Raw genomic sequence first — 144,179 nt, 5'->3', positions numbered from 1 at the left:
AACTTGAGACCAAAAATTCACATGCAATACTTCTTCAGGGTCATAAACCAACGTATGCCTCTTTACTTATAAATTTCAATATATGATAGAGGCCCAAGTTCAAATGGCTTTTAGATTTAACTGCTCATGCGTAGGTTTCTTTTGGACTATGAGTTATCTTTAAATTTGAAACCTAGTGCAATTAATTTAGCCATTCAACTTTACTAAAGATATGAAGCTCTAAAGATTTGACTTGAAGTAGTGAGAGCTTGTGAAGCGAATTTGGATAAATACTCTTATCAATTTAAGTTTATGTTAGGTTCAGAAGAGTATTTAGGAGAAATAGGATAGCATATATGATAAGTAAGCTAAAGTGCATGTCCTTATAGTTTTGGCAAAGAGCATTTGTGAGTATATGAATTTTCTTGAACAACTCTCTTTGGTGATGAGAAAGTATCCGTAAGATATGATAACAATTTTGAGTAAGGATACTGAACAATGAATAGGCCAGTAAAATCTTTATCAAGTGTGATCATGGTTTGGTAAAGATTTCTTGTGGAGGAGATGAGCCAAAAAATAGAGAAATTAATGAATTAAGCACATAGGGATTTTATTATAATTCGATGAATAGTTTGAATCCCTTCAAGGCTACCTCTAATTTGGCTAAGAAGGATATCTTGTGATAAGCACTTAATAGAATAGGAATTTATGATCATTAGTGCTTATAGGATAGAGTGATGATTGCAACTTGTTCAAGGCTTTTAAGTTCAAGGATGGGTTTAGGATTAAATGATATATAGTGTGAGACGGATTCCTTAAACCACAAGCTAGTGCAATGGGCAAAAGGTATGCTTAGCTTTAGATATTCATATTTAGGTGTGAGTTAAGCAATTTGAAATTTAATGGCAAACATGTCATGTCCATTTGGAACTGAATTTTTATTCAAGTAGCCAATAATTTCATATTTCAACACATATATGCATTAAGTTTAGATTGGTTATATACTTGGATTTACGAATTGGCTTGATTGTCAAATGATCCTAGTGCACCAAGGTAGAATGATTATGCTAAGATTTGACATTTTAGGGATGGACCACTCTGTAGGCCAATAGACATCACTCCCCCAAAACCTAGAACCTAAGAAAAGCATTTATGTAACCCCAAATGGAATTCATTCCTCCTTAAGTTCTAATGAGTTTCCTTTCTTCACACCCCATACCATTTTTTTATCTTTGAGTCTTTATGGGTTAGGACTAGGTGGTACTTTGACTCTCTAGACCTATTTACATTTTAGACGTTTCCTTTTAAACGGTCAATCAAATTTCATGTGCCCCTTCTTTTTACACAAGACGCAGGTGGTGTGAGTATACAGACTGGAGGAGGTACTAGCATAATGTTTAGATTCTTTTACAAAGTACCCCATGTATAGGTTCTTCCTCTTCCTATTTTCAATTCCATTAAACCTTATACCTTCTTTGTCTAAGGTCATATTTTGTGAGCCTAAAAGCTTGTCTTAGTTTTCTTTACCCCTAGTAAATGTATGAATGATTTTGGCTTGGTCCTCAATTTTTCTTTCTAGGCCTTAAGTTTTTGAATCTTTCAAGCCTTTGCAAACACTTTGTAATTTTATGAATTCATTGGTCATTGTGTTTGCTTTACACTCAAGTTCTGAAATGAGAAGATCTTTATCATTATCACTTGAAATTTGAGATCTTACTACATTCAACTGTTTTCCCAACTTTTCATTCTTGTTTACTAACTGTTTGATTTTGAAATCATTTTCCCTTTCAACAGGAACTTTTGACTCACATTCTTTCAAAGATGCCTCATATTTATTTTTCAATGTAGTATATCTTTTGTTAGCTTTAACAAGTGACTTATGAATTCTAATATATTAAACTTGCAATTCTTCATAAGTAGGCATACTTTCACTATCAGAACTATCACATGATTCAGTATCAGATTCATCATTAGAATTATCACATGAATCATTACCTAGATTATTTGATAAACTAAAAGGAGAGGAATTTACCTCATCATCAGTTAAAGCTATAACGCACCGTTTTTCTCCTTCAAGATCCTTTGAGTTTGAGTCACAAGGAGTGATGGCCTTTTCTTGCTTAGTTGCTCCATATTGCACTATTGCATGTCATAACTTCACAAAGAATGTTAGAATCTAAAGCAAGCAGCAAGGTGTTCATGGCATCAAAATTTATTTGCATTAAGTCCCTATCATTATCATTCAGCTTAATTTCAGACTTAGGAACATCAACACAATTAATGACTTTCACTGGCATATTATCTCCCTGGGCGATGACTTTCCAAAATCCTCAATTCAAGGCTTTAACAAATATAGTCATTCTAAATTTCCATACAGCAAAATTTTCATCGCAAAACACTAGAGGGTTCGTAAATAACCTTCCCTCACAAGATGAGGATGCACCAACACAAGCCATCATGATATTTTTACAAAATAACGATTAAGTCTAAGTAACAAGGCTTTGATACCAATTGTTGACTTTGTTGCAATCCCAAGAGGGGGTGAATTGGAGATTAAAAAATTTCCTCCTAGGTTCAACTAATCTAGCAGCGGTATTACACAACCTAGGTGTAGTCTAAGTATGTATGAAATTGCAGATATGATGTATTAAACAAATTTCAGTACATGCACCACAATTTCAGTATTTCTCAACCAGATACAATACCGTGTCAATTAGATATGTAGTATATTCACCAAGGAAATTAAATCAAGTACAAAGCATAATATAATGCAAGAAATGTAAGAGTGACACTGAATATGATATCGGGGTTCAGCCAATACTACTTACGTCCCCGCCTTGCCTCACAAGTACAAGATGTCCACTAAGGCTCACTTCACGGGTGGAACAGCACCGTGAACAACACCTTACCAACATGGTGTACCTAACTTTCCTAACCGGGTCAAAGCCAATCTAGAACTTTTCACAGAATAAGTCTCCCTCTTTCGAACACATGTCAGGTATACAATTAATCAACTCATATTTTGACGTGCAAATAAAGTGCTTCTATACAAGCAGATATGTACCACAATATAGTCGAGATAAATGTACACACACAGATGATAGAATTTATGCTCGGTGCCAATAAAGTGTGCTAACACTCAATCTGGTGTAAATATACATTCAAGTCCTAGAGTGTATTTTCAAACAATCTTTGAAGTAAAGTATCAATATTAATCAATCACCACAACTTTCAAAGAATTCCAACTAGAGTATTCAAAATATTTCAAAGATAATTTTCTCAAAATAATAGCTCAAGAGATATTTGAAAAGTATGCTTGTGAAAAAGATTTTGCACACTCAAAAACCACAAGTTTAATGAGTCTTGCAACAAGGATGCAAAGACTCACTAGCTACAAAGGTTTTCCCACACAAAGATTTATCATTTAAAATCGGGGGAAAAACCTTATGATCAACTCTCAATCCGAAAATCAAATATACAACACAATGAGAGTTTCCTAGCAAAGATAATAATGTATAGCCACTCAAAGAACTCTCACAAGGAATGATTTAGCAAAGGAATATTAGTATATGAGGATATAGACTTTGTATTTGGAAAAAGCTCTCTAAAAAATACAGAGAGTATTTTTGCAAATCAAAGTGCTAAATACCTCCTAATATGAGCAAATGAACTCATATATATAGGCAGGGCCCAAATTATAATCGTTAGGGACACATAGGAAATTATTAAATTTGTTTTAAAATAATTTAAGAAAAATAACCCTGTTTAACCCCAATTAACCACGATAAAATTTTGGCCAACCTGAGAGTTTCGGTCGACCGAGCCATAGGTTCAGTCATCCGAACAGACATGAGAAAAAGAGATTTTCGAAGTTTGGGTTCCTGATCAAGGGTTTGGTCTGCTGACCAATGTGATTTTCCAATCTGTCCGAGGTTTTATAGCCTAGTCTTAAGTTCGGTCTACCGAACTTGCACATTCAGTCGCTCGGGGATATTTTGAATGGGAAGTTCAGGCGCCTGAATTGTTGGAAAAAGTTAGGGTTTGAGTTCGGTCGACCATAGACAATCAGTTCATTCTGAGTTCGGTCGCCCAAAGGCATGTCAACTTTTTGACGAGTCAACAATTCGGTCGACCGAGGCAATTTGACTTGCCTAGTTCAGTCGCCCGAAGCCCTTATGATTTTAAGCTTAAGTTCCATTCTTTAATTCAAATTTACCTTTGATGACATGTGAGTGGAGTAGGGTCCTATGCACTAAGTGTGTAGGAACCTAAGGTCAATCTAGGGCAACGTGAGCATACATCCCATCACGCATAATGCATGTAATAACCCCAAAAATGGCTATACAAGATTAGTAGGGTGATTTCAAAAAAATAATAAATTAAATTAAAAAATTTAAAAATGAAAAATTAAATTAAATTAAATTAAATATATATAATTAAAATTTATTTTTATTTTTATTTTTATTATTTAAATAAATAATTATTATTAATTAAATATATTATTATTATTACTATTATTATTATTATTCTATATTATATATATATATATATATATATATGAAAAGCAGAAGCTTCAAGAGGATTTGAATTGGAAAAGCTACGTAAAAAGAGAGCCCCTCTTACCCAACTCTCATCTCTCTTCTCGTTCTCTCTCCCTTTCTCCTCATTTTCTCAACGGATACTCGCCTAATCGGAAATCGGAAGATACAGCTAGACTTCGTTTTCCGTCGCCGTCATTTAGACCGGAGCGGATTGGTGGTAGGAGCGACGTAGGCGTATCTCTTGAGGTAAGTTAAATTTCTCCTTTTACCTCAATTTTTTGTAAATTTTAAGCCCAATTGACGATCGGACACTACCACGAGAATCTAGGGATAATTCTCTACAAGTCTAGTAAAGTGGATTTCTCGTGGAACCGTCGTAGACATAACCTCAAAATTGGGATAAGGGGGTTATTAAGGGGCTAATTATTATTTAATTAGTGTTGATTTATAAATGCTATAATATTGGGCATTCTGAGGTTGAAATAAGGTTTTTGAAATTTAGGACCCGGGTGAATGCCGTGGGTATAACTTTGGGACCCCGCAGGCATAGTTTAGAAAACCAAGTGAGGGTTAAATATTAGTGTAAATGTTAATTTTGGGTATGTGGAGCCTGGGAAAGGTTATATTAGTATTATTTTGAAAAATGAGTTAATTAACATGGGAAAAACGCGAATTACAGGATTTGAATTTCGGACGCCAAGGACGTAGGATCTCAGACTCATAGAGTCAACACATATGGCCAATTACAATGTTTTGTGTGCAAAATTCCAAATGTTTTAAAAAGTTATATGACTATTTTCTATGCAAAATTCTTATACCAAAACGGGGGGAAGTCTCTAAGCAAAATAAAAATTATTTCAAAATGGGGGAGAGTTATTTTTCAAGCTAAGTGTGTTTTTTTTTAATGATCAAATTTTTTACTTAGCTTCACCCTTTTACTGATACCAAAAAGGAGAGAATTTTATTAGAAAAATGACAACAAACTTCATGCCAAAACGGGAGATTTTTTCATAGGGCAATTTTTTTTAGAAAATGGGGTAGATATCTAAGCTACGAGCATTTGTGCTTTAAATGTCGAATCAAAATACATATTAAATTTAAATGTCTTCTTTCTTGATTATGCATGAGCTATATTGCTTATTTTTAAGATTATGCATATTATTAGGGGGAGCCTTTTTAGGCTGAACCTATTTTGCTATTATGTGTTTATCATCATATTGTTGATTTTTTGAGTCTAATCCTTGTTTTGATACTGACAAAGCATAAGGTTCTCATGTGTGTTTTTATGTGCTTGAGCATGCTACATTTCAGCACACACATAAGGGATGGAAAATGGAAGCCATGAAAGACTTAAGGGTCTTCTCATCTTGGCATATTCCATAAATACGAAAGTGCAAAAGAAAAGAAGGCATGTTATTGATTATTGTAAATTGCATTTAGGTTTTTGGTCTGTAATAAGGTATGCTCTGCATGATGTGATTGAAAGTTTAAATGACCATAGATAGACCTTAGGGGGACCCAAACTTTAATAAAAAATCCTTTTCATAAAAGCTAAAATTATACAAGGGTTTTGAAATAACTTTAAGGTCAAAATCAGGGCAAATCTTAGGTTTTAAATGACCTCGGTCGACCGACCCTTACTTGTTCAAATTGGCTTAGTTAATCTACCATGCCTTAGGCCAGAAGTCAAAGTTTGACAATTCTCAGTTGACCAACCATTTTTGAATTAAGTTTCCACAATCGATCGACCATAGAGCTTGTCCTTTTGCATTCCTTAGCCGACCGACACTTTGAGAACAAAATCGCCCTAGATGATCGACACTATTCACTTGACCGACCGGCTCTTGTGGACAGCCGACCGAACTAACGAAGGGTTTAGAATCACCTTTGGTCAGCCGACCGGCGATTTGCTTAGTCGATCAAACCCCTAAGAAATTTGAAGTTTTGGCTTAGGTCAGCCGACCGATGAAGTCGTCGGTCGATCGACCTTCTCGGGTTGCCCAATTTTTCAGCGCTAAAGCATTTTCAAATTTTAATAAGACAAATTTAAAATACCCTCCGCATCCCCAAACGGTCATATTTTCAAGAAATCTACATATACCCATTTCTTTTGCACAATTAGCAAGATGATTAGCCAAAGATCCTCTAAAATATTTTGTGCTTTATTGATTCATACTCTCTTATACTTATTTCTTTGAAAATCTTTTTGCAAGAGAGCATTTGATTTCTCCTTGTTTGGGCATTTAGTTTAACATGAAAGGCATTTTACTCTTACTTAAGCATTCATTTTGAAAGCCAATTTGAGAGTAAGCTTAAAGTTTCTCCCAACTATTTCCTTGATAAATATCTTTGGGGAGAACCTGTCTTTATAGCTTGTGAATCTTTGTACATCTATTGTAAGATTCAAAAGCTCATATTATATTTATTGCAAAAATATTTTTGAGCATAAATCTTATTTCTCCAAACACTTTTCATTGCTAAATCTTTGTGGGAGAAGATATTTGTGAAATTTAGATCTTTGAAGTTCTTATTGCATATTTCACCTCACATCAAAGATGAGTTTTGAAAAATCTTCTTGAAAGCAAAACCCTAGGTTCTCCTACACTTTTCATTGAAAAAAATTTTGGAGAAATGTTTATTAGGGTGCTAATGTAACATCCTCAAAATTATCACCATTTTTTTTTTAAATAATAACAAATTACTCCAATATTTGAAAATAATGGGCACCTCTATGTAGCGGAAAACATAAAACACATAACCACATATGCATATATATATACAATACCAAAATTCAATATTCTCAACCATATCTACATAATACATCACTCTCTCCAGTATGAACTACCCCAAAAGTACAATACCCTATACAAAAACTTACCCTATAACCAGAGTGACCAAGTGATCTCTATCCGCGAGCCTGATCTGCTCGCCTAGCTAACTCACTTGAAAAATGTTAAAGTAATGGGATGAGTCGATGCTCAGTAAGTGGAAATATGCTATTACTAGTGTGTGGCGACCAAGTCGTAAAATTATAATAATAGTATTTAAAACTGCATAATCTGGAAAAACTATAGAACACATGAACAGTAGCTTAAAACATTTGTAGCATCTGAACTTTCTATCATTCATACTGCTATATCATACTATATACGATAAAAGTTGTAAAACTGTATACATATACATAACTATGCTCTTTCCCTAGAACTTTGTATGTCATGATTTAACCCCTCATGACAGGGTTGTGTAGCCCGTAGGCGGGACTTAATCTGGTCGGCCCTCCAGGTAAGTCACTATATTCTACACTACTCCAGTCCAGCCAAACCGCATACACTCTTAAGCTCGGGACTGGCTGCTACCTCGTCAAATCGGCCCCCCTCAACCCAGCTAACTGGGGAGCTGCATACTCTTTGAGCACGGTTAATGGTACCCACACACTATCTGAGATATGTGGTTGCACTCTATCTGTATTAGCAATGGTACCGTGCTCTGTAATCTATATCTGTACTGTATCTGTCTGTAATCTCTCCACAGGGATCTAATACTATATATATACATACTATACTTCCATAATAACCATAACACTATATTGTTGTACTATAAATACTGTAATATCTGTAGCATCTTGATGTTATAACTGTATAATCTGTCTGTACTTTCTTTCTATATAATATGAGTGTTATGGCATTTAGGAAAACATAGCTTTCTATATACACTATGTATACTGTTCTGAATAAATATCTGTATACTGTTATATATATCTGTCTATGTAGTCATCTAAATAAAACTGTATATGTATACATATTCTGTCTGTATAAAATCTACAATTTTCTAACTATATCTGTATAACTTGAAATATTGAAAAACTGCATGAAACTCCGTATCAATATCATATACTCAGGCCACACATACTTTAAAATTCACATCCTGTATAATATCTGGTATACATACATACATATATATATAATTTCTGATAACATTATTAAATTTCCTAGCATAGCATATTTCCCTTACCTTATCTCTAAAAAGTCCCAACTGTACTCTAGCCCTATACCCGCAGGGTTCTCCATTCAACACCCTGAAAATCAAATCCCCCAGAACAAAACATCAATATTTCTTCGTGTATTACATTTCTTATAACTGAGGGAAAGACAAATACTGAATAAAATGTCATACCCTGAGATTGGGACAAAATCTACACAAACTCCACCAACGATCAACTTCAGCAGACTTGTAGAGAACTTCGCTAGGAGCGTCGTGGTGGCTTCATATTGTCGATCCGATGAAAAACAAACCCGAAATCAAAGAGAGAAGGAGAGAGGGAAGTAGAGAGAGAGAGGAGAGGGTTTCTGTGCGATTTTTGCGTGAAAAATCTAGGTTTTCACTATTTATAGGGTCGAATTCATCAACGAGACATGTCACCTCGTCGACGGGTCCTTTAATAATTTCGTCGATGAACTTCCTCCCTAGTTGACGAATTTTAGACTATCCCAAAAACCCTTCTCGGTATCTTCTTGTCGACGAGGCATGGCTTCGTCGACGAGGTCTTCTTATGCGCTCGTCGACAAACTCCTTGTGTTCGTCGATGAGGCCTTGTGGAAAAATCTTTTGGGTTATTATCTTCAAAGTGCAATGTCGTCCACGAACCTACTGCCTCCTTCTATTTCTGTTTCCATTCCCCCCCTTCTTCATTATTTAAAAATCATTATTTTTCGAGTCGTTACATTCTCCCCTCCTTATAAAATTTCATCCTCGAAATTTACTATCTATATCTTCATCTATACACTCCATCATCCCGTAAAGGAAAATGGTCAACTTATTTTATTACCTGCCCTCACTTGTGGCGGAGGAATACCGTAGTTACATTTTATATTCTGGGAGATTATACAAATAAAATTAAAACTACTTACTAGCTAAATAGTACATGTACCTGCAAAAGAAACTAATCTAACTATTATACTTTACCTGATTACCTTTATACTTCTTGAAACAACTGCGGGTATCTCTGTCTGATCTGCTCCTCGAGCTCCCAAGAAGCTTCCTCTATGGCGTGATTCCTCCACAAGACTTTAACTAACTGTATTTCTTTAGTGCGTAGAGTCTGAATCTTTCTGTCTAAAATTTGTACTAGTACTTCTTCATATGCCAATGAATCCTTAAGCTTTATCTCTGCATAGCTAATGATGTGGGATGGGTCCGTGACGTATTTCCTTAACATAGCAACATGAAACATGTCATGAATTCAAGTCAAATTTGGCAGCAAAGCTAGCCTTTAGGCAACTGACCCTATTCTCTCTAGTATCTTAAAAAGGCCAATATACCTAGAGCTCAACTTGCCCTTCTTTCCAAACCTCATAACTCCTTTCAGAGGAGCTATCTTAAAAAATACTCGATCTCCCACATCAAATTCTAACTCTCGGCGGCGATTATCTGCGTAGCTTTTCTGCCGACTCTGAACTGTACTAATTCTTTCTCTAATCAATCAAACCTTGTCGTATGCTTGTTGTATTATCTCTGGACCCAACACTCGCCTTTCACCAACTTCATCCCAAAAAAGAGGAGAAAGACATCTCTTACCATACAATGTCTCGTAGGGTGCCATGCCGATGCTGGCCTGGTAGCTGTTATTATAAGCAAATTTAACTAGCGGTAGAAATTGAATCCAGCTACCCCCAAAATCCAACACGCAAGCACGAAGCATATCTTCTAAGATCTAAATCGTCCTCTGAGTCTGACCATCTGTCTAAGGGTGGAAAGCAGTCCTAAAAGCTAACTGTGTACCCATAGCCTCCTGAAAACTTTTCTAGAATCGTGAAGTAAATCGAGGATCTCAATCAGAGAGTATGGATACCGGCACACCATGGATGCGAACTATCTCCTGAACGTATATTTCTGCTAGTCTGTCCATGGAGTAGCCGATTTAATAGGAATGAAATGGGTGGTCTTCGTCAAATGATCAACAACCACTCAAATCGCATTCAACCCCTGTCGCACTGGTGGTAATCCCGTAACAAAATCCATAGAAACGTGGTCCCATTTCCACTCTGGAATAAACAACGGCTGCAACTCCCTGCTGGTCTCTAGTGCTCAGCCTTAATCTGCTGACAAGTCAAGCACTGCTGAACAAACTTGGCTATTTCCCTCTTCATTCCACTCCACCATAAATACTCTCGCAGATCCCTATACATTTTAGTATTGTTGGGATGAACTGTGTATAGAGATCTGTGAGCCTCCTCCAATATAGTTCTTTTGATCTCAGTGTCTATAGGAACATGGAGCCTAGTATGGAATCGCAGGGCTCCATCATCTGATATGCTGAACTCCTCTCCTTGACCATCCCACACTTTAGCCATCACCTCTGCCAACTCCGCATCATCACCCTAAGCTGCTTTAATCTTCTCGTATAGCGTAGGCTAAACCTCTAGACTGGCAAGAACTGGCTGAGGACTCTTCTCTACCAATTCTATGCTGAGCCTCTCTAAATCCATCAAAATTGAGTGCTGAATCTCCATAACTGCTAGTACGGGTCCCCCTGATTTCCTGCTTAGAGCATCTGCCACTACATTCGCTTTTCCTGGGTGGTAACTAATCGTGCAATCATAGTCTTTAATAAGCTCTAGCCACCTTCTTTGCCTCATATTCAACTCTTTCTGGGTGAAGAAATATTTCAGGCTTTTGTTATCCATGAAAATCTCGCACTTCCCACCATATAGGTAATGCCTCCAGATCTTAAGTGCGTACACCACAGCAACTAACTCTAAATCATGCACGGTATAGTTCTTCTCATACTCTTTAAGCTATCTAGACACATTCGCAATAACCCTACCGTGCTGCATCAACACGCATCCAAGACCCTCTAAAGAGGCATCACTATATATCACAAACCTGCCCTCCCCTAATGGGATAGTTAATACCGAAGCTAAAACTAATCGCCGCTTAACTCTTGAAAACTCCGCTCACAGTCATCAGTCCATTCAAATTTTACATTTTTCATTGTGAGTCATGTCAACGGACTTGATAAACCGGAGAATCCATCTACGAAGTGCCGGTAGTAGCCTGCTAATTCATAAAACTCCTGACTTCTTGAATACTTCCTGGCCTTTCCCAACTCACCAAGGCCTCTATCTTACTCGGATCAACTAATATTCCTGCTTCTGAGATCACATGGCCGAGAAAAGTAACATGCCTTAACTAGAACTCACATTTATTGAATTTTGCATATAATTTCAGTTCCCTTAATACCTGCAACACCAGTCTCAAATGATACTCGTGCTCCTCAAAACTTCTCTAATAGACTAGTATATCATCGATAAACACAGCCACAAACTGATCTAAGTATTGATGGAAAACCCGATTCATCAAATCCATGAATACTGCCGGTGCATTAGTCATCCCAAATGGCATCACTAAAAACTCATAATGCCCATATCTGGTACGGAACGCAGTCTTCGAAATGTCCTTTGCTATAACTTTCATCTGATGGTAACCCAATCGCAAGTCAATTTTAGAGTAAACCTGGGTCCCCTGAAGCTGATAAAATAAACCATCGATCCTAGGGAGAGGATATTTATTCTTGACTGTCAGTTTATTTTTCTCCTTATAATCGATGCACAATCTCATGGTCCCGTCCTTCTTTTTCACGAACAAAACTGGAGCTCCCCAGGGTGACACACTAGGCCTGATAAAACCCTTATCTAGCAATTCCTGTAGCTGATCTTTCAATTCTTTCAACTTAACTGGAGCCATACGGTATGGTGCTTTAGATACCGGTGCTAACCTAGACAATAAATCTACATAGTAAACTCAATCTCTCGGTTTGGTGGCAAGCTAGGCAATTCCTCCGGAAAGACATCTGGAAACTCTCTCACCACTGGTATGTCAGCTTGTTTCAATTATTCCTTTGGAAATTATTTTATGTATGCAACATACCCCTAGCAACCACCTTGTAGTAGTCTCCTCACCTGAATAGCCGACACCAACTATGGCGAGGCACGGACGCGTGAACCCACGAATCTAAATTCTGGCTCACCCGAGGTCTAAAAATCACTTCTTTCTAATGGCAATCAATGCTAGCATGATAAATAGCTAACTAATCCATGCCCAGTCTCACAAAAAATCCCTGCATATCCAGGACCACAAGATCGGCTAACAGCACTCTCTCTTGAATATTTATTAGAAAATTCCTCAAGCACTTTCCTGCATTTTACCACGGATTCCATCGGCGTGCCCACAGATAATCCTACATCTAATAGTTGTGTCTCCACCCCAATTATTCTAATATAACCCGCCAATATAAAAGAGTGGGTGACACCTGTATCAAACAAAACAATAATTTTATATGGTAAAGCAGTAAGAGTACTTGTGACCACGCCTCTAGTAGTTTCAGCGTCTCCCAGTGTCAACGCGTAGACCCTCGCCAGTGTAGTGTTCCTTTACTGACCACCGCGGGGCGCCTAATATCCATCTCGAAATGGTCTAGGATTTTGTGCATAATTTGACAGTAACTGACATGATCAAGCTATATGACCGGGCCTCTGGCATCGATAACAAACATTTTCCCCCAATTGGCACTCACCAGGATGTCTCTGTCCGCATCTAGGACAAATGGCAGGAAGCTGTCCACCTTGAAATCCACCTTGCTCTACCATCTATCTCTAGCCTCAGCCAATTCTACCCCCTCTCCAAGGGCCCCTACTGGAACCTGCTTGAAAACTCGAGGGCGCAGTCCTCTTCCTCTGACTCTGCATCTCAGTCTCCCTCAACAAACTCTCCTCTACTATAATAGCCTCAACAACCAACTTTGAGAAATCTTGGATCCTCAGTATGGCCACATGCATGTAAATATCATGCCTCAAGTTTCTTTCATACATTCTAGCCTTCTTCGCTTCATCTGGGACAATATAGGGGCAGAAACGCGATAGCTCGATAAATCTCGCGGCATACTGCTGGACAGTCAATGACCCCTAGGACAAACTCAGAAACTCCTGTACTTGAGCATCTCTGACTGAGGCGGGAGAGTATCTATCGAAGAAAATATCCCTGAAACGGGCCCAGGTCATCGGCACTGGAGTCGTCCTCTACTCCTCCAATAGTCTAGTGGTCGTCCACCATCTTTAAGCCTCCCCTACCAGTCTATACGTGGCGTACATAACTCTTTGCTCGTCAGTGCAGTGAAGTACTGTCAGGATCTTCTCTACCTCCTACACCCAGTTCTTAGCAACTACAGGGTCAATCGCTCCAAAAAAAGCTAGCAGATTCATCTTCATGAATATCTCTATGGTGCATCCCTGAATTGGAGATGGACCTCCCTACTCTCTAGAGCTCCGCGCTATCTCAGCCATAACTTGCTGAGCCACACTACATAGCACAACATTTGAATTCGCACCTCCTACATCAGAAGGCCCAACACCATCATCCCCCCTAGCATGAGCACTACTACCTCCTGGGTCCATTCTGCAATTATAGGGAACACCGTTTCAGAATCCTATCTCTTATACAAACCTAACTTATTCCATTTAATTAAAACTGCAAACTCTCTATTAACTATCCCTTCTGATCCTAACCCCAAAATCCAATCCTGTAACCCAAACACATGACTCGTTGATAGTTTACTATGATTATCCTGAAATCGTCATCCCAGGAAAAACACGGAAACTACCACCAAATCTTGTATCCAAATCACAGAACAAAACCTCAAATCTTTTCCAATATTCTGGTATTGTTTTCCGCTGCACTCTAGAGTCTACAGAATCTAACAACCTAGGCTCTAATACCAAATTGTAACATCCTCAAATTTAACACCATTTTTTTTATAATAATAACAAATTACTCCAATATTTGAAAATAATGGGTACATCTATGCAGCGAAAAACATAAAACACATAACCACATATGCATATATATATATACAATGCTAGAATTCAGTATTCTCAACCATATCTACATAATACATCACTCTCTCCAGTATCAAATACCCCAAAAGTACAAAACCCTATACAAAAACTTACCCTATAACCAGAGTGACCAAGTGATCTCTATCCGCGAGCCTGATCTACTCGCCTAGCTAACTAACCTGAAAAATGTCAAAGTAATGGGATGAGTCAACGCTCAGTAAGTGGAAATATGCTATTACTAGTGTGTGGCAACCGAGTCGTAAAATTATAATAATAGTATTTAAAACTGCATAATCTGGAAAAACTATAAAACAGATGAACAGTAGCTTAAAACATTTGTAGCATCTGAACTCTCTATCATTCATACTGCTATATCATATTGCGTACTATAAAAGTTGTAAAACTGTATACATATACATAACTGTGCTCTTTCCTTGAGACTTTGTATGTCATGATTTGACCCCTCATGACAGGGTTGTGCAGCCCGTAGGCGGGACTTAACCTGGTCGGCCCTCAAGGTAAGTCGCTATACTCTACACTACACCAGCCCGGCCAAACTGCATACACTCCTAAGCTCGGGACTGGCTTCTACCTCGTCAAATCGGCCCCCCTCAACCCAGCGAACTAGGGAGTTGCATACTCTTTGAGCACGATTAACAGTACCCACACACTATCTGAGATATGTGGTTGCACTCTATCTGTATTAGCAATGGTACCGTGCTCTATAATCTATATCTGTACTGTATCTGTTTGTATCTCTCCACAGGGATCTAATACTATATATATACATACTATATACTCTTTATACTATTTTTATTATACTTCCAAAATAACCGTAACACTATATTGCTGTACTGTACATACTGTAATATATGTAGCATCTTGATGCTACAACTATATAATCTGTCTGTACTTTCTTTCTATATAATATGAGTGTTATGGCATTTAGGAAAACATAACTTTCTATATACACTATATATACTGTTCTGAATAAATATCTGTATACTGTTATATATATATCAGTCTATGTAGTCATCTGAATAAAACTGTATATGTATACATATTCTGTCTGTATAAAATCTGCAATTTTCTAACTATATCTGTATAACTTGAAATATTGAAAAACTGCATAAAACTCTATATCAATATCATATACTTAGGCCACACATACTTTAAAGTTCACATCCTATATAATATCTGGTATCCATGCATATATATATAAAATTTCTGATAAATTAGTAAATTTCCTAGCATAACATATTTCCCTTACCTGATCTCTAAAAAGTTCCAACTGTACTCTTGCACTATGCCCGCAGGGTTCTCCACTCAACACCCTGAAAATCAAATCCCCTAGAACAAAACATCAATATTTCTTTGTGTATTACGTTTCTTACAATTAAGGGAAAGACTAATACTGAACAAAATGTCTTACCCTGAGATTGGGATGAAATCTAAACCAACTGCACCAATGATCAGCTCCAACAGACTTGCAAAGAACTTCGCTAGAAGCGTCATGGTGGCTTTAGATCGTCGATCTGGCATAAAACAGGCCCAGAATCGAAGAGAGAAGGAGAGAGGGACGTAGAGAGAGAGAGGTCATGGTTTCTGAGCGAGTTTTGGGTGAAAAATCCGGGTTTTCACTATTTATAGGGCCGGATTCATCGACAAGACATGTCACCTTGTCGACGAGTCCTTTAATAATTTCTTCGACGAACTTCCTCTCTCGTTGATGAATTTCTGACTGTCCCAAAAACCCTTCTCGGTATCTTCTCGTCGATGAGGCATGGCTTCGTCGATGAGGTCCCCTTATGCGCTCGTCGACGAACTCCTTGTGTTCGTCGATGAGGCCCTGTGAAAAAATCTTTCGGGTTATTATCTTCAAAGTGCAATGTCGTTGACGAACCTACTGCCTCCTTCTGTTTATGTTTCCATCCCCCCCCCCTCTTCATTATTTAAAAACCATTATTTTTCGAGTCATTGCAGTTAATCTCTGAGTATTCATCATATGCATTTTTTTTCAAAGATTGCAATATTATGTTGAGAAAAACACTCACTCTATTGAGTTTAAACTCATATCATACGAGAGTACATCTAGAGCTTTATTATTGTACACATCTGCTTATTTTGAGAAGCATTTCTTTCATACAAAAATTTATATCTGTTATTCTAGGCATGGCTTGAAGAGGAAGTCACCATTTTGTAAGGTGTACCGATTTGGCTCTAACCCGGTTAGGTGAGCTAGGAGGTGCACCATCCTGTAAAGTGTGTATGACTTGGTTCCGCCCGAAGAGTGAACTGAGGTGTCTCCGTATCGTAAGTAGAACCTTTTGTGGCTTAGCCTTGTAATTGAGCTAAGGTGACTTTACCTTGTAAGGAGTACCGATTGTGGCTCAGCCCCGTAATTGAGCTGGGGAGTCTCCGCCCTGTGAGTAGAGTTGTAAATAGCCTTGCTCCGTCTGGTTAAGTGAGCAAATAGTTAAATCCTTTTGCTGGTTAGCTTGAGGCGAGGACGTAGGCTGGATTGGCCGTACCTCAATAAAAATAGTTTTATTATTCTCTTCCTTATTCTCTTTACTTTCCAACACTTACATGTTTATATTTAAACTGCTGTGTATGATTTAAATATTCGCTTATCTCAATATCTAGGGAATTGTTAATTTCTTAGATAGACCCTAAGTTGTGTTATACTGATTATGGAGTTTGAAATTAGGGAAAAAGTGACCTAGAATTTTTAAATATCAAATTCACCCCACCTCTTGGGAATACACCATTCACATCAAACAGTTCCTAGCTCAAACACTCCCCATTACATTATTGCTTTACATTTGCTTTATTGGATGTGCTTGAGTTCTTCCGAGTGATTGTTCACTTTGATCTTTCCTATTTGAATGTCCACTCAATCCTTGCCTATGAGAATATTCTTTGCACTAAAACCCGTATCTATGTGATTTTGTCACTTATACCTGTCACAACTTAGTATGTAAAGATTATTTTAACTTAGAACCACTAATGAGTTGTTATCATTAAAATACGACAATTAGGATCATGTAGCCACTAAGGCTAACAATCTCCTCCTTTTTGATGATACCAAACCATTGGTGTTCTCATAGGATATAATTGTAAGCTCCCCCTTAATTTATGCATATTGTTGAATAAGATGGAATTTTTCTCCCGTTACTATATGCATATAAGGCATTATTAAAACATTCAACTAGATATTTCATATCCTTTGGAGTTATAGCATACAATTATACAAACTAGAAAGTTCATTTTATATTAAGACAAATCAACAAATAAACTGAGCTTTCATTAAAACACTCACCTATAGCACCCAACCTACAACACCAACCTACTTCTCCCCCTTTGATCATCATAAAAAATAAACGAACTATTCTTTTGACTTAAAATGTTGCAAAATGAGTTAGGGTTTGGATGGTACGTAGTACTCATGTTGTTATGATTAATTTCCCTAAGACTCAATATTATGCACAAACTGGGATTTTATACCTTGAGCGCTATTGTGACAAGTGTCTCTAATTTTGCACTATATAAACTTACCTAGTCCTCACAATCCCTTTTTACCTTGGTACGGTTTATCTAATATCTACTAATCTTAGGTTCTAAGGAAGCAAAGTCTAAAAAGATTAGGTTCTTCACATCTGCAAATGCAATTGTACTCTTCATCGCTCAAGGCACAATAAAGACAATGTTTTTGTTTTGAAGTTAAGTTGTACTAACCTATTTTCAATGGTTGTCAACTCCATTCTTAACTTTGGAATATCTTCATTTTTCTTGGAGAAGGAGAAGTCTCCATTTGAGATGATCTCCCATATATCCAAATCATATAATTAGATGAAGATAGTCCCTTGATTTTTTCACGAAGGGTAGTTGGTGCCATTGAATTTCAGTGGTCTGTTCACAGATTGCCCTTGAGAAACTGAAGTGTCCACTATATATGCCATTTGATCTTTCTGCTCTAGAAGTTACTCTGAAAAATTAAGCGCTTTGCTCTAATACCAATTGTTGGCCCTAGAGTCAAGTATAGATGGGGGGTGAATATACTTTTTTGCATATTTTCACTTTTCTCTACAAAATATGAAATATTGGCATGATACAAATGATTATATCACAATATATATAAAGTAAATCATGCACAAGATATAAATTAAGGAGTATAGGGAAGAAAAACTTGACAAACGATATTAATGTGGTTCAGCCCCTTGCCCCTTGCCTACATCTACGCTTTGAGACACACTCAAGGATTCTCAATCCATTATCACAATCTCCTTCGCCAGTAAAGAAGCCTTTACACCACAAGGGAACAAATCCCTTTACGTTCACACAAAGCCTTTCCAAAGGAACCAATCCTTTAATGCTCACCCAGAGCCTTCACATGGGAACAAATCCCTTTTTTCTCACACAAAACCTTCATATGGGAACCAGACCCTGTTGCTCACACTGAGACTTTACATGAGAACAAATCCCTTGACACTTGGTTCACAAAGAACCCTTACAAGATGAAAATGATTTACAAAAACAATGTTCTTTGAATGGGTTTATATCTAATACAATACAAAACAATTCCTAATCTCTCAAGTAATGAATCACAACAAGATTAGAGAGCAAGACAGATATTGAGCACAAAAATGATGAACTAAAATGTAGTGTGCTTGGAAATGATAATCACAAATGTTAATCACTAAGATCAATCATTAAACAAGTCTTTGGCCTTGTATTTCATAGGCAAATTGAACTACTAGCCATTTTATGGTCGTTGGCTTTATAAAATAATTAAATACTTTGAAAACTAGCCATTTATAGCCGTTGGGTTTAGAATCTCGATGCAAACCATCAATGAATTCCCCAAACCATTGACGGTTTCCCTTAAAACCATGGATAGTTTGCTCAAACTGTGGACGATTTCATTTAGGCCAAAATTTGTTAAACTCTCTACCTGAAACCATCGATGCACCTGGGCCAAACCATCAACGGTTTGCCTTGTTTCTTTATTAACTTGATTTTAGGTGCTTCAATGAGGTTTTAACCCAACTGAGACCAAGTATATAAAATATCACAACACTAAGATGATTTAAAACTTGTCCCATATTAAAATACATTTGAGTATATGATATTTGTATCAAACTCTTTGTTTTGTATTTGAAAACCATGAGTATTAAATTTTTGACTTAGTGAAATCCTATATACTCTTATGAACTAGTATGCACATGCAATTTGCTCAACTCTTACTCAATAACCATGCGTGAAACAATACTGCAAGAGTTAACACAGTTCCTACCTTAAAAATTCCCCATTACATTATGACTTTACATTTGCTTAATTGGATGTGCTTAAGTTCTTTCGAGTGATTGTTCACTTTGATCTTTCCTACTTGAATATCCACTTGATCTTTGCCTATGAGAATGTTCGCTTGATCTTTGCACTAAAACTCGTATCTGTGTGATTTCGCCACTTATATCTGTCACAACTTAGTATGCAAAGATTAGTTTAACTTAAAACCACTAATGGGTTGTTATCATCAAAATACGACAATTAGGATCATGTAGCCACTCAAGCTAACAGTGTAGACACCCAATTTTAACCGAGCCTCTTTTTAGTAGAATTTATTTCCTCATATTGTGAAAAATAAGTAAATCTACTAGGTCCTTTGTGATAACCTTGTCATTTCCTCTAAACTAGGTCACTTGATAGCATTTTAGGGTCCCTTTGGATAACGTTTTTCCTTTACTTATTTCATTTTCCTGAATTTAATTAGGCTCGTTTTTTTTTATAACCATTATTTCATTCAACTAGGCCCTTTTTAAATTTTTTCTTATGATTACATTCTTTTTCAAATTAGGTCCCCTTTTGACAATCCATTTTTTATTATTCAACTGGGTTCCTTATAACAGTTCATGCAATCAGGAACTTGTATTTGGAAAATTATTTTTTTATTCCTCTCATAGTTTGTACAAATACATTAAGGGTACATACAATGCATCAAGGGTACATAAAATACATTAGGGGTATATATTAGGGGTTTACAAGGGTAACAAAATACATAAAATACATGATGGTCAAACAAAAACCCTACACACAAAGGATATTCCCAAAAACATCTTCACAGGAACCTGCATCCAAAAACAAAAAAGTAGTTCAAATAGCAAAGGAAATAAAATTAGAGAAGATTTCAAAGATTAGGATGTATCCCCTCATATCTTTGGCCAAAAACTCAATCAGAAGAAGAGAATCAACCCAAATCATATAAAAGATGGGATTGGTTGTTGTAGGAAGGAAAACACGTGCAAGGGTTTGAATGAAAGGAAAACACTGAGAAAGGAAAGTACTGAAGATTGCCTATCTTAGCTAAGGCTCCCACCCTATAAATAGAGGGAGTTCACAGAAGGAGAGGACACAAAGAAACACCAATACATTGAGTAGAAAAGAAAGAAATCTGAAAGAGAAAAGAGAGTTATTATTGTGAGTTAAGAGATAGGTTAGTCTTAAGGGAAAAAACCCTAGAGAAACTGAAGGGTAAGCTCTCATCCTACTCATAGAAGGAGGCGACACAGCTCAGTGCCCCCTGCAACCCGAAGGCATAGCCCAGTGGCCCCTAACAACATGAAGGCACCCCTACCTACCCGAGGAAGCACTCAACCCATAAGACTACCCTAGAGAAAAGCAAGAGCCCAGATAGAAAAGAACTCAGGGATAAGAAGATTCAAAGGAGAGAAAGACCTCAGGTATATATTTCTTGGCTTATCCTTCTATAAACTATCATATATCACAGGTACTCAGTCAAGAGAAGGATCCCCCCATGCATGCATGCACGTAGAGAACATAGGTCTCCCCTGAGAACCCATAAAGCCCTACAACCTCTTATTGAAAAACCAGGAAACTCCAACTTGAGAACCGAGTCCAAGCTGTGCAGTGGGTTGAGACCCACACACCCAAACAGTGAACCAAGCCTAGCCATATAGCCCATATTTCTAAAACAACCCAAACAGTGAGCTAAGCCCAACCCCAAATCCTACATTTTAAAGAATAGCCCAAATACTGAGCTAAGCCCAACCCTGCAGCCCACGTTTTTTTTTTTTAAAAAAAAAAATAACCCAAGGCCTAAGTTTTAAAACAAGCAAAGCCCAAGTATTTTTTTAAAATAGTCGAAGCCCATGTTTTTTAAACCCCCTGAAGCCTATATTTTTTTAAACAACCAGAAGCCCATGTTTTTTAAAACAAACCTAAAGCCCACGTTTTTTTCAAACAACCGAAGCCTATGTTTTTAAAACCCCCTGAAGCCCATATTTTTTTTTTTAAAAAAAAAACAACTACAACAACAACCTATAAGCCCATGTTTTTAAATAGCCAAAATTCCATGTTTTAAAAAAAAACCAAGCTCAAAGCCCACTTATCAAAATCAAAGCCTAAAGCCTAGCTTTATAGAACCCTTGCAGCCTAAAAACAAAACTAAGTCCAGAGCCCAAGTCTAGCCTAGGCCCCAAGTCAAATCAAGCCCACACATGCACAATCCAGCCCCTATGCACAAAGCCCAGTCTCTGTGTACAAAGCCCAATCCCTGAGTCAATCAAAACCAACTTAGTAGGTTGACTAGCTTGAGTCAACCCATACCAAACAATCCCTGAGCCAACTCAGAAATAACTGAGTCTGACCCGCTGAGTTTGGGGTGAGTCAACTCACCCCGAACAAGATTCAATCCCCAAATAAAAATGCAAGATTTTTAAAATAATAAAAAAAAACGGGACTCATTTGTAATGTTGAATCAGATTTAGGGTTTCTTCTCTGAGTCCCTGTATCTTTGCCTAACCTGCAAAAAGAACGACAAAAACCAACAAAATGGAAACATTAGAGAAAAAAAGGAGAAAGAAAGGTGAAGAGAAACGAAACAAAACAAACCTGAGGTGGGTTAGATCAAATGGTAGCATCGCAAGTCTGAAAACACTCGCAGATATGAAAACCCTAGGAGAAAAGGGTAACCAAGAGCCATTGTATATCTAAGAGGTCAAAGATCTATGTAAGAGAAATGAGAAGTGAGAGGGAGCCATGGGGGGGGGGGTCTGAGAGCACCGCAGCGGTAAGGGAACAACTATGGAGTCGAGAGGTTGAAGATCTAAGGGAGAGAACCAAAAGAAGAAAGAAGGAGAAGAGGTAGAAGCCTCGTGGGGAAGAAATAACAGAGAAAGGAGAGAGAGAGAGAGAGAGAGAGAGAGAGAGAGAGAGAGAGAGAGAGAGAGAGAGAGAGAGAGCAAAGAAAGGAGAGAACGAGAGAGAGAACACAGAGGAAGAGAGAGAGATGAGAGAGAAAGGGAATCGAAAAAATGAAAGAAAAAAAAAATTATATGAAGGGGGTTAGTGGTGACACGTGGCACAATTTGGTCCAAGCATCCAATGAGCGACACAACTCAATCTAAGCCACCGATATGTGTTTTCTTCAGATGGTTAAGATCACGCTACATCAGCAATCCATGTATATTGTTCTAGGTCATTTGTAGGGTAACATGTGCAAAAATGATGTTAACATGACATCACCTCCATTTTTCAAAATTTCAAAATTTTAAAGGAGGGCAACCCTGGGTGGTGACACGTGTCCAGGGTGATGGCATGCTGGCGTCACCCAATTTTTCAATATATATATATATATATATATAAATGTTCCCACGTGTCCTCACTTTGAGTTGACACGTGGCTTCCCCCACTCCCCGAACCGGTTGACTCAGCTCAGACAGTCAAACCGATCCATTTTGTTATTTATTTTATTTCTATTATTTATTTAAATTTTTTTAATTAAGAAAAATTCATTAAAAAAATAGGTAAATTTTGAAAAAAAAATTTAAAAATAAAAAATCAAAAAAATATTTTGAAGGTTAGAGAAAAATAGAAAAGTATTTTGGGAATAGGCTAAGTATATGAACTCACACACATTTTCACGAGCCTTATACTCGGGTTTCACCCTTTAAGAATAGTAAGGAGCACAATATTGTTAGCCCTCATGAGACAAGGTCTTTGGGAGCGTGTGAACCACTCCACTCAGTTTGAAATTTTTCCAAGCTCATTGAGTGAGGATAGGGGACATCTTGGGAGCCTATTGTTAATAAGGAATAGAGCTTAACAACATTTAATTGTCTATAGTTTTCCCTCCCCTAAGATAGAGCCTCATTGAAAAATCTTAAGTAAGTCATCCACCTGGGGTTGGGACAGGATCCTCATCCTTCTTCATGACTATATTTAAATCTATGCTCAAATTGGTTGTTTACCTTAATGATTTATCTCACATTTATTGCATGCATGATAGGCATATTACTACATTGCCAAAATTCTGAGATAGGCCAAAATTACTTCTTGGTGGGTCTAGTGGTACACAAAGAGGAGGAGGCCATTGTCTAGACATATTTTGAATCTCAGCAGAATCGTTATGGGAACAGTTTGAATCAACCACTCGATATGGTGTTGCCAGCTCGGGTCAAGCTAGACACCAGAACATACATTCTGAGAGAGGTGAAGAATCTCTAGATTAGTTGGACAATTGAAAGATGTCTCAAATTTTCCTGATTGTACGATCATATTGGGTTCTTGTTGCATGTGGTAGTCAACTATGAAGTAATAAATGTCTTGACAGAATTCTAGAATCCCTCATATCACTGTTTCACCCTAGAAGGAGTCGACATGGCTCCCACCATTGAAGAGTATATGTCTTTGCTACACCTACCAAAGACCTATGGGACCTATGGATGCAATCTTGCTGCGTCTTTCAAGAGAGAACTATGCAAATTAATCGGGGTTAAAGCTCAGAGGATAAATAAACAAATTGGAAAAGAAGCTAAGGTCATCACCTAGGAAGATTTGAAAACTCTCATAAAAGGGGAAGAAGTGGAGGAAGTTCACATGAATATTCTACCCCTTGCCATCTATAGGTTGGTAATTTTTCCAAAGGAGATAAGGATCATTGACCATAGAACCATTTCTTTTCTTGCTCAGATTCAAAATGAGTCTAAAGTACCTAGTATCTTGGCAGAGACATTCCGATCTCTGAATCACTGTAGAGTCAAAGGAAAAAGGCCAATTGAAGTGTTGTATTCCACTGCTTTATGTCTGGTTCATGAGTCACATTCCATGCAAGGAAGGGTGTTTTCATCCGGTATTCTCAAATCTTTGTATCCCCCTGAAAGATTTTGAGAAAGCTTTATGGGAAGAACAATCGAACAAGAATGAATGGGCTAAAAGGATGCGCAATTGGGAGACAAAGGATTCTTGTGGCAAGCTCTGTGGATGGGAAACCCTAATATGATATATTGATTTGGAGACTTTCCATGGGTCCCATTGCTAGGCCCATGGGGAGGAATTGCTTACGCTCCTCTCATGTTCAGAAGGCAAGTTGGCTCTTGTCAGTTTATACCCATGACTCATGAATTGGGTAATTCAAAATTCACCTATGAACAAAAAGGGGTCCACAAGAAAATAGGAAGATTTGTGGTCGCATAGAAGACCATCCATATAATAGATTCAGGCATGCGTTTGATCAAGGTCCATGGAGACCAATGACTCACGAATTGGGTAATTCAGAATTCACCTATAAACAAAAGGGGGTTCGCAAGAAAATAGGAAGATTTGTGGCCGCATGGAAGACCATCCATATAATAGATTCAAGCATGCATTTGATCAAGGTCCATGGAGATTATTACAAGTGGGTCGCAAGCCGAATTATTCCTCAAATTGCAAATCCCGCGATGAATGGAACTCATAAAATTGTGAACTTATTAATGGCACCGGTAGATAAAGTTTAGATGGAAGAAAGAATCATGGAAGTATAACTCAATGCCAAGATGATCAAGAAAAAAGAATGCCAAATAATACTCTAATTCTAGAGAAACTTGAAAGAGAAAAAAGACAAATGCATACAAGTTGAAGAGGAAATAATAGCTTTAAGAAGAAAACTTCAACCTAAGGCTCAGATTAACAAAACATTTCTAAAAGTAGTGGATGCCAAAGATGAAAGAAAATCATGAACTCTAGAAGTGCAATGACAAGCAAGATGCAGTTGGAACCTCGAACCTTAGAATTTATTTATCTAGGGGTAATCGAAGCAAAATGTATTGTATTAAAATCAGCTAATGAGAATAATATTGTGTACCCATGCTTGTTTCCTTTGAAGTAACAAGGGACGTTTCAATAATTTTGGCAATGTAGTCATTTATTTTGCATTACATGAAAGTTCATGCATTGTGCACATATTTGTGCATACATACTCATGAAAAAAGGGTTGTTTTCAGAAAAAAAAAAGAAAAAAAAAAAAGAAGAAGGGTCCCAGCTAACATAATTCAACATTGAGTCTGCCACACATCCTTACCATACCCAAAGAAAAGCTAGAATCATGAGTGAACATTTGGAAAATCGTGTCATAGGCCTAGATCAAGACCAAGAGGAGATGGGTAATGATGTCAAGGAATCCAATATCAGATGAACAAGATAGTGGAATTGCTGATGGCCACAAATAAGGGAAAGGCCGTATAAGCTCCACAACTCGAGAAGGAATCAGATCCTTTTCACGCTCCGGGGTTTACTCCAATTCATAGGCAACCCTCTGCCCAATCCATTTGTGCGGAAAATGGTTCAAGACCAAGTCCACAACCATTTATACTGACTATGCCAGCTCAAGGATTTCTAACTATAGGAACACCCTCGGAGATGTTCTCAAATCAAGGAACGGATAAAGAGGGCACTCCCAAGTTAGAATCTTCCATATTTCAAAAAGTCAAAATTCAATTTAAGAATCTTCCATGTCTTACTATTCCACATCCAAAAGCCTTCATGATTGTTGGGATTGATTTTCCAACCTAGGTTATAGTGGTATCCTGAAGCAAAAAATAAAAGGTCAATAGCATTTAGTTAGATTTCATTCTAGTATCTAGTCACAACCTCAAGTTAATTATTCGACCAGTAAAAAAAGAAAAAGATTTCATCTATAGTATTATGTATACAAAAGTTACAAGGTGATATTTTTAATAAAGAATTTTTATTAAGAAATTTAAGATTCTTCCATGTCTTTGTGTTCCATATCCAAAATCCTTCATGATTGTTGAGACTAATTCTTCCAAATTAGGTTATAGTGGAATCCCGAAGCAGAAAATAGTAGGTCAAGAGCATTTAGTTAGATTTCATTATAGTGTCTAGCCAAGACCTTAAGTTAATTATTCTATTAGGCAAAAAGAGATTTTATCTATAGTATCGTGTATATAAAAGTTTCAAGATGATATTTTTAGCAGCAATTCCACTTATCTTTCTTATTTTCCTATTTAAGTTGTCAAAGATTGGGCTATTCAAGACATAGATGATCTTCAGTATTTCCTAGGCATGGAGTCTCTGATCTCCTCAACTTTTTATCTCAAACTTGCTAGCCCATTGACGTGCTTTATAAATTAAATTGAAGTTGGTTGGTTCTAATTTACTTTAGTAGTCATGTACCTGCTAAATGTCACTCTCTCTTCATGATGATGACTTAAAATATGACAAAACTGAATATTTAGTATGGTCGGTGGCCTCAAGTATTTAACATTAATGAGACCTGATATTGCTTAGGCTTTTAGCAATCTTAGCTAGTTTTATGCATTATGTACGAGTCATTTTATTACTCTTAAGCCTCTTTTAATATACTTAGCTGGCACTTTGGGTCATGCTTTTCTTCTTCGACCTAGTCTGTCCCTCCCTAGATTTGAAAAGGAAAAGCCTTTATTTCATCCTTCCTCACCATCCTCAACTACTGCCCGGTCACGCTTTGGACTTCACCATTAGGATTGTTGAAGCCCTATGAATATGGATCTCCTTTATTGGGAAGATGCGGTACTCATTAATGAGATTGAAAAATCTTCATTTTTGTTTAAAACTTTGATTTTTCAATGAATACTTAGTAAAATAGAGATTTAAAATCAAGTTCAAGTTTAAGAAATACACATTTTTGTACCTTTAAGCCACTTCATAAGTGATTACCTTGAAAAATAATGTTTACTTGCTTAAACTCAAAAAAAAATGTGAATTTTTTGTGGGAGAATCACAAACCCATCTTGAAATCTTGTTTTTAGAAACTTTGAAAGTTCTGAAGAGTACCAAAAAGCTACATCATGAGTATTGACTCCAATTCTTGGTGTAAAAAACTTTGTAAACACTTGAAAACCTTTTTGAAGTCCTTTAGAAAATGAAATATTGATTTTTTATGGAAAAATCATGAAAGCCTCAATATACCAATATTCAGACTTGACCAATACATTACAAAGAGTGTTTAAACTTGAGAGCGACATGAAAAAAACTAAAGAAAATTTAGAAAAAAATGGCAAAAAACATGACATTTGGATTTGTTGGTCGATTGCTTGAAAAGGTTAGTTGATCGTCTTCTGTAGCCCAACTACTTCTATTTTGAAAACTCAAGGGGAGGTCGATAGTGCCTACAGAGCGGTTGACTATCTACGTGCCTATCTTTGCAAAAAATGCAATTTGATGCCCTTTTGCTTTTTTTATTTTTTTTTAAATTTTTATATGAATTCCAAACATTACCAAACTCTAACACTCCTTGATGTCATGATTGAACCAAGAAAATGAAAATTACATGCACAAAACAAACATCAACATCATATGTACACTTGTGTCATATACAAAAAACACAAACCAAACTTGAAAACAATGAAATAAAAATGTTAGATGACTAACCTTGCGTTATTGTAATCAATGTAGATCAAGTGGGGATATACTAACAAATTCACATACCCCAAAGAACATTCAAACAAAAACTATAAGAGATGGAATTATCTTCCCCTATTTGGACTTGTCCCAAGCTCTATGGTCTATTTATAGACCGCTCGTAGAATTGAGGAAAATAACATTAGAATTTAAATTTCAAAAATTCAAATTCAAACTACCAACCACCAACGACAACTATCAACTGCCTTGGTCGTTTCTTGACACGTGGCAACTTCTAGAACACTTGGCATGCTCAAATTCATTGGCCAATAAAATGAAAAAAACTTGAATTTTGATCTTTCACTTGACTAGTCGATTGCTTGTAGATGATGGTTGGCCGCTATCGGGTGGTTCCAAACCAAAGAAAGGGAAAAAGAAGTCGGTTGATCATCAAAAAGTGGTCAGTTGACCGTCCTATGTTGCAACATTTTCCTTCGATTTTTTACTTTATTTTTTCATATATTCAGTTAGGTCTTGTTATTTTATTGCATAAAAAATGACTATCGACATATACATTTACAATATATCCTATAAATTATTAGCAAATTATTTGATTTTGGATCCATATTATAATTTTTTATTTATACATTTAAAAAGTTAAAAGTTTTATTTATTGAATCATCAAACAAACAATCTAACTTTATATCTAGACAACAATTGAAGTAAACTGGATCATAAGTTATATTTGACTCTAATAATCCTAAAAAGTGAGGATTTTAAAATCATTATGCCTTACATCTCTAAGATAGACACATATTGGCCTATCTAATCCTTTACTATGTAAAGGTTTGGTTCCTACTCGGACTACTCCTATATGAACAACTTTGATTTTTTTCTTTAATTTCATTGTGTTCAAACAAGTATTTGAATAAGTAATTGAATATTTTCACTTTCATTTCATATGGAATAAGATTTTTCTAATGTTTTGATTATATAATTTGATTTAAATTCAAATGATCCCTCTTGATAAATTGTGTAAAACATTAATTGTTGGAATTAACCAAAATTTCATATATCTTTCTACTTTTTCTATTGATATACTCAATTGATTATTTAATCTTGAATTAATTTTCATTAATTTAAAATTTTTATCTACTTGATCCATCCTACTTGACTCCATGCTAACCTTGGATTAATATTCTTATAAAATTACTCACCATCTAATTACCTAGCAAGTTAACTAATTATTTTTGAACTATTGTTAAAAGAATGATAGGATTAACGGGACCACCACTAGGACCACCCTAACACTGTTCCAACAATGGTCGACCAATAAATTTTCTATGCTGACCGGTGCTAACTAATCTATGGACTTCAATCAAAATAACTAAATTAACTAACAAATTATCAGATAAATAAATAAAATCAAAATAAACATAATACTAGGCTACAAAATATGACATAACATGGCTAAACATGAACATCAAGAAGAACATGACCCTGATACCAATTGATCACATAAATTATGTTTGGTCCACGTACTCGTTGCCCATGCACAAGGCTTAACCAAAGGCATACGATGTGTGTGTAATATGTATTTATTATTTAATTAGTCAAAATTTTAATTTTTTTGTTTTCATGATTTAACTAATTTTTTTAATAAAACTAATTTAAGAGTTAATTATGAATATTTATGTGGTAAATATAATTAGTTATAAATTTTATTATGTTATCTTGTATACCCTCAATGCATAAAGAGAAATAGGGTTATTAAACAAAAAAGAAAAGTAAAGTGTGGGTCCTAAGTGAATTATTGAAAGCAGTGGGGAGCGTCGTGTAATATGGCGACTTTCTAATTGAGGGGCGGGAAGGAGAAACAGTGTTAAATAAAAAACTCATTTCGCCTCCATTTCCACTCTCCGAAGCTTGCTATACGAGACGCCCTCTCCAGCTCCCTGTCTCATGGCTCGAAATAAAGTACTCATTCTGTGCTAATGTTTCCTTTGATTTCGTTTTTCTTTTCTCGTTTGTGTAATCTGCTTGTAACCCACGAGAAATTCTTCAGTTCATTCGTCTTCATTTTGTGAGATGATCTATTGTGCTCTAGTTTGGTAAATGGGTCTATGCTCTACGAGACTCAAAATGGAGGCTTTTGATAATATTCTGAGCTCTTTTTTTTTTTGCATTTAATCTGTCGTTATTTGTATGTTTTGCTCTTCTGAATATTCTACTGTTCTGAAATTTCATGATCTGGTGTAATCTGTGGAGACGTTTTGGTATCTGAGTTTTCAGGGGCTGTATGGCTTTTCACTTTCAGTGGTTTTTCAATCTCAAACTGATGTTAACTTGTAATTATATTAATTCGTTTACTTGAGCTGTATAAATCTAGGGAACGTTTTCGTTTTCGGTTTTTTTGAAAAATATTTCTGGTATATATATATATGTATTGTTCCTTAGGGTTTTTGATATTGCTGTTGTACATGGCCATTCATATAAGTAGGTGAAATTGGGAGCAAATTCCGGTCATACCATTAACATTGCTTCCTTGTATAGCTAAATGAATAACATTCTTTAATGCACTAAATGGTATATATTTGCATTTTTTTTTTCTTGAGAACAGGAATCATTGCTTCTATTGCTGGATGTTGGTTCAACAATGCACAAAGCTCTCCCAGAGATTGAGAAAGTTTGCTCCATGCTAGTACAGAAGAAGGCATGCCTTTCTGTTTTGAATTCCTTTAGCAATATCTCCTTCTCTCTAAGTTATTATTTATTTATCTATTTTTTCTTTTTTTTAGGAGGCCCTGGGTGTGATGGGGGGCTGAGCGGGTATTTAGAAGCCCTTGTGTCATTCATAAGTTTATTTTACTGGATTTCGGTCCTTTTTGTGTTGACTTTCTGTTGTAATTCTCTCTTATTTTCTATTTTTCAATATCCATGCATGATTATGCAGATCTTGGCCAGGCTTTGCATGTTGAGTGAAGTTAGAATTCTATTGGTAAATTATGGAGCCACACTTTTACTCTAGTTGATTTCTTTCTAAATCTGCAGCTGATTTACAGCAAAAGTGATGAAGTGGGAATTGTTTTATTTGGGACTGAAGGTACTTTTTCTCTTTTCTGAAATATCATGTATATTTATATATATAGATTCCACCTTCAGGAGAATATTGTTTATGAATAGAAAAAATTGAGAACATGTCATTTTTTTGTTGGCACCCTTTGGTTCGTAACCACAATTTTCTGCAGTCACTTGTATTTTGCAATTTTTCATGTCCTTGAAATAGTGTATATCTGATTAATTTTTCTTTGACTATGGAAATGATTCTTAATGACCCTACTCCTGGAATTCTTAGAGACAAACAATGACCTGACAAGGGAAGTGGGTGGGTATGAACATGTGGCAGTCTTACGCAACATCAAAGTTGTTGATGGAGATCTTGTTGAAGCTTTGCAACGGCTTCCTCGAGGAACTGTTGCTGGCGATTGTATCCTATACTCATGTGCATTTGTTCTGGAATTTTATGTTGACTTCCATTAGAAAAAGTAGATTCACATTCTCAACATAGTGCCTTAACTTCAATGACAATTTCTTTTTGTTGCTGGCGATTGTATCCTATACTCTCGCTGCATGTGTTCTGGAATTTTAGGTTGACTTCCATGAGAAAAAATTAGATTCACATACCCAACATAGTGCCTTAACTTCAATGACAATTTCTTTGTTCATGTGGATCTTCTGCTTTGTATTGCCACTCAAATGCTCACTGGGCTCTTTATTCTGTATTTTTCCTGTCAGAACTCTTGTTTTGCAGATTCACTCCCCTAGCCAAATTCTATCAAAAATACGTTTACTGTTTACCCTGAAAGCTAACTTCTTGTATATTGATCCCTAACTCTTTAGGATTTGTTCATTAAGTCAAGCAGTTGATAGATCCAGATTTTCCAGTAGATTTGCACTTAATTTTAGCTTTAGCATTTAATTAGATTGTTTACCATTAATTAGGATGAATAGCTTGACTAGATTTTAGTAATTTTTTCTTGGATATAATGTGCTATTACTTGGTGTGTTTTTGTGAGGCAGTTTTTGTGTCTTAGTCAGCAGCTGCCTTTTCAGTAGGCTGCTAATGATATTTTTGGGCATTTTTATTATATAGTTGTTGATACCTTGACTTAGCTCTTAGTTCTTGATGCTATTGTTGTTGGGATGGATATGTTGATAAAGAAATTTGGGCCAACAAATAAGGGAAAGAAACACCTTTGTCTTATTACAAGTGCACAATGTCCTATTAAGGAGCCATATGAAGGAACTAAAAAAGAGCAAGTCAATACCATTGCTGTACAAATGACTGCACATGGCATGAGAATGGATTGTGTAGTTGTGAGGGGAAAGCTAATTAGGGATGGAGACAAGAAAGTTATGGATGAGAATGATGTTTTGTTGAGTTTATTTTCAAAGAAAACATGTGCAAAGACTGTGCATGTTGAGACTCCAACTTCATTACGCGGTGCACTTAGAACTCGGAATATACTTCCAGTTACATTATTCAGGGGTGATCTTGAACTAAGTCCAATGATGAAAATCAAGGTAAGGTTTATAAGTGCTGTACAATCTATTATCAGGAAAATGGTGTTTCTTTTTAAAATGTATTTAGAATTTTGTGGTTAGTTGTTGCAATGCTTTTGTATCTCATCTTCAAAAGGAAATTTTTTTTTTTTGGTAGGAGGAATAACTACCTGTGTATGTGATTTGGAAAATGGAATAAACATAATTTCTATTTTTTTTTTTTTTCATTTTGCTCTTTATAGTGGAGAGAGGTTACATAAGCAGATGAGTGATATACATGTGTGTTTGTGTGTGTGTGTGTGTGTATTGCCAGTTGTGTAGATCATTTTAAAAATATTCTCTTCCTTTAAAAGTAGGATAAAACATTCCTAAATAATAAAATCAATCGAACTTATGCTATATATAAACATGTGGACAGTAAAAATTATTTTTGGCTAAAATATTTGTGCATGCATGCATGTGTCTTCACCTCATTTGTTGGAGGTCCGAGGGGTCCATAGAAAAAAAATTATTATTTTTATTTTTTTATTTAGATTTTTAGCTGTTCTTAGAAGAGAGAGTAGAAACAAAGGGCATGCTCTCTAGAAGATTTGCTCGGGGCTGTTCACTTTCACTTGGTCACCTAGTATCTTGAAACCTCTTTGCTTGTGGGGCAGGAGTTGAACATCTGAGAGATCGTGAAAGAATCATGTCGTGCAGTGAAAGTTTTCTTTTTGGGGGTTCCAGCCCTCTTGGTCTTCATCTAGAACAACGGTGGTGCGTTGTTATCAACTCTCTCTTTTGTGCCTTTCTTTACCTTTTTCCTATTTGTTTATTTGGGAGAGGGCAAGCAGCCCACATACATGAAGAAAAGAAATGAGGCCATGATATTAAGGTGTCAAGGTGGTCGAAGAAGGTGACAAGTGGAAGCAACCTTGTTCACTCATGACTCCTTGCTGCCAGTTTGTGCTTACTGTCATGCTAGCAAAGCCATGGGTTTTGGCTGGTTTTATTTTTGGTTTTGAACCTACTGAATAATTAGGTAAAATGGAAGACCTAACTTCAATGATAGGTCTCTCTCTCTATTTATAATATACGTCAAGTACAATATTAATGACCATAAGACCCTTACTAAATCACACTTACTAACATAACTCTTAACACATAATAATAATGCTAAATGACTAAATAACCATTAATATTCCCCCTCAAGTTGGAGCATATATACCATATGCTTCTAGCTTGTTACAAATAAATTTCATATGAGCACTTCCCAAGGCTTTAGTGAACAAATCAACAAGCTAAAACTTAGACTTCACATGAGTGATTGTAATGAGCTTATGTACAAATTTCCCTCGAATAAAGTGACAATCAAATTCAATGTGTTCTCTCCGCTCATGGAAGACTGGGTTGGAGGCAATATGAATAATAGCTCGATTATCACACATCAAATCCAAACAAGGCTGTTAGAATCGGGATTCTAAGTGGGGTCATTGGAGGGGTCTCTGCAGGATCGAATTGTAGAATCGGATTGAGAATCTTGAGATTCTACTTCCAATGTAAAATAAATATTAAAAAATTATGTGTGAATATGACAAGTCTTAAGACTAAAAACTTGGTTAGTAACTTAGTAAGTACAAGAAGTTAAAATTACAACAAAAAGTTCAAACAATGAAAAGAAGAAAAAGAAGAAAAGCAAGAAAAGGAGGAGAAGAAGGAGAAATAGCGCTTCCTATTGAGTCTTTTCAAGAAGCAATTTTTTTTTTTTTCAAAGCATACCTCTGCAGCTTTGCTGGACCATCAGGCTTGGCTCTTTTCTTGGCTGCTGCTGATCAAACAGGAACTCTGTGTTGAAGAGGACTGATGTGTTCTTATCAAACACCAAAGAAGGAAGAGGACTGAGTTTTTGTCGAACCCTGGGAACTCTGGTTGTTGAACACCAGAGAATTGTTGATCAAACAACAAGACTGCTAGCTGCTGCTGATCAGACGCCAGTCACCAGATGGAGGGCTCTCTGGTTGTTGAACAAGAGAGAAATTCAGGTGCTGGTTGCTGACATTCAATGAGGAGTAGAGGACTGAAGTGTCGAACTCCAGGGAAGTCAGGGGCAGATTCTGCTGAATCTGTTCACTGATGGGAGGCTGGGAGCCATTTTGCACCAGCTTTAGAAGACTTTGGACCAAACATAAACCTTTTGGGGCCTTTGGGCGAATAAAAACATGTATTGGGCCACATTATTCAAGCCCAAAAGGGGAAAAAAAAAACCCAATCTAGGTAACAGAGTAGGATCTGTACGATTCTACTTACAAATCTACGATATCGATTCTACGATTCTGATTCTACGTTTCTATCGATTCTTTTACAATTCTACCACAATTCTATTCAATTTCGATTTGTTGCAACTTGGATCGTTTGGGTGAATTTGGATCATAGAATCGTACAATCCTACGATCCAAATCACGATTTTAATAACCATGACTCCCAAGGCTAAGAATGTGGAAAACCTCGTTCTTTCAACATGTTCTTTAATCAAACAAGTTTACATGTAGTTTGCGCCATAGCCCTATTTTCTGACTTAGCACTTGACCTAGCCACCACAATTTATTTCTTACTTTCCAAAACACCAAATTAGCACCAAAAAGATATGGTACTTGGTTGTGGATTTTCGGTTAGAAGGTAACTTGGCCCAATCTGCATTTTTATATCCCTGAATATGAGTGTGACCTTGATCCTAATATAAAAGACCTCTCCTTGGTGCACCTTTGAGATATCTCAAAATGTGAATTACTGCAACCTAGTGACTTGTTATTGGGGAATTGAGAAGCTGACTCACCACACTTGTTGCAAAGGATAAATCTGGTCAAGTGACTGTGAGATAATTCAATTTTCCAACTAGTCTCCGATATCGTCTTGGGTTAGGCAACAAATCGCCCATATATGGCACTAATTTACTATTGGGATCCATGGGTGCATCATTAGGTTTGGATCCTAGTAGCCCCGTCTCATCTAAAAGATCAAGAACATACTTCCTTGTGACAAGACAATTCCTGTACGAGATCTTGATACTTCTATACCCAAGAAATACTTTAATGGTCCCAAGTCCTTGGTCTAAAACTTACTTTGTAGGAAAAGCTTTAGGTCCTGGATGCCTTGGTCATTGCCACAAGCGATCACAATGTCATTAACATACAAAATAAGCAAAATCCTGCCATATGGAGTATGACAATAAAATATAGAGTGATCTATTGCACATTGTTGAAGGCCAAACTCAAGTACTACAACTCTAAATCAGCCAAACCATGCTTTGGGATATTGTTTTAATCCATATAATGATTTCTTAAGTCGACACATTGAGCCTAACTCCTCTTGAGCAACAAACCTAGGTGGTTGCTATATATATACCTCCTCATTAAGATCACCATATAGGAAAGCATTCTTCACATCTAACTGATGTAGAGGCTAAAGACAAGTAGTGGTTAAAGAGATTAACAAACGTACTAAAGCTAGTTTAGCTACTAGAGATAATGTGTCTGAATAATCCAAATTGTATACCTGAGTATATCCCTTAACAAGAAGGTGGGCCTTCAAACGAGCCACATAACCGTCAGGATTGACTTTCACATTGTACACCCAACAACAACCAACCATAGATTTATCAGAGGAAGGGGTATCAAATCCCAGCTATCATTATTATGTAGAGTACACATCTCTTCAACCATTGCAGTCCTCTTCCTAGATTGGATATGACTTCAAATATAGATTTTGGAAGAGCAATATAATACAGATTACTAACAAAACAGTAATATGCGAGTGACTAGAAATCATAACAAACAATATTAGAGATTGGATGTTGGGTAAAACTGTGGTTACCTTTTCGAACATCTTTAGGAGGATCAACATCATGGGAAATAAGATCATCTGACGGGGGAACTAGAGGCATAGTAGTAGAAGCTGGAGGTGGTTCTCTTCCCTTGTGTCACCATGTGTTCTTGCAAATTGGGATGATCCAAGTGATTAGAAGGACTCAAACTGGATGAAGATATAGGAGGATTGGGCATAGATATTAGGTTGGGATCTAGAAGGCAAGACAAAGGAAGGGACTCATCAAAGTCAACAGAACTCAAGGAATCATAATAGTATGGCTTAGACTAAAAAAAGTTGACTTTAGTAGAGACAAAGAATCAATGTAAAGTAAGGCTATAACATCAACATCCTTTTCGAGTATCTAAAAAAATACATTTGATAGCACGACAATCCGACTTATCCATTCTTGGAGTTAATTGATGGACAAAGGACACAAGTGAATATACGAGGAGGAAGGGAGAACAAAGGAGCATTAGGGAAGATAACTAAGTATAGGATTTTACCACCAAGGGCAGAAGATGACATTTTATTGATGAGGGAGCAAGTTGTGAGCATAACATCACTTCAAAAAACTTTGGGGACAATCATTTGATATAATAGGGCACGAGTGACTTCAAGAATATGTTTGTTTTTTCGCTCTGCAACTCCATTTTGTTTTGGAGTGTGGGCACAAGAGGATTGATGGATCATACCAGAATTAGTGAATTGGGTGCTGAAGTACTCCTTAGCATTATCACTGTGAAGTGTCAAGATTAGCATATCAAATTGAGTCTTTATTTGAGAACAGAAGGCACAACAAATATTAAACAACTCAGAACGATCTTTCATTAAATACAACCAAGTCATCCTGGAGTAGTCATCAACAAATGTAACAAAGTATCAAAACACCAACTTGGACGTGACACGACTACGACCCTGTATATCTGAATGGACTAGCATGAAAGGACCAACCACCCCTTTATCGACTCAAGAAGCGAAGGGAACACGATGATGTTTTCCCAATTGACAAGACTCACACTCAAGATTAGACAACTCAATGTAGGAACTAGCTGTTTCAACTTGTCCAAGGACGGATGACCAAAGTGACAATGGATTTGAAGTGGTATAGCTGCGGCTGTGCAGGCAATGGGAGGAGAAAGCGACTCAAACTAGTAAAACCCACGAGCCTCATGTCCTATGCCAATTGTTTTCCATGTCTTAGATCTTGAATAACCCCAAAATCAGGAAAGAAAGTGACAAAATAATTTAGTGACTGTGTAAGCTTACTAATTGACATGAGATTGAAAGGGGATTTAGGATGTATAAAACTGAAGAAAGAGAGATGGAAGGAGTAGGATTTGCTGTTCCTATTCCCATAACAGCAATATTGGACCCATCAGCAAGGGTAACTTGCGGTAAATTTTTAGGATATTGGAGGGCAGAAAAGGAGTTGGTTGCACCTGTTACATGGTTGGTGACTGCAAAATTGATAACCCAAGGACTAGTGGGAAAGATACTAGATGTCATGTAGATTGTAAAATTTGGGCAAAAGATGCAATTTGTTTAGATGCTTGTTGAGAGGTTTGATATTGCAGAAACCTTGAATACTCCTCATCTGATATAGTCACAATATGCGGTTCACTCAAACAACTGACTAATAAGGGAACCATACTTTTGGGATTTGCAAACTCCATCCCAACAGTCACAAACTTAGACCAATGATAACAAGATTAATTTTTGGAACAATCGGAACAACCACGAACAAGTTGACCCACCATGAATGAGTCACAAACAAATCAATACAAGGCTGCCACAGCACCAAGAAACTCAGATACAGCCCCAAGAAACCAACACACAGCACTGGAACAATTGAAGAGGTGAACCACCGAAACTACCATGGACAAATCACCAATAAACTTATATAACACTGCCACAGCCTCACAAAAACAGCTTATGAACTGCTCCAAGAGAGTCATCAATGGCCTTTACTAACACTGAACAACAACTAACAGATAACCACGAGTGCATGGTCAAAACAAAGATTGGATCTTTGAGCAAAGCGCACGCCCAACAGCTTGATATTTTGGTCTATGGAAGGAATTGGGACATTGAATAAAAATCACAGCAAGTCCCACTGTTTCAGACCCAATAAACTCAATAACCATTGACAAACAACTTCACGGAGCATCAATCAACCATTCCTCAGGTGCTGCACATGAGCATTTAAAAAAGCAAGATCTTTGGGAAAAAAAAAAAAATCACAAAAAACTCTATTAATATGTTTGTAGAGGGATTTGAGCACTGCTAGATGAATTCAGGTCAAAAACACGCTAGAGAGTAGCTTCACGCGCTGGTGCGTGGGGTTGGCCCTGACAGCCTTTGACCGGTGTGTGCAAGCGTGTGGGGCACTGCCTGGAGACAGGATTTCAGTGAGGGGCAGATCAGCAGTGTCTTTGGGTGACTATGGTATTGTTTTTGCAAAATCTGTAGCAGATTTTGTGTTCCTGAACTGTCAGTGTTGCCCAGGAAATTTCCAGCTACTGGTCTGACTTCTGGTAGCTGCTGGCTGTTTTCTAGGGCTATAGTGTTGCTGGACATTCTTCAATGGTGATAGACATGCAGCGGATTTAGGGTTTTAGGCTTTGGTTTTGATGGTGGTTGTAACAATTAGGGTTTAGGTTTCAAAATTGTGCTCTGATACCATGTTGAATAATTGGGTAAAATGGAAGACCTAACTTCAGTGATTGGTCTCTCCCTCTATTAATAATATATGTCAAGTACAACGCTAATTACCATAATACCCTTACTAACTCACACTTACTAACATAACTCTAACACATAATAATAATGCTACATGACTAAATAACCATTAACCCAACCAATAACTCTTGTCGAATGAAAGCGATACTCTAGCTAGCTGAGTCAAGTAGGTCAAGCTGACTAAGAGAAAGCTGTGTAACTAGAGTTCCCCTTACTATACAAAGGGGGTGGACTGCTGAAAAAGAGAAAGTATTATCACTATACAAACTAGACCCTAGATAGCACACTAAGATCAACCATTTAGAGAATGCAGAGCTTCTTGGTTGACTGTCTTAATAAGTGGATTCTGATTCATGCAGTCGTTTTGTGCTGCATTGGCGTTTTCACTCTCCACTGCCCACCATAACAAAATGGTTCCACTATATCTTAGGAGTAGTCAAAGGAGTGAGAGCAAGTAGGAAAACATTCCCTAAGTAGGGTATACAACAATGAATAAATTCATTTAACAAAATCAGTATGAATGGGACTGGTCTAACCTCTTGCCCAGATGTAAGACTCTTGTTGCTGACAGATGTCCCATGCCACGTTTCTTCAACAGCTATGCCTGAGAATGAATGAATTGTGATATATTTCCGAATAAGCCACTGCTGTATCCCTGACTTGAAATCCATAAAAGTCTTAAGGGAGAGGAAATAAGGGGCCTTATACCATGCATCCAGTTTCCTTTGAACGACTGCATTTTACATCATTGCATTTCAACCAAATGGGTGTTTTTATTACTTTATTAGGTTGGGGAAAAGCCCCTTGTATAGGTTGGGTCTTGGGCGCCAACATTTTACTAATATAATATTGAATAAGGGCTTTCCCCTTATTAGTAAAGTTGCTCGAGGCTAGATAAGTAGAATACTATTTAGAAGATCTGGTTGAATGATAGAAGACTCTATGGATCTGTAATGAATTGCTAGTTGTTGTTTCGGCTTATGAGTCACAACTGGATGGGAAGAGGAGAGTTCAACGATGGAGCTACCGGCTACTAGTTGGAAAGGAAAGGACAATATCGTCTTTCATACACTCAAGTAGTAAATAAAAGACCAGGAGTGTGTGCATGAAAGCACTTCCAGCACGGTTGATGATTGTATGGCCCTCATTCAGCTTGCAGTAGGAAATCAATTCTGGCATGACTGATGATTTAGTCTCCTTCTCCACTTCGACTCAGCCACCTAACATCTTGGAAAAGATCCGATAGACAGCAACTACCTAAGGTTTGGTACCTTTACCAATCATGGTTTTTCATCTAGTAAGTCCTATTACTATGTTCTCCAAGCTTGACTGATGGAATAGGCAGGTCTTTTATAGAGCAACAGAATTAAGGGTTGGGGCGAGAGATGGGAACTGCTCAGAAATGTCTTCGTTGGTTGAGGAGTGACCGATAGTAAAAAAATGGGAATAAAAAGGTGTGTCTGGTCTGGTGTAACTAATGTGACTTTGTCTCTCTCTCTTGATCAATGCTTCAACTTTCCTCACTTGAAGATGCCGTTGTAACATAGGTGTATCAATGTAGGCCGTGGATTGAATAGAGAAAGAAGGGCTCGTATTTGACAGATTGTGAGCAGCCCAAACCTTTTATCAGGCCACTCCTATCTCTTTTGGCTCTAAGTGACCTGACCACTTTCATGCTTCGAATGACGCTTTTGATCTTGTTCTCAACTCCGTGTCTAGTCCTTTAAGCAAGAGGCTCTTTACTTTATAGGGTAGTTCCCTGTATGGTTCAGGAATTTGTGGTTGACTTACTTCTGTTTGTTTGGTTACAGCTCAGGCCCACTCGTCATGAACCCCCGTCTGACTGGATGCTGAGTCGCAATTCTTCCTGTAGAAACTTCCTTCAACTAATTTAAGTGATTCAGTCAGTAGGAAAGTCAGACGCATCTCTTGTAGGCCGAAGCATTTCCTTTGAATAGATGTGCTTCTCCCCATAAAGAAAGAGTGAGCACTGACTCTTATTAAACGACTATAATTCAAAATAGCATAGGTTTGTTATGAAAATATCTTGTTTCTCCATTATAATTTATTAATTTTAATTAGCATGTTCTTGTCCTATCAGTTGCTATGTCTTAAGATTTATTGTATATCTATGTTTCATTATAATAGGCATCCATGTCTGTGCTCATATTTTATGGTTAAAAAGAAAGTATAAATTACTATAAGTAACTTTGAATATTCGTACTATAATTTATAAACTCAATTTTGATAATAGAATACCAATTTTATTTAAAATAAATCTAAGCTATATTATGAATTTTTTCATAATAAATATAACACAAGATGACTTGTTTGCAATCACATGCAAGTAATGCAACACGCAACATTTTCACTAGTGTATGTGTGTGTCTATATATAGGCAATGTTATGCTATATTACATTGCTAAAGAAATTGAAAAACAAGGTGTAGTCCCAAGGAGGGGGGGGGGGGGTGAATTGGATTTTAAAAATTTCTTTTAATTCCTTTTAAGAATCCTTAAAACTTCTTTTTAACCAATTCTTAACTTGTTGATTTTTCAGACTTTCAGCAAAAGCTTATTTCTCAATTCAATCCACAACAACACAATCATTCAAACATTCAAGTAAGTAATCATCCAATCCAATCAATCACAAATTTAAAGTAAACAACCAAACCAAAATTGACACATACACCACTTTGGCAATGTAATCACTTAGAATAGTTTTTTTGTTTATATAAGCCCTGTATTTATGAAATTTGTACTTGCTGATATAAAGCCCTGTATTGATGGTTTTGCTTCTTCACTATGATGTGCGATATAACATCCAATCAGCACAATATCTACACTCTTCTCAATATTCAGAACTCAACTAAACTCTCAGTTAATTTATCCTTGGACTGTTAACCAAGTAACGTACTCCCGTATGGTTTTCGTAAGATATGGTATAACCAACGTACTCCCTTTCGGTTTCCGCAACCCAAATCAAAATTAGACTTCAAGTTTACTTGATTTCTATATTACGTAGTATATATGATTATCAATTAAACCTTCCATGCAATTTAAATATTCTGAAAATAAAGAGTAAGGGAAAGAGAGAGTGAGACAGGGATTTTTACGAGGTTCGGCTTATACCCAGCTTACGTCCTCGCCTTTGACTAATCATCAAAGGATTCACTAAACCTGTTCCTTTGATGGGCGGAACAAACCTTTACAACACTCCTTGATTAAGGCTAGAGCCCCGCCTTCTCCAAACGATGTCCCCTCGTTCGGTCACTCCTTTAGGCTAGAGTCCACCTCTCTAAGCAATATCCCCTTGCTTAGCCAACGATTCAAACAATCCTTGGAATCGTCAATCTACAAGAAATACAACCAAAAGATGTGTACAAGAATTTGCTCCTACAAAGAGCTGATTAGTACAACAGTTACAGCATAATAATATACTTCAATAAAATTCAGAATATGGAACTCAGATTGAAGCTCTAGAGTTGTATCACCGTATGATTCTTTCAATAGATGAAAGAAGTAGTAATTGAAGCACAATCTCAATGAGAATCAGCAAAACTTTTAGCAACTGCGTGCAATATGTGAGCAATAGAGTACTTTCAGAATTTCAGTAAGCTTTGAGAGAGTATGAGAGCTGAATTTGATTTCTTGGTCTCTCTTGGTGTGTTGGTGTTTAAATCAATGAAACTTGAGGGTGTTTATAGATGTACAAAGGCTTCTTGCTTGTTCCCCAAGTTTACTTGGAGTAGGGTCCAAGTTGTAAATTTGTTTGGGCTTCAAATACTTTAAATTTCAAAAATATGTCTGTTGGAAATTTTAAAATCTGCCGCGAGCCAGACGACTGTGACGTCACTGCCAGTCGTCTGTCCATGTATATCAACTATAAAATTCACAAACAGAGAGGTGGCAGTTGCCTGTCCTTAGGTTGGCAGTCGTTTGTCACCAGAATAACTCAATTTTAAAACCCATAGAAGGGTGGCAGTCAGCTGGCAGAACACACACAGATGACTCACTGGTCACTGGCAGTCGTCTGTCAACAACTTGATAGTCGTCTGTCCAACTTCTGTCCATTTAAATAAATCCTTTAAAGTTGCCAGTCGTATGTCCATAGATAGACAGTCGTTTGTCCATCAGACTTTCGCTTCTTTTAAAAATTTGCTTATCTCTCTCATTTTTGCTTAATTAATCTTGAAATATAAACTTGTTTATCTTTAAAAAAACATGTTCCAAGACTTAAAATAAGGTCTCTAAGTCTGTCTTTGCCTAATGAGCTTCAAAATGAAGAACATATTTGAACCATTCTTGAAGTACTTACAAAGACTTGTCCTAAAGGCTCATTTGACTTTTCATTGCTTTTGAGTTCTCTTTGTCTTCTATGCTGATCTCTGATCTTTTAGACTTTGAGCTTCATTGAACTTTTTCATACTTTTGAGCTTCATTTGAACTTTGAGCTTTCATCAGGTTCTCTTTAATCCTATTGCTCTCATGCTCTTCAGGTTTTATCTTTAAATCCATACTTCAAGCTTGATATAATCATCCTTATCTGAAGTACAAGCTCTCATGAATTCTTTAACCTTGCATTCATTATTGAGTCTTGAAAATATATCACTTAAACAAAGCATGTTAAGTTCTACTTGTTTATTAGCATCAAAATAAGATATTAAGCCTAGTAAGGCCAACAGAAATTTTTTGGTAAACAAAGAATTGTATTAGAGGAGAGAAAAATGTACAGCAAACAGGAAAAAAGAGAAAATATAAGAAAGGAAAATACAGGGAGAATAGGAAATCATTTTCATAGATTGCTCTTCCTTGTGACAATACAATGCTTTGTGGTTCATGCGCCAACCCAAGACATTTACAATTACTTTGATTGTTACATCCTGTTTTTTGTATTTGAGGCAGTGACTCGATCTAAAATCCAATAGAGGCACTTGGCCTAGGAAGAGAAAGTATTGCAAAAATCATCATTTAAGTTCAAGTAATAATCTAGGAAAGAAAGAGCATTTATTAAAACACAAGATACATGCGTCCATGATACATCCAAGTAGTTTTACTTTCACAATATGCTCTTTACATTGGGCGCTACTTATTGAAAAGTAAGGTGTAGTCCCAAAAGGGGGGGGGGGGGTGAATTGGATTAAAAAACTTTCTTTTAATTCCTTTGGAGAATTCTTAAACTTCTTTTATTTCTTTTAACCAATTCTTAACTTGTTTGTTTAACTCTTTAATCACAAAAGAACGTAAATTCTTTTATCCAATCAACGACACTATTGCTTAGCCAAACAAGTAATCAATCGTTCAACCAAACCAATCAAGCACAATGTTTGAACCAAACAACCAAATAATTTGTCAAGTATAAGTTAACTGCAGCACTTTTTATGAAAGCTTCAGCACTTTTTGGAATATAAACACAAATCACTTAATATCATTCAATCACAATATAGCTTATGTTGTCAGCCTTGGATATAAAATTTAATTAAGCCCTGTATATATGAAATGTTATGCTTGCTGATATAAAGCCCTGTATGAGTGGATTTGCCTCTTTAATATGATGTGTAATATAGAATCCAACACTCTTCCCAATATTCAAAATCCAAATAAACTCTTAGTTAATTTATCTTTGGGATGTTTAACCAAGTAACATACTCCTGTATGGTTTTCGCAAAATATAGTTTAACCAACGTATTCCCTTTCGGTTTTCGCAACCCAAATCAAAATCAGACTTCAAGTTTACTTGATTTCCAAATATACGTAGTATATATGATTTCCAATTTAAACCATCCACACAATTTAAATATGTACTGAAAATAAAGAGTAAGGGAAAGAAAGAGTGAGACGGAGATTTTTACGAGGTTCGGCTTATACCTAGCCTACGTCCTTGCCTTTGGTAAACCACCAAAGGATTCACTAAATGTGTTCCTTTAATGGGCGGAACAAACCTTTACAACACTCTTTGGTTAAGGCTAGAGCCCGCCTTTCTCCAAACGATATCCCCTCGTCCGGTCACTTCTTCACTAGGCTAGAGCCCGCCTCTCTAAGCAATATCCCCTTGCTTAGTCAATGATCCAAACAACCCTTGGAATCGTCAATCTATAAGATATAAATCAAATAGATGTGTACAAAGAACTTGCTCCTCAAAGAGCTGGTTAGAACACAAATTACAGCACAACTAATATACTTCAAAGTAAACTACAATATGGAAATTAACTTGAAGCTCAATGAAGTATATCACTGATTAATTCTTTCAATGATTGAAAAATTTAGAATTTGTAGCACAATTCCGGTGGAAGAAGATCAGCAACAACTTAGTTGAATTCGTGCACAATATGTGAACTTGAGAGCAAGAGAGAGTTTTGAAAATTTGAGAGCAATTTGAGAGAGACTTTGAATTTTTTTTTTAGAATTTGAATTCTTGGTGCCTTGATTCAATGATCTTTGAGGCTTATTTATAAACTTTTAAAAGTGTATAACTTGATCCCCAAGTGTCTTGGAGTATTCCCCAAGTTTTTACAAATTTTGAGCCCCAAGCAACCTCTTTTAAAAATTTGACCGTTATAAAAAAAAATCAAAACAGCCGCGTGGCAGTAAACTGTCCATTTGTGGCAGTTGTTTGTCCAATTAAATTAAAGGGCAGAAAGGTGGCATCGGTTGTCCAAACCCATACAGATGCCTCAAAGTGCACTGGCAGTCGTCTGTCATGCTGTCAGCTTTGAGCACCCTTTAGTCTTTTGATCATGACTTTTTCTATATAATTCCAAATTTTATGATCTTGGTGTCAAATGAAAGCTAAGAGAAAATCCTAAAACTTTCATGTTGAACACATTTTAAAATAAGGATTGTTTGATGGAGAAAAATGTACATCAATGCAGATGTAGAAAAATTGACAGCATTTGAGAAATCCTATTTTTGGTGCTTTTCATTCCAAAACTGATTCTAACTTTTTTGAAACAATTTTTGACCTCATAAAAATATTTTTCAAGTATGTTCAAAGGTATCTAGGTCCAATAAATTTACCTAAGAGTTTCATGCATCCATATTGAAATTCTTTGAAGTACTTACATGAAATTTCCTAGACTCTTCCAAATTTCCAATTCTTGAATTCCTTGAGGTCTTTATGCTTGCTTCATCTTTCTTTGAACTTTCCATGTTGATCACTTGGGCTTTCATTCTTGAAGCTTTTTTTTTAATATCAATGCTCTTATGATCTTCAATTTTGATCCATGCCTCAAACTTTGATATAATCATCCTCCTTTGAAGTACAAGCTTTCATGAATTCTTTAACCTTGCATTCATCATTGAGTTCTGAAAATACAACACTTAAACAAAGCATGTTAAGATCCACTTGTTTGTTAGCATCAAAATAAGATGTTAAGCCTTATAGGGCCAACACTTATTATACAAAATTTTCTGCATATCAAATTACTCCTATTCCATACTTCTTGGACCAAATATTTAACTAACAAAATTCATGTTTTATGCCTTTTGTCAACCTATAGCTTAAGTCAAAAATAGCAGGCAAGATTGCAGATGACTAGGGCAGGATCGCAGATGTCAAGCAGTGGCTTCAAGCAAAACTCCAAATCAAGAACTTGGGTACTTCGGGTTACTTTCTTGGAATTGAGATTGTACAGTGTAAGAAAGGGTTGAATCTGTCTCAGCAAAAATATACCCTGGACTTGCTAAGTGAGATTGGTATATTGGGAGCTAAATGAGTTTATACTCTTGTAGATACCAAGGTAAAGTTGTCTAGGGTTGTTGGACTAGACATGGATGTTGATATAGGCAGTTGGTTGGCAAGTTGATGCTTGACTGTCTAGGCTTGTCATATCCTTTGCTGTGCGGGTGGTGAGTTAGTTTATGGAAAATCCCAAACAGGGATGCTATTTGCAGGATTCTATGGTATCTCAAAGGTTCTCCTCATAGAGCTTTGACATATAAATATAAAGAAGCCGTGCATTCATGGGATGCTTTGATACAGGTTAGGCTGGCTCTGTTGATGACTGAATGTCTATTACTGGATTTATAGTTGTGGGAGGTAATCCCATTACCCGACATAGCATGCTTAAGAGCTATGACTCGTAGAGTGAATTTATGTTGTGGAGGTCTCTTATGTTAGGGATAGTATTCTTGGTTATGAAACCCATAGATATGTTTTTGCGAGGATCAAGTTGCCATGCAGCCTGCCTTGTCTAATGGTTGTAACAAGCTGGTTTAGCTGATATTTATACACCTCTAGCTTGAGGGGGAGTGTTAGAAGAGAATATACTATTTTAATTATTATGTGTTGCAAGTTGGGGAATTTTTTTATTTTGCATCATTTTATTATTAATATATAAGAGGGCAGACCTAGAGCTGTACCATGTACTTATTCTCTAGGAAACTGCCACCTGAATTTTTTCTCTTCTCTATCTCTAACTTCGCAGCACTTCTACGTGGACAAATTTTAATGAGAAATTAATACTTTTCCCTGCGGCCAGTCGAGATTTGATCTTCAGCTGTGCAATTTCAGTTATTCTTGCTAAATTTGTAGTTGTTTGATTGAAAATATAACATCTTGATCTTGCTTGCGATAGTTTGGTGGACAATATTTTCCAGCCTAAGAAGCTGTCGTTTTCATTTTGTTTCTTATTCGTCAACCTGCAGCAATCATGTAATCATGTAAAGATGACAACCTTTAATCTTCAATCAATCAAAGAGGTTTAGTGTCATTTTCAGTGATTGATAAATTTAAGGATTAATGAGCAAGGAGCCAAGAAATTATTGGTAATGTAAAGGCAACATGTTAAAAAAAAGCTACTTGCTTGAATTTAATGGACACTCTATTTGAGTGGAAACTTGAGGAATTTACAGATAGTGACTCTCATTGTTTTCTTTTCAAACTATTGGTGTTGTAAGGGCAACATATTAAGGAGCAACTTGCTTCTAGTTGCTTTGATGAATGTAATGGACACTTTATTCAGTGAAAATTTGAAGAAATTATGGATAAAGGCTCTGATTGTCTTTCTTTGTGGATATGAATTAATCTCTAAAAGTTTCAACTGATTTTAGGGGATGTTTTTTTTGATATTTTTTTATTGGAAGAAGAACGAAGATGATGTATTGAGCAATATGTGACTCTAATTCTAAATGATTTCCATGGTAGTGTAGCTCATGCTGAAACAAAAAGATCATTCAGTACATGAAGTAGAGCTATCCTGTAATCCATGGTCTAATGGAATTAAAATTTGGTACGTAATGGCCATTACAGACATTATGTAATGGTAGTGGTGGCTTCCAAGACCACTACGGGGCAATATATCGGAGGTCTGTCAATTCACAACCATAATGGCAGTTACTGTCCTGTATGGTACCGTAATGGCTGTTACGGAACATTACAGGCTGTTATAGTACTAGACTGGCTGTGAATGACTAAAACAGGTTTTTAGTCCCTTTTTTCCATTTCCCCCCTCTTTTCCCTTTGTTGCAGCTTAGAAACTAATTTTTAGTTGGTTTATTTAGTTGGTGATTTTTATTAAAAAAATCATTTTTTGGGTTTATTTTCTTTAACACTTGGTATGCATTTTTTTTTTTTCAATAACTACCATTAAAATAAACCCAACTTTCTCTCATTAAATTACATATGTCCGTATTCTAAGTTCTTTCAATTTTTATTTTTTTTAATGTTTTTCTTACACCTAGCAAGTTTGGAGACTAAAATTCATTTTATTGTATAATTCTTTGTTCTTTTTTAGCATATGAAAATTCTATTTTTTTATTTTTTACATAACAAAAATTCCATTAAAGACTAAAAGAGTATAAAAGATGACATTCAATATTTTATATTTCCTTATATTTATGATTTCTTAGTTTGAATTTCAATTGTAATAAATCAAGTAGTAAAGAGTAGTAAACACATGCTTCTTCTCACCACCACTAACAACTAAAACAACCAAGACATCCAAATTTTGTGGTATATGTTACATTTAAATTAATTAAAAATTACTGAAATCATTTAAAGCATTATTATATAGGATTTCATGATCAAAACATGTGAATCTATATGTTTTTAATAAGTTTGCTATTGCAAGAAATGGATTCATGGACATGGTGACTGTTACCCATTATGTAACGTCTGCGATGGCTGCGACCGTTGTACCATGACTGTTACAGCTACATGGACCATAACCGCTATTTAAATCCATGCATGGTCTAGCAAATCCAACAGGGGTAACAGGGGTTGTAGTTCTTTCAAAGTTTAAGAAGAAACCCTCACTTTTTGACTAGGCTGGAACCAAAGGTTTTTGCCACTTTGACAAACAAGGGATTTGTTAATGACCTATCCTGCTGCGGAAGCACTGCATAAGCTGTAACTTATTTGTAAATGTTCAACCACCGTTCTAAAAGCTTAAGCTCAAGTTTCTTTAACTTAGTCAAACCATCCTCTTAAATATCCGCCCCACTTCATCTTCAATTGATGTTATGGTCCCACATTTTTAAGAACACCCTAGGCTAGGTCACTGCTTACCTGTTCAAGTAGCAGCCTCTGGTATCTCCAACTTCAGGGTCTTACTGTCCCACCACTTTTTGGCTAGTCCTGAACTGCAGTCTACTATAGGGGATACAACTCTGATGCCAACTGTACTGACCTATCTCATTGTAGCAGCAGTGAATAATTGCTAATTTATGGCTGAAAGTTTTCATCAATCGACTTATTCAACCATCCACTTGTATATCTGCCTTAAATTCCATCCTATTGTAATGATCGTCTTGCTGCAGAAGTGTTGAATAATCTGTTACTTGATTACTTTTGAGTGCCCAACAACCGAGCTTAAAGCTTAAGTTACTTCAACTTATTCAACCATTTACATACTCACCTCCATTTCCATCCTCAACCAATGTGGGATGATTTATGGTGCTTTACTATCTATTCAGTAACTTTTCTATTCACCTTGTCAAGGTGCTTTCTGTTCTGCCATGTTCTTTGTTTTTCTTTTTCTACAGCCCCAGTAGTTTCTTTCTCCTCGTTTTGACCATGTCCTGGCTAGGGTACTCCTACTTACCTAGTTGCCCAAAGGCCTGCTAAAGGTCACTCATTACTGCTTTCTGCACAACGGACCCAATCTCCATGGCTCTGCCTAACATTCAGCCGACAGGATGCTCCTCCAGTGGTAGGCTCTCCCAGTGAATGGAACTTGAGGTGGGCATATAAGTGGATGGTTGAATAAGTTAAAATAGCTTGAGCTTAAGCTTTTAGCCTGGTTGTTGAGTGCCTACAGTCAAGCAAGTTACAGCCTGTCCAGCACTTTCGTGGCAAGACAGGTTGTTACAGTTGTATCAGAGTAAGATCCCCCCTAGATTGCTGTGCTCTATCTAGAAATCTAGTTGGATAGTGGGACTCTCAAATTGTGGTTGTGGTAGGTTCCTAGGATTGAAAATGCCGGATGGAGGTTGGGCCTGCTGTTCAAGCAGTGGCAATAAGAAGCATGTGGTAGCCGTCTAGGTAGGTTGGGACATTGTTGAAACAGGGAGAAGGAACCCCTTGAGTTTGCATTGAGGGAAGCAGAGTTATAGGCAGTCAGTGGTTGCAGAAAGATAGTGGCGGATCACTATTCATAGGGAGGATGAGCTTGTACATGGTGGAAGCGCCTAATTGCTAAGTGAAGTTCCTAAAAAATTCGTCCTGCATCAACTATTAATGAAAAACTCAAATGGTTTATAAGTTTGAAAGATGAGTAAGCAATTAACCTCAACCTTGAGCTTTTAGCTTGGTAGATGAACACTTACAGGTAAGCAATGTTACTGCATATTCAATCCTTCTGCCATGGGAAAGGTTGTTACATCTGTAGTGGGAGCCCAAGTTTGTTGAGTCATTCCTTAGTTTGTGGTGATGTTTGTAATTCATGAACAAATACTAAATACATTTAGTTGCATTTGGCCCTTGGTTTTGACCTTGCAAGTGTTTATTTATGTAGTACTGCTCATTGTTTTGTGCTGCTATTGCCATGAAATTATTGATCTTGATGGTACAAAGTGCCTTAAGCTTTTAGCCTTTGATTGGCAACTGTCAGGATCAATGGCCTTGGGGACTTGTCCATGCCTCCTGATCACAGGCAGTGTAAGGGAAGTTTGTGGCCTTACATGGGGTGGATCAAACTGTCCATCCACTGTTAATATGATATCTTTGTTAGCTATGTGGTACTAGTTTTCAGTCAACATGTGGTTCGTATGAAGATAATTTGGTCATGCTGTTTTATTTGTGTTCCATATTGTTTGAAGTTGACGTACTTTTTTGTTTGGTTACCACCCACTTTTTTGACATCGTGCGTTATCAAAATTTGATGAACTATTGGTTAATCTTGTTCAAATTCTTAACTATTAATAGGTGTGGGTTTACAAGAAAACAGCAGAGGAGAGGTTCCCCACTCTGAAAATATATTCTGATAAAGCGCCTCCAACTGACAAATTTGCCACACATGAAGTCAAGGTAGATTTTGAGTATAAAAGAGTTCAAGGTCCTGGTAAAGTTGTACCTCCAGAGCAAAGGATTAAAGGTTATCGTTATGGACCTCAAGTCATTCCTATTTCATCTGCTGACTGGGAAGCGGTCAAATTCAAACCAGAAAAGAGTGTGAGACTTCTAGGATTTACTGATGCTGCCAACATAATGCGGTAAATATTGCTGCTTTACCTGGGTCAATTCAATCTATCATTGCTAAAAAAATGTTAAGATTAATAAATTTGGACTATTATGTTTCTGCTGTCCTTTCTTACCATTCATCTTGAAGACATTATTATATGAAGGATGTCAACATCTTCATTGCTGAACCGGGCAATACGAAGGCCATTCTTGCAGTTTCTGCCATTGCAAGAGCAATGAAAGAAATGAATAAGGTAGCAATTCTGCGTTGTGTGTGGAGGCAGGGACGGGGGAATGTTGTTATAGGGGTCTTGACACCTAATGTATCTGACGAAGATAATGTTGTAAGTTCTGATATGTGGTTCATGATGCATATAGGTTTACTTCAAAATTTTTTCATGGTTTAGTTTTGTTTATGATTTAGCGTTCAGTTGGTTTTTTATGCAGCCAGATTGTTTTTATTTCAATGTACTTCCTTTTGCTGAAGACATCCGAGAATTTCAGTTTCCGTCTTTTAGTAACTGCCCATCATCATGGCAACCAAATGAAGAGCAGCAGGAGGCTGCAGATAACTTGGTAAAGATGCTTGACCTTGCACCACTTGACAAGAAGGAAGCTCTGCAGCCTGACTTCACTCCAAATCCTGTTTTGGAGGTACATATAATGTTACATCACAGCAAAGTATACACACAGACACACATTTTTACATGGTTGCACTTGAGAAACTTTTTCAGTCATGTTTATTCTTTTATGCTATGTAGTACATTTTGCTTGTGTTATGGGATGTTAACCACGCCCTTCTGGTAACTTATTTTTAATTTATTTTTTCTCTCTTCCCAACTTCACAAAAAAAAAAGAAGAAAAGAAAAAGCTATTTTTTTATTGGTCTTTTTTTGTTCAATGTCATAAAAAGGATTGGTGTGCTCTGTTTGGTTACATCGCTCCTGTTATATGCTCAAGGAGGAAGTAGTTTGACCTGTGAAAACTTGAAATAATAATTTGCATTTTTTTTAAAAGAGATGATCAAACTTTTAAATCTGCCTTCAAAGTAGAATTCGTTTGACCTTTGATCTATGAATTCTGAGAACAAGGAGGAGAGTTCCAGCAATTCCACTATCATTCAGAGAATTTTTGAAATGAAAGTTATAAGAAACCAGAGGGTTAACTGAGTTGACCACAAAGAAAGAAATCATACTATCTTGCCCTGAGCTCAAGTGAAAGAGGTGAGGATAAGATGTGGATAGGATCATTCCCCAGCCACGGATCTTTCCAAAAACAAATTTGAGAACCGCTCCCCACCATAAAATTAATGTGGGGAGTGAATAAGGGATAAATTTGATTAGTAGATCTCCATGGACTCTCCGAAGAACATCATACTAGCAATGGTATCCCATCCATTCACACCCGACCCATGCTTACTTTTAATCACTTTATGCCAAAGGGAATTATATTCTAAGGGAAAGTGCCATAATCATTTAACTAGGAATGCAATGCCTTTAGACACCAAATTTCCAAAACTTAGCCCTCCCACCATGTCAGACTTGCAGACCTCCCACGTAATTAAGTGATCCTGAAAACCCCCAACTTCAGACCATCAGAAATCTCTCATTATTTTCTCAATCATATTTGGAGTTCCCTATGGAATTTTAAAAGTTGACCAATAATATATGGGATAATTGATAAACAGGCTTGAATAAGGGTGATTCTACCCCACAAGATAAAAAGTGCCCCTTTCCAACCATTCAACCTATTGGGCACTCTTTCCACCACCTAGTTCCAAAATTCCATGGATCTAGGATGATCCCCCCAAAGGGACCCCTAAGTAAGTCAAGGCCACTCTAAAAGACCAAACCCAACTTAGAAGCCTGCTCCCTAGCATGCGTATGAGGCACATTAATATTAGCTTGACCACTTTTCCCTAAATTCATTTTAGCCCTGATAGTGTCTGTTAAGATTTGACTAAAATGAATGACCTAACTTGAAGATAGGTCTCTCCCTCTATTTATAATACAAATTAAATACATTCTAATGACAATAATACCCTTACTCTCATTGATTAACATACTAACACACTCAATAATAGTAATATTAAAAGACATAAATAACTTCTAAAACTTCCCGCAAGCTGGAGCATAAATGTCATACACTCCTAGCTTGTTACAAATGAATTTAACATGAGCACCCCCTAACCATTTGGTAAACAAATCAGCAAGATGCATGTCCGACTTCACATAAGTTGTTGTAATGAGCTTCTACACAAGTTTCTCTTGAAAAAAGTGGCAATCAACTTTAATGTGCTTCATTTGCTCATGAAAGATTGGGTTGGAGGTAATATAAAAAGCAACTTGATTGTCACACATCAACTCCATAGGCTGAGAATGAGAAATACCCAATTCTTCCAACATGCTCTTCAACTAGACAAGTTCATAAGCGGTGTGAGCCATAGCTCTATGTTTTGATTCAACACTTGACCTTGCCACCACAGCTTGTTTCTTACTCTTCCAAGAAACCAAATTACCACCAACCAAGATATAGGACCCAGTTGTGGATCTTTGGTCAATAGGCGATCCAGCCCAATCTGTATCTGTATATCCATGGATATAAGTGTGACCCTGGTCACGATATAAAAGACCTCTCTCGAGTGCACCTTTGATATCTCAAGATGCGAATTGCTACGTCCCAATGAATTGCCCTCGAAGAATCTAGAAATTGACTAAGAACACTTGTTGCAGGTGATATATCCGACCGAGAGACTGTGAGATATTTCAACTTTCCAACAAGTCTCCGGTATTGTACAGGATTAGGTAGCAAATTACCTATATTTGGTGCTAACTTGTTGTTAGGACCCATGTTTTTATCAACCGGTTTAGATCCCAACAAGTCAGTTTCATCCAACAGATCAAGAACATACTTCCTCTGTGACAAAACAATTTTGATATGAGATCTAGATACTTCTATACCCAAGAAGTATTTCAATAGTCTCAAATCTTTGGTCTGAAACTTAGTCTGTAGAAAAAGTTTGAGACTTTGAATATCTTTATTGGCATCACTTGTAATAACAATATCACCCACATAAACGAAAAAAGGATCCTACTTGACAAAGTATGATGATAAAACACAAAATGATCCACAACATACCGTCGAAGACTAAACTCAAGTACTGCAACACTGAAACGACCAAACCATGCTCTAGGAGACTGTTTTAAGCCATATAAAGTCTTCTTGAGCCGACACACTAAACTTGACTTCCCCTGAGCAACAAACCTAGGTGGTTGTTCCATATAAACCTCCTTTTCAAGGTCACCATGCAAAAAGGCATTTTTCATATCTAACTGATAAAGAGGCTAGTGACAAGTAGTAGCCAAGGAGATGAACATATGTACTGGTGTAAGTTTGGCAACTGAAGAAAAAGTATCAGAATAGTTCAAACCATACACTTGAGTGTATCCCTTGGCAACAAGAAGAGCCTTTAGACGAGCCATAGAACCATCAAGGTTGGCTTTTATAGTGTAAACCTAGCGACAACCAACCACAAACTTGTCAGGAGGAAGAAGTATCAAGTGCTAAGTACCATTGTCATCTAAAGCATTAATTTCTTCAGCCATAGCATCTCTCCACCCAGAATGGGCTAAGGCTTTCGAAACATATTTAGGAAAGGTAGTAGATGATAGAGCAGTAACAAAACAATAATAGGAAGGGGATAAGGAGTTATAACAAACATAGTTGGAAATGAGATGTGGAGTACATGTGCGTTTACCTTTCCGAATAGAAATAGGAGGATCAACATCATGGGAAGTATGATAATCAAACGAGGAAACTAAAGGTGTGGTAATAGAAGTTAGAGGGGACTCTCTTCCTTGGAGCCGCCGTAGTGAATACACCTACAAATTAGGATGATCAAGACGATGAGGAGGATTTGAACAACATGGAGACTTAGTTGGTTGGTTGGGCAAGGACAATAATGTAGAATCTGGAAGAATTGGTCAAGGAAGAGACTCATTGAGCTTAGAAGTGCTCAATGATTGGGTGTAGTAAGGTGTAGAATCAATGAAGGTAACATCGGCAGAAACAAAGAAGCAGTGCAACATAGGACTATAACAATGATATCCCTTCTGAGTATATGAGTAGCCCAGAAAGACACATTTTATAGCACAAGGATTCAACTTATCCACCCCAGGAGTTAGTTGATGGACAAGGACACACCCAAATATACAAAGAGGAAGAGAAAATAAAGGTGAATTAGGAAAGAGAATGGAGTAGGGAATTTTACCACTAATAACAGAGGATGACATTCTGTTGATCAAATAACAAGTAGTAAGTACAAGAAGATGTCTATTTTTCCTCTTTGCAACCCCATTTTGTTGAGGAGTGTGAGCATAGGATGATTGATGAACAATACCAAACTTAGTCATATAAGTATTGAATTGTGCACTAAAAAACTCTTTAGCATTATCACGTCAAAGTATTCGAATTGGCAAACCAAAATGAGTCTTTATTTTAGAACAAAAGGCACAAAATGCATGAAATAACTTAGAATGATATTTATTAAATATAACCAAGTCATTCTTGAATAATCATCCACAAAGCTTACAAAGTACAGGAAACCCAACTTGGACACAACCCTACTAGGACCCCAAACATCAAAATGAACTAACATAAAAGGGCTTGCAGCCCGTGTTTTGACTCGGGAAGTGAAAGGAACGTGATGGTGCTTTCCCAACTGACAAGACTCACAATCGAGACTAGGCACAGAATTCAAACTAGGAACAAGACATTTTAACTTTTCCAATGAAGGATGGCCAAGGTGACAATGAATTTGGAAAGGTGTGGCAATAGTAGTGCAGGCGGTAGAAGGAGATAGCGGCTCAAAGTGATAGAGCCCACCGGTTTCATGCCCTCTGCCAATCGTCTTCCTCGTCTTCAAATCCTGAATAACTAGAGAATCAGGGAAGAATGTCACTGAACAATTCATGGATTTAGTAGTTTTGCTAATGGACATAAGCTTGAAAGGAAATTTGGGAATATATAAATCTGAAGGAAGAGAAATAGAAGAAGTGAGATTTACAATCCTAATTCCCTTGACTATAGTGGTGGATCCATCAGCAAGAGTAACACAAGGTAAATTTGCAGGATATTGACAAGTGGAGAAGAAGCTAGGTATACTTGTGATATGATCAGTGGTAGTGGAGTCTATGACCCAAGGACTAAGATGGGAAGTATTGGATGATAAGCATACTGTGTGATTACCTATTTGGGCAAGAGATGCAATGGGAAGAGAAGCTTGTTGTGACGCTTGATACTGATGGAACTTGGAATACTCTTCCTCTGACATGGGTACAATACGTTGTCTCCCACTCGGCCTAAAAGGTGAGGAGTCGGTGGTGGCTGCATTGGCGGCCCCCAAAGGTGTGAAGTCTGTTGATTTAGGTGTAATCCCAAGAGAGGGGGGGGTGAATTGGGTATTTTAAAATTTTTTAAAACCTATTTACTTCTTAGTTCCTTTTTCTAAATTTAACAAATTACTTATCAAGTTCGTGTGAGGTTATTCAACATACATACATGCAATATAAGTAATGAAGTGCGTTGCGGAAATTAAAAAGATAAGGGAAGAGAGAAGGCAAACACGATTTTACGAGGTTCAGCCAACTCGGCCTACGTCCTCGCCTTGAGCAACCTACTCAAGGATTCCATTATAATCCCTACTCCTTAAATTGGGACGGAGCTTCCCTTACATCCGCTGCTTACAAGAGGTACAACTTCCTCATAATCCGCTACTTACAAGAGATACAGCTCTCTCCTTAAGCCCGGTTCACAACCTGAACCGTGATTACAATATAATTTCCAATCTACAAAACACTCAATGTTGCTTCTAACAAAGCTAGTGAGTACAATTGAAATTCCTAATACATAATCATATGATGAAACTTGAAACTCAGTATATGTAACGATACAATTGTTATATGCAAGAATATGCTTCACCAAATTTCTCTTTTATCAAATCTTCCAAAATATTTGTATGAATAATAGCTTTGAAGACAAGATGCACAAATATCAAATATGATCTTGTTAAAAAATTTGTCTTGAATATTATAACGATCTAAATCAAGAAGTTTACTTCCAAATATTCAACCACAATGTGATCTTTGTAATATGCAAATATATATACGATATGTATTCCAAGGATCAAAAAACCTAATGTAATATTTTTTTTAGAAAATATGCCTCAATAATATATATTGTTATGAACTTTTAAGGATATTTAATCAAGTGGTTTTGTAGTATCAAAAATATAAAATCTTTAACTAAATACACACTTGAATCAAAAGACTATTTAACCAATGGCATAATCTTTCACAAGTAATGATCTTGTCAAAACACTCTCTATATGTATATGAAAAACTCAAGATCGATCTCTCTCTAATAATATTCAATAATAAATGATGAGATGACAAACTCTTGAAAATAATAAGTCGATTTACCAAACCTCAATACCAAGTTGAAATCAAAATGTGTAAATGAAATCCCTTTTGTTTTTCTAAGTTGATTTGCCCAAACTTGATGAGTATATGTTGGAGTGCAGGCAATTGTAAAGCAATATGTTCAAGTTTCTCTATTCTCTTTCAAAAAGATGTTCTCTTCTCTTCTTCTTTCAAAAATCTTAGGCACTAGGGTTTAGGTGTTGAATATATAGTTACCTTACCCTTAGAATCAATCTTAACCGTTGGATAAAAAAATAGCTCGCGTGTTCTTTCATTAAAAATTAGATTTTTAAACTTTCCCGCAGGTTTAGACGACTGAGGTTAAAGGCCTAGACGACTGAAGTTCCTTATAGCTTCAAAAAATTAACCTGGATACAGGTTCAGACGACTGAAGTTGTGGTTCAGTCTTCTGAAGTGTCAATTTCAGACGAATGAAGTCTTAGTTCAGTCTTCTGAGGTGCTTCTGCCAGGTTCTGTGTTTCACCATTAATTTTTCAGGCGACTGAACTTAATCTTTGGTCTTCTGAAGAAATTCTTCAGACGACTGAGCTTAACTTCGGTCTTCTGAATTTGCATCTTTAGGTGACTGAACGTTGAGTTCGGTCTACTGAAGTTACCAATTCCTGGATTTTCCCTTTAGTTAAAAAAATCTACTTTGCTCTCTTTCTTGCCTCTTTTATAAAAATATTTTCCTGGATTTTAAAATATTTCTCAGTCCATAAATGTCCCCTAATGATGTTCATGAAATGCATGAGTCCTAAGGTCATTCTAGGATATATGTTGAGCTTCAAATTAAATCATATGAAATGTGAGTACATAAGTTCTAAATACGCATTCCCATGACGTTCTTGAACTTGTCGCTTGCATCTTCATTTTTATACTCTTTTAGTTCCATGGATTTTGCCAAGATGTGTAGATTTTGCAAAGATGTGTATGCTTTAATCTTCATGGCTTCCATGTCTTGTTATCTTTCCGTGCATGCTAAATATTGTTCTTGTTCACAATCTCAATGCACAGATCAAATACTAAGTGATTTGTCATTATCAAAACTGGACAATCTCTCCCTTTTTGATGATGATAAATACACGAGCAAAAATATAGAATAAAATGGGTTACGGCTAACAAGACTCCCCCTCAAATAGTGCATCAAGTATTCAGTAAGTGAAATATGCTCACGCCAAATGAAATTTGCTCATGTTCATACACAAGTTGTTTAGCCTGATTCTTCTCCTGTAGCCTGATTTTTCTCCCCCTTTACACAATTAGTTTTGCCAACAATTTTTGTTATAGCCTGATTCTTATAACCTGATTCTTCTCCCCCTTTACACAATTTGTGTTGTCAACCATTTTTGCCTAAAGCCTAATTTTTCTCCCCCTTTTGACATCAACAAAAAGGTGTATAATAATACATGAGTGGACATAACCTTATGTTCTTCTCCTCTTTGAAATCTTAAAGATTTAAACTTGTTCAACCATCAGATTTGGAAAATTTACTTCTCCTTCTTGCTAATGTAGAATGCTGTGTTGTTGAATGTAAATTGCAATGTGAACATACATAGTGTGGCAATTTTCAAAGATTATGTGATGATTAACAAGTGATACCAAATGTTAACAAATGTGATAACAAATGAGCCGATATTGAAATTTTTAACCAATTGTGAAAATTAAGTAACATTGCTCCCCCTGAATTATGTCATCTACTATAATTCTAGGCAATCTCTCGATTATGCATCAAGCCTAATTCACGCCTAATTTGGATAAACCTATCCTCTGCAAGTGATTTTGTGAATATGTCTGGTCATTGTTCATCCGTGCATACAAACTCAAGTGTCACATCTCTTTTTTGCACATGATCACAAAGAAAGTGATGTTTTATTTCTATATGCTTAGTTCGTGAATGTAATATGGGATTCTTTGAGATGTTTATTGTACTCGTATTGTCGCATCTTATAGAAATTGTTTCATAGCTTAATCCAAAATCTGTCAGTTGTTGCTTCATGTATAGCGTTTGAGCACAACAACTTCCTGTCGCTATGTATTCTACCTCAGCTGTGAAAAGTGCGACTGAATTTTGCTTCTTGGAAAACCAAGAGACTAACGAATGTCCTAAGAAATGACATGTACCGCTCGTGCTCTTCCTATCCACTTTGCTACCCGCAAAATCAGCATTTGAATAGCTGATAATCTCAAAAGATGTATACTTAGGATACCATAACCCAATTTCCACGGTTCCTATCAGGTATCTAAGTATTCGTTTGACAGCTAACAAATGTGACTCTTTTGGTGCTGCTTGAAATTTTGCGCACAAACATACGCTAAACATTATATTAGGTCTACTGGCAGTCAGATATAGTAAGCTACCAATCATTCCACAATATAGCTTGACATCTACTGGTATACCTTGTTCATCTTTGTCTAATTTCAATGAAGCGCTCATAGGTGTACCTAGTATTTTTCCATCTTCCATATTAAACTTTTTGAGCAGATTTCTAATATACTTCGATTGATTTATAAATATTCCATGTTTCGCTTGTTTGATCTGAAGTCCTAGGAAGAAATTTAGTTCACCCGTCATGCTCATCTCAAATTCATTTTGTATAGTGCTAGCAAACTCATTGCACAAGTCTTTATTTGTGGCTCCAAATATGATGTCATCTACGTATACTTGAACTAGGAGCATGTCATCTTTCTTAGACTTTATGAACAATGTTGTATCTATCCTTCCTCTGATAAATCCATTTTCTAATAGAAAACCACTTAGCCTTTCATACCAAGCTCTAGGAGCTTGCTTTAAACCGTACAAGGCTTTTGTTAATCTGTAAACGTGATCAGGATTCTATGGTTTTCAAAGCCTAGGTTGTTCTACATATACCTCTTCACTTATGTAGCCATTTAAAAATGCGCTCTTGACATCCATTTGATATAGCTTGAAATCCTTATAAGCAGCATAGGCTAAAAGCATTTGAATGGCTTCCATTCTAGCTACAGGTGCAAAGGTTTCTTCAAAATTTATTCCTTTTTCCTGGTTATATCTCTTTGCTACTAGTCTAGCCTTATTTCTAACAACTATCCCATGTTCATCTTTCTTGTTCTTATATATCCATTTTGTTCCAATGATTGACTTATCCTCAGGTCTAGGAACTGATATCCATACTTTTTTTCTCTCAAATTGGTTTAACTCTTCTTGCATGGACAACACCCCTGATTCATCCTTAATTGCTTCACTCACATTCCTAGGTTCTTCTTGAGATAGAAAGGAAAAATAACTAATTATATTCCTAAGTGAGGATCGAGTGGCTACTCCACGTAATGGTTCACCTATTATTTGATCAATGAGATGATTCTTTATGTACTTCCATTCTCTAGGTGGTTCATTAACCTCATTTTCAATTTGATTAGTTTCAGTGGATGGTTCCTTAATTTCATTTTTCTTTTTTGAATCATTCTCAATGGATAGTTCTTCAAATTCCTTGTTTATTTCAATTTCATCTTCATCAGTCATTTTAGAGAAGGGATTTGTCTCATCGAACACTACATGTATGGATTCTATAACGTTTAATGTTCGTTTGTTATATGCTCTATAGGCTTTACTATCTAAGGCATATCTTAGGAAGATACCTTCATCTTATTTCATATCAAACTTTCCTAGATGTTCGTTGTCTCTAAGCACAAAACATTTACAGCCAAAGACATGAAAATATGATATGTTTGGTCTATGGCCATTCCATAATTCGTACGGAGTTTTATTAAGAGATGGTCTAATCAAAACTCTAGTTAGAACATAGCAGGCGGTATTCACTGCCTCAGCCCAGAAGTACTTAGGTAGTTTATGTTCGTTAAGCATATTTCTGGCCATTTCTTGTATAAACCTATTTTTCCTTTCAACTAAACAATTCTGTTGTGGTGTTCTAGGAGCCGAAAAATTATGAGCTATTTCTAATGAATTGCAGTAGTCTTCCATGCCTTGATTTTTACATTCTCTACCCCTATCACTTCGAATTTTATTGATAGTATATCCCTTTTCATTTTGGATTTTCTTGCACAGGTTTATGAATTGTTCACACGCTTCATCTTTGTGACCTAAGAATAGTGCCCATGTGTATCTTGAAAAATCGTCAACTATGACGAATGTGTATGATTTTCCTCCTAAACCCTGAATTAGGCTTGGACCAAATAAATCTTAGTGTAGCATTTGAAGTGGTCTAGTAGTGGAGATTTCTTTCTTCTTCTTAAAGCTTGTTCTTGCTTGTTTTCCTAGTTGACAAGCCTAACAAATTTTATCTTTGACGAATTTTGTCTTAGGCAATCCCTTAACTAAGTCTCCCTTAACTAGTTTAGATATTAGGTTCATGTTTGCGTGTCCTAGTCTCCTATGTCAAATCCAACTAATTTCATTCATAGTAGAGAAGCATGTCACACTCTGTGAGGTTAAGTTATCAAAATTGGTGTTATATATGTTTTCATGACGCCCAGCAGTGAACAATATCTTATTATTAGTTTTGTGTTCAACAATGCACTTGTCATGTTCAAAAGACACTTTGTGCTTTAAACCATCAACTAGTAAAACATCATCTATAATTAGTGCTGAATCATTACCAACTTTACCTACACCTGTGATCCTTCCCTTAGCATTATCCCCAAAAGTGACAAATCCTCCATCCTTGGGTGTGATGGATGTGAACTTTGCTTTATCTTCGGTCATATGACGTGAACATCCGCTATCCATATACCATCTGTCTTTTGAGGAGGATGATCTTAAGCATGTCTGCAAGATACAATCAGATAACTACTTTTGGTACCCAGATTTTCTTGGGTCCATGGGGGTTAGTACTAGATTCTCCTTTGACCTTCTAGACTTTCTTAATTTTGACATCTTTATTTTTGAAAAGACAGTCAAATTTTATGTGATCCAGCCTCCTACATTTAAAACATGTAATATTTTTATGATAGTCTTTAGATGGACATATGATTTTGACTCTCTTACAAAATATCTCATGTAAAGATGTCTCTGTTTTTGATTTTCCTTCCCATTAAAACTAAGACTTTCCTTTTCTAGGGAATTTCTTTGAGCTCCTAGGAGTTTTTCAAAATTATTTTGTCTTTCAGTAAATTTACAAATTGTCTCAGATTTATCTTTCAAATTCTTTTCTAACTCCTCAATTTTCAAATCCTTGTCTTTCATGAGAGATGCATGAGATTCATTTTGACGTTCAACTAAACTTGAAAGTTCTTTGATTTTATTTTTCAAATCAGGAATTTTCTTAGTTTTCTTCTCAAGTATTTTAATAGAGTACAAATATTCTTGTTTCAGTTCATCATATGAAAGCATGTCATTCTCATTTTCAGAATCACTAGATTATAATAAGAAGATGATGAGAATGATGATTGTACCTCAAGGTCATCATGTGCCATTAGACATAGATTGGCAATCTCGTCATCATTGGATTCAGATTCTGAACAACTTGTGTTGTGCGTATCCCAACCAACTTTTAGTGCCTTCTTCTTTTTCTTGGAGACTTTCATTAGATTGGGACACTCAGGCTTGATGTGTGCAACCTCTTTGCAGTTGTAGCATGTTGGTGAATCTTTCTTCTTTTTCTTCATGCTTGACTCTCCTCTTTCTGATTTTGAGTTTCGGAATTTTCTATTGAACTTCTTATTCTTCTTCAAGAACTTCCCGAACTTCTTTGTTAGTAAGGCCATGTCATCTTCTGTATCGGAATTACTTCCTTCACTAGAGTTGTCTGACGATGCCTTAAGTGCTGTGCCTTTTTTTGCTTTGTTTTGCTCATTCTTTCTCTCATTTATTGCAAGCTCATAGATGATGAGCGATCAAATGAGTTCGTCAACCGACATCTCCTTGAGATTTCTTCCTTTTGCTATTGCAGTAGCTTTAGCCTCCCAAACTGGAGGTAGTCCCCTGAGTATTTTCCTGATCAACTCATAAGTATGGTAAGATTTTTCAAGTGCATTTAAAAAATTTGTAATGTGTGTGAACTAGTGTACATGGATTGAATAGATTCATCAGCTATCATTTTAAATGCTTCATATTCACTTGTGAGCATGTCTATCCTACTATCTTTTACTTCCTTAGTGCCTTCATATGTAACTTTTAATTTTTCCCAAATTTCTTTAGCAGAGTTACATGCCATTACCCTATTAAATTTATTTACATCTAATGCACAGAAAGGCAAGTTCATTGCAGTAGCATTTATTTATACTGATTTCCAGTCCTCTTCAGTATACTCATCTTCAGTTTTAGGTACATTTACCTTATCAATTACTTTCATGGGAACATAATTTCCCTTAGTAACTATTTTCCATACCTTCCAATCTACATTTAACAGGTATATGCTCATCCTAAGTTTCCAATAGGTGTAATTTACACCACAGAAAATTGGTGGTCTAGTGGATGAGTGTCCCTCACCGAATGAAGTTACACCGATGTGTGTCATGTGATCTTTTTACAAATGAACTATTAAGCCTATGTAAACCTTGCTCTGATAACAAATGTTGATTTAGGTGAATCCCAAGAGGGGGGGAGGTGAATTGGGTATTTTAAAATTCTTTAAAACCTATTTACCTCTTAGTCCCTCTTTCTAAATTTAACAAATTACTTATCAAGTTCGTGTGAGGTTATTCAACATACATACATGCAATATAAGTAATGAAATGCGTTGCGGAAATTAAAAAGATAAGGGAAGAGAGAAGGCAAACACGATTTTACGAGGTTTAGCCAACTCGGCCTACGTCCTCGCCTTGAGCAACCTACTCAAGGATTTCACTATAATCCTTGCTCCTTAAATTGGGACGGAGCTTCCCTTACATCCGCTGCTTATAAGAGGTACAACTTCCTCATAATCCGCTGCTTACAAGAGATACAACTCTCTCCTCAAATTCGGTTCACAACCCGAACCGTGATTACAATATAATTTCCAATCTGCAAAACACTCAATGTTACTTCTAACAAACAAAGCTAGTGAGTACAATTGAAATTCCTAATACATAGTCATATGATGAAACTTGAAGCTTAATATATATGTAACGATACAATCGTTATATGCAAGAATATGCTTCACCAAATTTCTCTTTTATCAAATCTTCCAAAATATTTGTATGAGTTATAGCTTTGAAGACAAGATGCACAAATATCAAATATGATTGTTAAAAAATTTGTCTTGAATATTATAACGATCTGAATCAAGAAATTTACTTCCAAATATTCAACCACAATGTGATTTTTGTAATATGCAAATATATATACGATATGTATTCCAAGGATCAAAAAACCTAATGTAAGAAGATTAATGGAAAAGTTTAGGAAAAAGAAGAGGGACTTGCATATGGTATTTATTGACCTAGAGAATGCATATGATAGGATACCTGGGGAAGTTCTATGGTGGGTTTTAGAAAAAAAGGGTGTATGTAGTAGGTATATTGATGTCATTAATGTCAATAGAAGGCCATAAATTATGTCTTGTTAATAGCTATTAACCTAGGCTGTATATACTTTCATAAATAGGAGAGGAGATTTAGCTTACCATGTATAGCTACCTAAAATCACTCTATGTAAATTAACTGGCTTACCATATATAGCTTCCTAAGATCACTCTGTGTAATTAGCATGTATAGATTTAAGTTTCCTTGTATAACTGGCAGTCTTGCCTATATGATGAAAGACCTTCTCAAAAGAGAGGATAATTCGAACCTTTCTGTTATGGTATCAGAGCTATTCTATAAGAAATCTCAGTCCTAGTTTTCTCAATCATAGCCTCAGTACTTATGGAGAAGTCAGACCATGTTTGTGTCAGATTCACTGGCAAAAATTATGCTGCTTGGGAGTTTCAATTGGAGACCTTTCTCAAAGGTAAAGAGCTGTGGGGACATATAGATGGCAGCAGCAAAGGGGGATCTACTGCAGAAACGTCTGAGGCCGACATGGCAGCTTGGGATGCCAAAGATAATCAAATCATGTCCTGGATTCTTGGTTCGATGGACCCACATCTGATTCTTTCTCTGCGTCCTCATAGGTCTGCAAAGGCTATGTGGAATTATCTCAAGCAAGTCTATAACCAAGACAACAATGCTAGGGGCTTCCAGCTTCAGTTTGCCATTGCTAACTATACTTAAGGGGATCTATCAGTTCAAGACTACTACTCTGGTTTTCTGATTTTGTGGAATGATTATTCCAACCTTGTTATGGCCGTGGTCTCTGCAGAAGGATTGGAGGTAGAATTGGTGACAGTTCAACATGTACACAAAACCAGCCAAAGAGACCAATTTCTAATGAAATTGAGGCCTGACTTTGAATCTATTCGTGCCTCTCTAGTAAATAGAGATCCTATTCCGACTTTGGAGGCCTGTTTTGGAGAAATCTTGCATGAGGAACAATGCTTCAATACTTAGAATATTATTCTAATACTGTCTCAGTTGCCTATGCTGCTCATGGCAAGGGGAAGGGTCGTGACATGAGCACCACACAGTGTTATAGTTGTAAGAAATATGGTCATATTGGCCCCAACTGTCCTCAGAAATTTTGTAATTACTGCAAGCAGCTAGGGCACATTATTAAGGACTGCACTATTCGTCCTTCACGCTCCAACAAGGTCTATCATGCTGTTGTTACTGATGATTTACAGCCAGCTATGCCTGCTGCTACTGCTGCAACTTCTGCTGTTGCTTTACAGCCTCCAGCACCTTTTCTAACTCGAGAAACGGTGCAAGAAATGATTGTGAGTGCATTTTCAGCATTGGGTTTTCAAGGTACTGGTTCTTCATCTCCCTCTTGGATCTTTGACTCGGGTGATCTAATCATATGACTAATTCTCTCCATGGTTTAAGTAATGTCAGAGAATATTGTGGCTCTTCACATATTCAAACAGCCAATGGTAGTGCTCTACCCATTGTGGCAGTTGGTGATTTATCTTCTTCCTCTAAGGATGTTCTTGTATCACCTAATCTCTTTAGTTTCTGTTGGCTAGCTTGTGGACCAAAATTATGATGTACATTTTACTCATGGTGGTTGTGTTGTGCAAGATCAGATGTCAGGGCAGTTGATAGCGAAGGGGCCTAAGCATGGATGTCTCTTTTATCTACAACTACCTGTTCGACGAAGCTTACATTTTTTTTCTGTACTGTCTTTACTTTGTAATAAGTCTAGAGTGTCAAATGAAGTTTTGCATAAGCGCCTTGATCATCCTAATTCTAGGGTTCTATCTTATTTGTTGAAATCTGGTCTATTGAATAATAAAGAGCATTCTTCTTCCACTATGTTTCTTGATTGTGCAACTTGTAAACTTGGCAAAAGTAAGACTTAACCCTTTCCTTCTGAAGGAAGTAGAGCCACCCACAATTTTGAGATCATTCATAGTGATGTCTGGGGTATTAGTCCTATTATTTCTCATGCCCAATACAAATATTTTGACATTTATCGATGACTACATCAGATATACATGGGCGTATTTCTTGTGGCACAAATAAGAAGATTTTCATATGTTCAAACTGTTCTTAGCTCTTGTTGACACTCAATTTTCAGCTGTTGTTAAAATTCTTCGGTCCGACTCGGGTGGGGAATATATGTCTCATGAGTTCCAGTCATTCTTGCAATCTAAAGGTATTATCTCTCAACTTCTTGTCCATATACTCAACAAAATGGAGTAGTTGAATGAAAGAATCTTCATCTTTTAGATGTTGTCCGGACCATGTTCATTGAGCTTCGGTTCCTCCTACGTTTTGGGAAGAAGCACTTACCACTACAACCTTTCTTATAAATAGACTTCCTTCCCAAGTTTTGGATTTCAAGTCTCCATATTTCAGGCTTTATAATCACGATCCTACCTATACAAATCTTCACATTTTTGGGTGTGTAAGCTTTATGCATCTTCCCCCACCGAATAGAAACAAGCTTTTTGTTCAATCCATCCGTTGTACCTTCTTGGGATATAGTGTCACATTGGGATATAGTGTCACACAAAAGGGTTATTTATGTTATGATCCAAACTCAAATCGGGTTTGTGTTTCAAGGAATGTGTTTTTTTTAAAAAAAAATCAATGGTTCTTTCCTATGTCTTCCTCACCGGAGTCTTCCGTTGCTTTCTTGCCTTCTTTTGATGACACTTTTAGTGCTCCTAACACTCATGTTGAAAGGTTCCAGCCAGGCATGGTATACCAGCAGAGACCTCTAGTGCTGCCCCCTTCTGCTCCTGTCTTGCCATTTGCTACTTTGTGCCGCTCCTTTAGAGTATCTGTTCCTCCTGACCGTTATGGATTCCCGTCACATATGGTAGGTACTACTACTTCTGCACTGTCTGCTACTCTATCTTCTATTGCTATTCCTACTTGTTACTCACAGGCAGTCAAAGAGAAATACTATCAGCAGGCCATGCAGGAGGAACTATGTGCTCTTGAGGCTAATAAGACTTGGGAAGTGGTGGATTGTCCTGCAGGTGTGACTCCACTTGGATGTAAGTGGGTCTATTCTATTAAGGTTAATTCTGATGGTAGTATGGATAGGTATAAAGCCTGCTTAGTAGCTCATGGAAATAATCAAGAATATGGAGTAAATTATGAGGAAACTTTTGCTCCGGTGGCCAAAATGACCACCATACGCACAATTTTGGCTATTGTCGCTTCTCAAAATTGGGGTTTGCACCAAATGGATTTGAAGGACCCCTTTCTTCACGGGGATCCCAAGGAAAATGTTTATATGCGTCCTCCTGCAGGTTTACTTTCCGCCCCTACTTTGGCAGTGTGCAAGTTGCGTCGCTCCTTGTATGGTCTCAAACAGGCCCCTCGTGCATGGTATGAGAAATTTACTTCTACCCTACTCAAGTTTGCTTGGTGTTGTCATTCTCTTGGTGTATGTTGACAACATAATCATCACGGGTACTGATTCGGTTATGATCTCCTAATTAAAGCAGTATTTATTGGACTCTTTTCACATGTAGGATGTGGGATCTCTTACGTATTTTCTTGGTCTAGAAGTTACTGCTGGTTCACATGGTATTTTCTGTCACAGTATAAGTATGCCCAGGACTTGGTGGCTGCTGCTGGTCCCCAGGACTCTACCCCTCTTGATACTCCCATGGAACTTAATCTCAAGCTGTGCAAAGAAGAGAGTGACTTGTTATCAGACCCTGTAGCCTATTGTACGCTGGTTGGCAGCTTGGTCTATCTTACAATTACTAGACCTAATATTTCTTATGCAGTCCAACAAGTTAGTCGTTCATGGGTTCTGCTCGGCACCTTCATATGGCTGCAGTTCAACGAATCATTTTCTATGTCCATGGCACAGCTTTGCGGGGACTTTTCTATCTTGCTGGTATTTCACTTGATCTTGTAGCATATAGTGATGCCGATTATGCCAAGTGTAGTGACACTTGAAGTTCTACTACAAGTTGGTGTATGTTTCTCGGTCCGACTCTTATTTCTTCGAAAAGCAAGAAACAAGGCCATGTTTCTAAGTCCGCTACTGAGTCCGAATATAGGGCCATGTCCCAAGCTTGCGCTGAGATACATTGGCTCCGAGGGCTATTGGCTGAACTTGGCTTCTCTCTAGGTGGTCCTACTTCCCTTTATGCAAATAATACTAGTGCCATTCACATTTCAGCCAATCCCATCTTCCATGAACGCACTAAACATATCGAGGTTGATTGCCACTTCATCTGTGAGGCATTTGAAGCTCAAACTATCTCACTTCCTTATGTGTCTAGCAATCTTCAAGTGGCAGATATTTTCACTAAGGCTCTCACACGGCAACGACATAATTTTCTTACAAACAAATTGATGCTCATGGATAACCCGCATCAATTTGACGGGGAATGTCAATAGAAGACCATAAATTATGCCTTGTTAATAGCTATTAATCTAGGCTGTATATACTTTCATAAATAGGAGAGGAGATTTAGCTTACCATGTATACCTTCCTAAAATCACTCTATGTAAATTAGCTGGCGTACCGTATATAGCTTCCTAAGATCACTTTGTGTAATTAGCATGTATCGATTTAAGTTTCCTTGTATAATTGACAATCTTGCCTATATAATGAATGACCTTCTCAAAAGAGAGGATAATTCGAATCATTCTGTTAATTAAGGATATGGATGATGGAGTAATGACTAGTGTAAGGACTATAGATAGAGAAACTAGAGAATTTCCGATCACCATAGGTGTACATCAAGGATTTGCTTTGATCCTTTGTCTTTTTTTTGTAAGTGATGGACAAGCTGACTAAGAGTATTCAAAATGAGGTTCCATGGTGTATGTTGTTTGCAGATGATATTATATTAATTGATGAAACTAGGGGTTGACTGCTGAGTAGAGTCTGAGTTAGAATTATGGAGAGAAGTTTTGGAATCTAGAGTTTAGGATAAGTAGAAATAAGACAAAATGTATATAATTTTAGTAATAGTAGAAGGAATATTGGAGACAAAATTAAGCTTGATGATGAAGAAATAAATAGTACTTGTAGATTTCGGTACTTTGGATCTATTATGCAAGTTGAAGGAGAAATTGAGGATGATGTAATGCATAGAGTTAAAGCAGGTTGGGTAAAATGGAGAAGTGCTTCAAGTGCGCTTTGTGATAATAGAATACCCTTAAAATTAAAAAAAATGAAGTTTTACAGGACAGTTATAAGACTAGTTATGCTATATGGATCAGAATGTTGGGCGACGAAGAAACAAAATATCCAAAAAGCCAAAGTTGCCGAGATTAGAATGCTTAGATGAATAAGTGGTAGAACATTGAAAGATAAATTAAGGAATGAACATATTTGCGGTAGGTTAGTTGTAGCTTCTATAGAAGATAAGATAAGGGAGGGACGACTCAGATGGTATGGACACTTGCAATGTAGGCCACATAGTGTTCCAGTGAGGAAGAGTGAGTTAATTACTGTGGGGGGCTATAGAATGGGTAGGGGTAGACCTAGAATAACTTGGAAGGAGATAGTGAGTAAGGATATAATAGCCTTGAATCTATCAAAAGAAATGGTCCATGATCGCATAAATTGGCGGAAAATGATTCGTATAGCCGATCCCACCTAGTGGGACTTAAGGCTTGGTTTTGTTGTTGTTGTAGATGGAGAGTCCAATTTTTGTGATTAGGTCTTCCATTTTTTACTTAATATTTCAACAATTCAGCCATAAAGACAAAAAGAATTTGGTATAAAACATATAAAACTTTGAAAAGTATAAAGAGACATGAAAAGAGACATATATATAATAATTTAGAGCATATATATAATAATTTATATACTAGACTAGATACAAAAGAAGGGAAAGAGACATATTTGAACTTGCTAGAGCTAGAGAGAGAAGAGAAAGGATTTAGGTAATATAAAATGCATAAAAATGAGGATGATAGTGTCTTAGTTAAAGAAGAAGACATAAAGGAAAGATGACGAAGTTACTTTAATAAGTTGTTTAATAAAAACCAGGTAGAAGGCTTAAACATAGAATTGACAAATGAGGGAACGATTAAAAATTTGAGATTTATTTGCAAAATTAGAGTTATGAAGTTAAGTTTGCTTTAAAACAGATGAAAAATAGAAATATAGGTTTGGATGACATCTCAATTGAAGTTTGGGAGTGCTTAGGTGACAACATATGGTTAACTAATTCATTTAATGCAATTATAAAAATTAAGAAAATGTTAGTCAAGTGGAGGAAAAGCATTTTAATGCCTATATGCAAAAATAAAGGGGAGATTTAAAATTGTAATAATTATCACGGAATTAAACATATGAATCATATAATAGAAAGACTAATGTTAGTGTTAAAGATTATTTTAGTCTTTTAGTATTAGTATAAGTGTGTTAGTATGCTAATTAGTGAGAGTTAGTAAGGGTATTATGGTCATTAGAATGTATTTGACTTTTATTATAAATGGAGGGAGAGACCTATCTTCAAGTTAGATCATTCATTTAACCAAAGTCTCAACATGGTATCAAAGCATGATCCAACTTAAACCTTATCACACTCAGCTGTCGCCAGTAAACATGCTTCATCGCTGCCCTTCTCAAAATCACCTCAACCTTTCATTATTTCACAAAACCAACCCTATAGCCAGAAACAGAACCATCTAAAACCCTAACTCTACCAAATCCCATCCTCGGATTGCTCCCCATGTGACGCCGCATGCCGGCGAACTAACAGCAATCCTGACCCCATGCGACGGCGAGAGAGATTTTGACCACCTTTTTGTGAGTTTTTCTTCCATCATGTTCTGATTCCTTACCTAGACCATGTTACAAAGCTATTGGGCATGTTTTTTGCTCAAAGATTCAATCTTTTTTCAACCATGACTTGTGGTAATCCATTAGTTGTTATTTGGTGTTCATAAAGGCCTTTTTTTTTCTTGGAGCAGTGTCAGTGTTCATAAGTTGATTTGTGAGGTTGTGGCAATGCTATATCAATTTGTAGGTGGGTGACCTTGTTTGTGGTTGTTTCGGTGCTTCACATCATTTGTGGTTGTCCTAATTAGTTTTGATTGTTCTTCTTGTTTGACGTTGATGTAAATGTTGGTTTGTGAGAGTTGGGACGGAGTCTATGAATCCCAAAAATATGCTTCCTTCATCGCTACCACAACACAACTGGAAAGTTGGATGGAAAGAATTATGTTCAATGGTCTAAGGCAGTTCAAGTTTATTTAGTAGGATTAGGAAAATCTGACCACTTGCTCCAATCAGATCATTTTGATGACAAGAAAAAAGAAGTGTGGATTCAAGAAGTTGCCTTGATTGTTTCCCTCTTGTGGAGTTCGATGGAGCCCTAGATTGCACGAATGTGCATGCATATAGATACATGCAAGGAGATTTGGGATTATGCCAAGCTTCTGTACTCGAGTAACATTACACGTGTGTGATTTATCCCAATAGTATTTTCAGTTACAACAGGAAGACGGGAGCATTGCAGATTATTTTGGAGAGATGAAACATATTCATGAGGAGCTTAGTGTCGTGCGTTGATGTTCGTGAGATGTTGAAGCAAAGGGAGCAAATGATAGTTCTTCGGGTTCTAGCGGGCTTGAAACTGGAGTTTGAGACAATCCGGTCCTAGATACTTAATAGTGCAAAGTTGCCATAATTTGTAGATGTTTATTCTACTGTATTTTGTGCTTCCTTTAGCACATATTCTCTTGCTCTTGCATCTGGCTTTGAGAGGACAACTTTTTCCGCACATGGTGATTTTAGTTCTCTACCAAACAATCACAGAAGTTATCGAGGTGGTTCGAGCAGTCATGGTGGTAAAGATGGATGAGGTAGAGGCACTCCTTGCAAGAGCGCTCATTGTGGACAAGGTAATCATACTATTGAGCTGTGTTGGGATCTCCATTGTAGACCTTCACTTGCTGCCAATGCAGCCACCATCGACTCTACACCTTCGGGCCAAGTGGAGAGGAACGTATTATATCTATGTGAGAGGAAGATTATTCCAAGTTCTAGCAGTATCAAGCATCACAACAAGCTTCTCTTCCCATTGCATCTATTTTCTAAATATGTAATCCCACAAACTGCCTGTCATCTAGTACTTCTCATCCTAGTCCTTGGGTTATAGACTCTGTTGCCATTGATCATATCATAGTTATACCTAATTTCTTCTCTACTTTTCAGTGTCTTGCAAATTTACCTTGTGTTACTCTTGCTGATGGATCCACCATTGTTGTTAAGGGAATTGGGATTGTAAATCCCACTTCTTCTATTTCTTTTCCTTCGGTTATGTATATTCCCAAGTTTCCTTTCTATTGTTCGTTAGGAAGATTACCAAATCCATGAATTGTTCAGTAATATTCTTCTTTGATTCTATGGTTATTCAGGATTTGAAGACAAGGAAGACGACTGGCAGAGGGTGTGAAGTTGGTGGACTTCATCACTTTGAGCCGCTATCTTCTTCTACCACCTGCACTGTTGCTGCCACATCCCTCCAAATTCATTGTCGCCTTGGTCATCCTTCATTGCAAAAATTGAAATGTCTAGTTCTTGATTTGAGTTCTTTGTCTAGTCTTGATTGTGAGTCATCATGTTCTTTTTTCTTCTTGGGTCAATAGACGGGCTGCAAGCCCTTTCTTGTTAGTCTTTTATGATGTTTGGGGTCCTAGTAGAATTGTGTCCAAGTTGGGTTTCTGGTACTTTGTAACCTTTGTGGATGATTATTCAAGGATGACTTGGCTATATTTAATAAAAGATTGTTCTGAGTTATTTCATATATTTTGTGCTTTTTGTTATGAAATATAGACTCAATTTGGTTTGACAATTCGAATACTTCAGAGTGATAATGCTAAAGAGTATTTTAGTGCTCAATTCACCACTTATATGACTCAGTTGGGTATTGTTCATCAATCATCCTATGCCCACACTCCTTAACGAAATGAGGTTGTAGAGAGGAAAACTAGACATATCCTTGAAATCACTCACACCTTACTTTGTCAAATGCATGCATTTGAAGTGTTTCAGAGTGATGCTGTACTTATTGGTTGCTATCTTATCAATAGGATGCCATCCTTTGTTCTTAGTGGTAAAATTATTACTCCATTCTCGGTATAATTCCGTACTCCATTCTCTTTCCTAATTCACTTCTATTCTCTTTACCACCTTGTATATTTGGGTGTGTGTCCTTTGTTCATCAACTAACTCCTAGGGTGGATAAGTTAGATTTTCATGCCACTTTTTTGGCTACTCATATACTCAAAAGGGACATCCTTGTTATAGTCCTACATCGCATCGCTTCTTTGAGTCAACTCCTTACTGCACTCAGTCCCTAAATGTTTCTAATCTCAATGAGTCTCTTCGTTTGCCCAATCTTCTAGATTGTAGTTTGCTCTCCTTACCCAATCAACCACTTGTGTCTCCATGTAGTTTAAGTCCTTCTCATTGTCTCGATCGTCCTAATTTGTAGGTGTATTCATGACGGCAGCTCAATGGAAGAAATTTGCCTCTAGCTCCTGCTACCACACCTTTGGTTTCCTTGTCTAATGATCATATTTTCCACAATATTGATCCTCCCATTGTTGTCCAAAAAGTTAAATGCACATGTACACAACATCCCATTTCCAACTATGGTTGCTATGACTTCTTATTGCCCTCTTATTATTGTTTTGTTATTGTTCTATTATTTGTTGCCTGTCCTAAATCTGTTTCAGAAGCGTTAGCCCACTCTAGGTGGAGGAATGCCATAGTTCAAGAGATGAATGCTTTATAGGAAAATGATACTTAGGACTTGGTATCTCTTCCTCCTGACAAGTTTATGGTTGTTTGTCACTGGGTATAATTGTGAAAGTCAACCTTGATGGTTTTGTGGCTCATTTGAAGGCACATCTTGTTGCTAATGGGTATACTTATGGTTTGGATTATTTAGACATTTTTTCTCTAGTTGAGAAACTTACATTGGTGTGTTTGTTCATCTCCTTGGCTACCATTTGTCACTAGCCTTTGCATCAGTTAGATGTCACGAATGCCTTCTTTCATGGTGATCTTAGGGAGGAGGTCTATGTGGAGCAACCACCTGGGTTTGTTGCTCAGGGGGAGTCAAGTGAAGTGTGTTAGCTCAAGAAGGCACTATATGGTTTAAAATAGTCTTCTAGAGCATGGTTTCGTTGATTCAGTGCTGTAGTACTTGCATTTTGTCTTTAACGGTGTCCAGTGGACCACTTTATATTTTATTGTCATACTTCATCGAGTAGAATCCTTCTTATTGTGTATGTGGATGATGTTGTTATTACAAGTGATGATGATAAAGGTGTTTGGGACCGTTGAAATATTTCTTGGGTATATAAGTATCTAGATCGCACATGGGAACTATTTTGTCATAGAGGAAGTATGTTCTTGATTTGTTGGACGAGACTGGACTGGTGGGAACCAAATTGGTTAGTGCATCCATGGATCATAACAGCAAGTTAGTGTCGGATATGGGTGATTTGTTGCCTAATCTTGTACAATACTAGAAACCTGTTGGAAAGTTGAATTATCTCACGGCCACTTGGTCGTACATATCTTTGCAACAAGTATTGTGAGCCAATTTCTAGATTCTCCAAGGACAAGTCACTAGGATGCAGTAATTCACATCATGAGATATCTCAGAGATGCACCTGGGAGAGGTCTTTTATATCGAGATTTGGGTCACACTTATATTTAGGGATATACAGGAGATTCAGCGGGGTCACCTTCCGACCAAAGATCTACAATTGGGTATTGTATCTTAGTTGGTGGTAATTTTGTCTTAGAAAAGTAAAAACACGTTGTGGTGGTTAGGTCAAGTGCGGAATTAGAGTATAGTGTTATGACTCACACTACTTGTGAACTTGTTTGGGTGAAAACATATAAGAAGAATTGGGTTTTTCACATTCTTAGTTCATGGAGTTGATACGTGATAATCAAGTTGCTCGTCATATTACCTCCAGCTTGGTCTTTCATGAGCTAAAAAACACATTGAAGTTGATTGTCATTTTGTTCGGGAGAAACTTGTGCAGAAGCTCATTACTACTAGTTATATGAAGTTCAATATGTAGCTTGCTGATTTGTTTTCCAAATCTTTTAAGAAGATTAATGGAAAAGTTTAGGAAAAAGGAGAGGGACTTGCATATGAGTTTTATTTACTTAGAGGAAGTCTATGATAGGCAACCTAGGGAATTTCTATGATGGGTTTTAGGATCAAAAAGGGTGTATTCAACAAGTATACTAAAGTCATTAAGGATATGTACTATAGAGTAATGACAAAGCGTTATAACTATAGGTGGAGAGTGAGGAATTTCCAATAACAATATAGGTGTACATTGAGGACTACTTTGAGTTTTTATCCTTTTGCATTTGTAATTGATGAACTTGCTCGGAGTATCCAAAATGAGGTTCCATGGTGTATGTTGTTTGTAGATGGTATTGTCTTGAGTAATGAAAATAGGGCTAGAGTAGAATCTTAGTTAGAATTATGGAGAGAAGCTTTAGAATCTGGAGGGTTTAAGATAAGTAGAAATAAGACAAAATATATGAAATGTGGTTTCAATCATGGTATGAGGAATATTGTGAAAAATATTAAACTTGATGGTTAAGAAATTAATAGCCCAAGTAGATTTCTATACTGTGGATCTATATGCAAGTTGTCGAAGATGTAATACATAAAGTTAAAGCAAGTTAGGTAGAGAAGTGCCACGGGTGTGTTGTGTGATCATAGAATGCCTTCAAAATTAAAGGCAAAGTTTTTTAGGATCGCTATTAAACCAACCGTGCTCTATGGATCATAATGTTTGCCAACTAAGAAATTATTATCCAAAAAGTAAAAGTTGTCGAAATGAGGATGTTGAGGTTGATTAGTGGTATAACATTAAAAGATAAATTAAAGAATTAACATATTTGAGGTAAGTTGGGCATTTGCAATGTAGGCTAGTACAACATTGAGGAGTGAACTAGTAACTATTAGTGCAGTAGACGGTGTAGGGGTAGCCTTAAAATAACTTGGAATGAGATTGTAATGATTTAATAGCCCCTAATTTGTCCAAGGAAATTGCCCTTAACCGTGTAAATTGGCGGAAAAGTATTCATGTAGCCGACCCTACCTCGTGGGAATTTGGGGCTTGGTTTGTTGTTGTAGTATTCTAATTCCTTGAGTCGATGATTCATTTTCTTTTCTTAGTCTTCCAGATTGGTAGCCTAATCTCAGCTAAATCCTTCTAGTTGCCTGAATCATTGTGGTTTGCGGGTATACACTTGATAACAAGTCAAGGGAAGAGAGCTTCCTCTAGATCCTAATGCTATGTCTTTGATTTTCTTATATTATTATGTATCGTCGAATGATATTGACCTTCCAATTATTGTCCATGAAGGTAAACTCACTTGTACCCAACATCTAATCTTTAGTTTTGTTTGTTATAATTCTTTGTCAATGTTATATCTCTGTTTTGTTAACATTTTATAGACTCTTTTCTTCCCCAAGTTTGTGTTTGAAGCCTTTTCCCACACTAGGAGGAAGGCTGCAATGGTTTAAGACATGTGTTCCTTATAGGATAATGATAATTTGGAATTGGTGGTTCTTCCCATTGATAAATCTATGGTGGGATATAGTTGGGTGTATTGGTGCCTCTTCCTTGTTACCAATGATACACTCAGGTGTATGGGTTGGACTATTTTGATCCATTCTCCTAGGTTGCCAAACTTACATTGGCCCAAATTTTTACTAAGTGCCACTTGTCATTGGATTTGCATCAATTAGATGTTCCTACATGGTGAACATTAGGGGGGGGGGGGGGGGGGGGTTGTCTATGGAGCAACCACTTGGGTTTGTTTCTTAGGGGGATTCTGCATTAGTTTGTCGTCTCAAGAAATCCTATATTTTGAAGCAATATCCCATATCATGATTTGGTAGGTGTAGTGTACTGCTTGAGTTTGGCCTTCAATGATTCGCAACATATCAATATGTATTGCCTCTGTAGGATTTTATTGGTTGTGTACGTGGATGATATTCTGATTATTGGTGATGATGATTAGGCTATCCAAAGTCTATGAAAAAAGTTTAAACTAAAGATTTGGTATTATTGAAGTACTTCTTGGTCATAGAAGTATGTAGATCTCATATGGTCTATGGGACTATCTTGTGGAATCATGCTCTATATATTTTAGATGAGAGACTAGGCTGTTGGGATCCAAACATGAAACCAAACAACAAAATTCCTAGTAAATGTGGGTAACATATTCACTGACTTGAATGATATCAGAGTTTGGAGACTTGTTGGGAGGTTGGGCTATCTCATTGTTATCACACATATCTTTTACAACAAGTGTCAAAAGCTAGTTTTGCGATTCTTCCTAGCATGTCATTTGGATGCTTTCATTTGTATCTTGCCATACCTTAAAGGTGGAAAGATCTCTTGTATTAGTATTGAGTTTGAATTTGTTCTTTAGGTTTAACCTCCCCATTATCACACATATCTTTAGCAAGTGTTGTGAGCCAGTCTCTTGATTCTCTTGAGCATTTCACTTGGATGCTGTCATTTGTATCTTGCCCCACCTCAAAGGTGGAGAAGTCTCTTGTATTAGGATTGAGTTTGCATTTGTGTTACGTTAGAGTACCACTTTACCTTAAAGCTTTAAGTTGTTAGGTTGTGGGCCAACAATGTATATCAAGCTTTAACACTCCCTTGCATGTGCAGCCTAACAGCACGTGGAGAGATAAACACATTATAAATAACACCCATGATAAGGACCACAATAATTTTTTAAACACCATACAATAAATGTGAGAAACAAACAAGAACCCAAGATCTCTTGGTAACCAACTTTCATACCACCTTAGAGTACCACTTTACCTAAAAGCTTAAGTTGTTAGGTTGTGGGCCTACAATGTATCAAACTTTAACATGTTCCAAGGATAAATGCAAATTGGGTTGGGTCACCCTATGATAGGAGATACACAACTTGCTATTGTGTGTTTATTGGTGGTAACCTGGTATTGTTGTGGCTCGGTCTAGTGTTGAGTTGAAATAACATATGAAATGGTTTGGCCGAAGAACATGTTAGAAAGAATTGGGTTTTCTATGCTCTAAGCCTATGGAGACGTGTGTGATAATCAAACTACTATTCATATTGCTTCCAATATAATCTTCCATTAGAGGTGGAAACATATTTAAGTTGATTGCCATTTTGTTTGGGAGTCACTTGTTAGAAGCTCATTGATGTGAAGTTTGATATTGGCTTGCTATGTTTTTGCTAAAGCTTTTGTTAGGGGTAGGGGGTCGCTCGAGATAAATCTATTTGTAATAAGCTAGCTCCATCTATGCTCCAAGTCGAGAAGTGTGATCAACTATTAGTATTATTGCTTACATTAGTAATGATGTTGTGATCATTGTAATGTATTAACGTAAATAGTAAATAGAGAGGGAGACCTATCTTTGTAATTAGGTTTTCCAATTTACTAAGCATTGTTAACATTAAAAATGGAATGTATTACTTTTGGGAAAATGAAGAGTAGCTTTTTGTTCTTGCTTTGTCTTGGCCTTATGGAAGAACAACGAATTTGAGAGAAGAAAAGGAGGAAGATGTAGTGAATGCTTTGGGTAGAGGCAAAGTAGTAGTTTGTATGAGAGAAAAAAATATCATTGGTGAATACAACTGAAAAAATAAAAAAGGACAAATTGGAAGATAAATTGATCTATGAGCGGAAACATTGAGGAGGAGAGATTGAGAACATATGCAAGCAAATAATGTAGACTATAATGAACAAGGGTAAGGATTTGAATAAACGAAGTATATGAACTTTTAATTAACAAAATCATAGAATTTGTGTGAAAGAAAACCTATCTCACTTATCTTTGTACATATAGTTACATATCGTAATTTTTCTTTCATTTTTCCATTTTTATAGCATTATTGTGTTGATAAAATTATACAATTTTGTTTTGTAAGAAAGTTGTTGTCATAAAGCACTTGAGGAAGTATTTGGTTTAAGGTATCTTCCAAGATTCTGCAGAACAATGTGTCCATGGCATCTCATTTTTATGTTTGTTTGGGGATGGAATTTGGGGTGGTGGTGATCTCACATTCCTTGGCAAGGAAAGATTCACACAAAACGAGGGAGCCCATTCTCATGCTCTACCATGGGTAAGTTTCATGGAATACCATTCCCATGGGAATCCTTTTTGGGGACTAAATTGCCACCATTATTTTGCTGATTGGACATTAACACCCCAAGATATAGTATTATTAAGTGCTATTGTTATATTTGAAATAGATAACTTATTATAATAATGAAAATAAAAAACAATAAAAAATGAAAGTAATATTATTATGCTATAATAATACAAAATAATGGTTGAAATTTTGCAACTGTATTGGCCCATGTAATTTTAGTTAATTCGGATTTTACAAGTTGGATTTTTTTATTATTTATGATGGCTGAATATTCTAGGACATGAATTTAATTTGGTACATGTAAAGCAACCACTTTGCTTGAAAAATTAAACTATTATCAACAATGTATATCAAGCCTTAATGATACATATTCTTGGTAAGTTTTATGTTGGAAATATGATTATTCTTCATATATTGTTCATACACAGGTCAAGGGTCCAAGGATCATCTTTTTGAAATGCATGCTCTGATCCTTATGTTGAACCAAACAATGGGCATCGTGTGAACATTCATAGAAATCTTATAGTGCGAACTAAACAAAAATATTTCCGTGACCTAGGCATCTCATTCTCATGAATGAGATTCCTAGGAATACTTTTTTATTTATTTCATGAACCAAATGCAACCTGAGTCCTAGTACATGGCGTTGGCTTTATGAATCCATTTCTTACAACATCTTGCATGATACAATTCAGTAGAGTAGGAGGGTTGTGACATCCTATCCTAGGCATACCACTACCATTTTACTACCTCTAGCATCAACTAGATCACTCTTCTCATTATTATTATTATTGTTATTATTTTTGTATAGAAAAAGAATCTCATTAACAAGAGAGAGAAGAATTTACAAGGGGTGGAGAATAAGAGAACCTCTAGAAAAACCAGAGATACAAAAACAAAATTATAGTAACTCTCCCCTCAAATTCCTATGAAGGTTTGACAAAAGTAATCTCCCCAAAAAACCAAAAGAATAATCCCAAAAAGATGCAAGGAAAACCTCTCTATCCCATAGAAGACTTGTTTTGCCATTAAAAATCCTTGCATTCCATTCCGTTCAAAGGGTCCAAAGGAGGGCAAAGATTGAGCATCTCCAAAGAACCATCCCTTCCTACTCCTGAAGCCTTTATAATGCACTTTTAAGAAGGCTTCAACTGTCGTGGGAAGACCACAACCTCACCGAAGACTAAAAACAACATAACCCACATCTCCTTAGCCATTTGGCAATGAAGAAGCAAATGGTCAATAGTTACTTTAGAATCATAGCACATAAGACAAATATCCTTTGCGAGGCCTCCTCGTCTACAAAAAATCATTGGTATTAAGCCAGTAAAAGACTAAAGTCCAATGATAGCTCTTATTTTTTCGAAGGAACCTTAGCCTTCTAGATGAAGTTATTCAAAGGGAAGTGCAATACTCTAGGATTTCATAACTTAAAGAGAAAAAGATTTGATGGAAAAAGAACCAGGAATCCCCTACCAAATCCTCAAATTTTTTCTCACCATGGGAAAAAAAATTCCAACACTCTTAATAAAATAGTTAAATCATCAATCTCTTTCTCATTAAGATTCTTGAAAAAAATGAAAAGCACAAGAGAGAGCCCCCTTTCCAAAGTGTAGATATCAATTACCAAAAAATTATGTAACCTAGACAATCTAAAAAGAGGGGGGACTTAAGATTCCAATAGAACCTCAACCACCGAGGTTTCTTCCAAATAGCCTGTAAATGAGGGAGATCTAGGAAATGAATTTCCAAGGGCTTACATGTGAAGCGCAACCACTTCCTTTAGCATCCCACCTATACCGATGCAGACCATATTTACTTCTAATTATCATGTGCCAAAGGGAGTCAACCTCCAAAGGAAAGCTCCAAAGCCACTTTCCAATTAGCAAGAAGTTTTTAGTTGCCACATGGTTGAGACCCAAACTCTCTTTAAACTTAGGTCTTGTAATTCTATCCCAACTAACTGGATGATCTGTCTTGTCCTCCCCAACTCCTAACCATTAAAACTTCATCATAATCCTCTCTAAGGTCTTTGCCACCCCAACAAGAATTTTGAGAAGGGAAAGTGTTAGAAAGAGCAACATTAATAAGAGTGATGCAGCCTCCTAATAAGTAAGCTGTTTTCCACCCCTACAATCTACTCCCCATTTTGTCCACCCTGTGGTCCCAAAATGAAGTATAGTTAGGATTACAACCAAGTGGAAGACCCAAATAAGTCAGAGGCCACCCCAAAATGGGGCGACTTGCTAGGTTAGTCAAGCCATCTAACTCTGTCAAACCTAATTTCATACCCACTATCCCCCTCTTAGATGTTAATTTTGAGGTGCGTGGGCAATGGAAATTTTAAGGGGATGTGTTTAACAGATGTTCAGCGGGATTGGCAGTCCCTTCTAAAGACATGCTAATTTGAGTTTGCTGTATTTTTTGTGTTTTATTTTTTATGTTTTGTTTTTTTTGAGGATTCCCATATTTCATTAAGGAGATGTCTTCTCTCCTGATTGTACATTCTCTTTTTATCTAATGAATTTATTTTTCTATCAAAAAAAATTTTGAGGCTCTAAATATTCTCGTAGACTTTTAGAAGAGTAAGAGTGTTGCAAAGATTTAGAGTTCTATCCTCAAGAAAAAGAAGCTTATCATCAACAAATAAGAGCTGTGACACTATGAACTCCTCCCTACCTACCTTGAGACCTCGGATGACATGAAGATCTTGGGCATGGTTTATCATCCTACTTAGCATATCCATAACTAAAGTCAAGAGAAATAAGGAAAGAGGATCTCCTTGCCTCAAACCTTGTGAGGCTTGAAACCACTTCCTCAACTAAGGTAAATAGAAACAAGGAAAGAGGATCCCTTGCCTCAAACCCCGTGAGGCCTAAAACCACTCCTAGGCAGGCTATTCACCATGAAGGCATCATGTAATCCACTTAAAACCCCACCAAAACCCTTCAAGGCCAACACATGATCTAAAAAACTCTAGTTAACCATGTTGTAAGTTTTTTCAAAATCTAATTTGAGCAAAACACCCCTCCCTCCCCTTTTCCTTGCATCCTCCACCACCTCATTGGCCACCAAAGTAGCATTTGGAATCTGCCTATCCCTAATAAAGGCAGACTATTCTAGAGTAACTGTTCTCCCTAGCACCTCCTGAAGCCTCTTAGATAAGACCTTTGTGAGATTTTTGTAAAGGTTAGTTACTAGGCCTATTGGTCGAAAGTGTCTCACCCTCTTAGAATTTTCCTTCTAAAGGACAAGAGCTATAAATGTAGCTTTCACATTCTTTCTCACCACCAGTTTTTGTCAAACTCACAATAAAATTCCATAAAACCTCCTAGGTTCACCTCTTAATTATCCTGGAAAAAAGTCATGGTAAACCCATTGGGGCCTGGGGCCTTACCCTTATCCATCTCAAAAACTGCACCCTGATCAATGTCAAAAGGCCTTTTCAGCCAAGTAACAAAGTTTTCACTAATGGGACTTCAATTTATATCCTCAATCATCTACCTATTCGAGCGCTCCTCAGAGAACAACCTCTTTTAGAAATCCATTGTCACTTACCCGATTTGTCTTGAATCCCTCACCACATTTCCCTTATTTGTTTCAAATTCCTTGATTAAATTCTTTGCCCTCCTCCTAGTGGCCACTTTATGGAATAATTTGGTATTACTATCCCCTTCTTTCACCCACTTCACCCTAAGTTCTTGTTTCCAACTAATACTCTCCCCAAAGAGAATAATCTCCAAACCATTACCAAGTCGGGCCCTTCTAACCCTATCCTCTTAGCTAGCCAAACCACACTCCTCACATATATCGAAATACTCAATCTCGTCTAAAATTAGAAAATCACTGTAAACTTCCCTATTTCAAATTTGCAATGTGCTTTTCCACATCCTCAACTTTCTCACAAATCTAAGGCATGCCCTTCACTGAACATTACTCTCTCTCCACCAAGACTTCATGCACTCCCTAGAAGAAGGGTGCGTCGACCACATATTCTTGAAGTGGAATGGAGTAGGACCCCAACGAACAGGGTTGGTATCCAAAAGAAGCTGGCAGTGATTCAACAATTGTCTAACCAGAACCTCCTAAGTGGCATTCAGAAAACCTCCCATTCATTGGTGAACAATAAATGATTAGTATGAGTGGAAGCAATAATGTCTCTTGAAGCTACCCAAGTAGTCATTATTCAGAAGTAAATCCTTAAGACCTCACTCTCGAATATTGGTATAAAAAAATTCTAATGCTACTAGTCACCCTAGGGCCCCCACCTCTCCTTTCTAAGCCAAATTGTATCGAAATCCCCACCCACCACCCAATGCGGGTTGCAAAGGTTAAAAAGACTAGCTGTTTCTTCAAAAAAAAAAAAAGAAATCTGCATAGGATAGTGTTGGTCCATAAATTGACAAAAACCACCAATCCCAAGAACCCTTAACATCCAACAACATAAAAAGAGAAATCACCAAGACCACAGTCCCTAAATGAAGCCACCCTAGTATCCCAGACAATGATTTGCCCTTCCAAAGCACCTGAAGAGGGAAGAACAACCAATCTCTAAGCCTCTAAACTTCCAAATACTTCTCGCAAAGAAAGCATCTACTGAATCAGTCTTAGACTCTTGGATATTTGGAGAAACCTTACTGATTAACTCTTTCACTACCTCTTGCTTCGTATGACTTCCCAATTTCCGAACTGATGCAAAATGGATGTAAGAATACAATTTAGAAATAATGACTGAGATTTCAGAATAGTGTTTTAGAAACCTTCTTTGACTCCAGTAACTACTAAATCCGTAAAATAATAAAGAGATTACTGCTGTGAATTTCAGTTTAGCAAATAAGAGAATTTCTAGGCAAAACAGAAAATTAATCCTCAAACCAGTACCTGTTTTGGCACTGTTTTAGAACAGTAACACCAGCTTTCTGCTAGCCTCTCTTGAATCTTTAGCAGCAATGGAGGGACTGGTAGGCACCGCGTTGTCTGAACTCAAAACCCTAGCCTCAAAGCCTTCATAACTCTAGCTGGTCTGGAGCTGAGCTCTAAAGAGAAATCTTCTCAAAGATAAATGCTAAAAGAAGGCCTCCTTGAAAAGTGGCTGAAGAGTGAGACTCCTATTTATACTAGGCCTATGGCTTCCAAGAGCAGCCAACTCCTATTTTGCACGCAAACCCCTCTAGAAACCACTTATCTTCTAAAGCCCCTCCAAAAATAACTCCCACCCCAAAGATACCACTGACTATTACAAATTGATCCTCCCAATGCTAATTTGACCAAAATAAACCCCAAAATTCTGAAATTGAAAAAAATACCCCTAGCACCCCTAAATAACATAAACAGAAAATTTAAATTAATATTGCAAAATTTCATCATGAACGTTCCATGAGAGAATCTTCATTGATAACTTATATCACCACCCAAACTCCTTTCCCCCTCTTCATAATTGACTGTGGAGGCAAGGCTACCCAGTTCTCTACTCAACTTTGAAGATTTTTATTTTATTTTTGCTCCTTCACCTCACCACCAATCCTAACAACATCCCTCTCATGATAACAAGATTAAGACCTAATTCATCAAGCAGGTTTTGGGCATCACGATCGTCCCTCTCATCTCCTAGAAGGTCCACTATTTGCAAGAACAAGGAAATGGAATGCTTTGGGTTGTGAAGAATACCTTTTGGATTAGCTTCACTAATCATTGAAGTCTTGAGAAGCTCAATCCTAGCGCTGCAAATTGTGGTATCTAATATAGTAACAGGAACTGAATATTGGAATTTCCGAAGAAGAGATGATAGGGGAGGATGTTCTGGCTAGGTTCCTCAAAAAACAAAGCTTCACCTGGACCTTGCGTATCCCCATCATCTTGTGTGCTCTGATTGTCCCCCACTACCCCCCCCCCCCTCCCCACCAAAAGTTTTGTTGGCAGCCAGTATTTCCTTGGGCTGAGAGGATGAAAAGCCTCTCCTTGATGCGGACAAGTTTGGTTCTAAAATCACGGGCTTTATTATTCTGGTTATGGCCCATTTGCTTAATATGACCAGCGCAAGCATATTTAAAATTGGAAGTGATTTTTAAAAGTTTCCGGATTCTGAAATATCTTCCTCCCTTTCTTGTGTTCTCAACCAGGTCAAACTTTACTTTCTCATCAGAGCCCTTCTGAGGTCCTCCTTACCGGATTTCCTCCAATTCCTGCGAACCAGGGCTTTCAATCTTGAGAATACTGAAGGTCTGGAGAGTTAGTCTCACCGGCTGGTTCAAGGTTGCAAAGGAAAATGACGACTGTTTCAAGGTCCTCGACTCAAGTTAGCATTCCATCAAAGAGGGAGTCTTGCTGGAGAAGACAGATTTTTCTCTTCATCTCTGAATCTTGTGGAAGAGGGAATCTCATTCATTCTGCTCTCTCCAATGCTCTCAGAAAACCTTGAACAACATCACTCCTCTCATTGTTCTGCTCTTTGTTCAATGTTGCACGTGTCCTGACCATCTTGCCTGTCCTCTTCCTATCTTCTTGTCTTATATGTTCTTTTCCTATCTTCTACAATTGCTTCTCATTATTAGGGTCCTATATACATTAACCTTTAGGATTATACCATTCATCCATCATTTTCATTTAGCTGCACTGCCGTTTTGTACCTATTGTTTCTTAGTTGTCCAACACTCTAATTCATATAACACGTTTGGTCTTATAATGTTCCTGTAAAATTTTCCTTCTAATTTTGAAAGTATTTGACTATCACACAGGACACAGCAAACCTGATGCACTTCTCCATTTTGACTAATTTGCTTTAACTCTATGCACAACATCTTCAATTTACCATTTGCTTGAATGACTGATCCTAAGTATTGTATTCTGCTGTTTCTAGGAATTTATTGATTATTAGTTTTAGATTTTTCTTCCTTATTACATTTTTGTTTTATTTCTGCTTATAATGAAACTCTATAGTCAAAATAATATAGGCCATATGTTATCATAATTTCTCTAGATATTGATGAACGGGAGTTTGTAAGTTGCAGTTTTGCATTCTGTGGCAAACTTGCCCCCCCAGGCCTTCTGATACTTTTTATATCCCTTCTGTGTGATTTTCTTGCTAGGTTCTATGAGAAATATGGACACTCTCATGTTATGACATGGCTGACTCTTTTAAAAGCTAATTTGCTGTGCTCCTTAACTTACCTGTATAGAGTTGTCAATCACTTTGATTAGAATGTGGCTTATAGATTTTGAAAGGGGATGTTTAGTGTGTTATCAAATGAATCAGACTTGCACCCAATTGTTCATCGTCCCACTCCCAAATTGAAGCCTACAATGCTATATATAAAAATATTTTTGTATATATAGTAATCTTTTTTCCTTCCGAAGGATGGAAGGGGCATACAGCAAAATGAAGCCAAAGGGGTCATCCTAGGTTACTGAAGAGTCATCCAACTGCTCAGTGACCAAATCAGATAAGTTTCTACTGCTTTCTCGGCTCTCCTGCACTCTCGGACTGATCAAGGGATTCATTCCTGCTATGAGGGTGAGCCTTGACCCTGAAGGTAGGGGTGTTACAGTAAAACTTGAATGTCACAAGTCCAGGTCATGGAAACAGCATCTCATGATGTGGAGGTAAGGCTGCATACATCATGCCCTATGCAGATCCCCAGTATGGTGTGGAACCTTGTGTATTTGGTGTTGCATTTGTGTAGCATGTTTAGAGTTACTAAGGCCGCCTGGAGTTTCATGTGCTTGCTGTGGAGTCCTGATGATTTACTCTTTATTCTATTAGTATAGGGCGACTGTGAGAGAGCACAAAAATTCTGCAATTGGGACAGTACCATTTATAGTGGTGGATAATGCTTTGTAGTTTGTAGTTCCAATGGTCAAATTGCTTGCAGGTTCTTTGGGGAATAGTCAAGGTATAGGACTTACCTGAGAATCTGCATTCTCCTTTTTCTTTTTTGGGTTCTAGTTTTTTAATAAAAAAATATCACATTTGTTTCCTGAGAAAAACTAATGGCAGATCATTTATTGCAGCGTTTCTACCATCATCTTGAGTTGAAGTCAAAGTACCCAGATGCAGCTGTGCCTCCACTTGATGTTACTCTCAAGATGATAACTGAACCTGATTCCGAACTCTTTTCTCAAAACAAGACTGTTATTGATGCATTTTGTAGGCATTTTGAAGTTAAAGAGAACCCAAAGGTCTTTTTTTCAAAATGCTATTATAAATTTTTGTTTTCCTCTATGAACTGGGTTTAATGATTGAGCTTTTTTGCAGCTGAAGAAATCTACTAAGCGATTAATGAGTGAGAGGCCATCTGGATCTAATGGGGAGAAACAGGAGTTTGGAGCTATCAATGATGCTCAAATGGGTGATTCTATTAACAATACATCCATGGTTATGGTTGAGAAAATTGGGAATTCGACTCCTGTCCAAGATTTTGAGGCCATGATGGCACGAAGAGATAACCCTGAATGGGTTAGTAAAGCAATCAAAGATATGAAAAATAAAGTGTTTGACCTGGTGGAGGACTCCTATGAAGGGGATAACTATGACAAAGCACTGGAATGTTTAGTTGCTCTGCGCAAAGGCTGTATCCTTGAGCAAGTATGTGCACTCTTCTCCCTCGCACACACCCCTCTATGTATATATATCCAAGATAATCATGGTTTGTATGCTTGATAAATTAATGCATATTAGTTCTTTGTTGCTAACTAGTTAGGGACAAGAAATATATATATATACATGCTTCTTGCTTTTCTCACTATTTGATACTTTTGAAAAATATCGAGGATTTCTTCTCTCGTTTTTAGTCATGATCATTTCAACAGAAAGCTGGAATTTCACCTTGCTTCTCCTTTCTTTCATTGCTTGTTGGCTTAATAAGCTTTTGGATATATTGATATGCAATATCTAATTTTTTTGCCCTCTTTTCAGCCTTGACTGTTTCATTGGAAAACTGTTTCTACCCCACTTCTTTCTTTTCTTTTTTATTGCTTCCTAGCTTATAGAAACTTCTAGATAGCTAATGTGCATGTTTTAGTTCTTATATGTTGATTCCTTTAAAATAATAATGATCATGTAAGAAAGATTTTGCTATGCATTGTGCAATCATATCAACCTAATTCTCTGTATTGTTAGTATGTTACAATTTTTTTTTGTATTTAGTGAAAGTTTTCAAATGACAACTATTACATATCATTAATTTCGTCCTTTTTTTTTTCCAATAAATTCACGTATGTTTTGCCACCATACCTTAAAGCTTAACCTATTAGGTTGTGGGCCAACAATGTCTATCAAGCCTTAACATTTCTCTGCACTTGCAACCCGACAACATGTGGAGAGATAAACAAATGATAAACAACACCCATTATAGGAAATAAGATAATTCTTAGCAAACAAAAACAATAAATGTTGGCAACCAGACTAGAACCAGGATCTCTTGGCATGTCAGATTACCACTTTACCTAAAAGCTTAAGCTGTTAAGTTCTGGGCTAGCAATATATATCATGCCTTAACAACATCTCCATCAAAATTGTAGTATGATTTTGATGAAACTGCAATGAAATTTAAAGGTAATTTTGAAACAAACCAAACTTATGCAAGCATATATGTATTTCTAAATTAGTGGTAATTAAAATTTGCGGTAGTAGAAAATTGAAATTAAAAAATGATTATTTAAGGATAATTTTTTGATCTGTTATGTGCACGTGCACAAGTGGGTGTGTTCACTCGAGCTCTTACAATTGCTGATAGAAAAGCGACCACAATCGCTGCAAGTTTATAAATTTTTATTTTTTCTAAATTTCGGTGCTTTAGAAGTACAAAATCTCAAAATTTTGATTTTAATTTCAATTTTTAAAAAATTATGGAGAGATTAATAGTAAAGCATGGATATTTTATGGAACTTAAGAAACTGTTAATAAATCGGTTAAATGTTAGTTATTATGTAAATACAACTTATTTAGAGATAAAAGGTAAATGTCACATAAAATGTTGTAGCTGATAATCTGAGTTCAATTTTTATAAAATTTCAAAACTTTGAAAGTTACCATTTATATTCTTCTTGTAATAATATTTGGGGGTGATTAGGGGTTTGTCAGTAGGGAGGGAGGAGGTAGAGGTGTCACATTTCTAGTAGTTTGCTTGTGACATTGCTGTTTTTTTGGGGACAGTGTTATGAATTCTGAAAGGCTATCATTTTGTTGAAAAAATTTGAAAAGATTTCGGAACTAAAGATAAACTTGTCCAAGAGTAGGGTGGCATGCAATAATTTGGGTGGAGGGGATTTAAGAGAGTTTAAGATTTTTGGTGGGCTGCGGTTCTTTAGTTTGGCTGCTTTCCTATCTAAGTCTCCCTCTTGGAGGCAATCCTATTGTTGTGGTTTTTGGACGTTGTGATTGAGAAGGGAGGAAGGAGGCTAGAGGTGCTGGAATGAGGGCGTACTTATCTCTTGGGGGTTGTGTTTACACTCACTAGTGCTTCTCTATCCAACACTCCAATTTACCTCTCATCTTTTTTAGAGTGCCCAAGAGTGTTGTGAGGGCTCTAGAGAGGTTGATGCATGTCTTTTCTTTGGTCTAGTTTTTCGGAGAAAAAGAGAGATCGCTTGGTTGGGTGGTACTTGGATGACCTAAATATGGAGAGGGGAGGGGGGGGGGGGGGGGGGGCGGGGCTTATTAATGTGGTTTCTGAGAACATTTGTCGAATTGGAAAATGGTTGTGAAGGTTCCTCTTAGAGGTTAACTACCAAGGGTATGAGGTAATAAACCAAGTATAGGATTCATTAGAATGGATAGGATGATGCTAGAGGAAGTGGGCCAAGTGGCCTTGTTTCTCATGCTAGCCCCTAGAAGTTTGTTTCCTATATTTTTTAATTGTTCTTTCCTTGTAATTGAGTAATGGAAACAACTTTAGGTCTTGAGAGGACATTTGAGTAAGCAAGTGCTCGTTGGAGATGATGGTGCCTAAGCTTCATACTCTTCACAAATGCACCTATCTACTCTTTCTTTTCTTCTAAGAGGGTTTTATTTCTTAAGATCTCCATTTCTTTAAGGAATCTCAATGAAAGGGAGGTTCATGGCTCATTAACCTTTCTCAAAGGCCTGGGTCATTTTGTTCCTTTCTTTTAGTGGGGATGAGAGGGTTTGGAAGGGTGATTGGTCTCTTCTCTTCTGAATCTTTTTCCCTTCACATCTCAAAAAATCCTTCCTTCAATCCTTTTTCTTGGAGACACATCATTTGGAAGGCAAATGTTTCTTTAAGATTTGACTTTGATTTGGATTGTGGTTCTCAATAGGATTAATACGCATTATCTGTTACATAATAAAAGACCCTATAACTCTTGTAGTCCTAATATATGCATGATGTACCATGTATCCAATGAAATGAATGCATACCTTTCCCTTCACTGATAGAGTGTTCTCTTTTCTTGTTCTGGGGAAGTTTGGGTGCCAGTCAGGCTGTGGGAAAGTTCTTGCTTGTGGTATATTGGGGTTTCGGCAAGAGGAGGAAAGGAAGAGATTCCTGATGGTGTATGTTTTTTGTTATTCTGTGGACCATTTGGGTTAAGTGGGTACAAGAATCTTCAAGGATCACACAACCTCTCCTAGGTCATTATGGGGTAGATTAATGTTCTTGGCCTCTTTGGCCTATTCATTTGGGGCTTGTCGGCCTTAAGGGATTGGAGGGCAGCTTTGTTGTTATTGTTAGAAAGAAGAGGTTATTTTAGTAATTATGTGGTGTAAGTCGGGGTACTTTATCTTTCATGGTTTATTGTTACTAATGCATAGGGCAGACCTGGAGTTGTATGTAAGATCCAGGGAAACTGCTTCTTGGTTTTTTTCTCTCCTTCTCTTTTCTTTTCTTCTATTCTCCATGTTAAACCCAAGTGCTGTATTTTCTTTGTTGAAGCATTAATTTATTTTGTATCTATAGCACAACATCAGAGCAATACACTTCTTTGAACCTGATTAATCTAATGCAGTTACAGCCCTTCCCTTCCTCTCTTTTTCTCTCCCTCATCAACTCTCAAATTAAAGTTTCTTTTTCCTGGTTTGAGAGTCATTTAGGGTTTCTTATCCTTCTTCTCTTGGCCGCGAGTCACTCTTGTGGGTGTTGTGTGGCTCGTGGTAGTTGCTCATGTAAAGAGAGTGCTCTGGTTGAGTGATTAATACTATTATGATGTTGTGATTGCAGTAGCCTGCCTATGATTCTAGTTGCTGCTATGTTGTTTATTGAGTGCCTGCACTGTTGTTTAAGTGTTTTTTGTGGTCTAATCTAACTTTGACAGGAGAAGTGTGACTATTTATGTCTGTGATTCCTCCTATGAAACTGTACCATCAGTTCTATGGTTGTAGCCTCCTGTTTAAGTTCTTGACTTTTGAAGATCAAGAGTGTTGCCTAATTTTGCTTTGTTGCTTTGTGTTGTTCATTGCTGGTACTTGTGTGTTGATGGTAGTGTAGGGAATGGTTCTAATGGCCTCCACAGAGAGAGCTTCAACTGATATTGTACATATAAATCACAATCATCAAATTGATTGGATCTTCCAACAACTTGTTGTAGTCTTGGGCATAGTGTGTGTGTGTGTGTTGTGTGTGTATTGACGCTAAAGAGAAGTCTAAGTATCTAGTGCATTCTCCTCAATCTCCAGAGTCCAAGAATTATGAAGATTGGTTGTAAGAGAGTGACATAATACTTGTGTGATTGTGGAATGGCAAAGGAGCCTAGGATTGCTCTGAACATGATTTTTCATGGAATTGCCAAGGGCGTATGGATGTTCTTCATGAAATATTCTCTGAAGATAAAAATCGGACTTGTGTTTGAGAATAATTGCAAATGTGACCAAGTCATCGTTGATGTTGTCGACACTAGATTCTGTCCAAGGGTGTCGACGAATAGGAGTTGCGTGGTGATCTCCAAGTAAGAAAACCATAGGAAATGGAAGGCTCAAATAAGATGACCAAAAGATTGAAAAGTGGAGTCGCCTTTTTTATTTTCCTAAAGAGAAACATAAGAAAAAAAAAAATCCTAAAAGATCTACGAATCAGAGAAAGGGTTTGAGAGTACACTTGTGCGTAAAGAAGGTGGCTAACCAACCATTTCTAAAGGAGATCAGTCAACCAACATCCCTATCGAGACTCATTCTAAGAATGGTTACTTGTTGATTATGTGTGTGTGCACTTTAAATAAAAAAAGAAGGAAGAAAGAGACTTTTCGATCATTTGATGAAAAATCATTATCTAAGAGTCCCAAACAATAGGGTTAGCAACCCTAACATGCTATTGTTTGAAAAAAGGGGTGGCCTCAGGAAACCCTAATGTTTAAAATTTTAAAAGTGGAAAGGATGAAAAAATGAGATTCAATTGATTGAAATCGATGAATTCAAAGATGATCGGATTTCAAAATTGACTTATTTTGGAAACGGTTGGGGAATGGAAAATTTTGATTTGCAATCAAATTTAGGATGAGGCTTGACTTGACTAAAATTAAGGAACTTGAAGATGGTTGGATTTGAAGACTGGCCTTTTTAGAAAGATGAATGTAACCGAAATTTGACTGGTAGCCAAATAAATGGAGTTTGATTTGATTGAAATCAGTGATTAATGGTGATTGGAACCAAGATCTGTCAACTAAAATCGGGGATTAATGGTGATTGGAATGCAAATCCGTTGACTCAAATAAGGGATTAATGATGATTTAGATTGAACTTCGTTGATTGAAATCAAGGATTAATGATGATTGGAATTGAAACTTGTTCATTGAAATCAAGGATTAATGATGATTGGAATTGAAACCTGTTGATTGAAATTAGGAATTAATGATAATTGGGATGGAAATCTGTTGATTGGAATAAGGGATTAATGATGTTTGGGATTGAAATCCGATGACTAAAATTAGGGATTAATGATGATTGAAATTGAAATTTAATCTACAATCAATCCAAAAGGGGGAAGATTGGAAGAGGATATTTGACTAGATTTGAAATTCATCAAAATAGGAAAGTTTTTGAAAGCAAGAATATCTTTTTTCTTTTTAAAGAATTTTTGAAAAAAAAAAATAGTTAAGATTTCCTCATCAGCGATGAAAGGAAATAATTTGAAATCAAAATTGAGAAACTTGTTCAAAAACCTCCCTTCCAATTTGGTTAATCTCCTCTCTTTGCACATTATTGCCATACGTACCACATCCTATTTTCTTGGCTAGAATCCCAATCTGAAGGTTTCCTGATGTTCCCTAAGCACCTTAGGCTTCGTCACCCCTTGTGAATGTTTGCCCAATCCCTTGCCAATTTGGTAACTCTAGAGTAGTATAAGTTTGGCTACTACAATGCCGACTTTGGAAAGTTTGGCCCCTGAGGATTCACCCTCCTTTTTACCATAGCTCGGAACTCAAATGCATGGTAGGAACAATTCATTGTTGGGTGCTTAGCCCCAATGTAAGGTATCATCCTAGGCTTGTGAATCCCTCGAGTCTCTTCCTCACTTAATATAATTAGAACCTCGCTTGTTATAAACTTGAGCATGGCTTTGGTGCTGTGGATCTAAGGCCTCCCTAACAACATGTTAAATGTGGGGGTGATTTCCAAAACCTGAAAGGTGATTGTGACGGTGGAAGGTCCAATGTTAACATTTAGATCAATTTCACCTATAATCTCTCTCACCATACCATCAAAGGCCTAGACTACTAATTTGCTTTTCCGCATGTGGGATATGTCGATTCCCAATCTCCTCAAAGTAGACTTGGGGCATACATTTAGAGCAGTTCCGTTATTGATTAATACCCTAGAAATGATCATTGAATTGCATTTGACTGCTATGTGCAAGGGGTTTACGCGCCCACGCCCCTAAGGAGAGATCTTTTCATTGGTGAAGGAGACATAATTTGTCGATAGAATGGATCCAACTAGATCTTCAAACTTATCTAGCAACACATCTTGGGCCACATGAGCCTCATTGAGGACTTTTAGAAGTGTCGTCTTGTGCTTCTTCGAGGCTAATAGCAAATTTAAAAGGGATATCCAAGCCAGTGTTTGATGTAGCTGCTTAACCACGTGGTACTCACTATTTTTTAAATGTTGTAGGAATCATCACTGATCTTATTCTAGCTGGCGTTCTCCTCAATCTTTTTTTTTTCCTCTTCTCTAACTCCTCTGGAGTGTAGCATCGACCACTGCGGGTCATTCTTTTTATTCTAGAAACATTTGCTACACTATGATTCTCTTCACTGTTCAATACTGTTGTCTCATACCTCCAAGGAACTGTATGGTTCGATTCGAATTGGAATGGTGTCGGGGGCTTTAGGGTGATGACTGTTTTATTTGATTTGGTGGGGAATATTGGATGACCATCAGGGTGCAAGTAATGATGGTCGGGGTGACAGGTTGTCTGCTTTGGTTATTTGGGGCCTCTTGACAACCATCCCTATAGTGTTGTTATAATCTCCTTCGGCAACTTCTAGCAATTTTGCCTCGATTAGGTTTATCAATGGGCCCTGTGATTGGGTAGTGGGCTAATCTTGACATTTGGGCTCTTAGGCTCTTTGTTCGTCTTAAACATAAGTATCTTTGTGTCTATCAAATCTTGAATTTTATGTCTTAGTGTCCAACATTTGTTTGTAGTATGGCTAGGAGCTCCTATATGAAAGTCACATGTTACATTGGATTATGCCATTTGATTGGGGATGTGACAGAGTCTCTCTTGAGCCTGGAGTTGTTTGAAGAACTCAGACATAAGGAGAGGCAACGTTGTGAACTCACATTTGGGAGTGTCTGGTTTTCTTGGTTTGAGTTTGATTGACTGGGTGTTCCAAAATGAGGATTCATTGGTTGGATTCTATAGACTAGAGATGGATAGGTTGAGGGTGCATAAGTGGTTGAAGGGTAGGCAGACACAGTGTGTGTTTGGTTGGATTTCTCATTTTGGCCTAGGTTGCTTACTACATTGATTTCTTCTTCTGTCCTGTCCTTCCTCCCTTACAGAGCCTTCCTATGGTTAGCTAAATGCGATTCCCCTATATATGGAGCCACATAGTCTACCAATTTTCCAATTTTTAGGCCCATCTCTAATTTCTCACCCATAGCAATGACCTATGCAAAATTTGTTAAGTTGGGGCTTAGTAGTTTGTCATAATATATATCCTGGAGGAAGCTAACAGAAAGCTCCACCATGTTCTTGTTGTCAATTGGTGGTTTTACCCGCGTCACTTTTTCTCTCCATCGTTGCGCATATTTAGGGAATGCCTTTGTCCTCTTCTTTTCCATACCTTGTAATTGGGACCTAGTAGGGGCTATATCGGTGTTGAAACAGTACTATATTAGAAAGGCATTAGCTAAATCCTTCCACCTTTGTATCGTGCTCTTGTCTAGTGTGGCGTACTGTCGTAATGCTGGTCAAATAAGGCTGTCGTGGAACACATGTATTAGCAACTTGTGATTTTTCACGTTCATCATTTTTCTTACATATATCTGCAAGTGAGTCTTTGGATGCCAGTTTTGGTGTATTTGTCAAACTCCGGGGTATGAACTTGGTTGGCATGTTTAGATCTTAGATCTGTGAACAGGAATAATTCCTCAAAGTCGCTCCCTCCATAGTCCTATATCCCCTAGATACTCTTCAACTATTCCTCTAAATAAGCCATCCAATCATTCACCGAGAACTCTTCTACCATCTATGCTTTCGGGGTTGGTGCTTATGGTGCTGAGAATCTGAAAGAAGAAACTCCTTATTGGTTTTCCTACGGAGGTGGGGGAGTGTGGTCCAGTACGACCTTTCCTTTTACCTAGGCCATTAATTTTGCCATGGTTCTTTTCTAAAGCTTTGAACCTCCTGTATGCCATTCCTTCCTCATTCTATTGACACGAAACATCCATTTCTCTTGCTTTTGAACAGGTGAGTATAGGATCTTGAGCAATGATTGGGTTTTTCTTCGAACGAGGAATTTTTCCAAGCTTAAAAATCGAAACAACATTAAAACAAAGATGAAACCAACGACCACACAAACATGACACATGCACAAAAAATTAGTACAAATACTTAGACATTCACATTTGGTAAGATTGAACCATGTCTCTAGTCCATTTTATAATTTTGTTGCTCATGCGGAGATTTCATCTCACGGGAGTCGTACTACTTTTATTATCTTGAATTAAAAATGAATTATATAACCCATAGATATTAGAGGTAATACAACTCAATCCTCATTACAAGGCAATTCTCTAGCATTTTGGGCCTAATACATATTCGCGGCCTCCTTGAAAAATTTCATGACGTCATATAAGAACACTCAAACTGTTTCATTGGCAGTTGTCAGGTACAGGCTGTTCCATAGACCTTCATCTCTTAGGTATATAACTCGAGCCATCCTTCTTGCTTGCCATAGTATAGGGTCCAACATGGTCAACCGGTCCCACATGGCATGATGGATTTCTGTTATGTACGTAATTTTGGTCATGGATTCACGTAGAAAAGTCTAATGCATCGCTAGCTGATCATTTGGACGTTGTATCCTAAAATCTATATACCATGTTCATGAACCCTATGCTACAATTGCTTGGTCTCCAAATCCTGCTTCCTCAATTCTTCCCTTAGGATTTGATTCAGATTTTCTAGTGCTCTTACCAGCTCTTCTCCTTTCTACCCCCCTCATATCCTTTTGGCTAACTCCTCATTCTCAGCATATAATTCCTTTTTCCTCATCCCGTGATTGCTCTTTTGCATTGTATCAATCACTTGTTGAAGTTCTTGTCGAGCTTGTGTCTTTTCCTCAAGTTGTTATTGCAATAGTTCATTTTCTACCTGTAATATCCCATGTTTCTTTTTTCAGTCTTTGCCTCTTGCGTTCCCCCTATTCTTATGCCACATTGGGCACCCAGTGGTGGTTAGTCGTGAGCCCTTCCCTTTTTCTAGGGATTTTTAGTGGTACCAAGATGCTTTGGCTTCCCTAAATTTCTCCATGTTGGCCCAATCTCCATAGAAAAATCGAAACTGTGCAAGTCTTGCTGTGTGCGGGATGAATTGATGCTAGCCCATCTGTTGGAGTACTAGGGAAGGAGCATAGCTGATGCATACTCTAGCCTTAAATAAAAGGACCAAATGGAACCGTCCACATCGAACTAATAATGATCTTGGGGGCATCCATGTTGCAACCCACATAACATATCCATTACTGAGTTGATTTATGACGTCTTCCCAACTCTGCCACTTGTGGTTCCACCATGCATGATGTGCAAATTCTGCTAAAAGGGATTTCGATCCTTCTGATATACCTCCTTGAAGATCTTGAGTTGGAATAGTGTGTGGCTAACTGATCAAATATATAGCAATTAAGTGCAACATTTGAGGGTCCTATTGCCCTTTGTGCAGTGAAAATTAAGTGTTATGAAAGTTTTTTCCAAGATAGCTGGAATTAGGTTGCCACCTCCTTTTGCAGCCTTGGCAAATACCATTGCGGCCCCACCATAAACTACATGAACTGTCGAGGTGAGCAACACGAGACCATAGATGGCCAACACTAGGATCTTTAATTTGAGCTAAGGATGATGATCATTTTAGATGGCTTCAAAATCTGCCTTCAAACTACCCTTCAGTCTTTCCCTTCTTTATAGAGCAATCAACCAAAAATTTAGTCTTGTATTCTAATAAGTTGGATAAGGCTCTAGCTTCAAACTATTTTAGGTTATGGATGCATACTCAATTTCAATCCATTAGCAAAATCCCCAGTAGTTCATTGCATTCCTCGATAAGGGGGACAAGATAAATGATCCCGAAGGTAAAACATCATTAGGCTAGATCCTAGTGAGGGCTTCCAATGATGTTTGCTTCACCTTAATTTTCTAGACATTTATAATTCTATCTTATTTAGCCCTAAAAAGCTTCTAATTTGATGTTGATAACATCTTCCAATACCTCAATTATCCTTCATCATCATTGTTTTGCACATAAAACCTGATAGCATTGGGGAGAGCACTATGTTAGTCTTGAGGCAGCACATCACCCTCCATAACTTGATTTCTCTCAAACTCCAAGGCCTCCTCTTTTAGGCTTTTCGTTTCATGAGGCATGGTGAATCTTAAATGTAAATACCTCACCTGCATACATATCACAACGGCAAATCATGCAAAAATTAGTTGAATGGAAAATACAAACATCACCAATGTCCTATCTAAATATGGTTGCAAAATTCATAGGTTTACCAATGCATGCCCACTATTCTAGGGTGAAATGGATATAAGGGTACTAGTGCAGAGTTTCGACTTTATGTTGAAGTTCAAAAGGCTACCAGACCATCCTTACTATCGTCGTTATTGGCTAGCACGGTCCCCAATCCTTAGTCATGAAAGACTCAAAGTGAAAAGGGTTCAATTTGGGTGAGGGATTTCATAAGACCTATGCGGAGGACTGTGCCTCACTAAGGTCTCACAACTATCTCTCTCCTAATTCTTGTAGGTAGGAGTCCAAGTGTAGAACACATGCAGTGTTAGTGATCAGTGTGTGTTGGAGCTATCATAGTTATCATAAAAGCAATAGGAGCGAGGCAACTCAATTTACACAACAATTTGTGTAACCAAACACACCACAAAACGACAACAAACATCACAAACTGAAAAAAAAACAGGACTGTTATAAGAGAACTACTCAACCAAAGCAAACAACAAACAAAAAGAAAACAACACATACAAGGAGCAGCTTGACTCTCAAAGTGTCCCTAGTGGAGTCACAAAGCTATTGACACCGGATTCTGTCTGGAGGAGAGACAAATTACAGTTGCATGGCGATCCCCAAACAAGAAAACCAAATTGAAAGACTCAAATAAGATAGCTCGAAAAATTGAAAAATAGAGTCGTCACCTGATTTTTTTTTAGAGGAAAACAAAAGGAAAAAACTCTAAAAGATCCAAAAATCACAGAAAAGGGTTGGGAGTACACTTGTGCTTAGAGAAGATGGTTGACCAACCATTCTAAGGGAGATCGGTCAACCAACACCCTATGAACACCCATTCTAAGAAGGGTTACCACTGAGTATATGTGTGCGTGTGTGCTTTAAATTTAAAAAAAAAAAAGGAAAAAAGAATCCCCTTTTCGACCTTCCAATGAAAAAGCATCATCTAAGAGTCCCAAACAATAGGGTTAGAAACCCTAACATGCTCTTGTTTGAAAAAAAGGTGGCAATAGAAAACCTTATAGTTCGAAATTTTAAAAAAAGTTGGAAAGGATGTATTAGAAAACCTTACAGTTCGATTGCAGATTTCAAAATTGACTTGTTTTGGGAAAGGATGGAGAAAGAGAAATTTGGTTTGCAATCAAATTTAAGATGATGCTTGACTTGACTAAAATTAAGGAAGTTGAAGATGGTTGGATCTGAAGACCGACCTTTTTAGAATGATGGATGCAACGGAAATTTGACTAGAACCAAATAAAAGGGGTTTGATTTTATTGGAATTGAAATCTATCAACTAAAATTGGGGATTAATGGTGATTGGATGGAAATTCGTTGACTGACATCGAGGATTAATGATTATTAGGATTGGAATCCGTTGATTGAAATCAGGGATTAATAATGATTGGAATTGAAACCTGTTGATTGAGATCAGGGATTAATGATGATTGAGATTGAAATATGTTGATTGAAATTAGGGATTAATGATGATTGGGATTAAAATATGATGACTAAAATCAGGGATTAATAATGATTGAAATCAGGGATTAATGATGATTGGGGTTGAAATTTAATCTGCAATCAATCAGAAAGGGGGAAGATTGGAAGAGGATATTTGATTAGATTTGAAATCCATCAAAACAGCAAAGTTTTTGAAAGCGGGAATCTTTTTTTATTTATTATTTTTAAAGAATTTTTGAAAAAAAAAAAAAGAAGAAGGAAAACTAGGATTTCATCATTCAGCCATGAAAGGAAATAATTTGAAATCAAATTGAAAAACTTTTTTTTGGAAAGGTGGCATTTTGAAACTAATGAGAGAATTTGAAGTTTATCCTTCGTGCTTCAATCCTATGGTGTAAGCACCTACTTCCATTCACCTATATAGGCTTAAGGAAGAGTATTCATACCGTGCCAAAGGAGAGAAGAGAGAAAAGCACCATATAATGGAATTCTCTCACCTGTCCCATTATAAGCTGGGGTGACATTATGAAGGTTAACAAGGAGATGTCGTACTTTGTAAGATGAATGAAATCAATGTAATTGAAAAGTCTATTTTTACCCGAATAGAATGAACGAACATGGTAACAGATTAATATTCAAGCGTAGTCACTAAACATGCATGCTATCTCAATTATATGAGCCTCTTTTTTGATTTCCAGTCGTAACCTAACATCCTTTGCCTTCTATCAACTCTTATTCTTTTCTTTGGGATGCCAATTTTCCTTTTTTTTTTTTCCCCCGGAAATTTAGAGATCTGTCTGCATTTTTTTTTTTTTTTTAAAATTTTGTAGCTATAAAAGAAAAAATAAAATACTTAATAATAATAGCAGTAATAATAATAATAATAATTGTAAATTATCATAGTAATAGTTAATTACAGTAATAGTAATAGTAATAATGTATATGATAGTAATAATAGAATAAGTACTATTAACAATAATATACTAAAACAGAAATAAATAAGTAATAATAAGTAATAGTATTAATATACTGTAATAATAATAAAAATAAATACTGATAATAATAAACCTAATAGATATTAATAATGCAAATAATAATAAAATATAGATATTATATGAATTTCAAACAATGATTTACCAGCAAAGTATAAGAACCCGAACTGTGATATATGAATTTAATTAAGAGAAGGGTAAAATGGTAAATTGAGCAGGCTTCGTCGACGAAGGTCTTATGTTGCTCGGCGACGTAGTGCAGAGTCTCGTCGACAAGGAGAAGCCGAGGGGTTTCGGGAATGCAATGAAGTGTAGGGTCTCGTCTAATAAAATAAAGAATAATTAAATTTAAAAAACAAAAAAAACAAAGACAGACCGTTCGACCGGTTAGATGATCTGGTTAACTGGTTCAATGGTTATCTTAGGACATGTGAAGAGAGAGGGACAGTCAACAGTTTTAATTAACCGGTTGACCAGTTTGGTCATGTTTTGAGAAGAAAAGAGGTATTGTTCATCGTCTCTCCTGCATGCACATGCGCGCTATGGTTTCTGCACAACCCCAGCTACCTGCTGTCTTTCCCCACAACGCTGCCTGCTGCCCTCACTTGCCGCTGTCATTGAGCTGCTGCCAGACAGGGTCACCGTGACCTCTTCAGCTGACCAAGACTGGAACAAAACCTCCCCACTATGGTTTTTCCTCTCTCAGCCCTATACGTATGCCATGGCCACTAGCTGCTGCGCCTGCTGCGGCCAGCTCACCATGCTCCACCTCCAGTCCACCCTGCCAGAGTTAACGAACTCCAACCATGCCAAAACCACAAAAACTGAGCACTTTCCTCTTCCCTCTCACTCTTCCCTTCTCTAGTTGTTTCTCTTTAAAATCTTACTTGATTCACAATAACAATATCTTGTTAAAAGAGATTCATGCATGCTTGCAGAAAGTCTATCATAATCCTTAAGTTGTAGACATGCAAAAGTATATACCTTTTACTAAAGTTATGTGGAGATTTTGATATGAGAATCCAATGAGAGGACCAATCCTTGCCACTAGAAAGAGTCTTCAAATGTGCAAAATCTCTCCCTCTCCCTTCCTTCCAAGCACGTATGCTCTCCTTTCTCACCCCCCCCCCCCCCCAAAGAGTGTATCTTGCCCCTCACCATAGCCTCCTATTTATAGACAAGGGGCTAGGGGTTAAAGATAATATAATTCCAAGAGTTCCCTTGGGAGTGAGGAAAATTGCTTCTTTGTCCCTTAGGGTGCTTGAAAACACTAAAGAGGCTAAACTTTACCAGGACAAGCTAGCCTAATTAGGATAAAGGTCTAGAACATCAAATGGATGCCCTAAGACGACTCCAAAATGCGAAGTAAAGCTACAAACCCCACAAAAAAGGGTTTAAAACCTCTTTTATGCATACTAAGCAAGACAAGCAAGACTCGATAAAAAATGGACATCGAAAAATATCAACAAAGGTAACAAAATGCCAAAAACCTAATTTAGAAGGGACTCAACTAGGAGTTCACTAGGATATCACACGTGTGGACTAACATGAAATTATTGATTGCCCGTTTATTGATCCAAGAAGCAAAAGTAACATGATGATGCTTTCCTAGTTGACAAGATTCACATTCTAAACTAAACAGAGGACTCAAACTACGAACCAAGTTCTTTAACTTGTCGAATGAGTGATGACCAAACCACCAACGAATATGAAGAGATGTCACTACAGCAGCGTGGGCAGTATATGAGGATAGCAAATTGAAGCTGTAAAGGTGATTGAACAACTTAAATATTTTGTTAGTTACTGGCAAACATAAGGTTATAAAGAATTTTAGAAATATACAGAACAGAAGGAAGAGACACAGAATTAGTGGGATTCACAGTCCCTATTGCACCAGATGTGGTAGTAGAGTGAGGCTAACATGGGGGTAGTAGAGTGAGGCTAACATGGGGTTAAGTGTCAGAATACTGGAGTTAGAGAAGAGACTAGGTATAACTCTCATAAATGAGCGGCAATAAAATCTATGACCCGAGGTCTATAAGAGGTATTCGACAGGCTTACCTTTTTGGGCAAGAGATGTTTGGTTAAACGCCTGATATTGGAGGAACCTAGAATATCTTCCTTTGGTAAAGACACAATAAAGTGCTCCTGAACTACAGAATCAATAGGTGTAGACTCAGTGGTTGCATTAACAACATGACCGACTTCCCATGGAGATCCCAGCATTGATCAATTGTATTACTGCCACATCTGCAATGAGTACACCTGCTGGTGTACCTCCACCATGCCCATCTCTACCACCACAATTTCCCAAACCTCCCAGGAGCCTCTATTACTATCAAGCTGACCATTGGAATACCTTGAGTAATGAAGGTAGATCTCTCAATACTAGAGTTCAGAGTGCCTGAACTCAGAGGAGCTAAAAGATTAGTGCCGGAAGCACATGAGAATAGTCATCTGCAATGGAAGGTGAACTCTGCTCTACCAAGAATCTGGGCTGAACTGGCTCAAACTCGTGTCCTGCCAAGACATGAGGACGTGTCATGCATTCTCTCTATTTTTGCATCTCACAAACATCAATTGTGATAGGTTGCAGTGTTGAACTATATTGAGCTCCTCATGAATGCCCTTCATATTGACAAAGTACTTGTAACTTTCTTATCCCCATGCTGTTGAAGTACCCTAGGAAGAAATCATACATCTGAGTCACATGACTCACATTAATATAATACAAAACTTTTACATAGTCCAAGATCTCTCCTTACCTGTATAAAGGTGCATACAATCCGCGCAATCTGAGTTTCCACAACTTCCACAGCACTGATACAATCAAGGCATCTTCCTGAACCTTAACTCCTTTTATTTGTCTAAACAAGGTCTAGATTGGAAGGCATGTTCAGACTTGCCTAAGCCTGTCAAATAAATTGCAACAGCCTTGGACTACTGTAAGTAATTATTTCCATTCAAATTCGTTGTGGTGATCTGTGGCAATGATAGGGGAACTTGAAACTTGGCTTTCATGGACTCCATTTGATGGAAGGGCACCAAACAAACAGCATCGGAAAACCAACACTACATCAATTGCTCTTCCATCACAAACAACGAACCAACTACACATCACAATCCACATGCACAAACATGGGCCAGAAATGACAGAGCCTTACTGGCTAATGCTTGTGCTAAGTACACAGTCTCAACTTAGCAGAACATCACAACCGAAGGGTGATGGGTGAGGTTGAACATCACAATAGACACAAAAACTTGCAAAGCATCCTGTTGGAATGGCTTACATAGTGAATCAGATAAAAACCAGCTCCAAGGAAGCTTCATGTGCCAGCATGAGGCATTGGAGCTGGTGGCCTGCAAACAGCATGTGAGGGCGCATGAGTTGGTCCCAGTGACGAGGCTTTGGGGGTTGGTCGATTAGAGGTGTCTGTCAGTGATTGTGGTATTGGTTTGCAAAGAAGACGCAGGAGTGGTCATACAAAACTGGTTGTGATGTCCAGTGAAGTTGACACGTTCTCCAGCAAAGCTGATTATTTTTTAATTTCTGGAACACCAGACAGAGAATCAGGCTTACGGGAGTGGGAGAGGCACAAGGGTGAGAGCTGATGGCAGCAGCAGTTTTGATGGCTATGTGGGGTTTAGGGACTCGGGTCTTTTGCTCTGATACCTTGTTGAAATATTGCAGTAACTGGTAAACGTACAGAACTGGTATGTCTCTTTTTTCTATTTTATAATATATATCGTGTGCAATAAATGATGTTTATGCAAGAGGTTCTCTGAAGAAAACTAGCAAAAACAAAATGAAGGAAAAGCAAAAGATACTAATAAAATCTAAATAAGAAAGCCCCATTTTGAACCCTTTGCATTGCAAGTAATTGAAATCCTACCTCACGCTTACTTTTTTTCACCTTGCTCGTAAGTCTTAGTGCCATCGAGTCAAAAGTTCTCATCCACCCATATCAGACAGCCATAAGCCCATATTATCGTTCAGTTATCGAGCTTCTAAATCCTTCCCGTTAATCTCACCACTGGAGAGACATGGTGGCAAAATACCATCCCTAATCCAATCACTCGTTTCTCTTTACCCATTCCATCATCCTTAAAAATAGAAACATCCTCTAAACCTTCAAGTGGAGTAGCCTGCACATTGGCAATATCACAAACTAGATAAGGAATCTGAAGATATCCATATTGCTCACGAACATCATCCAATAGCTCACAACCATCACAAACAAACTCACTATCATAATCATCTCATTATCAGACACATGGTCCTTTTTTTCTTTTTCTTTTTTTCTTTCCCCTCACTACCCTTCACCAGTCTACCTTTGAATCAATCACAGCTTCCTCAATACAAAAATTACATGAATATTCTCTTTGAACCTTTACTCATCTGAACATCAGAATTATTTTGATTTTTGTCAAGAGAGTTCATTGCTCCAAACTTTTCCTGCATAGCTGTCCAATCGGTGTTAACCTTAGGTCCTTAACAGACTTGGCCTTTTCATTCTAAACGAGCATCCAGAGGCTTATTTCCAAATTTATTTCCAGCACTAGAAATTCCTGTTCTCTTCTCCATATCTACATTTGACCCCATAGTGTCTCCTGTTCTCAATTCTTCACTAAGATTCTAACCATGGTTATCAAAATCCCGATCCGGATCATGCGATTCTACAATCTTACTATCCATACTTGCCTAATCATTCCAAATCTTAAGTAGAATCTTAATAAAGTAGGATCCTAGTAGGATCTTATCTGGATCGTTAGGATCTTAGGATTACAATCCTACTTGCGATAACGATCCAGATAAGATCCTACTTGCGATCCTATTGATTCTACTTTTGCAATCAAATATGGGTTTTCCCCATTTAGGATTTTAAAGAAAAAGGCCAAATATACATATTTTTATTTGCCCAAACACTTTACTTTTGCAACAGAGACAAAATTTGTCTAGTTGCCTCAAATGCATTAAAATTAGGGCAAAATAATGAGCATGTTCTAGGATTTGTTTGATCCAAGTCAAGAGAGCAGTTGAGCATCTCTTGAAAGCTCTCTGAGAGCTTAAAGTTCTTGATAGATGGATCCTTAGGTTGTCTATCACTATGCTTGGACTATTCCTTCTTCCAGCAACAGTAGAGGCCAGTTGAGAGCTTTGAGATCAGCAGAGAGCTTCAACAAATAGGGAGTTGCAGAGTGAGGTTGAGAGCTTAAAGTTGCAAGCCTGTTGCAGTTATGCATTAGCTTTGTAGTTTTTTTTTAACTTCCTTTCTCTTCTTTTTCTCTTATTATCGACAAGCTAGAGACATCTTTCTTCCCAAAGCGGAGAACATATATGTAGGACAAAAAGTAAGACCTAAGGAAGATCCTTGTTGGAAAATAATTAAGAGTTGGGTTAAGGAATTGTGGGGTTAAGCTAGTAGTTTATTATGTGTGTTTAGTATTAACTAATATAGGATTATGTGTATTTGGGGTTTATTTGTAATATTTGTGTAAAGTAGGGGTGCATTTGTAATGTAATGTAGTTTAGGGGCTTATGTGTAATTTCATGTGAAGAGGCTTTCTTATAAATAGTGTATGAAAGTCATGTTGTAGGCAATTGTTGATGAATTTGAATTGAAGTTGAACGTGAGTTCTCCCCCTGGTATCTCCTCTTTCGTCCCTTCCCATTCTCTTCTAATTTCTTCATGGCTGCTGAACCTTGATGCTGCCCCTGCATCAATATAGCTTTCTTTTTCCTCTTCTTTTCTTTGCGACTAACAAAATGTTCTCTTCTTCTTTTTTTCCTGCTTCTCCTTCTCTTCTTCTTATGGTCGGATGGCAAAACAGTAGAAACTGAGAAATTTACATCAGTTCATTGAATTAAGATTAGCAATTTCGTCTTCCTTCTTCTCATCCTTTCTTTTGCTTTTTCTTTTTAATTATAATTATAAAATAAATAAGCTAGAAACAGGCTACCCTTTGCAGAGAACTTTGCAGTTCAGGCTATTTATATTTTCTTTTTAGGGTCAAAATTGTTGAAGGAAAAACCTGCTAGGTGCCAGCTAGCAAGCTAGCTACATTTTTTAAATTTGTTTGAGTTCTTAAAGTTATTACCAAGTTTTTAGGATTATTTTATTGAGAATTGTCATAAAATGCCGAATATGTAAATTTTTAATTTACTTTACATTGTAAGTAGAATCTTGCGATCCACGATCTGATCCTATGATCCGATCCTGCAGACCCTCCAATGATCCTATGTAGGATCCTGATTCTAACAACCTTGATTCTAACTTTCCTGATCCTTAAGGGAGTTCCTAAGACCACCATCCAATAAAGAATAATTTCTGGAGGCTGCCTCAGCACAAATATTTCTCTTTCCAGATTGTGACTTGTATTTATTTGCCAAATAAAAAAAAGTAACCAGATCTATCAGCCAGCGTTGGAAGAAGACTTACCTTCCAAAGATTGCTGGCCTCGTAATCCACTTTAACCACCCAAATGAGACTTAGAAATCCTTTTAAAGAGTTACCTGTTGCCTGAGAAAAGAGAATCTCAAGTCACAAACTCTTCTCTGCCCCAACTGAACAGCATATACCTATTTGCAAGACATGAAGACCCCTCTGCTCCCAAATCTTTATCTTGGAACTGCCCTTTATGGTGGGCTTTAGCCCTACCTTTCTGCAATGTGCTTCTTGTGAATTTTACCAATGACTATATGCAAGTTGATTATTTAAAACTTCTGTTATTTGTTTTGTGCTTTCTCTGCAATTTAAATGATGATTGATGATTTATGATTTCCATAATCATTGTTCATATATTTATGTGAAATGTTGTACCTTGTGAATGATTATTGCACAGTTGAGGGGAACTGTGCCCATCAACCTATATGAATTAAGTCATGAACCCTTCAATTGACATCCCTAATTGGTTAGGCCTCCAATCTGTCTGAAAGGGATTTGCCATTTGTAGGAACCAAAACTGTTCAACGATTTTCTGCACCATATTTGTAGATTCTGCCAGGAGAAAGATCTTAACAGTTTCTGTCAACTTCTCGTGTCCAAGGGGATTATCCTGATCACCAAGAGAGAAGCCTTAGACAGGTTTATTACTTTTATCTTTTCCTCTCTTAAATCTTCTTTCCCCCATTGTCTCAACTCCCAGTTGTTCTCAGCCATTTGTACTGGAGATTCATTCTTTTATTTCCTTGAGCAGTGAAGTTACAGAAGATGAAGCTAGAAGCTTTATTGGTAAAACTGAACCCAAGTTTTGAGCGAGGACTCGAGTAGATCTGCTGTTTATTAAAATGGTTAGTTTTCTTGTTTTTAATCTCACTTTCTCATTTCCATTGTACATCTGCATAAACTCTTTATGAGGACCATATCTACTGAGTCATTCAAATTTTGCTTGTGAAAGTGTATTTTAACTTCAAAATTTTATTTGAACCTTACACTATTGCTGGATGAGCTTTGGTTATAAATTGTTCTCATGAAAAGCTATAGGGTATGAAATCTTATAAATTTTGATAATCTCTTAACTGATAATTAAAACATCAAATCTAATATTTTGACAGGATTCAGGATTTTTGCAAGATGCAATCTCTTGGAAATATTGCCACGTGTGCAGGTGTGAGTATGAGAGAGAGAGAGAGAGAGAGGTGGGGGCTATATCCATTTACTCATTTAAAACTTGCTTCCTTCACACCATCAATACATGTCTTGTAGAATCCAAGTTTTAGCAATCCCAGTGTCGAATTAAATGCATTAACCATATATTTGGAGAAGTTTTGAATTTGAATTTGTATTGGATTGCATAAAATATGATATAAAATTATATTAAAATTTGTCTAGATTTACCAAAATTGAAATTCAAGGTTTGAAATTCATACTCTCAAACACAACATAATTGCTTTTTATGTTCATTAAAAATTCCATTGTTAGCCAGATTATGAAAAATATGTTGAATACTAATTTGGAGCAATGACTTTGGCATTTGATGTGCATGAGAAGAATCATATGTATGTTAACATGATCCAACCAAATTATCAAAATGTGAATTTTATGCGTTCAATGAATTCTCATGTTCGCACTCTGTTCAAATCGCATGATATTAAGCTAGATAGGTTTTAGATATTGTGATTGAATATGACTTAAAATTGATCATGCACTATATCTATATAGGTTGAACTTTCAAGCTTATGGTCAAGATATTTTTATGATCTCATGTGGACTCTCTCTCTTTCTCTCTCTCTCATGCTATTACATTTTTCACGTTTCGCATGTGATTTAAGTGTAAAATATTGAAAATGTATTTTAGTTCTAAAACTATTTAATTTTATTAGTCAATATATTTACTTGAAAGGAATTACAAGTTGCTTATATGATTTCTAATTTAAGTTATATTTTTTTTAGAAGAAATTGACCATCTGTTATCATGGTGAAGTTTGTAAAAAATTAAGGCATTTAACACTAATTTATATTTAGTGTTTAGTAGTGTATCTAGGTGCATTTTTTTGCACTAATTAAAATGCAACATCTGTAATATATAGTGCTGATACAATATAGTCTGTTTAATGAAAATTTTAAAAATAAGGTCTAAGCCTTATTCATGTTTTATAAATCATCATTTGATTGAATCTGACAGAATTATCTTACAAGAACAAATATGATTATCTGGTGTGGTGCATGTATTATAAATAATTTGATATCAATTTTGTGACTAAAATTATAATGACCTGACCGGACAAGGTGAAGTTTTGATTATTTTGTATGAATTTTAAAGTCCTTGCAGGAACAAGTAATTTTTTTTATTTGCGTGGTTTGAGCTCTAGTATTCTATTCTTTTAGAGAGGTCTGTGCGTGTGCACGTGGACATGGTTGCTCAATGAAAATTTTTGTTGAAATTGAAAATTTTACTTTATTAGTTTTGAGTTCAATGAATTGGTTGTTCTAACTTGTGTAAATCTCAGTGGTGTTTAGGCCTCGTTTGGTTAAATTTGAATACAGTTTTCTGTGTTTGGAAACACTGGATGTCAAGAATGTACAAAATTCACGTTTGATTAAATATCTTATTTCAGAATCATATAGAAAAGCATCACTAAAAGATGCAAGCTTTTAGCAAATGATTTTAAAGTATTTCTTTTATTTTTGGAATAATAGTGAATTATTGTTAATAATAATAGTTATAAAAAATGTGTATGTCACCCCATCTTCCAACTTTTCCACCCCAATAGATGCATTGGTATCCATATTTTCCTATAAAAGGGCACCCTATCCCTCATATTTGAGACACATCTTTGCATACTTTATACACATTGTATGCTTGTATATTCACTTGTATGTTTAAAGTAAGTAAAGTATATAGAAAGAAAAAGAGAGATAAAGAGAAGTGAGATATCTTGTGAAAAGTTAGTTTTGATATTTTGTACAAAGTCAGTTCCAAATCAATCCTATAATTTCGCCTGTGATAGTGAAGTGTTTTATCCCATCTGCTTGTGAACTACGTAAATTTGTCTTGTTTTATTTAATTTTTTATTTATTTTGTTGCATCTTTTATAACACATTATCAGCACGAGATTCTAACCAACTAAGTTATTTCTTTAATTCTTATTTAATTTATTTATTTCTTATAAATTTTACTTCACAAGAATATAATATTCTTCGGAAGTTAAATCTCTCGAAAAGATAGTCCTCTTGAAGAGGCTATATATTTAAATCTTCCGTATATATATCTCTCAAAGAGATAGTCCTGAAAAAGATAATATATTTAAATTTCTTGTCTATATATTTTTAATCTTCTGAAGTGATAGTCTTCCCGAAGAGGTTATGTATTTAATTTTCAAAAGATATGGTAAATATCTATCTCCCGAAGATGGTATATTTTAACATCTCAAAGAGATGTTAAAATTCGACCTCTTGAAGAGGTGAAACGTTTATCCTCTAGATAAGGTAATATATTTAACCTCCGAAAGATATGGTAAATTATTACCCAATTTAATATTATAAATTAAATTCATATTCTTGAAGAGTACAAATTGAGAAAAATAAAATAATGTTCCTAAAGAAACATATTTAAGTACCCTAGAGGGGTAGAAATAATATTATATTATTATCTCAGTTTTATTTAAGTTTTATATTTTGTTTTCTCACTTGTCATATTATTGTTAATTTATTCAGATGTCAAACCTAAGTAAAATTGAATTTGTTCCCCTTGATATTAAAGGCAACAATTATTAATCATGAATTTTTTATGTTGATATCCATTTAAATGCAAAGAACTTGGGAAACATTATTTTAGATGGAAATACCGCATCTCGACAGGATCGTACAAACGTTATGATTTTCCTTCGTCATCATTTAAATGAATTAAATACTAAATATCTTACTGTTAAATACTCACTTATCCTATGGAAAAATTTAAATGATAGATTTGGCCACAAAAAATTTGTGATTTTATCAAAAACTTGATATGAATGATTGTACTTGAGGTTATAAGACTTCAAAACAGTCGGTGAATATAACTCAGCTCTGCATAAGATTAACTTTAAGTTAAAATTATGTAATGAAAAATTACTAATGAAGACATGCTAGAAAAAACTTTTACTACTTTCCATTCCACTAATGTGCTCCTGCAGCAGTAATATAGGAAGAGGAAATTTACTAAATTTTCTGAACTTAAATCATATATTCTTGTTACTAAGCAAAATAATGAGCTTTTGATGAAAAATCACCAAACTCATCCAACTGGTTCGACCTAATTTCTTGAAGTGAATATGAATGCATCTCATGATCGTGATTGTGGTCAAAATAATCACTGATATTAATGTGAAGTTACAATCCCCCATAAGAGGGATTGCCCCCAGAAATGGGTAAAGGATCAAAATCAGCGATCCAGGCAGCATGGAGTTGAATGTTACAGATGCAGAGAAAAATGTCATTGGTTGCGTACCTATCGTATGCCTAGACACTTGGTAGATCTATACCAAGCGTTTATAAAAGAAAAATAAAAGAGTAAAAAGATTGAAACAAATTTTGCTAATAATATTGTTCCAATAAATCTTTAGATTAGACCATCCAACTCTGTTTATCTCGATGTTGTTGATTTCCTTATAAATTAAGATGAAAATAATGATGTAATATTTAAGATATATTGTAAGTGATGTTGTATTTTGATTTTAATAAATGAATTATCGTATTTATTGTTGATATAGTCAATTATAATAATATGTTTTTAAAATATGTGTTGTAGTGTGAATTGTCTTAAAGCTTTGATCGATCCTAAGATGTCTTTGGAGGAAGTTTGTTTAACTGATAATGTTACAACACACAAATATTTTCATTACTTGAATATATCTTCAATATATGTTAATACAATATTTAGTTCTGCAAATTTATTTGAAGGTTTGGAAGAGTTGATATAAAGTTACCCAACGGTACTTGTCGACACCCTAATTTTTTTTGGAAAAACTCGGCACATAAAGTCAATTTCAAATCTCGGGAACAGGAGGACCATGTTTGGAAAATTTGATGTTCCTAACAAAGTCTTGGTGTTTCAATCGAGTACCGGGGTTCTTAATTGTATCTCAATGAATTTTAATGGAGTCCCGGCATTTTAATTGAATTCCGGTGAATTTTTGAATCCTGGTGAATTTTAATCGAGTCCCAATATTTTAACAAGAGTTTCGGTATTTTTTCATCGGGTACGGGTCCCCCGGCGTTCGGAAATTAAGTCTTTTTGAAACAATTGGAAAAAGAGAAATGCATAAAATACAAAAGAAAACTACCAAGCAAAAAAACAAATAAAACAAATAAAATGCCACGAAATAAAAATGAAAAATGGAGTCACATTCCTCTCTTAGCATATTACCCCGCGGGAATAAAGGAACAAGCAGGCAACTGTTGGAGAATGAGGCAGTTCTGGCGCCAAATCTCACCACCAGACTCCTATAAGAGGAGTCCCTGCGCAGAGCTAAGAGAGCGGGGAGTTCATCTTCATTCTTTTGATCTGGTTTCGTTTCTCACCTTTGATTCCGAGCATTGATCTCACTTCTGCTGCTGTGATCCGACGATGCTTCAATGATAATCAATATGCTCAAGCTCTCCTTGATTTAGGGTTCTTTTTCTTTGAGTTTCTATTCTCCTCATACCCACACAGAAACAAAAATCCGGTACTCTGTTTTTTTTTTGTTTGCCTCCGCATCTCCCATCTCGCTCACGGTGATCTCACACAGTAGCTTCCATCTCCCTCATGATCCCTCTGAAATCTCTCTCTCTCTCTCTCTCTTTGTTTGGTTGATTCGGATTGGAGAATGGTTTCTCTTCTCCTCGAAGCGATGCGTTTCCGGCGAATCTCCGAGCCTCCACAACCTCGATCGAGACCCACCGGAAGGCGCGACCTCAGGGTTTCTAGGGTTTCACGGTGTCGATCTATCATGTACAAAACAACAGCTTCACGATTCAGAGCTCTCAAGGGCCGTGCGGCTAATAGTGTGCCTGCTAGACTTGCGAGTTCAAGTGCTGTTGCTGCAAGGCCATCCTCTTCAGGGGGTTTTTTAAGCTGGTTGACTGGGGGACGGTCTCAGTCTCTTCCTCCCCTAGACTTCCCCTATCAGGGTGTTACACTGCCACCTCCACTACCCGATTATGTTGAACCAGGCAAAACCAAGATAACAACTCTACCTAATGGCGTCAAAGTGGCCTCAGAGACATCAGCGAAACCCACAACATCAATTGCGTTACATGTTAATTGTGGCTCAATGTACGAGACACCAGTCTCGTTGGGTGCTTCGCACCTGCTTGAACGCTTGGCTTTTAAGACCACTACAAACAGGAGTCACTTGCGCATTGTTTGGGAGGTGGAGGTAATTGGTGACAATGTCACATCCTCAGCTTCTCAGTAGCAGATGGGTTACTACTTTGATGCCTTGAAGACTTATGTTCCTGAAATGGTAGAGCTACTTATTGACTGTGTGAGGAATCCTGCATTCTTGGATTGGGAGGTCAATGAACAGCTGCAGAACGTTAAGGCTCAGATTGCAGAAGCTTCCAACAACCCTGAATGCTCGCTCATGGAAGTAATTCACTCTGCTGGATATTCTAGTGCACTGGCGATTCCTTTGTTAGCCCCTGAATCTGCTTTAAGTAGATTGAATGGTACAATTTTGGAGGAATTTGTTGCTGAAAATTATACGGCTCCTCGGATGGTACTTTCAGCTTCTGGTGTTGAGCAGGAGGAACTGTCATCCATTGCTAAACCGCTTCTATCTGACCTACCCAAAGTGCCTTCCCAAGAGGAGCCAAAGTCTTGTGTACATTGGAGGCGATTACAGATGTCAAGCTGATACAGGGAAAACATATTTTGCTCTTGCATTTGGAGTTCCTAGTGGTTGGTGTAACATAAAGGAAGTTGAGACTTTAACCGTTCTTTAGATGCTGATGGGAGGAGGGGGTTCTTTTTCTGCTGGTAGTCCTATTAAAGGGACGTACTCACGGCTGTATCTTCGCGTCTTAAATGAGCATCAAGAATATAATTCATTTTCTGCATTCAACAGTATCTATAACGATACAGGCATTTTTGGAGTTCTAGCTTGTACTACCCCTGATTTTGTTCCCAAAGCCATTGAAATAGCAGCTAAAGAACTTATTGCAGTAACAAAACCTGGAGAAGTTGATCAGGTACAGATCAATCGTGCAAAACAGTCAACAAAGTCTGCCATTCTGATGAATCTCGAGTCCAGAACTGTTGCATCTGAAGATATAGGTAGACAAATTTTGACATATGGAGAAAGGAAACCTGTGGAGCATTTCTTGGAGGCTGTAGATGCAGTTACGTCAAAGGATATTGCCTCAATTGCACAGAAACTCTTTTCTTCTCCTGTCACAATGGAGATGCGCTAAACTTGCCAAACTATGATTCAGTCAGCAGGATGTTTTCTTCAAAGTAAAACTGCTTCCTCGTTGAAATTGAGCTGGCACATGCTCATTCACCCATGCACTAACTCTCTCTCACACACTTACACACACACCCACATATACATCACCCATGCACTAACTCTCTCTAACACATTTACACACACACCCACATGTACATCACCCATGCACCCACTCATATTCACCTGCCTGTGGACACTTTGATGCACGCACTGTTACACATACTAAAACACACGCTCAAATACCCACTCACGTGCACATCACACACGCTCATGCATGCACACATTCATGCACATGCTCATTCATGCATGCATGCGCGTTCACACACGTGCTCATCCACGCATGCACATGATCATGCATTCATGCTCACACATGTATCATGCATCATCCTTGCACTCTAATGTACACCTGAACACACATAGCCCACGCGTAAGGCAACGCGTGTTGATTCTTGGTCTCGACCAGGACCTTAAATTGGTTTTTCCCCGAACTGGTCAACGTTTCACTGGTTCATCATTTTAGGAACCGGTTCACGTCGGTTCTCTCCATCTCACTTGTATATTATTTAGATATATAGAAAATTCACAAAAATCATAAAATTTCCAAAAAGTCCCAAAAATATTTTCATACTTTGATTTTTATGGTTTTATTCAATGCTATTTTGAAGTTCGGGAAAATCACAAAAAAAAAAAATGTTTTCACACTTAGAAAAAATCACAAAAATATTTTTTAGGCACAGAAAATCATTTTTATCCCGAACAAAAGTCCAAAAACCTCCCAGAATAGTATTTTCGTACTTAGAAAAACTTACAATTTTCAAAACCCTCAGGAGCGTATTTTGTGTCATATTTTTTATTTTCCTTCCCGATGATTGCAACCAAGGGCACGGACTCTTTGGAGTACTGAATTGCCCCGGTTTTGAGGGAATACCTATATAGTATTTTCATCCTTTCGATTTTTGAAAGAGAGTAATCTTGACAGGCTTATTAGATTTATTTTTGGGATAATTTTTGGTTAATCTAGTACCATTCATAAGAGTGGGCGCGTAGGAGGCAAATACATTGGCATCCTAAAGGTTAACTGCATAATGAATCATTATGTGGGCATACCAAAGGTTACCTATTATCTAGATAGTCATCCACATAAATATATATGTTTTACAACACTTCCTATTGAATGACTATACATTACGAATATGTCCTTAAGTTGTCGCATTCCAATGTTATGTACATGCTTTTTAAAAATTGAAGTTGGCAATGCTTTTGTAAATATATTTGTTGAGTTGTCACTTGAACGAATTTTGCAAATGTCAACATCTCTTTTTTTCAAAAGTTCATTAGTGTAAAAATTTTTTTGTGAAATATATTTAGTTCTATCACCTTTTATGTATCCACCTTTGTTTTGTGCAATATATGCTGCATTGTCCTCATACAATATTGTTGGCGTGTCATTCTCTATTTTATCAAGTTTATATTGTATGATCTAGTAAATAAAAAGTAAAATTTAAGAAATAGGAAAGATAACAAAATATTACCAAGCATATTATATGTAAAAAATTTTAATAAAAAAAAATTACATAAGTTAATTTTTTCAAAGTAATATAAACATGAAGATAATTTAATAGTAGGCATTTTCATCCCCAATCAAATGACCAATAAAAAAAAAATTAGAAACATCAAAATCAACATCCAAAGGAGACTCGTACTCAGCATTAATGGGGTCAGACAAATTCACTTCAGTATTTTTCCCTTTTCCTTTTAACGATGCCTTGTAAAGATCAACTAGGTGTTTAGGAGTGTGACATATTCAAGACCAATGACCTTTTGTTCCACACCTATAGCAAATATTGTCATTATCTTGCACTTTGTTATTTTGTTCAGAGCTTTCTTTATTCTTTGCCTATTTCCTTTGAGTCTTTAGAATAACTTTATTTTCAAACTTTGAAAGATGATTATCACGGGTCCAACAAATTTTCCTACCATGACCCCTTTTACCACTACGACCTCGTCCATGACCTTGAGAAAAAGTTATATTCATTTCAGGGAATGATGTTGAGCCAATTGGACGAGATTAATGATTTTTTAACAAAAACTTATTATTTTATTCAGCCACAAGTAAACAAGAAATTAGTTTAGAATATTTGTAAATCTACACTCTCGATATTACTGCTGCAGGAGCACGTTCGAGGCATGAAAAGTCGAATATGTTTTTTCTAACATATCATCATCGATAATTTTTTCTCCACATAACTTCAATTGAGAGCTAATTTTGAATAGGGCTGAATTATATTCACTTACAGTTTTAAAATCTTGCAGTCGTAAGTGTATCCAATTATATTGAACTTTTGGAAGAATTACTGTTTTTTGGTATTCATATCTTTCCTTTAAGTTGTTCTAAAGGACTAATGGATCCTTAATAGTAAGGTACTCAATTTTCAATTGTAAATGATGTCGAAGGAAAATCATTACCTTTGCGCGATCCTGCAGGGATGCTTAATTTCGTTCTTCAATTGTACTTTCAAGATTCATAATATTAATGTGAATCTTAGCATCAAGTACCCATGAAAGATAATTTCTTCTAGAAATATCAAGGGCAACGAATTCAAACTTTGTGAGATTTGACATCATAAAGTCACTTTGAAAACAAATAAAAATTCAAAATTAAGTAAATATTAAATGGAAATGTTATTTTCACATATATCCCAACATAAAAATATTTAAGGACATGTACTCAAGATAAGAGATATAGTTAATATATAAATATAGTTTGACGAAAAACTAAAGTTACATAGATAACAAATGTTAAAGAAAACAAAATTCTATCTTAAAATAATACCAACGAAACTTGTTATATTATTAGAGACTTGATCGTGCTGATAACGTGTTGTAAATAAAATAAAAAAGGAAAAAGTTTGGAGTTATAAAAAGTTAACAGTCTAGTTCTTCAGGAGCTAGATGTTGTCAATCATCTTATTATATCATTTTGTTGTAAAATATGTTCTTATATGGGTAAATATATTGGCATTCTAAAGGTTAACCACATAATGAACCATAATGTGGGCATACCAAAGATATAACCTATTATCTAGATAATCATTCACATAAATATACATGTTTTACAATAATCTTCTTATTTTTCAAAATTTATAAAATATAATTTTGAAATCTTAGATTTTGGGACTTGAATTTGAGTTTGTATGGATTTACATGAAATTGTATGCATAATCCACAAAAATTAAAATTCAAGACACTCATGTGCAAAGTAAGAATTAGAAATCTAAAAAAATAATCATAATCCACAAAAATTAAAATTCAAGACCCTTTCATGTGCAAAGTAAGAATTAGAAATCTAAAAAAAAAAAAAAATGTAAAGATGTTTTCCAAGTTTTTAATGTAAATTTGAAAAATTGAAAAGTAAGGCGACATTTTTGTAATTATTTTAAAAATTAAAAGTAAAATTATTTTTACAAGTAAATAGTATCAAAATTGCTTATTGTTTGTTTATTTTATAAAAAAGTTGTAAAAAAAAATTAACTAACTTTTAACACATGAATTTTTTAAAAAAATAAAATTTAAAATTTAAAATATTTTTCACAAATAAGCAATCCCTAATTGTTGATAATTCTTTTTTTTTTTCCTCTTGAGATTGGTTGTGATTTGATATATTATTTTTGAACAATTGAATCTTAGCAACATGTTCACACACACATTTATGTATATTGTTTGGTTCTATACTTATTTTAACGCATAAGGAAATTTGAGGGATTTGGAATATTTTCTAAGGATAAAATCTAGCAACACCCTATGAGTGTTTTGAAATATGATACTCCACATTATGGGTTTGTGAAAACTACCAGCACCCCCCGGCCAAAAATTTTAATTTTATGGATAAAAAGAATCTTCCGTTAGTCAATAATTGGTTAAATGATCACTAAATTTGGGAAAATGAATTTTATCCTTAACAACATGACATTTTAACCCATTCATTTAATTATGATAAAAATTAATTAGGGAAAAAATAATATTAATCTAATAAATTAAATTAAGAAATTAGTTAGTTAAGTATAATATTTTGAAAATCAAACTACTAAATGAATTGGACACCTAATTGGTTTTCAAGTTAACAAGTCTAACTAATTCAAGTGAACCAACAAAATAAATATGATAACATAATTGTTTTACTTCAAATTTTTTTAAAATATATCAAAATAAAAATATATGAAAATAAACCTATGAATAATACTAATAAATTATAAAAATACTTGATTATTGTAACACTTGAGCGTCATTATTATATACAATTTTCAAATGACTAAATATATTATAAAAATAAATACATAATAGTTTAATATTTTTATATTGTAATAACTTATCAGTGTTTGAAAAAACGTAAACTAAAAATAAGCTTATACTTCATAAATTAAAATTATAATACTGAATGTTATTCTTTTTGTGTCTAAAATATAAATAATTAAAAAATAGATTCAAATTTATGTTATTTTATTGACCTTGGTTTGAGCCAATTTCTCAAACTTAGTTGGTTGATCTGTTTTTCCAATTTTATTATGTTGTTATGTTATGAAATTTGGCTGGCCTAGATCAATTTATAATGACCATGAAATGTATTTTCTATTTGACCTAAATGTAATTCAAATTTTTAAGAGTTTAAAGTGCATTGCCACTTTCTTGAATTGTACAATATCACTTATTTTATGGTGAATAAATTGTAATATTTATACATTTATCAATCACATTAAAATTACCATCACTTTCTTTGCTTGTTTAGTACATTTAGAACGCAATACACACACCTAGAATTGAAAATTTGTTGGTTGGTGGAACCAGGAATGGGCTCACTTCTCACCTACTCTATTTGAAGGTAAGGATGGGGACATTGGCAAGATTATATAAGCTGCGGCAACCATCTACTCTGTGTGGAAGACTAGAATTATGCTCTTTATGCAAAAAATTTACAGGATCCAGAAGAGATAACATAGAAGATTGTTCAAGATGTGAAACTAAGGATGATCTGTATAATCTTTATGCAAAAAGTTTAGAGAACCAGAGAAGAGAACATAGAAGATTGTTCAAGATGTGAAACTAAGAATGATTTGTATGCTCTTTATGCAAAAAGTTTATAGAACCTAGAGGAGAGAACATAGAAGATTATGATATGTATGCTCTTTATGCAAAAAGTTTACAAAACCTAGAGGAGAGAACATAGAAGATTGTTCAAGATGTGAAACTAAGGATGATCTTTATGCTCTTTATACAAAAAGTTTACAAAATCCAGAGGAGATAACCTAGAAGGTTGTTCAAGATATGAAACTTGAGCCATAGGCTACTGTTTTGTATATGTTTTCCTTCTCAAGTTCTTGAAATTACAAGAAGTAATTATTCGTTCTTGTATTTGATTCCCTGAAAGGGTAGTTGAACAAAGATTAAGGTTAGAAACGAAGGTCTCAGAAAATCAATTTGATTTTATGCCTGGGAAATCTACCACAGAAGTTATTTATTTTTTAAGAAGATTAATGGAAAAGTTTAGAGAAAAGAAGAGAGATTTGCATATGATTTTTATTGACCTTAAGAAAGCATATGATAGGATACCTAGGAAAGTTTTATGGTGGGTTTTAGAAAAAAGGGGTGTATGTAGTAGGTATATCGATGTCATTAAGGATGTGCACGATGGAGTAATGACTAGTGTAAGGATTATAGATGGAGAAACTAGAGAATTTCTTATCACCATAGGTGTACATTAAGGATTTACTTTGAACCTTCATTTTTTTTTTTTAGTGATGGACCAGCTGACTAAGAGCATTCAAAATGAGGTTCCATGGTATATGTTGTTTGCAAATGATATTATATTAATTGATGAAACTAGGGGTTGACTGCTGAGTAGAGGCTGAGTTAGAATTATGGAGAGAAGCTTTAGAATCTAGAAACTTTAGGATAAGTAGAAATAAGATAGAATATATAAAATGTAATTTTAGTAATGAAAGGAGGAATATTGGGAACAAAGTTAAACTTGATGATGAAGAAATAAATAACACTTATACATTTCGATACCTTGGATCTATTATGCATGCTGAAGGAGAAAATGAAGATGATGTAATGCATAGAGTTAAAACAGGTTGGGTAAAATGGAGAAGTACTTCAAGTGTGCTCTGTGATCGTAGAATATCCTTAAAATTGAAAGGGAAGTTTTATAGGACAGTTATAAGACCAGCAATGTTATATGGATTGGAATGTTGGGTGACAAATAAACATAATATTCAAAAAGTAAAAGTTATCGAGATGAGAATGCTTAGATGAATGAGTGGTATAATATTGAAAGATAAATTAAGGAATGAACATATTCGTGGTAAGTTAGGTGCAGCTCCTATAGAAGATAAGATAAGAGAGGGACGATTCAGATGATATAGACACTTGCAACGTAGGCCACATAGTGCACCTATGAGGAAGAGTGACTTAGTTACTATGGAGGGCAATAGAAGGGGTAGGGGTAGACCTAAAATAACTTGAGAGGAGATAGTGAGTAAGGATTTAATATCCTTAAATCTATCAAAAGAAATGGTCAATGATCGCATAAATTGGCGAAAAAGGATTTATATAGTTGACCCCTACCTAGTGGGACTAAGGCTTGGTTTTTGTTGTTGTATTTGATTCCCTAATGCTAAGAAAATATCTCTTATCCTTTTTAAAAAAAAAATAATAATTGTTGAATAAAATTTAGGAAAATTTACATAAACCATTGTTGTGGTTTCACCAAAATTTAGTCTATAATTTTATTGTGTACTAAACCCTTATATGGTTTTCAAAACTATGGAAAATTATAAAGTCATTAGTTTTCTTGATGAAAATAAATATATAAATGAAAATGCTATTTTAATGGGAAAATGCCTTAAATGATAACACTCTTTTTCTTTAAATTTCTAAATAACAACCAAATTGTTTATTATTGTTTCCATTAGTATTAGATATAAAGTCTTGATATGTACCTTAAGGCCTATGAAAATACTATATACATTAACTCTACTTGTGATGCACTTAATGTCCTAATTTTTTCATACACAGTTAGTCCCAAGCCCGAGTAAAGGAGGAGGGTTGCGTTAGGTAGCTGACAGCCAGCGTAAAATTTGTCAGATCACTATGATATCAATCCTTACCGAATATTTGCTAAGGTGGCCCCTACGAGCGACGTGTTGCACTTGAACCACCTGGGTGTAGCGAAAAGTGGGCGAGAGGGGGCTAGGTCGTCGCCTCAAAATGACGCGCCGTGTCGGCGCCCGGGTACGGTGTCAAATATGCAAGAGTTCCTGCATCATTCTGAACGTGGGCAAGTAAAGACGTTAGTTCAGGAAACTAGGATTAGATTAGCAACTTGGAATATAGGGACACTTACCGGTAAAAGCATGAAAATTGTGGATACAATGATTAGAAGAAGAATTAATATAATTTGCCTTCAAGAAACTAAGTGGGTAGGGGAGAAAACTAGAGAAATTGATAAATCAGAATTTAAACTTTGGTACACTCGAAAAGAAAAACATGAGAATGGAGTAGGTATTATTATAGACAAAAACTTAAAAGATAGCATTGTGGATGTAACAAAAGTAAGGGATAGAATTATAAAAATAAAGATGGTATTAGGACAAGAGATAATAAATATCATTAGTGTTTATGCTCCTCAAGTTGGCTTAGCAAAAAATCATAAGAGACGATTTTAGGAAGATATGGATAGTATTATACAAGGCGTACCAAGGACTGAGAAAATATTTATAGGAGGAGATCTGAATGGACACGTTAGAAGAGATAATAAAAATTATGAGAGGATACATAAAGGATATGAATATGGAAACAAAAATGAGTTTGGGGAGATGATCTTAGACTTTTCTATGTCATATGATTTTAGCATAATGAATACTTGCTTTAAGAAGAGAGAAGAACACTTAATAACCTTTAAAAGTGGACAAAATAGAAGTCTAATAGATTTTTTTTTTTAACTAGGAGGGTAGATCGTTTATCATGCATGGATTGTAAAGTTATTCCAGGTGAAAACATAACTACACAACATAGAGTCTTAGTGTTAGATATATGTATTAAAAAATGGAAGAAAAAGGCTAACATAAACCATTGTAGGAGAATTAGATTGTGGAACCTAAAAGGAGAAAATATAATAAAATTTAAAGATAAAATGATCAAAGATGGGGATTGGACCATAGAGGATGAGATAGATACAAATACTCTTTGGAATAGATTAGTTAGCTCTATTAAAAAAATAGCAAAAGAGATTTTAGGTGAATCAATGGGAAGATTCTCGAATAGCAAAGAGAGTTGGTGATGGAATAAATATGTACAAAAAATCATAAAGATAAAAAGAATTTGGTATAAAACATAACAAAAATGTAGAAACAGAGATAACTTTGAAAAATATAAGAAGGCAAGAAAAGATGCAAAAAGGGTCATTAGTGAAGCTAAATATAGATCTTTTAATAGTTTGTATGATAGATTAGGTACAAAAGAAGGGGAAAGAGATATATTTAAACTTTTTAAAGTTAGAGAAAGGAAGAACAAGTACTTAGGAAATGTAAAATGTATAAAAAGTGAGGATGATATTGTCTCGATTAAGGACGAAGATATTAAAGAAAGATGGCGAAGGTACTTTAGTAAGTTATTTAACGAAAACCAAATAGAAGACTTAAACTTAGAATTTTCAAATGAGGAAACAAAATTAGAGTTAACAAAGTTAAGTTTGCACTAAAAAAGATGAAAAATGGGAAAGTCATGGGATGAGATAACATCCCAATTGAAGTTTGGAAATGCTTGGGTGATAACGGAATTATATGGTTAACTAATTTATTTAATACAATTGTAAAAATTAAGAAAGTACCTAGGGAAGTTCAAAAATAAAGGAGATATTCAAAATTATAATAACTATCGTGAAATTAAACTTATGAGTCATACGATGAAATTATGGGAAAGGGTAGTTGAACAAAGATTAAGGTTAGAAACAAAGATCTCAGAAAATCAAATTGGTTTTATGCCTGGGAGATCTACCACAGAAGTTATTTATCTTTTAAGAAGTTTAATAAAAAAGTTTAGGGAAAAGAAAAGGGACTTGCATGTGATATTTATTGACCTTGAGAAAGCATATGATAGGATACCTAGGAAAGTTCTATGGTGGGTTTTGAAAAAAAAGGGTGTATGTTGTAGGTATACCGATGTCATTAAGGATATGTATGATGGAGTAATGATTAGTGTAAGGACTATAGATGGAGAAACTAGAGAATTTCCAATTACCATAGGTCTACATCAAGGATTCGCTTTGAGTCCTTATCTTTTTGCTTTAGTGATGGACCGATTGACTAGGAGTTTCAAAAGGAGGTTCCATGATGTATGTTGTTTGCAGATGATATTGTATTAATTGATGAAATTAGGGACGAAGTAGAGGCTGAGTTAGAATTATAGAAAGAAGCTTTGGAATCTAGAGGCTTTAAGATAATTAGAAATAAAATAAAATATATGAAATGTAATTTTAGTAATGATAGGAGGAATATTGGAGACAAAGTTAAACTTGATGATGAAGATATAAATAACACTTGTAGATTTCGATACCTTAATTCTATTATGCAAGCTGAAGGAGAAATTGAAGATGATGTAATGCATAGAGTTAAAGCAGGTTGTGTTAAATGGAGAAGTGTTTCAAGTGTGTTATGTGATCGTAGGATACCCTTAAAATTGAAAGGAAAGTTTTATAGGACAGCTATAGGACCAACTATGTTATATGGATCAGAATGTTGGGTGACGAAGAAACATAATATCCAAAAAATAAAAATTACCGAGATGAGAATACTTAGATGGATAAGTGGTAGAACATTGAAAGATAAATTAAGGAATGAACATATTCGTGGTAAGTTAGGTGTAGCTCCTAGAGAAGATAAGATAAGGGAGGGACGACTCAGATGGTATTGACACTTGCAACGTAGGCCACATAGTACACTTGTGAGGAAGAGTGACTTAGTTACTGTGGGGGGGGGGGGCAGTAGAAGGGGTAGGGGTTGACGTAGAATAACTTGGGAGGAGATAGTGAATAAGGATTTAATATACTTGAATCTATCAAAAGAAATGGTCCATGATCGCATAAATTGGCGAAAAAGGATTCATATAGCCGACCCCACTTAGTGGGACTAAGGCTTAGTTTTGGTTTGGTTGGATGATATAAAATTAAAATAAGAATTCAATTATATTTATTTTAGTGACTAATATCCATAATTTTCTAATAAACCTAAAAAAAGGGATTGTTCAGTATTCCAACCACAACACAACAGTTAAATAACGGTTATAATGTTGAAACCGTCGATATACAAAAACAACGTTGAACATGTGGGAAGTGGCAAAATTTGCACTACCCTTGTTCACACTTGTTGGTTGTGTGTGGATTGAGGAGAGTGGGTACGGTTTCACGATGATGAAGTATTACGCCACATATACAATGGACTTCATTCCCGTTTTGCATAAAGATTATTTGACAGATCTATTAACTCTAATGTTGTATCAGAACCAACATTTGTTTAACATAAAGGTTGTCTGAAGAGCTTGCACTTGCATAACAAGATGGACTAGCGAGAGGATAGGAAGAAAATGAGGAGCAATGTTCGCCACGAAGAAGGTTACAACTATTATCTGTGTCCAATGAGGGTTGCAGGTCACGATGGAGTTGCAGCCCTTGCATTGATGCAAAGTTCATGTATTCTTTATTTATATAGTTTTTTGTTTATTTTTATACATAATATTATCATAATGTATGCATTCCATTTGTAACACCTGTTAATACTATGTAATAATCTCAATGATGTACTATTTTTTGATAATAATGGAACAATAACCCTCTTCCATGGACGTAGGCTTTATAGCCAAACCATGTAAATTTGTTCCTTGTTGGAATTCTACAATGATGAATGACATTAATATCGGTACATTACGATCTGAATATGAAATTATTTTATATTTCTCATCGAATCTCAAAAGAAAAATGACGATGTCCTTTGGCCAAATTTATTGAAATGTGTTGTGAACATAAAAACAAGCAATGTGCTCTACTCTAGAATTTTCAAAATCCACTGCTAATGAGGAGGTAAAAAAGTTTGTTTAAAAAAGAATATAAACTGCCATGAAGTAGTAGAATTTGATTTGGTCCTATACGCTTACTTTTACTTAAACATGCATCTGGTTGTGTAAGGAAACAAAATTGCTTCATCTCCATATGCTACTAAGACCGATTTGGGTGAATATAATTAACCTCCTAACTATTATATCAACTGAAGTAGCTAATTACCAACCTAAGTGTAGTGAATCTCAAGTATTTACCTTTATGTGCATGCAATTAACTTCCTGCTTATCGTGCTAGCTGAGGTAGCTATTTACCCGCCTATATTTGCCTTACGTCAAGTATGAAACTTGAAGAAATAGATAACTAATTTTTATTATTTATTTGAATATAATTATGACTTATTTTATTAATTATTTCAATTTATGCATTATTACTTATCTTCATTAATATATTTGTTTAAGTAACTACATGTTTCCTTTTCTATATTTTTTTACAACATGGAGCCCAATCCAATTAATCCATGTATACTGAAGTTGGGGGCACTCCGTCCACCGTACAAGGCTTGGGAGGAGAATCATTTTGGCGCCTTCAAATCTCATCAGTGTGCTTGGACTTTAGAGTCTAGTCAGCATGTCGATCCGAGGATCACTCCATTGATCCGTCGAGTGTGTTTTACCCATTATACCATATCCAATACATGCAGTTGGACCATCATCTCATCAATGAACTTATTAAGCATTGGAAATCAAAGACCCACACGTTTCACTTGCCATGCAACGAGGCAATAGTGACATTGCAAGATCTTGCCATGATCTACGGACTACCTATTGATGGGGAAGTAGTTAGAACCACCATGAAGCAAACATGGGACACACTTTGCTAGAGCTCCTTGGTGTTGTCCATCGACAGGTTGGAGTGAATTGTATGGATCCTGACTATTGATGATGTGGATGGACAAATAGTTACCATGGCTATCGACTAATAAATCTAAGGAGAGTGTCATACAACGTGCCCACCATACATCTTGCACCGCATATATGGCTTGATGTTTGTCAACAAGTCATAATACTATGCATCCTTGATGTTCTTGCCTCTCCTCGAGGACTTGGATTCAACATTGATGTACAACTTAGGTAATGCCGCACTAGCCTTATTATATAAGAGTTGTGTCGTGTTGGTCGAGGGAGGGTGTACTCACTAGGGGGACCCTTGATCCTTCTACAGGTCTAGGCATATGAGTGAATTCCCCTTCTTACTCTGATTTGACTCGATCGACCACATCTTTCAGTTGATGAAATTGATCCACCCTACCCACTTACTATGAGGTTAGTGTTTATTTTAATTGTTATACATTTTAAATTTAATTTTTTTTATTCAAATAGTCGTATAACAATCACTTATATGCAATTTATGTCAATATGTTATAGGTGGTGAGATTCATTCCATGCTCCTCACGGCTCATGCATATGTTATAGTCATACCAATATGACACAAACATGATGCATGTGGATCAAGTACCCCCCTTTTTATTACCATTCTTACCGATACAATGTGAATTGTTTATGTGGATTATTGTTCTTATGTGCCTGATGTCTTTCGCAGTTTATATGAATGTCGTACAAACCAGACATCTACAAGGAGCTCCCTCCCATTAGCGTTAGTGGGTCAAGGGCCTGGCTCGTCTACACTCCATTGCTATGTTTTCACATATTAAAGTGGCATCTATTGAACATAGTCTTGCAATAATTTGGGTTGAGACAATGGATCTCCAGTGCACCTAATATGGGGTACAACCCAAAGGGTGAGCATGCAAATCTCCATGAGCTAGATCAAATCGATCACATCAACACCAATTATATGACATTCTATTGTCATATCATTGGAAATTTGGGAACAACAATTGGACTATGTTGTACATATATTGATGGAGAACACCATATACTCTATGTGGGGACAAGAAATTATGCTCTCTATGCAAAAAAATTTATAGAATCCAGAGGAGAGAACATAGAAGATTGATAAAGATATGAAACTAAGAATGATATGTATGCTCTTTATGCAAAAAGTTTATAGAACCCAGAAGAGATAATCTAAAAGATTGTTTAAGATGTGAAACTAAGGATTTTTTTGTTTGCTCTTTATGCAAAAAGTTTATAGAACCCAGAGGAGATAACCTAGACGATTGTTCATGATGTGAAACTAAGGATGATTTGAGCCATATGCTATTGTTTTGTATATGTTTTTCTTCTCATGTTTTGGTAATTACAAGAAGCAATTATTCTTTCTTGTATTTGTTTCCCTAATGCTAATAAAATATCTCTTATCCTTTTCTTTTTTTTAAATAATAATTGTTAAATAAAATTTAAGAAAATTTACATAAACCCTTGTTGTGGTTTCACCAAAATTTAGTCTATAATTTTATTGTGAATGCCAACCCCTTATATGGTTTTCAAAACTATGAAAAATTAAACCCCATTAGTTTTCTTGATGGAAATAATATATAAATGAACTTGCTATTTTAACGAAAAAATGCCTTAAATGATAACAATCCTTTTCTTTAAAATTCTAAATAACAACCAAATTGTTTATTATTATTTCCATTATTATTAGATAAAGTCTTGATATGTACCTTAAGGCCTATGAAAATACTATATACATTAATTACTTGATACATGATATAAAATAAAAATAAAAATTCAATTATACTTATTTTAGTGACTAATCTCTATAATTTTCTAATAAACCTAAAAAAAGTGGGAGAATAATAATATAGTATTAATAAAAATTAATTAAGATATATTAACATCAATAAAAAAAAAAATATAGAGATTAGGGGGATAGATGACGCCCTCAACACTTGGATCCACCCTTGGCCCCTTTAGGTTCCATCCATGTGATTGGAAGATCCCAATTACTCTCATCTATTCCTTATATTAATTAACTACATGGGACATTTTTAGTACTTCAACACATTCGAGTAAACATGAGTTAACAATATTAACTTTTAATTGTTTTAAAAATCACCCACGGGGGGAGGTTAATGATCATAATAAAAGCACAGCATGGCTTATTAATTTTGAGTTAAATCATAAGTGGGATTTATATAGTTTCCCCTAAAACTTATTGTCCTAAACATATAGGCAATATTAAATAATAATCCAAGAAATTTTCTATAAAATAAAATATGGCACCCTTTACATCAATAATATTTTTGAGGAAAAGAAAAGAAAATAAGAAGGAAATTACTTTTCTACATATTTTTTCTATGTTTTAACACTAATAATTTTTTAAAAAAAAATTATCTTAATTTGATTAAAAATAAGAAAATAAATGTTAACTGCATGTAAAATCAAAATTTTATTAATTAATTTGTCATATATATTATTTTCTTTCTTACTTTTCTTGATAATTAAATATGAAAAAGTGAGTTTCTTGATATATTATTTTCTTTCTCACTTTTCTTGCGTGTAAACTCTACAGAAATTCTATTAGAGACAAAGGTGAATTGAAGTTAGTTTTTGTTATGCTGAAAAGGTAATAAATATATTAGTCTAGTTAAAATTTTAATAATTTTATTTGAATTAATATTTACTTACACTAATTTTTTGAAATTCTTGCTTTGTGACAAAATAATACTCCAATTAGTTTAGTGAATGACTTTATTTGATTTCAACTTACTTATTAAAATATATTTAAGTTGAAAGTGTTGGTACAAAAGAAATTGAAGGCATTTTTTAATTTATGAAAAATTAATCATTGCCAGAGAAATTAATAATTTGTAAGTTGCAATTAATTTTTTTTTGTGAGTAAATAACAATTACATTAGTTTAGTGAAAATTTTAAATATCTTCATTTGTTTTCAATTTACTCACTTTAATATAGTTTAGTGCAAGAAAAATTAATAATTAAATGAGAAACTATTATTTTTTTAAATTGAAATAATCAATAAGTTGCAATTAATTTTTGTTTTTATGATAAAATAATAATTACACCAGTTTAGTTAAAATTTTGAATATCTTTATTTGATTTTGAATTATTAGCTTGCTAAATATATCTTAGTGCAAATTTTTGGTGGAAAAGAAGTTAAAGTTATTTTTTAAATTTATGAAAAAATAATTATTACATAATAAATTATTAATTTTTGTGAAATTGAAAAATCTATAAATCCCAATTAATTTTTATTTTTGAAAGAAAATAATAATTACATTACTTTAGTTAAACTTTTAAATATCTTCATTTGATTTCAAATTACTCATTTACTTAAATATATTTTGGTGCAAATATTTGGTAGAAAAGAAATTGAAAATATTTTTTAATTTATTAAAAATTAATTGTTACAATAAGCTTTATTCATTTTTCATTAAATTTAAATAATCTATAAATCCCATTAGTTTTAGTTTTTAAGTCGTGGATTATCATTTTTAAACAATATTTACTTAGATTACGTTTTTTTATATTAGTGAGTGAGCAAAATTTACTCTAATTTAAAATTGATCATAGTAATAAAACTGAAGGTTACATAAAAGTAGACATAATTGAGTTATTTTGAGAAATATCTCTGGTGTTAGAATTTTGAGAAAATCATTCTTGAGATATTCTGATTACACTCTTAAAAAAACTTTGAAACCCTACTTGTGATTGAGATATATTGATACATAGTTTCAAAAATAGTTTGAGAATACACTTTTGCTCTTGATTGATTATTGGCATTAGATTGAGTGTTATCACATATATTGTACTGAGCTTATAGTTCTTATCTAGTGGTTGTGCATTGATTATATCGGTACAAATCTGCTTGTTGGAGAAGCATATATTTTGTACACCAAATTTATATTGTAAATCTGTTGTATTCCAGGCGTGGCCTGAGGGGGTATTGATCTAGCTCATAAGGATCGGTAAGGCCTTCTCTGCCCCGTAAGGAGAGTGTAAAGGTTGAGATCAACCCTGGTGTAATTTGACCTAGTTGTAACCGGTGTCACTCCACCCGTTAAGTGAGCAATAGTAGTAATCCTCGAGCTTGCAAACTAAGGCGGGGACGTAGGCACGTTTGTCGAACCCCAATAACATATTCGGTGTCACATTTACTTTTATTACTTTATATTCTACTTATCACTTGATTTAATTTCTTTGTTGAATATATTGCATATCTGATTGACACGTAATTGCAATTAGTTGAGCGATATTGGAACTGTGTTGCATATGCTGAGTATTGATCGATTTATCTTTTCTGCAACATCATACGTGTATAGACTGCCCCTATGTTGATGTTGACTTTTTGAGTCCATCTCCTGTTTTGATTATGAAAAACAATAGTATCTCATCTCTGTGTTTAGTGTACGAACATGTCTTCCTTTCTAAAGCATGGATGACAGATGAGAAATGGAAACCGAGAAGCACTCAAATGAGCACATCTTTCGGTGCAATCCATGGAATTCTTGAGGAGCAAAGCATGAAACCTTTGTCTGTTTTAAGTTGCATTTTTATATTTATCATTTGGGTCTGTAATTATAATGAAAGGTCTATAATAATTAATGCATATCATGCATGTAGGGATTATAAGTTCAAGACTATAGATGGACCTTAGGGATCACCCTTTGGTCAACCGATGCCAAATTTTTGGGACTAATTAAAATGCTCAAAGACTTTAGATCGACCATAGGTCCCAATATATTGCATGAAAAAGCCCCCATATATCTTAAAAGTAACAATCATGTGAATAGGGGTGACTTCAAATGAAACTAGAACTTGAACGCACAAAGTTAGTGTATTCGGTCAACCGAACCCTAACATACAAAACAACTTCGGTCGACCGAACATCCCCAAGTCAACAGTAGACCATTTGGTCGACCGAACCAAAACATACTAAGACCTTCGGTCGACCATCCGTAAAATGAACATCAACACCCTGGTTGACCGAACTAGCACGTGGGGAAATCCTAATGCCCTGGTCAACCAAGCTTGAAGTAGAAAAGTGACCTGCTCAACCGAACATCCAAATTCGGTCAACCGAACTTAGCCCGATTGACCAAACCTCAGAGGTTCAAAAATTGCCTCATGTTTGGTTGACCAAATTGAGCAATCCAGTCGACCGAACCTTAAAAATGGTCGACCAAACCTCTCAGGTTGCTCAAATTTTACTAAAGTTAAAACGTGGTTATTTTTTATTAACCATACTTAAACTTTTCTAAAATTTCATCTATGTCCCCCAACGGTTATTGTTTTAGTGTATCTATATATATGGGTTCATTTGCAAAGATTAAAAAAAGACTAAGGTTTTTGATTAAAAATTTTCCTCTAAAATTTTTATAGCTTTACTTCCACGTATAAACCCATATACTCTACCCTTTTTCATTTTCTTTGCTAAAACCAATTTGGTAAGTATTGTGAGATATCCCATAGTGTTAACACATGCTTATACTCTCATTCAATTTATTGTTTGCTTGATTTTGAGATTGAGAGTTGAGCATAGTTTTCCCCCCATATTTAATTTAATAAATCTTTTGTGTAGGAAAACTTAAACTTGTGGGTCTTGGCATTCAAATTGCAAGACACCTTAGCTTGTGTTTTTGTTTGAGCAAAAATTGTTTTCACAAGCTTACTTTTGAATATCCCTTTGTGCTTGAATATTGAGAAAATATTTTTGAGATATTTTGATTACTCTTGGTGAAAATCTTTGAAACCCAAAACTGCGATTAAGATATACATCTATACGTAGTTTCAATGATTAGCTTATTGATACACTCATTGCACTTGATAGAATATAGACATTACTCTGATTGTTGATTGCACACATATAGCACTAAACGTATAGTTCTTACATTGTTGGTGTGCATTGATTATACTGTGCTGAATCGGTACATAGTCTCATATTGATTATTGTATTATAGGCATGACCTGAAGGGGTATCGATCTAACTGTTAGCTTTGGTGCAATCCCAAGAGGGGGGGTGAATTGGTGTTTAAAAATTTTATCCCTTAGGTCAATCCTCTAGCAACAGTATTACACAAGCCTAAGGTCAATCTAGTGCATGTAAAATGAATCAATGTAAATATACAATGGAATTTAAACTGCAATAAACGATTAACCAAGCATGCACAATAAAGCAGTAAAGGAGACGACACCCAAAAATGTTATCAAGGTTCGGCAAACTGCCTACGTTGTCGCCTTGGCTAACAAGTACAAGGATTCCACTAATGCTCACTTAAAAGGTGGAGCGACATCGATTACAACTAGGTCAATTACCACAGGACTAAGCTCAACCTTAACCAGATCAATTAGCGGGGCTGACCTCAACCTACACACCTTACCAGGATGGCGCACCTAACTTTCATAATCGGGTCTAAGCTAGTCCGGGACTATTCCAGGGCTAGTCTCCCTCTTCAGGCCCGTGCCTAGAAATACAACAAATGTGTATATAATTTTGCATACAAGGAAATGCTTCTTACACTAAGCTGATTATGTACCACTAAGCACAATGTATTTAATACACTACCAAGAAATAGGATTTGATAAGCTCGGTGTAGTCTAAGTGTGTCTACTCTCAAATAATTATGCAAATATTTCAATTACTGCGTGAGAGTGCAAATAATGCTATCTTTGTATCACACTATATTTTCAATCACAATGCTTAAGCAAAGATGATAGCAATACTTCAAATATCTCAAATGATATTTCTCAATGTATAAGGCTCAAGAGATATTCATATTTAATTTATAAAATAATTTGATCTTTGTGTTCAAGAAGATAAAATCAGTCAAAGGATATTTCAACAAAGATCTTTCTGCGTATGCACAAATATCTCAACAAAATATTTCTCAAAGTAGATCACACGAGATATTTGAAATCAATTTGCAAAAATTTATCAAAAAGCAATACGAACTTTTGAGTATTGCAACGATTATGCAAAACTCACAAGCTCTATGAAGTTTTCTTATGGAAGACTTATTAACGAAGTCTCCTAGAAAAACTTCAAGCTTACTCTCAGATAAAAATATATATATATATATATATATCAATCAACTAGAACAAACGAGAGAGTAAGCTAAACTAGATACTCATAATAGCACTCTTACTTAGCAAGATTTGCAATGAGGATTAGTAAGAATGGAAAAATGAAGTTTGGATGTGAGAAATAGAGCTTTTGAGAGAGGATATTTGCTAATTGTTTTCTCTGTCTAATTATTCCAAATGAGGGGGTATATATAGACTTCCCCCAAATATAACTGTTTAGGACACACTTGGAATTATTAGGAAAATTTTAATACAATTTAATTATTTTAACCTCATTTAAAAAAGTTAACCACGGTAAAAAATTAGGGGCAACCTGAGAGGTCTGGTTGACCAGAAACATTTTCGATCGACCAAGTTCATATGGTTTGGTCGATCGGGTCAAATTTGAACTACAGGGTTGGTCGACCGAGAAGGGCGATTTTTCCAAACAGCGCGGTTCGGTCGACCGGGAAGAAATGAACTAGATGATTCGGTCGACTAGACTATTGGGGCATCTCCCGAGGACCCTCGGTCGACTAGAACGTTGGCGTTCATTTTGGGCTTGGTTAACCATGAGGTCAAAGTGTTGACTCAAAGGGAGTTCAGTCAACCGGATGTGAATGAACTATATGAGTTCGGTCGACCGGACTGTGGTCAAACTATTGACCAGGTCCGGGTTCGGTCGACCAAGAGTATATGTACTATGAAGTACGATCGACCAAATGTGCCCATTTCGAGCATTTTGGTTCTGTTTAAGCATGCAAACACCCTATTCAAATGACCATTCATATACCCTAAGGTCCATCTACGGTCATGAGCTTATTGATCCTACCATGCAGATAAGACATTAATTATTACAGACCATTTCCTATTTACTATTACATACTTAATATGATAAATTACAATGAATACACATTTTGAGTCTTCGTGTTCTACAAATCCATGTGCGTGCACCATATGATACATTCAATTGGTCCTGCACACAAACTCATCAAACCATTAAATACTAGAGTATTTGTCATAATCAATACAGGGCATGACCCATAGGGTCAACAATCTCCCCTTTTTTTATGATGACAAATACTTGCCTACTTCTCCCCTTTTAGCAACATAAAAAATGACCTAAATAAACATTTAAGCGTATAGGCAAATAATCATCTAAATATAGGAAATTTTTGGAAAAAGGTTTTTAGAAAATTCGGCAGTATGCCGTTTGAAAATAGAACATTTCCCAAAAATTTATGTATGCAAGTGACCTGATTGAGTAAAATATTTTCAAGATATCCACAAGTATGTAATCAAACAGTTCAATATTCTCAAGACATGAAATAGAAGTTTAACTTTTAGTCATTCAATAGATGGAATAGTCATATAATGCAAAATGAATGACAAAAAATAATTTCAACAATTTAGCACACAAACAACACAACTGGTTATTTAAAAGATTTAAATGACATGAATAACAGAATTAGACCATAAATATGCACAGACCATTTCAACTGACGCATATCATAAGACCCGTGAAAGATTTGAGTTAAAAACATACGGCATATGATATCAAAAAGAAGGTTTGAGCATAGACATAATCTAACTAGTTCGCATGCATTTTTATGTGAAGTTACTGAACTAGTTATACGACTTTAAAACATGTATGTATATAATAGTAATAATGAGGCAAAAGAAAAAGTTTGAGTTTTGAAAATAGTTCTTGCCATAAAGTATTACAATAAATATATATGAATATATGTACACATAAAAATATATATCCCCTTTTTAATGTTTGCAGAATAGTGCTGGGGGTGTGCTTGTTGAAAAAGAAGCTTTAAAGATAATGCAAGCACTACTTTTCTGGTATTTCATTTTAAGTACCAAATTAAGCATGACCAGAAAAACACAACCATAATCATCCTAAAGATTTAACAATCACATGCAAGATCATATGGCAAAGCACAAACAACTTGTGGCAACGTAATGAACATCAGCTTAAGATTATCACAAAGATTATTTTATTTAAGCACATGCCACACTATATTTAAAACATATCTAAGCCTCAAAAGTTTGTGAGCATAATATGATAAGCATTTTAATTTTAGATGCTCCCCCTATCAATTTGAATTATTGCTTAGATATTATAAATTACCTATACTTTGAAAGGGATTGTTTTCATTGAATATACCAAAGTATAAGTGAGCACACAAACCATTTTTCAACAACTATACTTGATATCTATTAACAATATTTATCTCTAAACCATATAGTCATCCCTATAGACAACAAGTGCATCGGAAATAGATATTAAGGCATTCCATGCAATTCATGACCCAAAAACATTTTATATCAAATCAAAGAACTTTACGTGCTGGATATAGTGTTCAGGGATATCAGAAAAGCCTCAATATTTCAATAAATGATAGTGATGCATATGAGTCCTATAAGTTCTTTCTATAGGGTAGGTGCTCAGCTCTCTAAGTGCTTTATGATTATGCAAGGATGAAATTTAATTTTCAATTAGTTTTTACTCATCCTTTCAAAAATATTTTAATGTTAATTTTATCATAATCATCTTTAACACAAGGTTTTATATGGGAAAATCTTAGCAAAATTTCGACAACATGCCGTTTGTATATAAGACATTTTCCCATAAAAATTGTACCTAGTAGGTTCAAACAAGCAATTTATGTTTCAGTTCAAGGCACACGAGAACATATAATCCACTACCAGCATGCAATTCACATCAACTGCATCCACCATGTAGGAGGCATTCTAAAGTAAGCATGCACTCAGGTAGTATAATCAACTGTCCATATAAAATGTAAACCATCCAACTAGATACTATGAACAATAAATAACCATGGATAGTTAGGAATTCGGTGCAATACTTATATGGACATTTAGGCATGAAATAAATATATGAGAGCATTTTAATTTATATAATCATGTAAGAATATATGCTCCCCCTGAGTTATGCGCTAATTTCTTTTAATGCCTTTTTCTTATTTTTCAAATCATTTGGCCAATAGATCTATATTTTTAGTGATATATGCTTGGCTTTAGATGAATAGGCTTAGAGGACCAAAAAGTCACAATGTATATATCTTTAAGTGAGTTAAGCCAATATTTTGCATCTTTTCTTATGATTTACAATATGTGAGAGACCTAAGTTCAAATGGCTTTCAATGTTAAGGTCCGTGCATAAGTTTCTTTGAATTTTGTTCTATCATCTAGATTGAAACCTATATTAATCATATTAGCTATTTAACTTAATTTGTGAGGATATAGCTCTAAATGATTTTATATAAAGTTTGAGAGCTCGGAGGAAAATTGAATACTCTTAATAAGTAAATTTCTATTATGTTCAGAGGAGTATTTATTATGAATGGACATGATTCAAGATTTGCATGGAAGAGGATATGTCCAAACAATTTAGATAAAGAGCAACTAGAAGAGTATGAATTTTGGAATACTGCTCTTTGGTGATTGGAATGTATCCTTTAGATATGATCACACTTTTGGAGTAAGGATACGAACCAATGAGAGGGTGGATCTTTACCTATTGTGATCGTGGTTGGTAAAGATTTCCAATGGAGGATACAAACCAAAAATAGAGGATTTATAATTTAAGCTCAAAGGGAACTTTTGATTTAACAATGAAACTTGAATCCCCTAGTGGATGCCTTTAGTTTTGATCAAGAAAGAAGTGTCTTTTAATAAGCACCAAGAATATTTGAAAATTTATAATCAATAGTGCTTTAAGCCTAGAATGATGACTAAATATTTTATTAGGCATTTTAGGCTTTCAAGATGAGTTTAGGACATGATTTTTAACTTCATTTCCTAAAACTCAAACTTGTGCAGTGGACAAAGTATGCTTAACTTTAGATATTCATATTTAAGTGTGAGTTAAGCAATTTGAAATTTAAAAAATAAGGCAAACATGCCATGTCCATTTGGAAGTGGATTTTTATTCAAACAGCCAATAATTTCATATTTTAACCAATGAATATATGCAATAAGTTCAGATAGGTTATTTTGCTTAAATTTCCGAATTGGCTTGATTTTTCAAAATACTTAACATGTAAGATTTTAAATAGTGGACAAATACTAAGATTTTACACTTTCAGCCCCGAACCACTTCCTAAGCCTTTAGAGGACACTACCCCCTATGGTTGATCCTAGATGCTAAGGAAGAATTATGTGATCATGTAATTCCTGTTTGAGTAGATTCTTCCTTGAGTTTCAAGGGATTTGCTTTCTTGACAACCCATACCATTTTTTTTTCTTTGATTTTTGATGGGTTAGGATTGGTGGTACTTTGACTCTCCAGACTTGTTTGGGTTTCACACCTTTTCTTTTAAATGAGCAATCAAATTTTGTGTGTCCCTTCTTTTTACATAAGATGCATGTGGTGTGAGTGTATGGACTGGAGGAGGTACTAGCATAGTGTTTCGTTTCTTTTACAAAGTACCCCATGTATAGGTTCTTTCTTTTCTTATTTTCAATCCCATTATAACCTATACCTTCTTTATCTAAGGTCATCTTTTGTGAGCCTAGCAATTTATCAAAGTTTTTCTTGCCTCTAGTGTACGTGTAGATGATCTTAGATTGGTCTTCTATTTTTTTCTCTAGATCTTGAATTTTGAGTTTTTCAATTCTTTGCAAACATTCTGAAGTTTCACGAGTTCTTTTGACATATTGTTTGCTTTATTTTCAAGATCATGGATATGAAGATCCTTTTCATTTTCAATTGTAAGTTGGGATCTTACTGCACTCAATTCTTTTTCTAGTTTTTCATTATTGTTTACTAATTGCTTGATTTTAAAATCATTTTCCCTTTCAACAAGGACTTTTGATTCACATTCTTTCTCACACGTCTCATACTTGTTTTTCAAAGCAGTATATCTTTTATTAGCTTTAACAAGTGACTTATGAGTTCTAACATATTCAACTTGCAATTCCTCATAAGTAGGCATGCTTTCACTATCAGTACTATCACATGATTCAGTATCAGATGCATCATTCAATTCATCACATGAATCATTACCAAATTTATCTACTATAGCAGAAGGAACGGAGATAATCTCATCATTTATTAAGGCAACAAAGCACTGGTTACCTCCTTCAAGATTAGAAGGGCTTGAGTCACACGGAGAGATCACATTGTTTTGCATAGGTGCTCCATATCTCCTCTCAAGTTCATCCCAGATCTGCTTAGCATTACTACACGCCATAACCTCACATAAAACATTAGAATCTAAAGCATGCAGTAAGGTATTCATGGCATCAAAATTTATTTGCACTAAGTTCCTATCGTGATCATTTAGTTCACACTCAGATTTAGGAACACTAGTACAACCAATGAATTTAACAGGCACACTATCACCCTGATCAATGACAGTCCAAAATTTCCAATTTAAAGCTTTCACATACACAGTTATTCTGAATTTCCATACAACAAAATTATCACCACAGAATGTTGGTTGGTGTGTGACTAACCTACCCTCACATGCATGGGATGCACTAACATGAGTCATCATGATCTTTCACTAAATAACGTTTGAGTATAAGTTACGAGACTCTAATACCAATTGTTAGCTTTGGTGCAATCCTAAGAAGGGGGGGGTGAATTGGTATTTAAAAATTTTATCCCTTAGGTCAATCCTCTAGCAACAGTATTACACAAGCTTAAGGTCAATCTAGTGCATGTAAAATGAATCAATGTAAATATACAATGGAATTTAAACTACAATAAACGATTAACCAAGCATGCACAATAAAGCAGTAAAGGAGACGACACCCATAAATGTTATCGAGGTTCGGCAAACTACCTATGTCGTCGCCTTGGCTAACAAGCATAAGGATTCCACTAATGCTCACTTAAAGGGTGGAGCGACACCAATTACAACCAGGTCAATTACCACAGGGTTGACCTCAACTTTAACTAGGTCAATTAGCAGGATTTACCTTAACCTACACACCTTACTAGGATGGCGCACCTAACTTTCATAACCGAGTTTAAGCCAGTCCAGGACTATTTTAGGGCTAGTCTCCCTCTTCAGGCCCGTGCTTGGAAATATAACAGATGTGTATATAATTTTGCATACAAGGAAATGCTTCTTACACTAAGCTGATTATGTACCACTAAGCACAATGTATTTAATACACTACCAAGAAATAGGATTTGATAAGCTCGGTGTAGTCTAAGTGTGTCTACTCTCAAATAATTATGCAAATATTTCAATCAGTGCGTGAGAGTGCAAATAATGCTATCTTTGTATCTCACTATATTTTCAATCACAATACTCAAGCAAAGATGACACACTTGGAATTATTAGGAAAGTTTTAATACAATTTAATTATTTTAACCCCATTTAAAAAAGTTAACCACGGTGAAAATTAGGGGCAACCCGAGAGGTCCGGTCGACCAAAAACATTTTCGGTCGATCGAAGTTCATATGGTTTGGTCGATCGGGCCAAATTTGAACTACAAGGTTGGTCGACCGAGAAGGGCGATTTTTCCAAACAGCGCGGTTCGGTCGACCGGGAAGAAATGAACTAAATAGTTTGGTCAACCAGACCGTTGGGGTATCTTCCGAGGACCCTCGATCGACCAGACCGTTGGGGCATCTTCCGAGGACCCTCGGTCAACCAGAACGTTGGTGTTCATTTTGGACTTGGTCGACCAAAAGGTTAAAGTGTTGACTTAAAGGGAGTTCAGTCAACCGGGTGTAAGTGAACTATATGAGTTCGGTCGACCAGACTATGGTCAAACTGTTGACCTGGTCTGGGTTCGATTGACCGAGAGTATATATACTGTGAAGTACGGTCGACCGAATGTGCCTAATTCGGGCATTTTGGTCCTGTTTAAGCATGCAAACACTCTATTCAAATGACCATTCATATATATATATATATATATATATATATATATATGCATGTGTGCGTATCCTAAGGTCATTTTTAGGTCTTTTTTAGTTCGAGGACATTGAAAAAATTTGGTGTCGGTCGATCAAAGGGTGCTCTTGAAGGTCCATCTATGGTTATGAGCTTATCGATCCTACCATGCAGGCAAGACATTAATTATTACAAACCATTTCCTATTTACTATTACAGACTCAATATGATAAATATAAATTACAATGAATACACATTTTGAGTCTTCGTCTTCTACAAATCCATGTGCGTGCATCATATGATACGTTCGATTGGTCCTGCACACAAACTCATCAAACCATTAAATATTAGAGTATTTGTCATAATCAAAACAGGGTATAACCCATAGGGTCAACACTAACCTGTAAGGATAAATTGTTAGGGCCTTCTCCACTCCACAAGGAGAGTTTGTAAAGGTTGAGGTCAGCTCTGATAATTTGACCTGATTGTAACCGGTGTCGCTCCACCCATTAAGTGAGCAATAGTGGTAATCCTTGGGCTTGCGAGGCAAGGACGGAGGTAGTTGACTGAACCCCAATAACATTTCTGGTGCCTACTTTTAATTTATGCATTTTACATTTCAGCACTTGAATGTTTGTGTATTATTATTGTGAATGATTGTGTTTATGATTTTATAGAAAGACCCTAGGTTTGTATAGTATTGTTTGTGGAATTTGGACCAAATCTACCCAATTCACCCCCTTTTGGGAATACACCAATTCAGTTGAGATATACTGAACTGTTGATCATTCAACTTAGGAAATTTAAATCTCCAATTCACCCCCCCTTTTGGGATTGCACCAAAGTCAACAAAGAAACATTTTCTTCTTTTAAAGTAGAGCAAAGACATATTTATTTTTGCTTGAATTTTGAGTGTGCTTCTTCAAGATGTCTATTTTTCCTTTTAGTTGCAATTAACCCATTATAAAGTTTTTTGCAATTTTCTTTCAATTCATCATAAGAAGGAAAATATTCATCATCGGAACGCACCTCATCTTGCTCATCCGCCATGATGCCAAAATTTGCAACTTCCTCTTCATTTTCTCCATCTGTGGAAAGCTCGTCAAGTTCGTACCATCCGGTTGCATTCGTGGCTTTGTACTTTTTTTTTGTCTCCTTGCTGATTATTGCCTTTGTTTTTGAATTGTGGACAATCAACCATCCCGTGTCTGGGTTTTTTGCAATTGTAGCACTTCATGCTGGATTCTCCCTTTTCCTTTTGCTTACCAGCCCTCTTGTTCAACAAGAATTTTCTAAATCTTCTTGTAAGGAGAGCTACTTCGTCTTCATTATCATTCTCTTCTTCCTCCACTATTTCATTTTGACTTGTTGCCTTTAAGGCGAGTCCCAGTGTCTTTTTGGGCTTTTCAACTTCAAGTGTTGCATTTTTCTTTTTGATCTCATAAGTCATGAGAGATCCGATGAGCTCATCAAGTGTTACCTTTAAGAGATCTTTTGCTTCTTCAATTGCAGTAGACTTTGCATGTCATGATTCCGGTAATCAACGAAGGACCTTTTGCACATTATCTTCCATAGAATAATCCCTACCAAGTGCTTTTAAACCATTTGTTATATGTGTAAAACGGGTAAACATGAAAGTAATTGATTCTCCTTCTTCCATTTTAAACACTTCATATTCTTTAACTAACATATAAATTTTATATTTCTTAACTTGTGATGTACCTTCATACATTACCTAAAGCTTATCCCAAATTTGCTT

General features: G+C 36.0%; 1 protein-coding gene and 1 pseudogene across 5 annotated transcripts; both read left to right on the top strand.

Annotated features, from left to right (window-relative positions):
* Positions 1–29,969: 29,969 nt before the first annotated feature.
* Positions 29,970–121,814, top strand: LOC131166408 (ATP-dependent DNA helicase 2 subunit KU80). 5 transcript variants are annotated; one of them, XM_058124934.1, is made up of 13 exons: positions 29,970–30,067; positions 30,711–30,803; positions 31,142–31,193; positions 31,446–31,577; positions 32,271–32,674; positions 51,599–51,885; positions 52,002–52,197; positions 52,301–52,507; positions 88,949–89,116; positions 89,193–89,522; positions 109,479–109,609; positions 109,722–109,815; positions 110,080–110,358. In XM_058124934.1, the coding sequence occupies exons 1-12, from the start codon at positions 30,053–30,055 to the stop codon at positions 109,777–109,779; spliced, it is 2,073 nt and encodes a 690-aa protein (XP_057980917.1). In that variant the 5' UTR covers positions 29,970–30,052; the 3' UTR covers positions 109,780–109,815; positions 110,080–110,358. The 5 variants fall into 5 exon arrangements, with proteins under 5 accessions (XP_057980917.1, XP_057980915.1, XP_057980916.1 ...); XM_058124933.1 differs by lacking the exon at positions 110,080–110,358 and adding an exon at positions 121,279–121,814 and having other exon boundaries at positions 30,012–30,067; XM_058124936.1 differs by lacking the exons at positions 31,446–31,577; positions 32,271–32,674 and adding an exon at positions 41,795–41,856 and having other exon boundaries at positions 30,014–30,067.
* On the top strand, positions 114,739–116,444 carry LOC131166409 (mitochondrial-processing peptidase subunit alpha-like; annotated as a pseudogene).
* Positions 121,815–144,179: the final 22,365 nt, after the last annotated feature.

Source organism: Malania oleifera, chromosome 10 (genome assembly GCF_029873635.1).
Source record: "Malania oleifera isolate guangnan ecotype guangnan chromosome 10, ASM2987363v1, whole genome shotgun sequence".
Classification (NCBI taxonomy): domain Eukaryota; kingdom Viridiplantae; phylum Streptophyta; class Magnoliopsida; order Santalales; family Ximeniaceae; genus Malania; species Malania oleifera.
This window is presented reverse-complemented; position numbering and strand designations above follow the sequence as displayed.

Coding starts and splice junctions, on each gene's coding strand:
- LOC131166408 (XM_058124932.1), top strand. Junction 32,675..51,598: donor GTCCAATGATGAAAATCAAG/GTAAGGTTTATA, acceptor AACTATTAATAG/GTGTGGGTTTACAAGAAAAC. Junction 89,117..89,192: donor AAGTTAAAGAGAACCCAAAG/GTCTTTTTTTCA, acceptor GCTTTTTTGCAG/CTGAAGAAATCTACTAAGCG.